This window comes from Tachypleus tridentatus, chromosome 13, assembly GCF_004210375.1.
Source record: "Tachypleus tridentatus isolate NWPU-2018 chromosome 13, ASM421037v1, whole genome shotgun sequence".
Taxonomy (NCBI): Eukaryota; Metazoa; Arthropoda; class Merostomata; order Xiphosura; family Limulidae; genus Tachypleus; species Tachypleus tridentatus.
In genome coordinates this window covers 41326592-41470770 of record NC_134837.1, presented here as the reverse complement: position 1 = coordinate 41470770, position 144179 = coordinate 41326592, and the positions used below count along the sequence as shown (strand labels likewise).

General features: G+C 35.3%; 1 protein-coding gene across 1 annotated transcript; it reads left to right on the top strand.

Moving 5' to 3' along the window:
- Positions 1-32336: 32336 nt before the first annotated feature.
- LOC143238980 (NT-3 growth factor receptor-like) lies at positions 32337-104436 on the top strand. The gene is made up of 14 exons (XM_076479669.1): positions 32337-32893; positions 53879-53953; positions 57300-57371; positions 57768-57842; positions 61700-61869; positions 64497-64814; positions 65814-65987; positions 72816-72926; positions 75066-75166; positions 86514-86781; positions 87750-88056; positions 91096-91333; positions 100220-100378; positions 102107-104436. Exons 1-14 carry the CDS (start codon positions 32694-32696, stop codon positions 102290-102292), a joined length of 2454 nt encoding a protein of 817 aa, XP_076335784.1. The 5' UTR covers positions 32337-32693; the 3' UTR covers positions 102293-104436.
- The last annotated feature ends 39743 nt before the right edge of the window (positions 104437-144179 follow it).

Here is a 144179-nt window from a genome sequence, read left to right as displayed (position 1 = left end):
TACTGTTATTAATGTACAGAATGTGGTTATCCACTACTGTCATGGCTGTAGAGAATGTGGTTATCCACTACTGTCATGGCTGTAGAGAATGTGGATATCTACTACTGTCATGACTGTAGAGAATGTGGATATCCACTATTGTTAGGTCTGTAGAGAGAACGTGATTATCCAATACTGTTATGACTGTAGAGAATGTGGATATCCAATACTGTTATGGTTGTAGAGAATGTTGATATCCACTACTGTCATGGCTGTAGAGAATGTGGATATCCACTAAAATTAGGGGTGTCAATAGAATGTGGTTATCCACTACTGTCATGGCTGTAGAGAGAACGTGATTATCCAATACTGTTATTAATGTACAGAATGTGGTTATCCACTACTGTCATGGCTGTAGAGAATGTGGATATCTACTACTGTCATGACTGTAGAGAATGTGGATATCCACTATTGTTAGGTCTGTCAAGAGAATGTGATTATCCAATACTGTTATGACTGTAGAGAATGTGGATATCCAATACTGTTATGATTGTAGAGAATGTGGATATCCACTACTGTCATGGCTGTAGAGAATGTGGATATCCACTAGAATTAGGGGTGTCAATAGAATGTGGGTATCCACTACTGTCATGGCTGTAGAGCCAACGTGATTATCCAATACTGTTATGACTGTACAGAATGTGGATATCCACTACTGTCATGGCTGTAGAGAATGTGGTTATCCATTGCTGTGATGGCTGTAGAGAATGTGGTTATCCACTACTGTCATGGCTGTAGAGAATGTGGATATCCACTACTTTCATGGTTGTAGAAAATGTGATATCCACTACTGTCATGGCTGTAGAGAATGTGGTTATCCACTGCTGTGATGTCTGTAGAGAATGTGGATATCCACTACTGTGATGTCTGTAGAAAATGTGGATATCCACTACTGTCATACTGTAGAGAATGTGGTTATCCACTACTGTCATGGCTGTAGAGAATGTGGATATCCACTACTGTCATGGCTGTAGAGAATGTGGTTACCCTCTATTGTTATGGTTGTAGAGAATGTGGATATCCACTACTGTCATGGCTGTAGAGAATGTGGATATCCACTAGAAATTAGGGTGTCAATAAAATGTGGTTATCCACTACTGTCATGGCTGTAGAGACAACGTGATTATCCAATACTGTTATGACTGTAAAGAATGTGGATATCCACTACTGTCATGGCTGTAGAGAATGTGGATATCCACTACTGTCATAGCTGTAGAGAATGTGGATATCCACTACTGTCATGGCTGTAGAAAATGTGGATATTTACTACTGTCATAGTTGTAGAGAATGTGGATATCCACTACTGTCATGGCTGTAGAGAATGTGGATATCCAATACTGTCATGGCTGTAAAGAATGTGGATATCTACTACTGTCATGACTGTAGAGAATGTGGATATCCACTTTTGTTAGGTTTGTCGAGAGAACGTGTTTATCCAATACTGTTATGACTGTAGAGAATGTGGATATCCAATACGGATATGATTGTAGAGAATGTGGATATCCACTACTGTCATGGCTGTAGAGAATGTGGATATCTACTATTGTCATGACTGTAGAGAATGTGGATATCCACTATTATTAAGTCTGTCGAGAAAACGTGATTATCCAATACTGTTATGATTGTAGAGAATGTGGATATCCACTACTGTCATGGCTGTAGAAAATGTGGATATCCACTATTGTAAGGTCTGTCAAGAGAACGTGATTATCCAATACTGTTATGATTGTAGAGAATGTGGATATCCACTACTTTCATGGCTGTAGAGAATGTGGATATCTACTGCTGTCATGGCTGTAGAGAATGTGGTTATCCACTACTGTCATGGCTGTGATGGCTGTAGAGAATGTGGATATCCACACTGTCATGGCTGTAGAGAATGTGGTTATCCACTACTGTTATGGCTGTAGAGAATGTGGATATCCACTACTGTCATGGCTGTAGAGAATGTGGTTATCCACTACTGTCATGGTTGTAGAGAATGTGGATATCCACTACTGTCATGGCTGTAGAGAATGTGGTCATCCACTACTGTCATGGCTGTAGAGAATGTGGATATCTACTACTGTCATGATTGTAGAAAATGTGGATATCCACTATTGTTAGGTCTGTAGAGACAACGTGATTATCCAATACTGGTATGACTGTAGAGAATGTGGATATCCAATACTGTTATGATTGTAGAGAATGTGGATATCCACTACTGTCATGGCTGTAGAGAATGTGGATATCCACTAGAATTAGGGGTGTCAATAGAATGTGGTTATCCACTACTGTCATGGCTGTAGAGACAACGTGATTATCCAATACTGTTATTAATGTACAGAATGTGGTTATCCACTACTGTCATGGCTATAGAGAATGTGGTTATCCACTCCTGTCATGGCTGTAGAGAATGTGGATATCTACTACTGTCATGACTGTAGAGAATGTGGATATCCACTATTGTTAGGTCTGTCAAGAGAACGTGATTATCCAATACTGTTATGACTGTAGAGAATGTGGATATCCAATACTGTTATGTTTGTATAGAATGTGGATATCCACTACTGTCATGGCTGTAGAGAATGTGGATATCCACTATAATTAGGGGTGTCAATAGAATGTGGGTATCCACTACTGGCATGGCTGTAGAGACAACGTGTTATCCAATACTGTTATGACTGTAGAGAATGTGGATATCCACTACTGTCATGGCTGTAGAAAATGTGGATATCCACTACTGTCATGGCTGTAGAGAATGTGGATATCCAAGACTGTTATGATTGTAGAGAATGTGGATATTCACTACTGTCATGGCTGTAGAGAATGTGGATATCCACTACTGTCATGGCTGTAGAGAAAGTGGTTATCCACTGCTGTGATGGCTGTAGAGAATGTGGATATCCACTACTGTCATGGCTGTAGAGAATGTGGATATCCACTACTGTCATGGCTGTAGAGAATGAGCTTATCCACTGCGAAATGGCTGTAGAGAATGTGGTTATCCACTACTGTCATGGCTGTAAAGAATGTGGATATCCTCTACTGTCATGTTTGTAGAGAATGTAGATATTTACTACTGTCATGGCTGTAGAGAAAATGGTTATCCACTACTGTCATGGTTGTAGAGAATGTGGATATCCACTATTGTTAGGTCTGTCAAGAGAAAGTTATTGTCCAATACTGTTATCACTGTAGAAACGTTGATATCCACTAGTATCATGGCTGTAGAGAATATGGATATCCACTACTGTCGTGACTGTAGAGAATGTGGATAATCACTACTGTCATGGCTGTAGAGAATGTGGATATTCACTAGAATTAGGAGTGTCAATAGAATGTGGTTATCCACTACTGTCATGGCTGTAGAGACAACGTGATTATCCAATACTGTTATGGACTGTAGAGAATGTGGTTATCCACTACTGTCATGGCTGTAGAGAATGTGGATATCCACTACTGTCATGGCTGTAGAGAATGTGGATATCCACTACTGTTATGGCTGTAGAGAATGTGGATATCCAATGCTGTGATGGCTGTAGAGAATGTGGATATCCACTACTGTTATGACTGTAGAGAATGTGGATATCCAATACTGTTATCTTTGTAGAGAATGTGGATATCCACTACTGTAATGGCTGTAGAGAATGTGGATATCCACTACTGTCATGATTGTAGAGAATGTGGATATCCACTATTGTTAGGTCTGTAGAGACAACGTGATTATCCAATACTGGTATGACTGTAGAGAATGTGGATATCCAATACTGTTATGATTGTATAGAATGTGGATATCCACTACTGTCATGGCTGTAGAGAATGTGGATATCCAGTAGAATTAGGGGTGTCAATAGAATGTGGTTATCCACTACTGTCATGGCTGTAGAGACAACGTGATTATCCAATACTGTTATTAATGTACAGAATGTGGTTATCCACTACTGTCATGGCTGTAGAGAATGTGGATATCTACTACTGTCATGGCTGTAGAGAATGTGGATATCCACTATTGTTAGGTCTGTCAAGAGAACGTGATTATCCAATACTGTTATGACTGTAGAGAATGTGGATATCCAATACTGTTATGATTGTAGAGAATGTGGATATCCACTACTGTCATGGCTGTAGAGAATGTGGATATCCACTAGAATTAGGGGTGTCAATAGAATGTGGGTATCCACTACTGTCATGGCTGTAGAGACAACGTGATTATCCAATACTGTTATGACTGTAGAGAATGTGGATATCCACTACTGTCATGGCTGTAGAGAATGTGGTTATCCATTGCTATGATGGCTGTAGTGGTTATCCACTACTGTCATGGCTGTAGAGAATGTGGATATCCACTACTGTGATGTCTGTAGAGAATGTGGATATCCACTACTGTGATGGCTGTAGAGAATGTGGATATCCACTACTGTCATGACTGTAGAGAATGTGGATATCCACTACTGTCATGGCTGTAGAGAATGTGGATATCCACTACTGTCATGGCTGTAGAGAATGTGGTTATCCTCTATTGTTATGGTTGTAGAGAATGTGGATATCCACTACTGTCATGGCTGTAGAGAATGTGGATATCCACTAGAATTAGGGTGTCAATAGAATGTGGTTATCCACTACTGTCATGGCTGTAGAGACAACGTGATTATCCAATACTGTTATGACTGTAGAGAATGTGGATATCCACTACTGTCATGGCTGTAGAGAATGTGGATATCCACTACTGTCATGGCTGTAGAGAATGTGGATATCCACTACTGTCATGGCTGTAGAAAATGTGGATATCCACTACTGTCATGGTTGTAGAGAATGTGGATATCCACTACTGTCATGGCTGTAGAGAATGTGGATATCCACTACTGTCATGGCTGTAGAGAATGTGGATATCCACTACTGTCATGACTGTAGAGAATGTGGATATCCACTTTTGTTAGGTTTGTCGAGAGAATGTGTTTATCCAATACTGTTATGACTGTAGAGAATGTGGATATCCAATACTGATATGATTGTAGAGAATGTGGATATCCACTACTGTCATGGGTGTAGAGAATGTGGATATCTACTACTGTCATGACTGTAGAGAATGTGGATATCCACTATTATTAGGTCTGTCGAGAAAACGTGATTATCCAATACTGTTATGACTGTAGAGAATGTGGTTATCCAATACTGTTATGATTGTAGAGAATGTGGATATCCACTACTGTCATGGCTGTAGAGAATGTGGATATCCACTACTGTCAAGGTCTGTAGAGAATGTGGATATCCAATACTGTTATGATTGTAGAGAATGTGGATATCCACTACTTTCATGGCTGTGGAGAAAATGGATATCCACTACTGTCATGGCTGTAGAGAATGTGATTATCCACTACTGTCATGGCTGTAGAGAATGTGGTTATCCACTGCTGTGATGGTTGTAGAGAATGTGGATATCCACTACTGTCATGGCTGTAGAGAATGTGGATATCCACTACTGTTATGGCTGTAGAGAATGTGGATATCCACTACTGTCATGGCTGTAGAGAATGTGGTTATCCACTACTGTCATGGTTGTAGAGAATGTGGATATCCACTACTGTCATGGCTGTAGAGAATGTGGTATCCACTACTGTCATGGCTGTAGAGAATGTGGATATCTACTACTGTCATGATTGTAGAAAATGTGGATATCCACTATTGTTAGGTCTGTAGAGACAACGTGATTATCCAATACTGGTATGACTGTAGAGAATGTGGATATCCAATACTGTTATGATTGTATAGAATGTGGATATACACTACTGTCATGGCTGTAGAGAATGTGGATATCCACTAGAATTAGGGGTGTCAATAGAATGTGGTTATCCACTACTGTCATGGCTGTAGAGACAACGTGATTATCAATACTGTTATTAATGTACAGAATGTGGTTATCCACTACTGTCATGGGTGTAGAGAATGTGGTTATCCACTACTGTCATGGCTGTAGAGAATGTGGATATCTACTACTGTCATGACTGTAGAGAATGTGGATATCCACTATTGTTAGGTCTGTAGAGAGAACGTGATTATCCAATACTGGTATGACTGTAGAGAATGTGGATATCCAATACTGTTATGGTTGTATAGAATGTGGATATCCACTACTGTCATGGCTGTAGAGAATGTGGATATCCACTAGAATTAGGGGTGTCAATAGAATGTGGTTATCCACTACTGTCATGGCTGTAGAGAACGTGATTATCCAATACTGTTATTAATGTACAGAATGTGGTTACCCACTACTGTCATGGCTGTAGAGAATGTGGATATCTACTACTGTCATGACTGTAGAGAATGTGGATATCCACTATTGTTAGGTCTGTCAAGAGAATGTGATTATCCAATACTGTTATGACTGTAGAGAATGTGGATATCCAATACTGTTATGATTGTATAGAATGTGGATATCCACTACTGTCATGGCTGTACAGAATGTGGATATCCGCTACTGTCATGGCTGTAGAGAATGAGGATATCCACTACTTTCATGGTTGTGGAAAATGTTGATATCTACTACTGTCATGGCTGTAGAGAATGTGGTTATCCACTGCTGTGATGTCTGTAGAAAATGTGGATATCCACTACTGTGATGTCTGTAGAAAATGTGGATATCCACTACTGTCATACTGTAGAGAATGTGGTTATCCACTACTGTCATGGCTGTAGAGAATGTGGATATCCACTACTGTCATGGCTGTAGAGAATGTGGTTACCCTCTATTGTTATGGTTGTAGAGAATGTGGATATCTACTACTTTCATGGCTGTAGAGAATGTGGATATCCACTAGAAATAGGGGTGTCAATAAAATGTGGTTATCCACTACTGTCATGGGTGTAGAGACAACGTGATTATCCAATACCGTTATGACTGTAAAGAATGTGGATATCCACTACTGTCATGGCTGTAGAGAATGTGGATAACCACTACTGTCATAGCTGTAGAGAATGTGGATATTCACTACTGTCATGGCTGTAGAAAATGTGGATATTTACCACTGTCATAGTTGTAGAGAATGTGGATATCCACTACTGTCATGGGTGAAGAGAATGTGGATATCCAATACTGTCATGGCTGTAAAGAATGTAAATATCTACTACTGTCATGACTGTAGAGAATGTGGATATCCACTTTTGTTAGGTTTGTCGAGAGAACGTGTTTATCCAATACTGTTATGACTGTAAAGAATGCGGATATCCAATACGGATATGATTGTAGAGAATGTGGATATCCACTACTGTCATGGCTGTAGAGAATGTGGATATCTACTACTGTCATGACTGTAGAGAATGTGGATATCCACTATTATTAAGTCTGTCGAGAAAACGTGATTATCCAATACTGTTATGATTGTAGAGAATGTGGATATCCACTACTGTCATGGCTGTAGAAAATGTGGATATCCACTATTGTAAGGTCTGTCAAGAGAACGTGATTATCCAATACTGTTATGATTGTATAGAATGTGGATATCCACTACTTTCATGGCTGTGGAGAATATGGATATCTACTGCTGTCATGGCTGTAGAGAATGTGGTTATCCACTACTGTGATGGCTGTTGAGAGTGTGGATATCCACTACTGTCATGGCTGTAGAGAATGTGGTTATCCACTGCTGTTATTGCTGTAGAGAATGTGGATATCCACTACTGTCATCGCTTTAGAGAATGTGGTTATCCACTACTGTCATGGTTGTAGAGAATGCTGATATCCACTACTGTCATGGCTGTAGAGAATGTGGTCATACACTACTGTCAAGGCTGTAGAGAATGTGGATATCTACTACTGTCATGATTGTAGAAAATGTGGATATCCACTATTGTTAGGTCTGTAGAGACAACGTGATTATCCAATACTGGTATGACTGTAGAGAATGTGGATATCCAATAATGTTATGATTGTATAGAATATAGATATACACTACTGTCATGGCTGTATAGAATGTGGATATCCAGTAGAATTAGGGGTGTCAATAGAATGTGGTTATCCACTACTGTCATGGCTGTAGAGACAACGTGATTATCTAATACTGTTATTAATGTACAGAATGTGGTTACCCACTACTGTCATGGCTATAGAGAATGTGGTTACCCACTCCTGTCATGGCTATAGAGAATGTAGATATCTACTACTGTCATGACTGTAGATAATGTGGATATCCACTATTGTTAGGTCTGTAGAGAGAACGTGATTATCCAATACTGTTATGACTGTAGAGAATGTGGATATCCAATACTGTTATGTTTGTATAGAATGTGGATATCCACTTCTGTCATGGCTGTAGAGAATGTGGATATCCACTATAATTAGGGGTGTCAATAGAATGTGGGTATCCACTACTGGCATGGCTGTAGAGACAACGTGTTCATCCAATACTGTTATGACTGTAGAGAATGCAGATATCCACTATTGTCATGGCTGTAGAAAATGTGGATATCAAGTACTGTCATGGCTATAGAGAATGTGGATATCCAAGACTGTTATGATTGTAGAGAATGTGGATATTTACTACTGTCATGGCTGTAGAGAATATGGATATCTACTACTGTCATGGCTGTAGAGAAAGTGGTTATCCACTGCTGTGATGGCTGTAGAGAATGTGGATATCCACTACTGTCATGGGTGTAGAGAATGTGGATATCCACTACTCTCATGGCTGTAGAGAATGAGCTTATCCACTACTGTCATGGCTGTAGAGAAAGTGGTTATCCACTGCTGTGATGGCTGTAGGGAATGTGGTTATCCACTACTGTTATGGCAGTAAAGAATGTGGATATCCTCTACTGTCACGTTTGTAGAGAATGTAGATATTTACTACTGTCATGGCTGTAGAGAAAATGGTTATCCACTACTGTCATGGTTGTAGAGAATATGGATATCCACTATTGTTAGGTCTGTCAAGAGAACGTTATTGTCCAATACTGTTATCACTATAGAGAACGTTGATGTCCACTAGTATCATGGCTGTAGAGAATATGGATATCCTCTACTGTCGTGACTGTAGAGAATGTGGATAATCACTACTGTCATAGCTGTAGAGAATGTGGATATTCACTAGAATTAGGAGTGTCAATAGAATGTGGTTATCCACTACTGTCATGGCTGTAGAGACAACGTGATTATCCAATACTGTTATGACTGTACAGAATGTGGTTACCCACTACTGACATGGCTGTAGAAAATGTGGATATCCACTACTGTTATGGCTGTAGAGAATGTGGATATCCAATGCTGTGATGGCTGTAGTGAATGTGGATATCCACTACTGTTATGACTGTAGAGAATACGGATATCCAATACTGTTATCTTTGTAGAGAATGTGGATATCCACTACTGTAATGGCTGTAGAGAATGTGGATATCTACTACTGTCATGATTGTAGAAAATGTGGATATCCACTATTGTTAGGTCTGTAGAGACAACGTGATTATCCAATACTGGTATGACTGTAGAGAATGTGGATATCCAATACTGTTATGATTGTATAGAATGTAGATATACACTACTGTCATGGCTGTAGAGAATGTGGATATCCAGTAGAATTAGGGGTGTCAATAGAATGTCGTTATCCACTACTGTAATGGCTGTAGAGACAACGTGATTATCTAATACTGTTATTAATGTACAGAATGTGGTTACCAACTACTGTCATGGCTATAGAGAATGTGGTTATCCACTCCTGTCATGGCTATAGAGAATGTGTATATCTACTACTGTCATGACTGTAGAGAATGTGGATATCCACTATTGTTAGGTCTGTAGAGAGAACGTGATTATCCAATACTGGTATGACTGTAGAGAATGTGGATATCCAATACTGTTATGATTGTATAGAATGTTGATATCCACTACTGTCATGGCTGTAGAGAATGTGGATATCCAGTAAAATTAGGGGTGTCAATAGAATGTGGTTATCCACTACTGTCATGGCTGTAGAGACAACGTGATTATCCAATACTGTTATTAATGTACAGAATGTGGTTACCCACAACTGTCATGGCTATAGAGAATGTGGATATCTACTACTGTCATGACTGTAGAGAATGTGGATATCCACTATCGTTAGGTCTGTCAAGAGAACGTGATTATCCAATACTGTTATGACTGTAGAGAATGTGGATATCCAATACTGTTATGATTGTATAGAATGTGGATATCCACTACTGTCATGGCTGTAGAGAATATGGATATCCACTAGAATTAGGGGTGTCAATAGAATGTGTGTATCCACTACTGGCATGGCTGTAGAGCCAACGTGATTATCCAATACTGTTATGACTGCACAGAATGTGGATATCCGCTACTGTCATGGCTGTAGAGAATGTGGTTATCCATTGCTATGATGGCTGTAGAGAATGAGGATATCCACTACTTTCATGGTTGTGGAAAATGTTGATATCTACTACTGTCATGGCTGTAGAGAATGTGGTTATCCACTGCTGTGATGTCTGTAGAAAACGTGGATATCCACTGCTGTGATGTCTGTAGAAAATGTGGATATCCACTTCTGTCATACTTGTAGAGAATGTGGTTATCCACTACTGTCATGGCTGTAGAGAATGTGGATATCCACTACTGTCATGGCTGTAGAGAATGTGGTTACACTCTATTGTTATGGTTGTAGAGAATGTGGATATCCACTACTGTCATGGCTGTAGAGAATGTGGATATCCACTAGAATTAGGGGTGTCAATAAAATGTGGTTATCCACTACTGTCATGGCTGTAGAGAATGTGGATATCCACTAGAATTAGGGGTGTCAATAAAATGTAGTTATCCACTACTGTCATGGCTGTAGAGACAACGTGATTATCCAATACTGTTATGACTGTAAAGAATGTGGATATCCACTACTGTCATGGCTGTAGAGAATGTGGATATCTACTGCTGTCATGGCTGTAGAGAATGTGGTTATCCACTACTGTCATGGCTGTAGAGAATGTGGTTATCCACTGCTGTGATGGCTGTAGAGAGTGTGGATATCCACTACTGTCATGGCAGTAGAGAATGTGGTTATCCACTGCTGTTATGGCTGTAGAGAATGTGGATATCCACTACTGTCATCGCTTTAGAGAATGTGATTATCCACTACTGTCATGGTTATAGAGAATGTTGATATCCACTACTGTCATGGCTGTAGAGAATGTGGTCATACACTACTGTCAAGTTTGTAGAGAATGTGGATATCTACTACTGTTATGATTGTAGAAAATGTGGATATCCACTATTGTTAGGTCTGTAGAGACAACGTGATTATCCAATACTGGTATGACTGTAGAGAATGTGGATATCCAATACTGTTATGATTGTATAGAATGTAGATATACACTACTGTCATGGCTGTAGAGAATGTGGATATCCAGTAGAATTAGGGGTGTCAATAGAATGTGGTTATCCACTACTGTCATGGCTGTAGAGACAACGTGATTATCTAATACTGTTATTAATGTACAGAATGTGGTTACCCACTACTGTCATCGCTATAGAAAATGTGGTTACCCACTCCTGTCATGGCTTTAGAGAATGTAGATATCTACTACTGTCATGACTGTAGATAATGTGGATATCCACTAGAATTAGGGGTGTCAATAGAATGTGGGTATCCACTACTGGCATGGCTGTAGAGACAACGTGTTTATCCACTGCTGTGATGGCTGTAGAGAATGTGGATATCAACTACTGTCATGGGTGTAGAGTATGTGGATATCCACTACTCTCATGGCTGTAGAGAATGAGCTTATCCACTGCGGTAATGGCTGTAGGGAATTTTGTTATCCACTACAGTCATGGCAGTAAAGAATGTGGATATCCTCTACTGTCACGATTGTAGAGAATGTAGATATTTTCTACTGTCATGGCTGTAGAGAAAATGGTTATCCACTACTGTCATGGTTGTAGAGAATATGGATATCCACTATTGTTAGGTCTGTCAAGAGAACGTTATTGTCCAATACTGTTATCACTATAGAGAACGTGGATATCTACTAGTATCATGGCTGTAGAGAATATGGATATCCTCTACTGTCATGACTGTAGAGAATGTGGATAATCACTACTGTCATAGCTGTAGAGAATGTGGATATTCACTAGAATTAGGAGTGTCAATAGAATGTGGTTATCCACTACTGTCATGGCTGTAGAGACAACGTGATTAACCAATACTGTTATGACTGTACAGAATGTGGTTACCCACTACTGACATGGCTGTAGAGAATGTGGATATCCACTACTGGCATGTCTGTAGAAAATGTGGATATCCACTACTGTTATGGCTGTAGAGAAGGTGGATATCCACTGCTGTGATGGCTGTAGTGAATGTGGATATCCACTACTGTTATGACTATAGAGAATGTGGATATCTAGCACTGTCATAGTTGTAGAGAATGTGGATATCCACTACTGTTATGGCTGTAGAGAATGTCGTTATCCACTGCTGTCATGGTTGTAGAGAATGTGTTCATCCAATACTGTCATGGCTGTAGAGAATGTGGTTACCCTCTATTGTTATGGTTGTAGAGAATGTGGATATCCACTACTTTCATGGCTGTAGAGAATGTGGATATCCACTAGAAATAGGGGTGTCAATAAAATGTGGTTATCCACTACTGTCATGGCTGTAGAGACAACGTGATTATCCAATACCGTTATGACTGTAAAGAATGTGGATATCCACTACTGTCATGGCTGTAGAGAATGTGGATAACCACTACTGTCATAGCTGTAGAGAATGTGGATATTCACTACTGTCATGGCTGTAGAAAATGTGGATATTTACCACTGTCATAGTTGTAGAGAATGTGGATATCCACTACTGTCATGGGTAAAGAGAATGTGGATATCCAATACCGTAATGGCTGTAAAGAATGTAAATATCTACTACTGTCATGACTGTAGAGAATGTGGATATCCACTTTTGTTAGGTTTGTCGAGAGAACGTGTTTATCCAATACTGTTATGACTGTAAAGAATGCGGATATCCAATACGGATATGATTGTAGAGAATGTGGACATCCACTACTGTCATGGCTGTAGAGAATGTAGATATCTACTATTGTCATGACTGTAGAGAATGTGGATATCCACTATTATTAAGTCTGTCGAGAAAACGTGATTATCCAATACTGTTATGATTGTAGAGAATGTGGATATCCACTACTGTCATGGCTGTAGAAAATGTGGATATCCACTATTGTAAGGTCTGTCAAGAGAACGTGATTATCCAATACTGTTATGATTGTATAGAATGTGGATATCCACCACTTTCATGGCTGTGGAGAATATGGATATCTACTGCTGTCATGGCTGTAGAGAATGTGGTTATCCACTACTGTGATGGCTGTTGAGAGTGTGGATATCCACTACTGTCATGGCTGTAGAGAATGTGGTTATCCACTGCTGTTATTGCTGTAGAGAATGTGGATATCCACTACTGTCATCGCTTTAGAGAATGTGGTTATCCACTACTGTCATGGTTGTAGAGAATGCTGATATCCACTACTGTCATGGCTGTAGAGAATGTGGTCATACACTACTGTCAAGGCTGTAGAGAATGTGGATATCTACTACTGTCATGATTGTAGAAAATGAGGATATCCACTATTGTTAGGTCTGTAGAGACAACGTGATTATCCAATACTGGTATGACTGTAGAGAATGTGGATATCCAATAATGTTATGATTGTATAGAATATAGATATACACTACTGTCATGGCTGTATAGAATGTGGATATCCAGTAGAATTAGGGGTGTCAATAGAATGTGGTTATCCACTACTGTCATGGCTGTAGAGACAACGTGATTATCTAATACTGTTATTAATGTACAGAATGTGGTTACCCACTACTGTCATGGCTATAGAGAATGTAGATATCTACTACTGTCATGACTGTAGATAATGTGGATATCCACTATTGTTAGGTCTGTCAAGAGAACGTGATTATCCAATACTGTTATGACTGTAGAGAATGTGGATATCCAATACTGTTATGTTTGTATAGAATGTGGATATCCACTTCTGTCATGGCTGTAGAGAATGTGGATATCCACTATAATTAGGGGTGTCAATAGAATGTGGGTATCCACTACTGGCATGGCTGTAGAGACAACGTGTTCATCCAATACTGTTATGACTGTAGAGAATGCAGATATCCACTATTGTCATGGCTGTAGAAAATGTGGATATCAAGTACTGTCATGGCTATAGAGAATGTGGATATCCAAGACTGTTATGATTGTAGAGAATGTGGATATTCACTACTGTCATGGCTGTAGAGAATATGGATATCTACTACTGTCATGGCTGTAGAGAAAGTGGTTATCCACTGCTGTGATGGCTGTAGAGAATGTGGATATCCACTACTGTCATGGGTGTAGAGTATGTGGATATCCACTACTCTCATGGCTGTAGAGAATGAGCTTATCCACTGCGAAATGGCTGTAGGGAATGTGGTTATCCACTACTGTTATGGCAGTAAAGAATGTGGATATCCTCTACTGTCACGTTTGTAGAGAATGTAGATATTTACTACTGTCATGGCTGTAGAGAAAATGGTTATCCACTACTGTCATGGTTGTAGAGAATATGGATATCCACTATTGTTAGGTCTGTCAAGAGAACGTTATTGTCCAATACTGTTATCACTATAGAGAACGTTGATGTCCACTAGTATCATGGCTGTAGAGAATATGGATATCCTCTACTGTCGTGACTGTAGAGAATGTGGATAATCACTACTGTCATAGCTGTAGAGAATGTGGATATTCACTAGAATTAGGAGTGTCAATAGAATGTGGTTATCCACTACTGTCATGGCTGTAGAGACAACGTGATTATCCAATACTGTTATGACTGTACAGAATGTGGTTACCCACTACTGACATGGCTGTAGAGAATGTGGATATCTACTACTGGCATGGCTGTAGAAAATGTGGATATCCACTACTGTTATGGCTGTAGAGAATGTGGATATCCAATGCTGTGATGGCTGTAGTGAATATGGATATCCACTACTGTTATGACTTTTTAGAATGCGGATATCCAATACTGTTATCTTTGTAGAGAATGTGGATATCCAGTACTGTAATGGCTGTAGAGAATGTGGATATCTACTACTGTCATGATTGTAGAAAATGTGGATATCCACTATTGTTAGGTCTGTAGAGACAACGTGATTATCCAATACTGGTATGACTGTAGAGAATGTGGATATCCAATTTTGTTATGATTGTATAGAATGTAGATATACACTACTGTCATGGCTGTAGAGAATGTGGATATCCAGTAGAATTAGGGGTGTCAATAGATTGTGGTTATCCACTACTGTCATGGCTGTAGAGACAACGTGATTATCCAATACTGTTATTAATGTACAGAGTGTGGTTACCCACAACTGTCATGGCTATAGAGAATGTGGTTACCCACTCCTGTCATGGCTATAGAGAATGTAGATATCTACTACTGTCATGACTGTAGATAATGTGGATATCCACTATTGTTAGGTCTGTCAAGAGAACGTGATTATCCAATACTGTTATGACTGTAGAGAATGTGGATATCCAATACTGTTATGTTTGTATAGAATGTGGATATCCACTTCTGTGATGGCTGTAGAGAATGTGGATATCCACTATAATTAGGGGTGTCAATAGAATGTGGGTATCCACTACTGGCATGGCTGTAGAGACAACGTGTTCATCCAATACTGTTATGACTGTAGAGAATGCAGATATCCACTATTGTCATGGCTGTAGAAAATGTGGATATCAAGTACTGTCATGGCTATAGAGAATGTGGATATCCAAGACTGTTATGATTGTAGAGAATGTGGATATTCACTACTGTCATGGCTGTAGAGAATATGGATATCTACTACTGTCATGGCTGTAGAGAAAGTGGTTATCCACTGCTGTGATGGCTGTAGAGAATGTGGATATCCACTACTGTCATGGGTGTAGAGTATGTGGATATCCACTACTCTCATGGCTGTAGAGAATGAGCTTATCCACTACTGTCATGGCTGTAGAGAAAGTGGTTATCCACGGCTGTGATGGCTGTAGGGAATGTGGTTATCCACTACTGTTATGGCAGTAAAGAATGTGGATATCCTCTACTGTCACGTTTGTAGAGAATGTAGATATTTACTACTGTCATGGCTGTAGAGAAAATGGTTATCCACTACTGTCATGGTTGTAGAGAATATGGATATCCACTATTGTTAGGTCTGTCAAGAGAACGTTATTGTCCAATACTGTTATCACTATAGAGAACGTTGATGTCCACTAGTATCATGGCTGTAGAGAATATGGATATCCTCTACTGTCGTGACTGTAGAGAATGTGGATAATCACTACTGTCATAGCTGTAGAGAATGTGGATATTCACTAGAATTAGGAGTGTCAATAGAATGTGGTTATCCACTACTGTCATGGCTGTAGAGACAACGTGATTATCCAATACTGTTATGACTGTACAGAATGTGGTTACCCACTACTGACATGGCTGTAGAAAATGTGGATATCCACTACTGTTATGGCTGTAGAGAATGTGAATATCCAATGCTGTGATGGCTGTAGTGAATGTGGATATCCACTACTGTTATGACTGTAGAGAATGCGGATATCCAATACTGTTATCTTTGTAGAGAATGTGGATATCCACTACTGTAATGGCTGTAGAGAATGTGGATATCTACTACTGTCATGATTGTAGAAAATGTGGATATCCACTATTGTTAGGTCTGTAGAGACAACGTGATTATCCAATACTGGTATGACTGTAGAGAATGTGGATATCCAATTTTGTTATGATTGTATAGAATGTAGATATACACTACTGTCATGGCTGTAGAGAATGTGGATATCCAGTAGAATTAGGGGTGTCAATAGAATGTCGTTATCCACTACTGTAATGGCTGTAGAGACAACGTGATTATCTAATACTGTTATTAATGTACAGAATGTGGTTACCAACTACTGTCATGGCTATAGAGAATGTGGTTACCCACTCTTGTCATGGCTATAGAGAATGTGTATATCTACTACTGTCATGACTGTAGAGAATGTGGATATCCACTATTGTTAGGTCTGTAGAGAGAACGTGATTATCCAATACTGGTATGACTGTAGAGAATGTGGATATCCAATACTGTTATGATTGTATAGAATGTTGATATCCACTACTGTCATGGCTGTAGAGAATGTGGATATCCAGTAAAATTAGGTGTGTCAATTGAATGTGGTTATCCACTACTGTCATGGCTGTAGAGACAACGTGATTATCCAATACTGTTATTAATGTACAGAATGTGGTTACCCACAACTATCATGGCTATAGAGAATGTGGATATCTACTACTGTCATGACTGTAGAGAATGTGGATATCCACTATCGTTAGGTCTGTCAAGAGAACGTGATTATCCAATACTGTTATGACTGTAGAGAATGTGGATATCCAATACTGTTATGATTGTATAGAATGTGGATATCCACTACTGTCATGGCTGTAGAGAATATGGATATCCACTAGAATTAGGGGTGTCAATAGAATGTGTGTATCCACTACTGGCATGGCTGTAGAGCCAACGTGATTATCCAATACTGTTATGACTGCACAGAATGTGGATATCCGCTACTGTCATGGCTGTAGAGAATGTGGTTATCCATTGCTATGATGGCTGTAGAGAATGTGGTTATCCACTACTGTCATGGCTGTAGAGAATGAGGATATCCACTACTTTCATGGTTGTGGAAAATGTTGATATCTACTACTCTCATGGCTGTAGAGAATGTGGTTATCCACTGCTGTGATGTCTGTAGAAAACGTGGATATCCACTGCTGTGATGTCTGTAGAAAATGTGGATATCCACTTCTGTCATACTTGTAGAGAATGTGGTTATCCACTACTGTCATGGCTGTAGAGAATGTGGATATCCACTACTGTCATGGCTGTAGAGAATGTGGTTACCCTCTATTGTTATGGTTGTAGAGAATGTGGATATCCACTACTGTCATGGCTGTAGAGAATGTGGATATCCACTAGAATTAGGGGTGTCAATAAAATGTGGTTATCCACTACTGTCATGGCTGTAGAGAATGTGGATATCCACTAGAATTAGGGGTGTCAATAAAATGTGGTTATCCACTACTGTTATGGCTGTAGAGACAACGTGATTATCCAATACTGTTATGACTGTAAAGAATGTGGATATCCACTACTGTCATGGCTGTAGAGAATGTGGATAACCACTACTGTCATAGCTGTAGAGAATGTGGATATCCACTACTGTCATGGCTGTAGAAAATGTGGATATTTACTACTGTCATAGTTGTAGAGAATGTGGATATCCACTACTGTCATGGCTGAAGAGAATGTGGATATCCAATACTGTCATGGCTGTAAAGAATGTGGATATCTACTACTGTCATGACTGTAGAGAATGTGGATATCCACTTTTGTTAGGTTTGTCGAGAGAACGTGTTTATCCAATACTGTTATGACTGTAGAGAATGCGGATATCCAATACGGATATGATTGTAGAGAATGTGGACATCCACTACTGTCATGGCTGTAGAGAATGTAGATATCTACTATTGTCATGACTGTAGAGAATGTGGATATCCACTATTATTAGGTCTGTCGAGAAAACGTGATTATCCACTACTTTCATGGCTGTGGAGAATATGGATATCTACTGCTGTCATGGCTGTAGAGAATGTGGTTATCCACTACTGTCATGGCTGTAGAGAATGTGGTTATCCACTGCTGTGATGGCTGTAGAGAGTGTGGATATCCACTACTGTCATGGGTGTAGAGAATGTGGTTATCCACTGCTGTTATGGCTGTAGAGAATGTGGATATCCACTACTGTCATCGCTTTAGAGAATGTGATTATCCACTACTGTCATGGTTGTAGAGAATGTTGATATCCACTACTTTCATGGCTGTAGAGAATGTGGTCATACACTACTGTCAAGTCTGTAGAGAATGTGGATATCTACTACTGTTATGATTGTAGAAAATGTGGATATCCACTATTGTTAGGTCTGTAGAGACAACGTGATTATCTAATACTGGTATGACTGTAGAGAATGTGGATATCCAATACTGTTATGATTGTATAGAATGTAGATATACACTACTGTCATGGCTGTAGAGAATGTGGATATCCAGTAGAATTAGGGGTGTCAATAGAATGTGGTTATCCACTACTGTCATGGCTGTAGAGACAACGTGATTATCTAATACTGTTATTAATGTACAGAATTATGTTACCCACTATTGTCATGGCTATAGAAAATGTGGTTACCCACTCCTGTCATGGCTTTAGAGAATGTAGATATCTACTACTGTCATGACTGTAGATAATGTGGATATCCACTAGAATTAGGGGTGTCAATAGAATGTGGGTATCCACTACTGGCATGGCTGTAGAGACAACGTGTTTATCCACTGCTGTGATGGCTGTAGAGAAAATGGTTATACACTACTGTCATGGTTGTAGAGAATATGGATATCCACTATTGTTAGGTCTGTCAAGAGAACGTTATTGTCCAATACTGTTATCACTATAGAGAACGTGGATATCCACTAGTATCATGGCTGTAGAGAATATGGATATCCTCTACTGTCATGACTGTAGAGAATGTGGATAATCACTACTGTCATAGCTGTAGAGAATGCGGATATCCACTAGAATTAGGGGTGTCAATAGAATGTGGTTATCTACTACTGTCATGGCTGTAGAGAATGTTGATATCCACTATTGTCATGGCTGTAGAGTATATGGATATCTACTACTGTCATGGCTGTAGCAAATGTGGATATCCACTACTGTCATAGTTGTAGAGAATGTGGATATCCACTACTGCCATGACTGTAGAGAATGGGGTTATCCACTGCTGTGATGGCTGTAGAGAATGTGGATATCCACTATTGTCATGGCAGGAAAAAAGTGGATATCCACTACTGTCATGGCTGTAGAGAATATGGTCATCCACTACTGTCATGGCTGTAGAGAATGTGGATATCTGCTACTGTCATGACTGTAGAGAATGTGGATATCCACTATTGTTAGGTCTGTCGAGAGAACGTGTTTATCCAATACTGTTATGACTGTAGAGAAAGCGGATATCCACTATTCTCATGGCTGTAGAAAATGTGGATATCAAGTACTGTCATGGCTATAGAGAATGTGGATATACAAGACTGTTATGATTGTAGAGAATGTGGATATTCACTACTGTCATGGCAGGAAAAAATGTGGATATCCACTACTGTCATGGCTGTAGAGAATATGGTCATCCACTACTGTCATGGCTGTAGAGAATGTGGATATCTGCTACTGTCATGACTGTAGAGAATGTGGATATCCACTATTGTTAGGTCTGTCGAGAGAACGTTTTTATCCAATACTGTTATGACTGTAGAGAAAGCGGATATCCACTATTGTCATGGCTTTAGAAAATGTGGATATCTAGTACTGTCATGGCTGTAGAGAATGTGGATATCCACTATTGTTAGTATTGTCGAGAAAACGTGATTATTCACCACTGTCATGGCTGTAGAGAATATGGATATCTACTACTGTCATGGCTGTAGAAAATGTGGTTATGCACTGCTTTGATGGCTGTAGAGAATGTGGATATCCACTGCTGTGATAGCTGTAGTGAATGTGGATATCCACTACTGTTATGACTCTAGAGAATGCGGATATCCAATACTGTTATCTTTGTAGAGAATGTGGATATCCACTACTGTAATGGCTGTAGAGAATGTGGATATCCACTACTGTCATGGCTGTAGAGAATGTGGATATTCTCTAGAATTAGGAGTGTCAATAGAATGTGGTTATCCACTACTGTCATGGCTGTAGAGACAACGTGATTATCCAATACTGTTATGACTGAACAGAATGTGTTTATTCAATACTGTAGAGAATGCGGATATCCAATAATGTTATGATTGTAAAGAATGTGGATATCCACTACTGTCATGGCTGAAGGGAATGTGGATATCTAGTACTGTCATAGTTGTAGAGAATGTGGATATCCACTACTGTTATGGCTGTAGAGAATGTCGTTATCCACTGCTGTCATGGTTGTAGAGAATGTGTTCATCCAATACTGTTATGACTGTAGAGAATGCGGATATCCACTACTGTCATGTCTGAGGAGAATGTGGACATCCACTACTGTCATGACTGTAGAGAATGGGGTTATCCATTGCTGTGATGGCTGTAGAGAATGTGGATATCCACTATTGTCATGGCAGGAAAAAATGTGGATATCCACTACTGTCATGGCTGTAGAGAATATGGTCATCCACTACTGTGATGGCTGTAGAGAATGTGGATATCTGCTACTGTCATGACTGTAGAGAATGTGGATATCCACTATTGTTAGGTCTGTCGAGAGAACGTGTTTATCCAATACTGTTATGACTGTAGAGAAAGCGGATATCCACTATTGTCATGGCGCTAGAAAATGTGGATATCTAGTACTGTCATGGCTGTAGAGAATGTGGATATCCACTATTGTTAGGATTGTCGAGAAAACGTGATTATTCACTACTGTCATGGCTGTAGAGAATATGGATATCTACTACTGTCATGGCTGTAGAAAATGTGGTTATGCACTGCTTTGATGGCTGTAGAGAATGTGGATATCCACTACTGTCATGGCTGTAGTGAATGTGGATATCCACTACTGTTATGACTCTAGAGAATGCGGATATCCAATACTGTTATCTTTGTAGAGAATGTGGATATCCACTACTGTAATGGCTGTAGAGAATGTGGATATCCACTACTGTCATGGCTGTAGAGAATGTGGATATTCTCTAGAATTAGGAGTGTCAATAGAATGTGGTTATCCACTACTGTCATGGCTGTAGAGACAACGTGATTATCCAATACTGTTATGACTGAACAGAATGTGTTTATTCAATACTGTAGAGAATGCGGATATCCAATAATGTTATAATTGTAAAGAATGTGGATATCCACTACTGTCATGGCTGAAGAGAATGTGGATATCTAGTACTGTCATAGTTGTAGAGAATGTGGATATCCACTACTGTTATGGCTGTAGAGAATGTCGTTATCCACTGCTGTCATGGTTGTAGAGAATGTGTTCATCCAATACTGTTATGACTGTAGAGAATGCGGATATCCACTACTGTCATGTCTGAGGAGAATGTGGACATCCACTACTGTCATGACTGTAGAGAATGGGGTTATCCATTGCTGTGATGGCTGTAGAGAATGTGGATATCCACTATTGTCATGGCAGGAAAAAATGTGGATATCCACTACTGTCATGGCTGTAGAGAATATGGTCATCCACTACTGTCATGGCTGTAGAGAATGTGGATATCTGCTACTGTCATGACTGTAAAGAATGTGGATATCCACTATTGTTAGGTCTGTCGAGAGAACGTGTTTATCCAATACTGTTATGACTGTAGAGAAAGCGGATATCCACTATTGTCATGGCGCTAGAAAATGTGGATATCTAGTACTGTCATGGCTGTAGAGAATGTGGATATCCACTATTGTTAGGATTGTCGAGAAAACGTGATTATTCACTACTGTCATGGCTGTAGAGAATATGGATATCTACTACTGTCATGGCTGTAGAAAATGTGGTTATGCACTGCTTTGATGGCTGTAGAGAATGTGGATATCCACTACTGTCATGGCTGTAGAGTATGTGGATATCCACTACTGTCATGGCTGTAGAGAATGTGGATATCCACTACTGTCATGGCTGGAAAAAATGTGGTTATCCACTACTGTCATGGTTGTAGAGAATGTGGATATCCGCTACTGTCATGGCTGTAGAGAATATGGTCATCCACTACTGTCATGGCTGTAGAGAATGTGGATATCTGCTACTGTCATGAATGTAGAGAATGTGGATATCCACTATTGTTAGGTCTGTTGAGAGAATGTGTTTATCCAATACTGTTATGACTGTAGAGAATGCAGATATCCACTATTGTCATGGCTGTAGAAAATGTGGATATCAAGTACTGTCATGGCTATAGAGAATGTGGATATCCAAGACTGTTATGATTGTAGAGAATGTGGATATTCACTACTGTCATGGCTGTAGAGAATATGGATATCTACTACTGTCATGGCTGTAGAGAAAGTGGTTATCCACTACTGTGACGGCTGTAGAGAATGTGGATATCCACTACTGTCATGGCTGTAGACTATATGGATATCCACTACTGTCATAGCTGTAGAGAATGAGCTTATCCACTGCTGTGATGGCTGTAGGGAATGTGGTTATCCACTTCTGTCATGGCAGTAAAGAATGTGGTTATCCTCTACTGTCACGGTTGTAGAGAATGTAGATATCCACTACTGTCATGGCTGTAGAGAATGTGGTTATCCATAACTTTCATGGAGGAGAAAATTGTGGATATCCACTACTGTCATGGTTGTAGAGAATGTGGTCATCCACTACTGTCATGGATATAGAGAATGTGGATATCTACTACTATCATGACTGTAGAGAATGTGGATATCCACTATTGTTAGGTCTGTCAAGAGAACATGATTATCCAATACCGTTATGACTGTAGAGAATGCGGATGTCCAATACTGTTATGACTGTAGAGAATGCGGATATCCACAACTGTCATGGTTGTAGAGAATGTGGATATCAACTACTGTCATATCTGTAGAGAATGTGGACATCCACTACTGTCATGGCTCTAGAGAATGTGGATATCCACTAGAATTAGGGGTGTCAATAGAACGTGATTATCCAATACTGTTATGACTGTAGAGAATGCGGATATCCAATACTGTTATGATTGTAGAGAATGTGGGTATCCACTACTGTCATGGCTGTAGAGAATGTGGATATTCCCATAAATTAGGAGTATAAATAGAATGTGGTTATCCACTACTGTCATGGCTGTAGAGACAACGTGATTATCCAATACTGTTATGACTGTACAGAATGTGGTTATCCACTACTGTCATAGCTGTAGAGACAACGTGATTATTTAATACTGTTATGACTGTACAGAATGTGGTTACCCACTACTGACATGGCTGTAGAGAATGTGTATATCCACTACTGGCATGGCTGTAGAAAATGTGGATATCCACTACTGTCAGGACTGTAGAGAATGTGGTTATCCACTGCTGTGATGGCTGTAGTGAATGTGGATATCCACTACTGTCATGGTTGTAGAAAATGTGGTTATCCACTTCTGTCATGGTTGTAGAGAATGTGGATATTCACTACTGTCATGGCTGCAGAGAATATGGATATCTAATACTGTCATGGCTGTAGAGAAAGTGGTTATCCACTGCTGTGATGGCTGTAGAGAATGTGGATATCCACTACTGTCATGGGTTTAGAGTATGTGGATATCCACTACTCTCATGGCTGTAGAGAATGAGCTTATCCATTGCGGTAATGGCTGTAGGGAATGTGGTTATCCACTACTGTCATGGCAGTAAAGAATGTGGATATCCTCTACTGCCACGGTTGTAGAGAATGTAGATATTTACTACTGTCATGGCTGTAGAGAAAATGGGTATCCACTACTTTCATGGTTGTAGAGAATATGGATATCCACTATTGTTAGGTCTGTCAAGAGAACGTTATTGTCCAATACTGTTATCACTATAGAGAACGTGGATATCCACTAGTATCATGGCTGTAGAGAATATGGATATCCTCTACTGTCATGACTGTAGAGAATGTGGTTATCCACTGCTGTGATGGCTGTAGAGAATGTAGATATCCACTGCTGATATGATTGTAGAGAATGTCGCCATCCACTAGTGTCATGGCTGTAGAGAATGTGGATATCCACTAGAATTAGGGGTTTTAATAGAATGTGGTTATCCACTACTGTCATGGCTGTAGAGACAACGTGATTATCCAATACTGTTAGACTGTACAGAATGTGGATATCCACTAGTATCATGGCTGTAGAGAATGTGGATATCCACTTCTGTCATACTTGTAGAGAATGTGGTTATCCACTAATGTCATGGCTGTAGAGAATGTGGATATCCACTACTGTCATGGCTGTAGAGAATGTGTATATCTACTAGAATTAGGGGTGTCAATAAAATGTGGTTATCCACTACTGTCATGGCTGTAGAGAAAACATGATTATCCAATACTGTTATGACTGTAATTATGTTGATATCGATTATTGTCATGGCTGTAGAGAATGTGGATAACCACTACTGTTATAGCTGTAGAGAATGTGGATATCCACTACTGTCATGGCTGTAGAAAATGTGGATATTTACTACTGTCATATTAGTAGAGAATGTGGATAACCACTACTGTCATGGCTGTAGAGAATGTGGATATCCACTACTGTCATGGTTTTAGAGAATGTGGATGTCTACTACTGTCATGGCTGTAGAGAATGTGGATATCTACTACTGTCATGGCTGTAGAGAATGTGGTTATCCACTACTGTCATGACTGTAGAGAATGTGGATATCCACTTCTGTCATGGCTGTAGAGAATGTGATTATCCACTGCTGTGATGGCTGTAGAGAATGTTGATATCTACTAATGTCATGACTTTAGAGAATGTGGATATCCACTATTGTTAGGTCTGTTGAGAGAACGTGATTATCCAATACTGTTATGACTGTAGAAAATGCGGATATCCAATACTGTTATGATTGTAGAGAATGTGGATATCCACTACTGTCATGGCTGTTGAGAATGTGGGTATCCACTTGAATTAGGTGTGTCAATAGAATGTGGTTATCCACTACTGTCATGGCTGTAGAGGCAACGTGATTATCCATTACTGTTATGACTGTACAGTATGTGGTTATCCACCACTGTCATGGCTGTAGAGAATCTGGATATCCACTACTGTCATGGATGTAGAGAATGTAGATATCTATTACTGTCAGAGCTGTAGAGAATGTGGTTATCCACTATTGTCATGGTTGTAGGTAATGTGTATATCCACTACTGTCATGGTATTAGAGAATGTGGTCATCCACTACTGTTATGGCTGTAGAGAATGTGGATATCTACTACTGTCATGATTGTAGGGAATGTGGATATCTACTACTGTCATGACTGTAGAGAATGTGGATATCTACTATTGTTAGGTCTGTCGAGAGAACGTTGTTATCCAATACTGTTATGACTGTAGAGAATGCGGATGTTTAATACTGTTATGATTGTAGAGAATGTGGATATCTACTACTGTCATGGCTGTAGAGAATGTGGTTATCCACTACTTTCATGGCTGTAGAGAATGTGGTTATCCACTGCTGTGATGGCTGTAGAGAATGTGGTCATCCAGTTTTGTCATCGCTGTAGAGAATGTGGATATCTACTACTGTCATGACTGTAGAGAATGTGGATATCCACTATTGTTAGGTCTGTCGAGAGAACGTGATTATCCAATACTGTTTTGTCTGTAGAGAATGCGGATATTTAATACTGTTATGATTGTAGAGAATGTGGATATCCACTACTGTCATGGCTGTAGAGAATGTGGATATATATACTACTGTCATGGCTGTAGAGAATGTGGTTATCCACTACTGTCATGGCTGTAGAGAATGTGGATATGCACTACTGTCATGGCTGTAGAGAATGTGGATATCTACTGCTGTAATGGCTGTAGAGAATGTGGTTATCCACTACTGTCATGGCTGTAGAGAATGTGGTTATCCACTGCTTTGATGGCTGTAGAGAGTGTGGATATCTACTACTGTCATGGCTGTAGAGAATGTGGTTATCCACTGCTGTTATGGCTGTAGAGAATGTGGTTATCCACTGCTGTGATGGCTGCAGAGAATGTGGTTATGCACTACTGACATGGCTGTACAGTGAACGTGATTATCCAATACTGTTATGATTGTACAGAATGTGGTTATCCACTACTGTCATGGCTGTAGAGAATGTGGTTATCCACTACTCTGATTGCTGTAGAAAATGTGGATATCCACTACTGTCATGGTTGTAGAGAATGTGGTTATCCACTGCTGTGATGGCTGTAGAGAATGTGGTTATCCACTGCTGTTTTGTGTGTAGAGAATGCGGATATTTAATACTGTTATGATTGTAGAGAATGTGGATATCAACTACTGTCATGGCTGTAGAGAATGTGGATATCTACTACTGTCATGGCTGTAGAGAATGTGGTTATCCACTACTGTCATGACTGTAGAGAATGTGGATATCCACTTCTGTCATGGCTGTAGAGAATGTGATTATCCACTGCTGTGATGGCTGTAGAGAATGTTGATATCTACTAATGTCATGACTTTAGAGAATGTGGATATCCACTATTGTTAGGTCTGTTGAGAGAACGTGATTATCCAATACTGTTATGACTGTAGAAAATGCGGATATCCAATACTGTTATGATTGTAGAGAATGTGGATATCCACTACTGTCATGGCTGTTGAGAATGTGGGTATCCACTTGAATTAGGTGTGTCAATAGAATGTGGTTATCCACTACTGTCATGGCTGTAGAGGCAACGTGATTATCCATTACTGTTATGACTGTACAGTATGTGGTTATCCACCACTGTCATGGCTGTAGAGAATCTGGATATCCACTACTGTCATGGATGTAGAGAATGTAGATATCTATTACTGTCAGAGCTGTAGAGAATGTGGTTATCCACTATTGTCATGGTTGTAGGTAATGTGTATATCCACTACTGTCATGGTATTAGAGAATGTGGTCATCCACTACTGTTATGGCTGTAGAGAATGTGGATATCTACTACTGTCATGACTGTAGAGAATGTGGATATCTACTATTGTTAGGTCTGTCGAGAGAACGTTGTTATCCAATACTGTTATGACTGTAGAGAATGCGGATGTTTAATACTGTTATGATTGTAGAGAATGTGGATATCTACTACTGTCATGGCTGTAGAGAATGTGGTTATCCACTACTTTCATGGCTGTAGAGAATGTGGTTATCCACTGCTGTGATGGCTGTAGAGAATGTGGTCATCCAGTTTTGTCATCGCTGTAGAGAATGTGGATATCTACTACTGTCATGACTGTAGAGAATGTGGATATCCACTATTGTTAGGTCTGTCGAGAGAACGTGATTATCCAATACTGTTTTGTCTGTAGAGAATGCGGATATTTAATACTGTTATGATTGTAGAGAATGTGGATATCCACTACTGTCATGGCTGTAGAGAATGTGGATATATATACTACTGTCATGGCTGTAGAGAATGTGGTTATCCACTACTGTCATGGCTGTAGAGAATGTGGATATGCACTACTGTCATGGCTGTAGAGAATGTGGATATCCACTATTGTCATGGCTGTAGAAAATGTGGTTATCCACTACTGTTATGGCTGTAGAGAAAGTGTTTATCCACTATTGTGATGGTTGTAGTGAATGTTGTTATCTACTAGTGTTATGGCTGTAGAGAAAGTGGTTATCCACTACTGTCATGGTTGTAGTGAATGTGGTTATCCACTGCTGTTATGGCTGTTGCACACGCAGTTCAAGATTTTTATTGGGCCAGAAATGTTAAAGGTAATTTTAAGTTATTTTTTAAGCTAAAATCAAAAGTTTGAAAAACGGATGACAGCCTGTGGCAGAAAAAATGTCACGAAGGAAACAAATTGTCAAAAATATCTGGATATAGACTAAGCACTTTGTAAACGGTCACGATTCGTGAACCAAACCCATCCGGATATGTCTACATAAGCTCAACAAATTGCACGTTAACCTATGCGAATCTCATGAACACCGTTAAATTAATTGAAGTTTACAATAGGGGGTTTAGGAAAGTATACACCTATTTCGATTTGTTAGCAGGAAGAAACTCCATACAGATATCCCTACGATAGTTAGAGATATACAGGGAATGGACAAAAACGTACCTCCTCCTGAAAATATTGTTAATTTGTTATATATTGTATTAGGTAACAGAAAAATATGTAAAACTATATGTTTTTATAACGTTCTTGACGAGATCTTTTCAAATAGAAGATGCTTTCTTTTTTTATTAGTAAAATAAAATATCTAAATATTTCGTTTCTAATTTTAAAAATCAGGTTAGGTAAATTGTTTTTTCAACAGAAATGCCCCTCACTGGCTCGTGAGTGGCCTTTTAAAAACTCTTTTGTTCAACGATCGTGATAAACCTGTATGTGTCATCAGTAGCCTGCTGGTGCACTAGCGTCTATCTACGGCTATTAACAGGATGCATGCTTCACTAATTTGCTGATGTGTTAATGCTTGATTCCAGTACTCAGAGAAAATACTCATTGTATCACCTCGCTAATTTTCTACATCATGCAAAAACATGCATTACAAAATTAACAATGATCGTAATTTAAAATGATCCCCCTGTAAGTCACGTTGATTTGTGGAGAAAGAATTTACGGTTCATGACCCTTATCGCAAAATCACACCCATTATTTTGGTGTCAAGGGTGCGGTATGAGATTGATGATCAAATTCTAATTCTTGACCAGAAAAGAGCTGTTGTTGAATACCTCACTTCCTCTGAGTTTATAAGTCAGAAATAAAGTAGGCTTTACACTTTATTATCCAACAACTAAATAAAAAGGTCTTTTTCCTGTAATTTACTCTTGAAATGCCGAAACGTTTGGCATCAGGACGAAAGTTAATAAGTGGTTTTCATTACATATATATATTTTTTTTAATTTCGCGCACGAGGGCTATTTGCGCTAGCTGTCCCTAATTTAGTAGTATAAGATGAAAAATAAAAATTTGGTTTATTTTGACCAGAGAGAAGGCAGCTAGCTAGTCATCACCACCCATCGCGAACTCTTTGGCTACTCTTTTACGAACGAATAGTGGGTTTGACCGTCACATTATAACGCCCCCACGGCTGAAAGGGCGAGCATGTTTGGTGCGACTAGTATTTGAGCCCGCGACTCTCAGATTATGAATTGAACGCCTTAACCCACCTGGCCATTTCATTACATAAAGTTCGCGCTAAAGAACTATTAATTTATAAAATATCTTTTATCACCTGCTAGTTTTAATTATCGAAGGTTTGTTTGCTTAGAACTAAGCACAACTATCTACAATGGGCTATCTTGGCTCTGCCCACCACGGGCATTGAAACGCAGTTTCTCTCAGTTTTTAATCCCGCAGACATACCGCTGTGTCACTGGAAGGTTCGAAGAAGTTGCAAAAAAAGTTGAAGAAAGAAATATGTCTGAATTATATTACTAAGACGTATTAAGTTGCAAAATATAAGTATTTTAAAGGACATAAACCGCCCCCAAAACGTAAAGAAACATATATAAAACCAAATCAGGAAATATAACAACAACAAAAGGTTTTGAGAAAGAAATTAATGTAAGAAACAGAAAAGACCAATCATTACATTCAATGAAGAAAACAACTTAGAAATTGAAACGAAGGCTATTTCTCTGTGTTTTTGGGCAAAGTTTCACGGATTTATTCCGCGTTGCTCATTACGGATATAAAACGTGACTTTTGAGATGAAAGTCTCAAGCTTGTCACAGAGCCGTAAGTGGGGGTTGGCGCAAAGCTACACAATGAGCAATCTGCACTATGTCTACCTCTGGGAATTGAGCTCCAAATTATAGTGTTATAAATTCATAAAGTTACTGTTGTTTTCGACTGTGATGCCACATCTGCCTTTGAAATTTGGTTCTGTCTTATAAAACGAACAACTTAGATCTCAAAGTCCATTGAGCTCAAAAATGAATGTTGGCGGAGAAAAAGACAATTCTGATTTGATGCAGAGATATAAACTTGGTGACGTAAATCTTTATTTCAGCTAACAATACGAACTTTTAACTTATTAATTTGAAACAGCCATTGCAGGCCAACCAGTTCAAGTAGAAGGTTGCCCTTGAAGAAATTGTACAAACGAAACGTTGAACGATGCAAATAATATAAATTGTAGTTATGTTAGTTTTTCATGTTATCATATGTCTTCGATACTCCAATCAACACCTCGTAATATTAGTTTATATATGGTGTTGCTAGTGGGCTTTGTAAACAGTTTCGTTCATGGTCATCTATAATTTAAATGTTCTTTGCTGCTTTCTCAGTGCAAAGCCACACAATGAGCTTTCTGCACTCTGTCAACTAGTAAGAATCGAACCACAGATTTTAGTGTAGCTAGTCTAAAAATTTTAGTGCTGACTAACTGAGTAACTTAAAAGTACTATATCTCTATTTATGGCAAAGCTACTAAGACTATCCGCCGCCTCCCTAATTTTAAATTATTGATCAGATGGAAGCAATCATCCAGCAGCATTCTCGCCTAACGGTTACCATTAAATTAAAAAGCGATATTGACTGTCGCATGTATAACAAACGTGTTTTGTGCCAGTATTTCCTGGCTTGAGCCTTGGATTTTCTGGAACGCAGCCCGGTACAATAATCCCAAGACAACTTCTGGCACTCATAATACATTACTTCAGCATTACCATCGCTTTATCTCGGAACTTACATAATAATAATACTAATGATATATTTATTTTATCTTTCTCACAGCAAATCAAGTATAGAGTTACTTCGCCGATTATATAGGTCTCTAGTTGTCTCATCCTTGCATAAATTTTGCATCATTGCTTAAACATTGTAATAAATATAATATAGTTCATGTTATGTCTTTAATATTTTAATTTTGAATATTCAGTTGAGGGAACTTTAACTTAAAAAAAGTGTAACATACTGACTTGGTTTGTTGGTAAACATAACTACACAATGTGTTGTGCCTATTAGCCGAATTGAAACCAGAGTTTTAGCAGGTTGTGTAATTAGATTTTAAGACAAAATTCGAACTGTAAAGTTTAATAGTAAGGCTTACTACAGTCAGTGTCGGGATTGAGTGTTTTGTAGTAACATTCCTTTGGAAGAAACGAAACATTCAATTGCAAATTATTTTAAATAAAAATTCATATGAGATGTTAAGTTATTTTTCACCGAGGGTACCAAGTTAGTTCAACGTATAAATTACTGCTTATATAGGTTTAGAATAAAAATTGACAATCATAACCTTGAGCTGACTTCTTTAAAAAATCTACGATTATATATATTTCTGAAGGACATTTTACATACAGTACGTAATTTTGAATGGTGAATTTTAATGAAAAGGAAAGCAAGAGTGTTTGGCTATTCGATCTTTTATTAGATGATTCTTAAGACAAACTCCACTCTCTGAATGCTAATATAATATTTAAACTATAGAGGGCGTACTGGTAGACATATAGCTCTATAAATAGTGACGTTGTAGTATGCGTGTTTCCGAATAGAAACCATATACTAAGATGAAGAAGTTTCAGGAGTATTAAGTTTATTCAGCCTTAGTGTTTTATTATGTTTGCGAGAAGAACTCACCCTGAGCTTTCAAAGCACAATTAAAATGTTATTAAAGTGTGGTCGTTAATATTTCTTCGTTATTTGTCAAATTAACGCTTGTTTACACCAATAGATAAATTTACTTAAGTGCAGCGGATTTAAATCTATCCAAATCAAACAACAGTAAAATTGCTACCTTTGCATACGTGGCGTAAAAGAAAGCAAAGTTTGGAGTCTGTTTAGAGAATTCAACAGTTATGTTATGCTAACATTTAGTGCACGGTATTTTCAGCACTGCAAGTAGTGAATGACGAAACAGTGAAAATAATGCTGTTAGTCCTAATATTCATGACGTTTTTGCCTCTGCTGTATGCTGCTGTACGCGTTCCAGAAACAGGAAAATCAACAGAAACATGTAAGGCATGTTGGTGTGAAAAGCTGCCAGACAGCTTGGACTGTCAACGGTTTGATCAACTAGACGCCTTTCCCTACCTTTCACCTGAGACAGCAGGATTAATAAAAGAAATGTAAGCTAAATCTCTTTCTTTAATTGCTCTCTGATTAACTTATTATCTTTCATAGTCCTGAGAAATAATTATTTCGTAGTATGACTTTAGAAAATGTAAAATTTACTAATTATTTTTACAAAGACCACCATTAAGAGCTAAAGCATGAATCGCTACATTATCTTTTCAGATTTTTACCTTCAAGAACAGTAATACATATTTTTTGAAGCTTAATTCTCGCTAATCGCTCAAACTGAAGTTAATGGATAGAGTATAAACGATAATACACACTTTCAAGTTTAAATATATCTGTTGTATTATCCCTGTTTAGCTCTATTTCCTTATAAGACATGTTCTGTTTTTTTCTTTTCTACCAAAGTCTGCTCGTCAAGAGAATGATTGTTATTCTGTTCTAACATAAAACTCTCTGATATGAAACAGATATCCTATGCGTTTTTTTCTCAACGTCAGGGAACTTATCGAACGAACAGCTTAGAGATAAAATCTTATTTTGTTACACAGAAGGAAAACTGTCTTGTACAAAACCCAGCAGACTCTTAGCTTAAACTACCATCCATTAATATAACACAAGTAAAGAAGAAACTTTGAAAAAAAAAAGGAAGTAAATGTATGGATAGCTAATACCAATCTTTCAAATACAGACGAAATATTAGGGATGACATTTACATAATAACACAGGCACACAATGTTAACAGACAAAAATAGGATAAATTAAACTTAATTGTGATTGAATAGTTATATATAAATCGCTAAATGTTAATCCTTCCCAGTGTGCGTGTATGTGTGTGTGGAAAAATTACGTAAAAAAACCTGTTTTGTAAAAAGGGTGGACAAAACAGCATATAGGTTTAGGCTAAAAAGTTGATTACTTGTATGTTTTTACCTTAATTTCCTTTACAAGATGAGTTCATACAGATAAAATACCCTAAATAAAAAGCAGTATCGGTGACTTAGCATTAAATATCCCGGTTTACAACGTTAAAGATTCGGTTTCGGTACCTATGGAGAGCAGAACATATACAGACAGAAATAAAAACCTTTTTTTTTCAGTTTGTTATAAACGGATAGTCATTTCGATACAATTCCTCCCCTCTAGTCCAGTGTTGGTTTGGTAGTTGGTTGTTTAGCGCAAGCTGCATACACACGCACCACTGTTGCGTTACGGGGAACTGAGTCCCTGAATTAGCAATATAGGACTAACATTTTCTGTTGAGACACTGGAGGACATTGGTAGTGGAGAAAATTGTATATTAAAAATGTGAAATTTAATGTTTACGCCTCCAAGTGGCACAGCGGTAAGTCTATGGACTTATAATAAAAGAACCAGGCTTCGATATTTGTAACGAACATAGCACAGATAGTCCAATGTGTAGTTTTAACAGCAAACAAACAAACAAAAAAGAATGTTTGTGTAGAATACGGAGGAATGTTATACGTGTTTTAAGGATTCTGTAGCATTTTATTTTTCTACTATCATTCAAAAATATTTCTAGCCTTCAAACAGAAAATGATAATCTCTCAGTGAATTAGGATTAAGTTTATTGACAACGCTAAAATCCGGAATCGTTTCGTCGTGGTGGACGGAGAGCAGATAGCATTCCTGCTCAATTGCGGCCCGGCATGGCCAGGTGGTCAGGGCGTTCAACTCGTAAGTTAATGGTCGCTGGTTCTAATCTACGTTACACGAAACATTCTCGCCCTTTCAGCCGTGGAAAAGTTATAATGTGACGGTGAATCCCTCTATTCGTTGGTGAAAGAGTAGCCTAAGAGTTGGCGGTGGGCGATGATGATTAGCTGCCTTCACTCTAGCCTTACACTGTTAAATTAGATAGTCCTCGTGTAGCTTGGCGCGAAATTCAAAAATGAAGAAACAAACAACTTACTTCTGTTAAAGAAAAACAAACAAAAATCGAGAATAGGTAAAAAAAACAACAACATTAAATTAACTGAAAATCTAGAAGGGCATATCAAGGGCCTCGAGAAACAAAGAATAAATAAAATATTCACGATTTATTGAAAATAGGTACTTTAACACAGTTTTACTTTATAAGAAAATATAAATGTTATTTTTTTCAGTGCAAACCTACTCAATGGGTTATCTGCACTCTGCCCACCGCGGTGAATCAAACTCCGGGTTTTTGTGTTGCAACTCTCTTTAAAATTACCGTTGACCAAGCAGTGAGGACATAAATTATAAAACTTTCAATAATGTATGCATTCATCAAATATATTTTTGTTTTTTAAACTGAAGTGAACGATTTCGTGATACTCTTGTACGCTCAGTTCCGGAGTTCTTTAAGTGCTACACTTTCTGTGCTAGTGAAAATATGTTTATTTATGAAGTGAAATGTGTTAAAACCTCGTAGGAAAAGACATTATGTTAACGATTATCATTAAAAAAAGACAGAAAACTTGTAACATAAAAATATTTTACAAATATTAAAAACTCAAACAAAAACTAACTGAGGACTGTTATGTCAGTTCTTACCGGCATGGCCAAGCGCGTTAAGGCGTGCGACTCGTAATCTGACGGTCGCGGGTTCGCATCCTCGTCGCGCCAAACATGCTCGCCCTTTCAGCTGTGGGGACGTTATAATGTTACGGTCAATCCCACTATTCGTTGGTAAAAGAGTAGCCCAAGAGTTGGCGGTGAGTGGTGATGACTAGCTGCCTTCCCTCTAGTCTTACACTACTAAATTAGGGACGGCTAGCACAGATAGCCCTCGAGTAGCTTTGTGCAAATTTCAAAAAAACAAACAAACAAACATAAGCAGTGTTAATGAGCGAGGTTTAACATACAATTATTCGCTGAATATGATTTTTCTTTATACTTCGGATTGATTATACTTTAAAATAACGATATTAAATATTTCCTGCTTATCTTGAAACTACTTCGTTTCTTGCCCGATGTCCCGAATATCCGTCTCAAGCTACAGAACTTGACAAACCTATCGCAATTAATTTGCATTTGTTTTTAAGAAAATGTTTTAAGCAAACCAAATTTGGTTTGTTTTGAATTTTGCGCAAAGCTACACGAAGGCTATCTGCGCTAGTCATCCCTAATTTAGCAGTGTAAGACTAGAGGGAAGGCAGCTAGTTATCACCACTCACCGCCAACTCTTGGGCTACTCTTTTACCAGCGAATAGTGGGATTGAATGCCATTCTACTGCGGCCTCACAACTTAACGGGCAATCATGTTTGGTTTGACGGGGATTTGAATCCACGACTCTCAGATTACGAGTCGAGTACCCTAACCATCTAGCCATGTCGGGCAAGCAAACCAGAGATCCGTTGGAGTTATACTGGGAAACTTATTAAGTTTGTCATAAAATAAAACTGATGTGAATTCAGTTTCCTCATCCGCGTGTTCTTTATGAAAAACAACAAAAAACAAACAAACTATAAAACAAAATCAACAATGGTGCCGAGATGTAGCTAGAAGCTGGTTGTTTGTTATCTTGTTGTGATTCCAGAGATATCTATCTTCATTGTAATTGCTTTTTGGGTAGGAAATCTCTCCTTTGTAACTGTTGACATCATTCTGCAGGTAAAGATATTCCTTGGGAGGTAAGCTAGGGGATTGTTTTGGAATTCGTTGCTTCATTAAAATCCCTCCTGCAGATGTTGTGTTAATTAATTATGAGGGTTTAATAATTTTGAGAAAAAGTTGTAATAAAAATCATTCGTCATAAGTCAGCCGATGACGCATTGCACTTCAAATGATTGTTAGTTCTCCCTACATCTAATACATGGATGCTGAATATGTCGCTCTTGGTGCCACAACCTGCATCCGCAACGGCACACCAGTGCAGTAACAAAGGCGAAACGTTCTCAACAACTATACGAGTCTGTTTAGTATGCCCGGCATGGCCAGGTAGTTAAGATATACAACTCGTAATCCTAGGATCGCAGGTTCGAATCCCTGTCATACCAAACATGCTCGCCCTTTCAGCCGCGGGGGCGTTATAATGTGACGGTCAATCCCACTACTTGTTGGTGAAAGAGTAGCCCAAGAGTTGGCGGTGGGTGGTGATGACTAGCCTTACAGTGCTAAATTAGGGGCGGCTAGCGCAGATAGCCCTCTTGTGTTTTTGCGTGAAATTCAAAACCAAACCAAACCAAACCTGGTTATATCGCGCCAAACATGCTCGCCCTCCCAGCCGTGGGGGCGTTATAATGTGACGGTCAATCCCACTATTCGTTGGTAAAAGAGTAGCCCAAGAGCTGGCGGTGAATGGTGATGACTAGCTGCCTTCCCTCTGGTCTTACAATGCAAACTTAGGGACGGCTAGCACAGATAGCCTTCGAGTAGCTTTGTGCGAAATTCAAGAACAAAACAAACAAACCGGGTTAGTATTTCAGCTAACTAAATTTTTTTGAGAACCCTAATTTTGCTTTTTTATATTGAAGTATTAAACGCATTAAGTAAAAAAAAATCTATCATTGGCGTAAACCTAATTTGATTCCTAAGGCCTGCTGTTGTTCGGAATTACGGTTACCAACTAACATAATATCAATTTGGTAAGCTAATGTTGGTTATAAGTTTTATACTATCTGTTTATCCTCTTTATTCTAAACAGAGCATATACGAAACAGATATATAACATCATTATTAATGGTTTATTACAAAATTTTCAAATAAGAATACTTATTTTCTTCCTGATGTGCCAACATAACAACTCAATTAAAGACATATCCTTTCCGAGATACATAAGTTTGAAACATGGTTGCTTAACAAACTTTTTCAGACAATTTATCTCGAATCCTGTATGAATTTAACATGACCAATAAATATTCTGTAAGAAATTTTCGAATAAAGTATACTGATGAATGATTTTGTTTGTTTCTTTTTGAATTTCGCGCAAAGCTACACAAGGGCTATCTGCGCTAGCTGTCCCTAATTTAGTAGTGTAAGACTACAGGGAAGGTAGCTAGTTATTATCATTCACCACCAACTCTTGGGCTACGTTTTACCATCGAAAAGTGGGATTGACCGATGAACAACGGATTGCTTAAAAAATTTTCAAATAGAATACTCAGGTAGCTGTTAACTACAGGCCCGTAGGTGAAACAGTGTGCTTTTTTTTTGTTTTAGTTATTCATATAGTTTTGAATATTTTGCTATGATTTTATTATTTTTCGTTTTTAAAAGTTTTTTCTTTCTTTAAGATTATAATCTTTTCTCAATTTTATTCTGTTTTTTTATATTATTCTTTATTTATTTCTACCGGAGTGAAAACTCGTAATTTTTTTTCTTTTAACACATCAGACACATGGCTTGTTAGTCGTATATTTTACTGTATTTGTTCACATATTAGAATGGAAAACATACGATCTTAATTTCAGTTGTCAGTAATACATAGTTCAAAGATTTATTGCATAGGAAAATCCAAGGGAACGCTCTAACATTAATATATATTGATATACTGTTACGTAACTGAATGGAGGGGCTGGACGAATTGTGTTTTTTTTTTATAGCAAACCCACGGGAGATCTGCTGTGCCCACATAGGGGAATCGAACAGCTGATTTTAACATCATAAATCCGAGGACTTAGCCCTTTTCCAGCGGGGGACGGGTTGGAGGAGATATCATTATTTTGGAAAATATAAGTAATAAGTGTTTTACCATAAAGCTACAGAAAATACGTTGTATATTATCTGTTGTACTTTGAAAAACAGCAGTTCATTGGTTGAAAACTTTTTTATATTTATACGGCTCTCTCACTTAGTTCATTAGCTTTTTGCTACCCCCGTGGCATAGCTCTATGTCTGCGGATATACAACGCTAAAAACCGGGTTTCGATACCAGCTATGGGCAGAACACAGATAGCCCATTGTGTAGCTCTGTTCTTAACTACAAACCAACCAACAAGCTTTTCAATTTCAGTTTCTTGTAACTTTGATATTAAACAGAGTATATATCGTAAGTAGATATGTTTTTAATTAGGGATTGCTAAAATTGCGTATGGTTTTATGGCTTATTGAAGGTGTCATCTGTGATTCACCAACATCAGTTGCAAAATTTTAATGTCATGATCCACATATACTGCCATATGTTTGACAGGTTGTGGTATTTATAAAGTCTAGTTTTTATGATGCATATTTCATTTCGCGTTTGGATTGATTTTCAGGGATTTTCCTTATTGTTCTAAATGAAGCTCTTAAAATAGACATTTTTTTTTAGAAATACATTTGTTGTTGTTTTTTTGAATTTCTCGCAAAGCCACTTAAGGGCTATCTGCGCTAGCCGTCTCTAATTTAGCAGTGTAAGACTAGAGGGAAAGAAGCTAGTCATCACCACTCACAGTCGACTCTTGGGCTACTCTTTTACCGACGAATAGTGAGATTGACCGTCACAATATAACGCCCCCACGGCTGAAAGGGTGAGCATGTTTGGGGTGACGGGGATTCGAAGCTGCGACCGTTGGATTACGAGTCAAACGCCTTAACACACCTGGCTATGCCGGGCCTTAGAAATTCATAAGTAACAATAATCCATGAAATCAAAGTTACCATGATAACTCAATTGGAAAGTCGATATTTATAATCAACAACAGTTTCGTGTGTGATGAAATAAGGACTTTTTCTAATTACGCTGTCTATATAGGCTTATGTAACCTTACCTCATAAGCTTCTGTGTTTCTGTATCTTGTTACAACAACGTTACTGTTAAAAATACGTGATAAAATGAAAATGTCAAACTTTCTAAACGAACAGTGCGATTAACAAAAGTTCGTTTTTTGTTCTTTACTGCAAATAAAACAAAAAAATCCAGTTTCAAAATATTTAAGAGCTGTCATACTAAAGTTTAAGCCCTCTAGTAGCACAGAAGTATGTATGTCTGCAGATGTATACTGTATATTTTGATAGTTTATCGTAGATAGTGTAAGTTGGTAAGTTGCGATAATTATCTAGGTCCGCTACTTACTCTGGAGAAAACTATTGCTCTAGTGCTTAATTTGTTCTTAAAAAAAACAACAGTTTCGACCCCTTGTCATGTGCAAGGGAAACTTTTCGAAACAGAGTCTTCAATGGCTAACTTAATGTACAGCTAAAGACATATCAATTCTTCCCGTGTCAGATACTGCACTAGCCATTTCCAAGGTTGGTTTTCAGTTCACTATGAATGTTTCTTAAATTTTAATTTTGATCTAATTGGGAATGACCAGTGAAGTCACTACACTCGCGGTGTATATGTGTGTATGAGTGTATATATATATATACGTTGGTTATAACCAAAAACAGGCCGAAACAAAAATAAAATGAAAAACGCTGCACTAATCCCAGGGTGCAAGCTACATATTTTTTTTTTTTTTTTGAAATTCGCACAAAGCTACTCGAGGGCTATCTGTGCTAGCCGTCCCTAATTTAGAAGTGTAAGACTAGAGGGAAGGCAGCTAGTCATCACCACCCACCGCCAACTCTTTGGCTACTCTTTTGCCAACGAATAGTGGGATTGACCGTCACATTATAACGCCCCCACGGCTGGGAGGGCGAGCATGTTTGGCGCGACTCGGGCGCGAACCCGCGACCCTCAGATTACGAAGCGCACGCCTTAACGCGCTAGGCCATGCCAGGCCGTGCAAGCTACAATGTAGGATATAAAATGTACCCTAGATTTTGGAGGTGACTGATTAAGTAGGACTCGCATTACGGTGGGGATACACCGTCTGTCAATCTTAACCTCCATTCGCCAGTCTCACATAAAGAAATAAAATAAAGTAAATAATAATAATATTAAGATAAATAATATATTCAACACTTCTCTGATTATATTTTTCTAACTGCACTTGTTAAACTGTCACATCCCGTGCATTGTATAACTAAACACTTTGACTTTTACTTTATAAGTTAAATGACGAACAAAGGGTGCTTGTGTTGTAGTTATAAACTTGTCATTCATTAAAAAAATCATATTCTTAGATGCAAGCAATTTGACTTTCACAATATCCTATTCTGTATAACTCATTCTACTTTGGTTCAACTGTATCTCTTTGGTAATTTCAACCAAACTTCTTACAAGATCAGATATAATATTTATATTGTTACACAACTAAAGCAGGTTATGCAGTCGATTTTTTTTTTCGTGGAGTTTGTTCAGTGCTTTAAAAGTTTAAAGAGAGATGGAAATCATAAACAACTATTGAAAAATGTTATATAAATATATATTTTGCTCAACAAGTAAGCCTTTGGTACAGCCAAATTAAGAAAACACGTGTTTCAGTAAACAATGTATCTTAATACACTGTTATATCTCATAATTTTATCTTTTTGCTCAAACCACAGCACGGTCAGGTGGTTAAGGCACTCGACTCGTGTCGTGGGTTCGAATCCCCGTCACACCAAACACACTCCCACCATTCGTTGGTAAAAGAGTAGCCCAAGAGTTGGTGGTGATGACTAGCTGCCTTCCATCTAATCGTACATTACTAAATTAGGGACGGCTAGCGCAGATAGCTTTCGTGTAGCTTTGCGCGTAATTTAAAACAAACAATCTTAAGCCAGTCTTCTATCTGAAAATAAAGAACTTGAAAAAAATTGCGAAGTAAAAAAAATTCTTAACGTGTAATTAAAAATCAAAAACTGGTTTTAAGAAAAGTGAAAACAAGTGTTATTTTTTCTTAGGATACTGTACAAGATTTAAAAAGGATATATTTTATATTAAGAATTAGATACATTTCATTTCAGAAGAAACTTTCAAGGCGATAGTTACGGAGCTTTTTGGTTTTATATCATCATGTTTAATCGCCATGTAGCGTATGAAGCTGATACCAGGATTATTACTCTGAATTTATTGCAAACCATGAAGAGTTGCATATGGTCTTTAGGTATTTTTAGCAAACAAGCTTTAAATCAGGGACGATTTTATTTGTCGTTTTTATTAAAAAGATAAAAACAAAAACTTCATAGATTAAGATGTTTGTCTCAGGAGGTTATCATAGAAAATCCCGTTTTAACTTTCAGTCGACATTAAAATCTTTTTTTTTCAAATTTGTTTAACATAATTATGAAGAGTAACTAGACGGCCATTTTAGTTTTTAGTTTATATTTTAATGTTTTCCAAAATGGTCTTACCTTATAAAAAGCCCTCACATTTCATTACACTTGTACTTTAATGGGACTACTGGGTATTAAGTTGAAAATCTTGTAATTTATGGTTTATTTTCAAAACTTATATAACACAATACAATCCAGTAAAGTTTGCCTGTGCTCTCGTGAACAAGTATATCGTGAACAAGTTTGTAGTATTTTTTTGATATGTGTGCACGTATGGGAACGAGGCTATAATTCTAAACGGTGTTAGCAGCCTGTATTTATATCAACGCTATGTAAGAGAACCCAGAATCATATTTAACAGTCTTACAAAAGAATAAACACAAATTACAAAATGATTGTTATTCACACGTGACACAAGTATGTTGGTGGGCCACGATGAAATATCGTTAATCTATTTTTAAACATATAATAAAACACAGACAGCAGAAGAATGTCTCAGGCGTAGGTAGCAAATAACATTAATCTCGTCTCAAGTGCCCGTTCATCATTTCTAGCTCTATCTAGAATGAAAGTTGAATATATAAAAGAAGAACGTTTCTTCCAATAGATCACATTCCGCTATTGACATCAGTAGAACATATTTAAATGTCCAAGTTTAGTATAAAATATATTGGCATTCAAATGAAGGAAATATAGAACGAAAAAGATATGAATTTGCTTTTCGTATTTTTAATTTTTGCACAAATGTGTGCTGATAAAATAACTAAACATAGTGCTGTCAAAACAATTGGTGAAATCACTGCTAAGTAAATGGCGAAATTATCACACCAATGGTGGCATTGTCATACAAATGAAGGATTGTTTGACCAATGATGAAATTACATCACTATTGATATAACTGAAACAAATTACGATATTAATTATCAAACTGATGATGAGATCGATTGGAAGTATTTGCTGTAATTACGACCATTAGTTCATTTATTTTTTAATTATCACTTATATTTAGTCAAATAATTTCATGTAGAATTATCTGTTGACTTTCAGTATTGGTAAAACAACAACAACAAATACACATAGGTAATAATACTGATCGTTTCGTGATTAATCACTTTACTATTTTTTGTTATATATTGAATGATATTATGAAATAAAACGTAATGTACGTCTGAATAAATACAATACCGATACACAATTATTGTCGTTATTAACAAGGAGTTGTAGTATAGGCTAAGCATGGCCAAGTTGTTAAGGTGCTCCACCCATAATATGAGGGTTGCTAGTTCGAATCCCAGCTACAACACACACGCTCGCCTTGTCAACCTTGGTCGTTATAATGTGACAGTCAATCCCACTATTTGGCGGTGGGTGGTAATGATTAACTGCCTTTTTTCTAGTCTTACAGTGCTAAATTAGGGACGGCTAATGCAGATAGCCCTCCTATAGCTTTGCGCAAAATTCCAAAGCAAGCAAATGTTCTTTCCTCTGTTTTTATTATATGGTAACTCAAAAACCAAAACAATGGTGCCAGTCAATTTCACTGATGTGGCATAGTTTCAAACGAAGTATCCACTTTTATAAGTATTATTAATAACTAGCAGTGACTTAAAAAATCATAATTCTAATGCAAACGATGTTATCATTACCCCTTGAAGTTAGCTTTGTGACAGAAATGAATGTACTTTTGGAAAAAATTAAGTACAGGGTGAAACAAAAATTACCACCAATAATAGATAAACAATAAATGTTAAATTGCAAATACCATTCTCACTATTTTGTATGGATTATTTTTAAAAACTGATATTAGCCATCCCTTCATTTAGTTCCTTTTATGAAAAATTTTCTTTACTTGTACACACACACACACACACACACACACACATAGACTGCTGGCCAAAATCTTAAGGCCAATGAAGATAAAGAAAAAATATGCATTTTGCGTTATTAGACTCAACCACTTATTTGGGTAGAGATTTGAAAGATGAAAATAAGAAAAAGGAAAATAAAAATAAAAAACTTCTTTAGCTTTTAATAGGGAAAATGTGAATACTATGAAGTTAGCCTAAATACGAACTGGTCAAAAGTTTAAGACCATACCAAAAATAAGTTCTAAACAGAGTATGAAATGCCCATCAAGAGGTCTCAGTAGTGAGTTGCACGGCCGTCAATGCGAATAACTTCAAACATTTGCTTTGACATGGTTGATATAAGCATTTGCAGAAGGCTGGCTGGAATGTTATTCCAAGTGGTGAAGATGGCTTTACGAAGATCATGCACTGTTTGTATTTGACGTCCATTTTTATAGACTTTCCTTGCCATCTACCTCTTAACATTTTTGATGGGGTTCAGTTCGGGCGAACACGCTGGATGGTCCAAAAGAATTGCGTTATCCGCCATGAAAAAGTCCTTTGTCCTGCGGGCATTGTGGATTTCAGTGTTGTCCTGCTGAAAGATCCAGTCATTTCCACACAAGCGAGGGCCTTCAGTCAATAAGGATGCTCTCTCCAACATACCAATGTAGCCAGCTGCTGTTTGATGCGCCTGTATAACCTGAAGCTCTATTGCTCCATGGAAGGAGAAAGCACTCCAGATCATGATGGAATCACCTACACTGAAAACTAATATGAAAAAAACCCAACAAAATATCGTTTTGTGGCTTGGTTTTAATAATAAATACAATATTTTACAGAAAATATCTACAAATAATTTTTACTTTACTTTAGAAAAAAAAGACATTCTAGCTTACAAATAAGTCAGTAAAATGTTCCAAAACTAGAAAAAAATTTGGTGAAAGTTTATTATATCGTAAAGCTAAAATATTAAGATTTTTGTGCTTTATCACGATGGTGAAACGAAAGTCGAGTGTAAGTAAGCCTTGTCAATCCGCAAACTTACTGTTGATTTTCTGAGGAACTTAGCATTAAGATTCTGTATAGCCACGAACAATGAATCTCTCTTTTGTCAAACTAAAGTAGCAAAACATTGTTTCGACTGAAAGTGCTCACACGAATAAAACGTCCAAACTCAGTGATGCGTACAGACACAGTAGAATCGCATGTTTGGTAATGTGTAACATACCCTCAGATGCTCATTTATCTGTGAATAAAGTAATTTCAGCTTCATTAGGTTTCCCAGTTACAAGACGCATTGCTTTGAGAAAATTGTTTCGGTTTTATCCTTTCCTTCCTCATTCGACCTTAATCCCATCTTCTTTTGGGGTCAGTCTTTCGGGAATTTGTATTAGCTAAATAGTTTTACACTCTAGTGGCTACCTCTGAGAACATTCTTTATGAGACTATTATTACTATTTTCGAAATATCAGTAGTTTAAGGGGAACAAAACTACAAATTCGTAGTTGTTTTTTTTTAAATTTCGCGCAAAACTGCACAAAACCTGTTTACGCTAGCCGTTCCTAATGTAGCAGTGTAAGGCAGCTAGCTAGTCATCACCACCCTCCGCCAATTCTTGAGCTACTCTTTTATCAACGAATGATGATATTAACCGTACATTATAACGCCCCTACGGCTAAATGAAGAGTATGTTTGATGCGACGGGGATTCGAACCCGCGACCCTCAGATTATGAGTCTAGCAAAGATAAAAGTAATAGTACTCTTGTGTAAAGTGTTTCTGTGCTGTTGAAACAGATGGATATTAAAATCAAAACAAATTTTTGTTTTCTCTTGCCTCGGATTCTAGTGCTCATGACTGAGAATTTTTTCGACCGATGTATGTGTTGAAAGAAACAATGGACTTTGTTACAATGAAGTATCAGAAGACAAAATGTTTCCAATACTTCTTTGTTTTACAGCATTATAATAGTTTAATTTTCAATGAAATGCCACGTGACTGTCTATCGTCTTTCTTTTAGTGTTAGCAATTTATGAAGAATGGTTTGTGCGTTTGTTTTGTATTTAAGCACAAAGATACACAAAGGGCTATCTGTGCTCTGCCCACCACGGTTATCGAAACTCATTTCTAGTAGTATAAGTCCGCAGAAATACCGTTGTGCCATTGGGGGCATAAAGAATGGTTTGCACAGATAAAATCAGCAAAACTAACATGATATTTTTCGGATGTGATATTTATACGTATGTAAATACTTTACTTACTATGATGGTCATGGTAGGGATAAATAAATGTATTAGAAGTTTGAATACATGACCGTTTTTATGTTGTCTGTTAAATACATTTTCCTATGACTTGTGTTTAATCATATTGTACCACAAAAACAATATTCACCAATACACACAAATACGAAAAGGGTATGACTAAATTTCCATCAAGGTTGTCCATTTTAGAACTAGAATTATTGGAGTAGGCGAGGGTGTTACACACACACACATTATTTAACTAAAAGCAGGTCCTGAAATTCTGGTTATTATTTGTTTCCGGTAGAAGAAATCCAGTTTCCTTTCTTTGCCATTTCTCATGCAGTTTGAGCTTTGAGGTGTATTCTTATCCAAAATCCATATTGTTCTTATCGGTAACACAAACAGTTATAAAAAAATTTTCTTTTGGGGAACTAAATCAAAAAGCCATTTTTTTTCGTATAATTTTGTGCAATTCTGGTTGGGTGGAAGCTAATGTGTTTGTTTGTTGTGTATGTGTTTGCTACGGCAAAATGTTATTTGAAAACTCCCTTTGTTCATTGACATCACCTTACTAAGTTTTATGTATAAATTTTACATAAAGGTGGTAATGTTAGTGCAAAAAAGTTACACTAATTTTATTTTCAATATTGATATATCATCAGAAAGCCGTATTGAGTTAGATGCATGTTAGAATTATGAGTAAGTAAATAGGCCGTTTTCGTTTGTTTTTGTCATAATTAACATTTTTGTCTAGTGATTTCTTGTGCCAGTACAGTGCGCCTAAGAAACTTTTTGTTTACTGAGTTTGAAAAATATATACTACATAATTTAATATGGAAGTGTAAACTGTGTGTCCTGTACTTGTATGAAATTAAAAACAACAACTTTATAAGAAAGTTTATTACAATTAAAAACTGTACAAATTACTTAATTTTGGCGATATAACATCTTGACTTGTTGCTGATACGTTACTATTTACGTTCTGTTCTATTTGTTTGTTTGCTTTTGAATTTTGCTTAAAGCTACGCGAAGGGTGCTGCTCCAGCACTTCTTAATTTAATAGTGTAACACCAGAGGGAAGACAGCTAGTCATCACCACTTACCCCCAAACCAACTCTTGAGCTACTCTTTTACCATCATACAAGGTTTCAGCATGTTCATATGTTTGCTTAACTAATCATCCGACACATTTTCGACGTAAAATTTGTATTTTCAATTTGTTTTTCAAATTAAACTCAATTATATATTAAAAAAGATGCTAGTATCAAGATTAACTTTTTCTTTAAGTTTTTGTTGAAATAATTTGTGTTGATGGCAAAGTTATTAAGATCCTCTGTTTCCATCCCTAATTCTAAACTGCTCGCTAGAAGAAAGACACTTAGTCATCAATACCGCTCACTATTTAAGTTGAGGGATTGACTGTCACTCTTATAACGCACCCATAGCTCAAAGTGAATATTTTATGATATCGCTCAGATTCTAATAATACTCCACATTTTCGAAGTATAGGACTACACCGAAGTGCATCGCATGCCTTGTTGAAAGGCAGTGATATCTTTGGCCAGGTGGATTAAGGCGTGCAACTCGTAATTTGAGGGTCGTTGGTTTGCATCCCTGTCGCACCAAACATGCTCGCCCTTTCAGCCGCGGAGGGCGTTATAATGTAACTCTCAATCCCACTATTCGTTGGTAAAAGTGTAGCCCAAGAGTTGGCGGTGGGTGGTGATGACTAGCTGCCTTCCCTCTAGTCTTACACTGCAAAATTAGGGACGGCTAGCGCAAATAGCTCTCGAGTAGCTTTGCGCGAAATTAAAAAAAAACAAAAACAATCTTTGGACAAAAAAATGACTGCTGTTTTTGAGTATTAAGTGATGTTAAGGATGTTGAGTGGTAAAATGCTGATATGGGATTAGTTGACAAATTCCCTATGCAAGTTGGTGTGTTTTTTTAATTAATAATAAAAATGTACATTTGATATCATGTTAACAGTTATTAAATGATAAAAAGGTTTTTATACTTCAACTAATAATTCAGGTACGTTTGAAAATATTAATACTAGAGCGGGTTATCAGGAATTTTACATTATAAACAATAGTTCTTTTTAGCTGTAAGATATTACATTACATAGATTCCTAAAGATAAAAATCCTCAAAAACACGACTTAAAATTAGCTACTGAAAAAATGAAATGGAAACAAGGAAAACCAATGAAATGTTTCGTTCTGTAGGCAATTTAAAATAATGTGTGTATGTATTTTCTTATAGCAAAGTCACATCGGGCTATCTGCTGAGCTCACCGAGGGTAATCGAACCCCTGATATTAGCGTTGTAAATCCGAAGGCATACCGCTGTACTAGCGGCGGACTTTAAAATAATACGCTGGTTGATTCTTGTTTAAAAGTTTGGTGAGTGTAGAATATGAAAAAATATATTAACACTTCTTGATAAATTAGCCAACGTAATTTTTATCTATGGGCTCGAACTTTTATTTCTAAATTGAAAAGAAACCTTTTCAATTCGGTTGATCCGCTGAACAGAAGGGGGGCTCACAACGAATGTAATTTTTAGCAATTATTTAATATTTTATAAGCATCTGAATATTCGTATCCTTACCTTGTGCCGCATTCCAGGCACAAATTTCTCTTCTTGCTTAATGTTGTATTTTTTTTCTTGTGTGTATGGTAAAATACAATGTTTATATATTTAGCAACACCTGCCTCGTTCAAACATCGCTTTGATGCAACAGCGCCACCTTGGACGTTCTTCTTTGTACTAAAGCCTCTCGTTTTAGCACGATTTGTGAGTCAACATTGGCTCATAACGATTATGACTAAGAACAGCTGGTAACGTTTTTGTTCCACTAAAATATGTATGAAGTTAGTAGTTAGTATAGTACAGCACACGAAGTTAACATATATTTTAATTAACCAGCATAAATATTTTTCTATTGGTGCCAGTTAAAATCATTCGGTTTTTGCAGGTGTATTAACGAACAATCTTTAAAAACTTGTCGTTTCATATTTTAAAATAAGTGGGATATCACTTTTGCCCCTGGGGTTAGCTCTTCAAAAGTATTGATAATGGAGTCAATATATTATAATTAGGCAAACACAGCTTTTTCTAAAAATCGGTGTATCTAAGTTTGGCTTTATGGCGACCTCTTAACGAGAAGGGCATTTCTTTCAGTTTCCTGTATTTCCTGTAATTGCTCCGTGTACTTTCATTGTGTTTAGCAGACGGCTTCCTTAATTCACGTTCCTCGCTAGCGCAACGGCATGTCTGTGGATTAATACCGCTAGAAACCGGTTTTCGACACCCTTGGGGGCAGAGCCCAAAGGGCCCATTGTGTAGTTTTATTCTTATCCTCAAACAAAAAATCCATAATTGACATTACTTTTTTAAATTATACTTTCGTTAGTTTTTTATTAGATATTCTTATAATTTATTAGAGTTTCTATAGTTTTATGAATAAACAGCATTCACCGTACATTGGACTTTAGGTATAGCAGTGACACGGAATAACCTTTCGTTCTTGAGTCGTCTGCTGGGCACGAATATGTGCGTTGGTTTGCAGCCATTTTTCTTATGTTTGCATGTATTCGCGAATTTCAATTTTAAACACAAGCAAAGTCAATGTTATGTTAGTTATTGCCTTTATTGAGAAAACGTACTGTAGAAGGTTTGGTTGTTTATTTTAAATTTACTCTTTGAAGACTAAATAGAAAACACAGTAGTATAGATATATGTTTTTTGCTTACATTAGAGCAAAATGACACGTTTAAATTTCTGTAGCTGGCGAGAAGAGTATAATTGTATAAAAAGTCTATACTTACGTTGTGAGAAATATGTCACACGTATTCTAATTTCTTGTTCTTTTTGAACACATTATTTTTAATGTTTTACCTTCAGAAAACAAACATCTTTCCAAACTCAATTAGACAATGAGTAGCTTGTAAAAATAATGTTCTTAGAATAATAATAAAAAATATTCCTTATAGTGATTTTTATATTACTATTTGGTTTTTAAGACTTCTTCAACAGTTTTTGAGAAAACATTTGATGTTTTGCACGTGGGTTCGAAACCTCCCTATATAAAATATTAACAAGAAGAGTCAGGAGGAGCCCCCACAATAGGAATTAAGAAGTTTTTTTTTTGGGGGGGGTATTCAAATTTGACTGAATAGTTTTATTTGATCATTGCTATAAAAACACAAGGAACTATTAAAACAATAATGTAAATTTTAATTTTTGATATTGATTAGAGGAGTTTTGAGGGTGTCGAGGAATAGATTCACTTAAGTCGTTTCTAAATTTTATGTAGTCTACCTTATGGTAACGAAACATATTGGTCAAACTGTAAGCCCTATGAAACAATGGAGCATCTTCCTATTGAATTTAGTAGTTAGGTAGTAGGCATATTGTTGTAATATACTTTACCAATGAGTACGAGCTACTTTTATTTTATGCGATTACCATTTTAGCATGAATATAGAAAGATAACTACACAAGAAATCCTTTCTCTTCAGGTCTGAAAACTCTTCAATCGATAAGGATAGGAGGGTGTCGCTTTACATGAAGCATTTAAATATCTTCTTTCTAATATATTTTTTAAAGTGAATAAATGTAGCTATAAATATATAGTTACTCTTATTTCTACTTATCCATTAGAAGTGAGCTTTAACATAACTTACCTTCCTTTAGTTTGCTTTTCACTGTATATATATCCCTGTCGTTCTTTCATTTTTTATCCTTTGTTGTTATAACGTAATTGCAAACTGAAAAACACATAAGAACACATTGTTAGTATTTTCAATTATATCAGCTGTTTATTCTCTAAAGACCGGGTTTATGTTCCGCAAGATGTCTTTTGTTAGTGAACGTTGAGGAGATCGTAAATAAAATTCATTGGATAGTAGCTTTTTTTTATTTAATAAACATATTTATACAAAGCATAGTAACTGAAATATATAGTTTATAAAGGACGTTTTAAAACTAATTTTTTAATAAAACTTTGAAAGTAAACGTGTTTTAAAAGCAACACTTTGCAAATGTTTTAAAGGAACTTGTCAGTCACTGATAATCTGAGGGTTTTTTTTAACGAAAGGTTTAAAGGAAGAAACAAAATAATTTTTATATAAAATTTTATTTTTTTTACATGTTAAAATAATATACAATAATTATTCTTCATGCTAGGGTGACTCGCATGTTGTTAAAATGTGTTAAAGGAACATTAAAAGAGTCATTTTCTCTATTGACTCCTTCATCGCACAACAAATGGAAAAATTTGTTAAGTTGTACTTGCGCAGTGAAATTTATGTAAAATTCAAACAAGACAATTTAGTTCAAATAATTTAATGAATTAAGTATAATTAAGTTAACAAGTTAATGTTAAACGTTCTCTTAAGACAATTTAATTAAAAATTATTGAATTATCAATGTTTTAATTAATGAGTGCTAAGCGTCCTTTTTAGGGATGATTTAATTAATTAACTATGAAATTAATGATTAATTATATTCTTGTTGAGACATATATGAGTCATGGCTGTTTAAAAACACATTCACTACTTCGTGATAGGATGATATAATTATTGATTAAACAACTAGTGAACTAGTATTCATTGTCCTTTTACTATTAAAAATTAATTAGCGTTAAGCATCTTTTAAGGGCGGATGAATTATAAATGATTTAATGAAATATAGTTAAGTATACTTTTCAGGAATGATTAATTACTAACATGATATGTTTTGTATGAGTCATGGCTGCCTTTCGTGGTGGCTTAGAAATAAGTTCTCGACTTTTGGTACCATTACATTATGGTCACCTGTCTGATATCGAAATATAGTGTTAGCCCTTCTTACGTTTTCGCGCCCTCTTACGACACTATTGTGGAGGTCTAGCAACGCGTCCATAACGAACTATAACTTCTTCCTGTTTGATGACATTACCCCCATATTCTTCTCCCCTTCTCATGAGGCAATTAATCAGAATGAGGTCCCATACTTTGGATGCTAAATGCTAGAGTAACTACTCAAAAATATTTGATTTATTATTACTGTTGGTTTTGCTATTATAAGTCCCATCACCTACAGAAACTAGAGTAATAATATAGGATGTAATTGTGACACGAACAATTCCCTAATCATATACACATTGTTCTAGATCTATAAAGATATCCATCATTAAATGTAGTTGACTGCTGAAAGCAATACTTTCTCTGTATCATAAAATTCCGAGGATAAAGAACTACGAAACATCAACCTTGTTTTCTCTTGTTCAGCTGAACCGTTCTTTTCCATTCTTATTCGTTATTGCGTACTAAAAATAACTTCTCTTTTTCGCTGTTCTTCACGAGAAGATAGTCATTTGTAAGATAACCATTTGCACTATAAAAAGTAGCGATTGTGTATTTTCAGGAATAATACATCATTATTTTAACACAGCCAGTTTTACGTCACGGGCAGAACGTGAATGTCATTTCTTTTTAAACCTACGTATAAAAATCAGCGCCTCTTAAGGCAGTTTTCTTCTTTACAATACAGATAAAAAATGAACAGACGAAGTTTGTCTGTTTTTGAATTTCGCGCAAAGCTACAGAAGGCTATCTGCAGCTAGCCGTCCCTAATTCTGCGGTGTAAGACTAGAGGGAAGGTAGCTAGTCATCACCATCCACCACCAACTTTTGGGTTACTCTTTTACCAACAAATAGTGGGATTGACCGCGCATTATAAGGCCCCCACAGCTGATAGGGCGAGCATGTTTGGTGGGACGGGGATTCGAATCCGCGACCCTCAAATTACGAGTCGAGTGCCTTAACCACCTTGCCATGCCGAGCTGAATAGGCCAACTAGAAGTTTACTATCCCTTATCCCCGTGTTCTTCCGGTTTCAGACATTTGAATATCCTTTACGTTCTGAATGTGTAAAAAGATAAAGTATGTTTTGGTTTAATAATTAACATTACACGTTATCCGAGTAATACGAATAATTAAATTAGAAAATATGATGAACGAAAGTCGGGAAAATAATGAATTTCGTTCTTTGAGCTTGGAGTTGACCGATGACCATGGTTTATGGATCGCCAAGGTCATGTGGCCAGTAAATTGTTGGTACATAAATGTGGACTCTTAAATGAAGTCTTCATTACTTATGATCTCAAAGTTGCTGCACGTTTTCTGCTAGGTTTGTATTAAAGGTTGTTTGCCATGATAACCATGCTCAGACATAAAGCAAGAACATCTAGTTCGTTTGTTTAGGACATAAAGCGTTTAAAATCAGAATATAATTAATATTATTAGTGAAAGAAAACAATAAGAGTAAAATACAATTAAAAAGAAAGCAAACGAGTCTGACTATTCTTCATTTCCTAAGCTTTTAAAACCCGGCATGGCCAGGTGGATAAGGTACTCGACTTGTAATTCGAGGGTCGCGGGTTCGAATTACCGTCACACCAAACATGCTTGTCCTTTCAGCCGTGGGGGCATTGTAATATGACGGTCAATCCCACTTTTCGTTGGTGAAAGAGTAGCCCAAGAGTTAGCGGTAGGTGGTGATGACTAGCTGCCTTCCCTCTAGTCTTACACTGCTACATTAGGGACGGCTAGCGCAGATAGCTCTTATGTAGCTGTGCGCGAAATTCGAACCAAACTAAGCTTATATTTTTATTGGTTTTATTTGGAACATGCTTCATTTTGTCTATTAATGTGTTTTTCTTGAACAAGTTGTAAAAGTAAATAAGATTGTAGGTGGTTAACAAGTTTGTGCATGTTTTCCCATCTAAATTGCAAAGAAATAAGTAAAATTAGTGGTAATAGTTTCGTATAATTATTAATAACAAAAACACAATACGTTTTGAAGGAACATCCTGTCTCTTCCCTCCACCCTTTTTTTTTTTATAGAAAGATCGAGAATCAACCAAGACTGGTAAGATTGTCAACCAGGGATCTGCAGATTTATCAAAACGTGGAGAGGTTGTAAGTATATACCATTAGTGAGAAATGAATCTAAATAAACTATACTTATCTTTGTACAACTTTTGGCAACTGCAAGGTATATGTTTAACTAGTGAGTGTTACTATTTGTTATTTGTTGTATCAATTATTAAAGGGTCGGTAAAAACGTATTCTAATAGTGGTATCAAATAACAGCTTTAGTTTTGTTCTTTTCGTTATTTCATATACAAAACCAACCGGAATAACTATGAAATAGTACAAAATAACAACTACAAAATTTAACTCCCTTTGTAAACTTGTATTTCATGAATCGAATAAATAATCAAATACTATTGTTTTTTTTTGTATTAAGCGTTACAAAGAAAAATTTCCAAATTTTTTTATCAGTAGTTAACTGAGTTTCTGTTTTCCATTCTCACTACTGTGAAAGTCCCTGAAGAAATATAATTCTAAGCACCTATATATGCTCACACTTCTATCACTCCTGTATATGTGACTGTACGCACACACACGCAAATAAGAAGTGTGTGTGTTTGTGCATGATTTTTTTTTGTAGCAAAGCCACATCGAGCTATCTGCTGAGTTCACTGAGGGTAATCGAACCTATGATTTTAGGGTTGTAAATCCGTAGATTTACCGCTCTACTAGCGGGAATCCAAATAAGAAATAAACACAAACTAGGATTGATGGATCACAATTTTATTTTCTAAACGTTTGCAACCTTGTGGTTACATGTGTAAGTGTGGTTATAAAACTAAGTTCACATTACATTATGCCTAACTATCATTGCGGAAAGTCTAAAAATCTGAAATTTCATAACAGTCGTTGATGTTATTATCTTAACCTATACTTACATATACTATGACTGTGCGAAACGGTAACAAAGCTACAGAATGTTTAAATATTCATAGTCCTTACATATATATATGACACGAATCGCATTCGTAGTAAACATTTACACTGATAACTCTAAAGCAGGATAAACTAAGTAACTCGGGTTGTCTAAAGCTGAGTACATTACGTACAGTATAGGCATACATAGTAATCACAATAACAGTTATATGGCGTGTATAGTATCTATAGTAGGTATTACATCAAGTAGTCAGTAATGGTAACAGCAGTTATAGGGTCTATCTAATACATGATTAGTTAACATTCGTAAGATACATATCAAATCCTTTAGAGAAAATCGGCCCGTTATGACCAGGTGGTTAAGGCATTCGAGTCGTAATCAATTTCGTTATAAAACATATGGCTCTAAACGCGATGACCCGGCATGGCTAATTGGCTAAAAATGAAGATTATTCTACTGACATGATTTATACAAGGTACACCTATGTGTATCTAAACACAAGTTTATGTCACAACTTCGTTCTATAAGTGTGCCTTGTATAGCCAGGTTGTTAGAGCGCTCGACTTGTAAGCTGATGGTCGCGGTTTCGAATTCCTGTCACACCAAAAATGCTTGCTCTTTCAGCCGTGGTGGCGTTATAATGTGAGGGCGAATCCCACTATTCATAGGTAAAAGATTAGCCCAAGAGTTGGAGTTGGCGGTGGGTTGTGATGACTAATGTCCTTCCATCTAATCTTACACTGCTAAATTAGGGATGACTAGCGCAGACAGCCCTCGTGTAGCTTTGGGCGAAATTCAAAAACAAACCAATTTAGAGAATAAATAAAATGGTCGCTATCCAAACTATGTGCGTCATGACCTATTACTAACTCAGCCACTTTCTTTCCTCACCAACCATAGCTATTTTTGGTTCATTTTGCACGTATAACACTTATTTTCAATACGTCAGTCATTTATATACGGTGAGCGTTGTTAGTTTATTGACTAATGACTGTTCGACCAAACATAACACAGCTCTAACACAAAACATTAGCACAACGCATTATGAGAAAACAGTGGTGCCCTTTCACTACGTTTCTGTCCATTAAATTTAATCCTCAAATGAAATTCTAGTTCATGTTAATTATAAAATTTCACTACAATTAAGATGATAGATAGATATGCAGGTATTGGTTGACGTGTAATGTCGACAAGTAAGAAGTAATAGCCAGCTACGTCATACATTCAGATAAATTTAAAATATGAAAATTAATTGAAATGGAATTCAGTTTTTAAATAATTGGTCTTTTACAGAACTATGTAAACTAATTAAATATGATATCACGTGCTATATATAAAATAATTCTAGTGCGAAATTTCTCTTATTTTAATTAAAATAGTAATTCAATACCTTAATTGAAAAACGTTTTATTTTAGGTGTGAATGAAATATATTATATTATCATTAAAATGTGTGTGTTTTTCTTATAGCAAAGCCACATCGGGCTGTTAGTGAAATGTAAATTTGATGACAACAACACTTTATTACTTTTAGAATTCTAATACGGTTAAACGTAGTTAATATTAATTGCATTTTTGGATGTTTATTCTGAATACCAGGTTTAAAGTTTATCCAAATATTTTCAAATGGGGTAGTAACTTTTTATTTGTATTTTTTAAGCCTTACAGCATAGAAAAACCAAAGCTCAAACCTACAATAGCATGTAAAAAATATTGTCGTGTGTTTTACTTTTGCCTATTTGGCGGAAGAAAAGCTGGAAATGTGTATCTTTGTATTGAATTAAAATCATTCAGTTCTGTACTCTGTTATATTTGTAAACCGTATTATTAACAAATGTTTTGGACTGGCTTTGGAAAATCTGTTCGTCTGCCAAAAACGTTCACTTTCCTGTTGTTGAGTAATAGTCTTAAGGGTGTGTGTTTTTCTTATAGCAAAGTCACATCGGACTATCTGCTGAGTTTACCGAGGGGAATAGAATTCCTGATTTTAGCGTTGTAAATCTGTTGACTTACCGCTGTACCAGCGGAGGACAAGTATTAAGTGCTCATACATCTAAATGTTTCAGGATTTGTAATGGGTACAGGGCAAGTATTACCTTATGCAGCTGTGTGGTTAAACAAACAAATAAAATATACAAAACTTAAACTATAATAGGTTTTTTTATATGAGAGTAATCTCTTAGTTTGGGTCATATTTCTTCTTTGACATTTGCTATTTTAAAGGCCTTTCGGTGGATCAGCAATACGCATAAGGGCTTATAATGCTAAAAATCGAGGTTCAATATCCGCTGTGGACACAGTGAAAATGGCTCATTGCTTAGCTTTGCGTTTAAAAACGAACAATCTTACACGAGCGTAATCTAATATTATATAAGATATATGAATGCTTAAATTATTCAGACTTGATTATTAGCACAAAATTATTTCTTTAACATTTACTACTTGACAAAATTTAAGGTTTATTGAGATCAACCAAATTAAGTTCTAATTCGTTATTCATACTTTGAATTTCCAGAACTGTACAGAACACAAGCCTTCGCTATCTTTCTCCTCAAACATTTAACCAGTTGAGGATGCTTAAAGAAGTGTAAGTACCTACCATAATACTGATTAGTTCAAGTTGGAAGTGCATTAGTTTTATTAATAAAACCATGAAATTTGAAAAAATAATTTATTTTGACGTGGTGCTTATGGTATAAACAATGATTGAGTAAACAAGCATTCCATATAGTTCTTATCCTCTTTCTTTATTTGAGTTCTATAACTTCTATTGCTTGTAATCCTGTAGCAACAGTAATACGATTAATATAAGTCTACATTCCTTTTAACAATAACAAGGAGAGACAAGAGAACTAAACCATGTAATAAGTAAACTAGCTGTAATAAACAGTATCGAGAATAAAAATCTGAAAAAAGTTTGCTCTAAAGCGATGCACTTTTGGTCTTCTAAACGTTATTTCTTTTCACATATTTTTATTTACAGAAACCTTCAAAATAATAACATATCCTATCTACCATGGGAGATTTTCTTAGAGCAAGGACTCAGGATTGTTGAAATGTAAGTATTGGTACAAATTTTATGTTTCTATTCTAATGTATATAGTAAGAAAATATGTAAAATCTATGAATAATATTTGAATATCATTGAAGCATAAACATTTATAAATAATTTAAGTTTAATATGGCATATATCTTGTTCAAACGTCGTGATTGTTCATTAAAAATGTTGAGTTTTAATTGTTTTGTTTTTGAATTTCGCGCAAAGCTACTCGAGAGCTATCTGCGCTAGCCGTCCCTAATTTTGCAGTGTAAGACTAGAGGGAAGGCAACTAGTCATCATCACCCACCGCCAACTCTTGGGCTACTCTTTTACCAACGAATAGTGGGATTGACCGTCACATTATAACGCCCCCACGGCTGGAAGGGCGAGCATGTTTGGCGCGACGGGGATGCGAGCCCGGGACCCTCAGATTACTTTAACCCACCTGGCCATGCCAAGCCTGAATTTTTAATTTAAATCTTAAGTAAATGTTCCGAGTAGTTTGTTAAACGCCAGTGTTTTCTCGTAGCAGTATATGGTACTAATGTGTATGTAGACATTTTGAAGTAACTTTTCAAAGTATATTTTAGCTTAGCGTTTGTGTTTTCTTATAGCAAAGCCACATCGAGCTATCTACTGAGCCCACCGAGGGGAATCAAACCCCCTAATTTTAGAATGGTAAATCCGTAGACTTACCGCTGTACTAACGGTGGGCTTTTAGTTTAGTCCTCAGAAACTTGATTTGACGCTAATAATTTCTTAACACAAGTATCGATCGAGATGCAGGCATGATTGTTCAGGTGTAGTTTTAAACTGAGATAGAATATTCGTGGTTTGGGCATCTACTTCGAACAACCGTCGACTGTTTGTTTAGATGTATTGCTCGGTGCGAGTTATTCAGGGAAATTTCTTCAAGCAAGAAAAAAACAAACAAACGAATCAATATGGCTCGATAAGTTTGTTCATCTGATAAAGACGGCGAAGCTTTTAATTAAGTAAAGGAATTTTAATTTTGCTTTAATCAATGAAAGCAGATGCATAAATATTGGACTGTGTTATACACTTTAAACTGATATATGGAATTTTGCAGATATATTCAACGATATTTTTAATATATTGTTTTGATTTTAACTTCGCGCAAAGCAAAATGAGTGCTATCTGCGCTAGCCGTCCGTAATTTAGCTGCTGGTCATCATCATCCACCGCCAATTCTTGGGCTACTCTTTTACCAACGAATAGTGGAATTGACCGTCACATTATACCGTCCCCACAGCTGAAAGGGCGAGCATGTTTGGCGTGGTGGGGATTAGAACCCGCGACCCTCAGATTACGAGTCGAATGCCTTAACCACCTGGTCATGCCGGGCCACCTATTTGATGGGACGGGATTCGAACCCACGATCATCAGGTTGCGAGATAAGCGCCCCTAACCACCTAGCCTTGTCGGGCTTAATATATTATATTTTACGTATATGGCTTCTAGCGTCCTTGGTCTCTTCGCAATCCTGGATTATTATGAAAATACACAAGTATTTTGAACTACTAACTTATTATCATAATTACATAAAACTACGACCCCGGTGGCTCATCGATGATTATAGCGCTAATAATAATGTTTCTCTATCCGCGGTGAGCAGAGCACAGCCAGCCAGTTGTGTAGCTTTTCGCTTAACAGCAACTACGTTATGCCTTAAGTACAGTTATTCAGCATGCATTATACCAAATTGAGACTGTGAGCTTAAATTTGACGTAATAATATTCTTTTATTGTGGAACTTATCAGAATTTGCATCTCACTCTTTAAATTGTCTTCAAGATTATTCATCATAGGATAGTATTTAGTTTTGATAATATAATTTAGTCATTAGAACAATTGGTCAGTTAAACTGCGGAATTTCTAGATTCTATAGGATATATATATATGTGTATGTAAATATAATTTACTGAATTTTTTTTAATAGTCGTCACTGTGACATTTCTGGAAACTCATGGTTGCGTCACAAAACTAGCTTAAAGGACTATTAATAAAAGTCATTACAAACTCGAGCCCCTTGATTTTCTTTGTTATGCATTTCATTGGAGTGATTTTTCATAATTTCTGGACAAGCGACCATTCAAGACTGTTCTTTGTTAAGAAAAAGTAGAAAAAATAAAATAAACTTTTCTGTTTTTCTTAAATCCTGCAAAATGCTAGCCCTACCTACTATCGAAGGCAACTCATTCTATAATCCAACCACTGAGTTAGAAAAATAAACATTTCTAAACTGGAACCTACGTTGTATTTTCCAAGTCTTAAGCTTGTGTTTTCTTCTCCTTTTATCTTCATAATATATTACAAAGAAACCACTGGCTTCTACTATATCTATCTCCCAAGTACTTTTGCAAACTTCAATAGCATCTTACCTTTCTTTCCTAAAGATAAAACGAGTTATCTGAATCATTATCCATAAAACTAATCTGGAATCAAACTAGTAGCATATCTCTTAACCCTTTCCAATAAACCAATATCTCTTCTTAAATAAGGAGACCGAAACTGTAGACAGTAAGCCTGAGTGAGAGCTTACTGAAGATTTTTATAGAGCAAATAGACCTCCGTATTTTAAAGACGGCTGGTATGGGTATTAAAACTTTAATTAAAATAATGTGCAGAACAACGTTTCGACCTTTTTGGGTCATCTTCCTGTTAAATTCAATTGGGTTTCTCGTTATCATGAAATTAAACCTCTCAGTATATCGATGAATAGACATTACAATATTATTAGCTTTACCAGTAACAACAGAGCTGTGATTGTTGACCTCTGTGACTTATCTGCCATTATGGTAAGATAACATTTACCCTACTGAGTGAGTTTCAATCTGTATAAATGTGTGATACATATAATAATAACCGAAATGCATTACCTTACATTTACTATAATTAAAGGTCAAATGATATATATTGGTCTGGATTATAAGTTTATCTAAGTTAATTTGCAATACTTGGACATCGTCAATACGTCTAGATGTACCAAAGAATTTAAAGTCACCCACACATTTTATTAAATTACCCCTTATACCCTATCAGTATCATTAACACAAATAAGGAAAGAATTAAGGTCTCTGAGACCCCACTCGTAACAAGAGTATATTTTGGAATGAGCCCCATTAGTTAGATGCCCGGCAGGGCCAGGTGGTTAAGATACTCGACTCGTAATCCAAAGGTCGCGGCTTCGAATTCCTGTCACACTAAACACTCCTTCAGCTGTAAGGGCGTTATAATGTGCGATCAATCGTTGATAAAAGAGTAGGCTAAGAGTTAGCGGTGAGTGGTGAGGACTAGTTCTCGTCCCTCTAGTCTTATACTGCTAAATTAGGGACGGCTAGCACAGAGATCTCTCTTGTAGCTTTGCGCGAAATTCAAAAACAAACAACAATCTATTAATTAGAACCTTTGTTTTTTTCCTCCCGATTAACTAACCGTTACTCAGTTGTTTAAAATGTTATGTTTTATGTGGCACATTATTAAAGCTTTTCAAGATACTAGGTTCATAAAGTCCAAAAAACAAGTACACTTGTCGGGAAAAATTCGACAGATTAATAAATTCTGGTGAACGTGTTGGTTTTAAAATCTATATTTTGTTTGTGTTGTCATACATATAAAATATTAGTGATAATATCCACTTGTTCTTAATTTTCCAAATAGCGTTCACTAAACCAAAATGGAAATGTGTTTATAATAGAAAGCATCGAGGTAGGGTTAATCTCTCTTCCGTAACATTTAATTATTACAGATCTTAATTCAACCGATACTAATTTAATAGTGCATCACTATTTTGTGAAGCTTAGAGCTCACATAAAATACATTTTAAAGTTAATATTGATGTTGTTTTTTTTTCAGAAATATTAAAGGAAACCCAATCATCTGTAACTGCAGCGCTAAATGGATCCAACACCAGATGTATCAGTCACCTAGCATGTTAGGACCCTTGGGGGATCAAATCACATGTGCGGAAGAAAATAACGTAAAAAACAAGTGGTCTCTAGCCAATATATCTATATATGGTTGCGGTAAGTTTACCTATATTGATTTATTTAGTTAATTAAAATACCTTTATAAAGAAGTGTGTGCTTGTGTTTTCCTATAAGAAAGCCACATAGGGCTATCTGCTGAGTCCACCGAGGGAATCGAGCCCCTAATTTTAGCGTTGTAAGTCCTTAGACTTACCGCTGTTCTAACGGGGAGCATGTGAAGAAGAATTTCCTCATGCTATAAATGGTTATCTTACCTTTTGAATCATGTTTCTAAAAATCCATCTTCAAATATTAATAAGAGAAGAAACTTCAAAATATCGTTATGTTAGAGAAGTCAGGTCTGTAAAAAACTTGAAATAACTGAAGAACACAAATTATGCAGAGGATATTACAAGAAGCAGAATTAAAAAAAAAAGATAAATGTACGTTTCACAAACATTTATTTTCATTACGATCATAGTTTAGCTACTAAAAATATCATCATGTTTTCCTTAATTCTGTAATTATGAAATTTCATCACGCATTGATGGTTTCAAATATTAATTAAATATAAGATGCGTTTAGAGTGCCGGGGGCTTAACTAATTATTGCAATATTCTTAGTCGTTCGAATTTTTACAGTAAAACTAGTGTTGAGAGGCAAAGAAAAGTAACATTAAGATGATATTTACCTAACATATTAAAACTGGACTTGCAATTAACATTAGTGTGTGTTTTCTTATAGCAAAGCACATCGGGCTATCTGCTGGGCCCACCCAGGGAAATCGAACCCCTGATTTTAGCGTTGTAAATCAGTAGACATTCCGTTGTACTAGCGGGGGTTGATTAACATCAGAGTGATTTGTATTAACGTTTACTTCATTACAGAGGGAATCGCATTCTTTATGTTCTGTTTGCTTATTAGCGCAACGGGTTATCCAGTCCAAGCTAGAAATTATCACAAAATCACAGTATATGATTAAATAAATATGAAATTATGAAATTCTTACTATCAGATATACAATTGTGCAAGACTTGTTGCTAGTAAAAGTGATAAAGGTTAAATTGTCAGATTGAGTGAGTTTAAAAGAAAGCTTGATAGATGGACGAATGATAAGGGTTGACTTTAATTTTTTTAATAGTTTTAGTTTGGCTTATAAAATGGGACAGCAAAATGGGTCAACAAGTCCCAAAACGTTATATTATACCTCAACACAAACTTTTTAAACAGCTAAATGGTTACAAACGAAAACACGACAGTGACAATGTTTTCCACTCTTCTGCTCAGCTGCACTTAAATCAGTTTGTGCTTACAATTACAAAATTGTGGTTTTTGTGTTCATTTTCCCGTAATTATGAATCATACAGCGTTTTATTCATTTTGTTCATATTTTATTTGACTAAGTTTTTGATACAATTGAAAGCATTTATGAAACCTAGTGAAAACTTCAAAGCATTTTCAGTAAATAATACATCTTACACGTCATGCTGAAGTTTAAATTTTAAATGTTCCAATATTCGATTAAATTAACGGTAATTATATATTAATTATATATTAAACAGCAAATGTCTGTTTTTTCAAATATTTTGTATTGTTGTTTTTGTCTTATGAAGACGAAATACGAATGGAAAAATATCAGCAAGTTACATTTATCAAATGTTATTTTGCTTAAGAAAGGATACCCGCATTGAAGTCATGATTTGAACATTTTTAGCATGCTATCCGTCTCAGAGAGACAAATAATAACAAATCTACTCGGTGGATTCTCTGACCACCGTGGGGTTCAAAACACCCTCTAGTTTCCCGCTGAGCCATCGATGGGGGATTTTTTTGTTAGGCGAATTTTGCACAAAGCTACTGAAGGGCTATGTGCCTTATTCATCTCCTATGTAGAGTGGTAAACTATATGGAAAACAGCTGGTCAACATAACTCTCCGCTAACTCTTGGACTACTCGTTTACGAAAGAAAAATAAGATTAACCGTCATATTATAACGTCTCCACCTTAGAAAAAGCGAGCATATTTGATTACGAAGTTTAAACCCATGACCCAGCCCTCCAGGCCGGGGGTAGGGAAGAATAGTAAGTTCACTTGAATTCTTTATTAAAGTACGAACAAAAGTTAAACAAGTGATTGTTCTCTAACACTTACACGTTGGGTAAAATAATGGATGACTAACAAAACACTTTTTACGTTTAGATTTTACGTTTGTTTAAAGCTTATGTCAGACATAAATGGTTGTTCAGATTTTTTCTTCATCACAATTAACACCATCCACTCACACATCCATTAAATCGTTAATTATAAAACAACCAGAACAGGTTTTCACATAGCCTGTACGTAGTGACTAATATTAACAAATTACCAACTAGCAAAACACAATAACATAATGTTTGATGTCTTTTATTTTAAACAACTTTACGCCATTTATTAAAATATTTTCACAGATATACCAAATAAGGTGATGAAAGTATGCGGGTAGGTTTATGTAGTTGCTTTACGAGAGCAGACAGAGTTACTGTGAAATTTATTTTGAAACCGTCCAATGAGATTACACTTAAACGGTTCAAACAGTTATGGCTATATAAGACGAGTTTTTGATCCAATGAAAAATAAGAGTTATATGTTTTGTTTTGGAAAAAAACAACAACAATAAAGCATAAACTGTAATTAATGTTTTTCAGACCTCCCTCAAATTGAAGTGTACCCTAAAGAAGTAGATGTTTACGAAAACGAGACAGTATCCTTTGTCTGTGAAGCCACAGGTCATCCATCACCAACGGTCTACTGGAATACTAGCAAACTGTACTCAAATTATTCTATTGAGGTTTGGCAAAGTAAAGCAGCCGACCAGGGAGAATTTAATGACACATTAACCAAGGAAAATGTTACAGTCATTCTAAATCTTCATGAAGCCGACCCAGAGGACAACGGGCGGGTTTTGTGTACAGCAGAGAATATTGTTGGAAGAAAAACCAGTTTTATTCATCTGAGGATAAGATGTGGGTTAATTAGTAGCTTCCATCCTGCTTTATTTATACTGAAACGTCAATAGCCGAGTAAAGTCAATGTGGTTAGAGATAATGTACGGGAATACAAATAATAAACCAACAAAACTTTCATATTAAAAAGATTGAATACAAATTGTCTAATAAAATAAAACTAATAAATGAAGAGACCAAGCTCAAGGTACCATTGTTTACATAAATAACAGAATGAATTAGATTAGGAGACTTGGCTGCTCAAAGTTAATACCTTCTTTGTCTCTATATCAACATGCCACTTTGACCCTAATCCTTTTTGTTGTTTACAAAAGATAAATTGAACTTAACGTTTTCCTTGTACAAAATGTAACATTAAACTTGACATACTCGTTATAACAGTTTGAAGAGTTTTACTGAAATATAATTTTCGTTGTCTTAAGAATTTTCCGTGAAGCTTATATGCTTCATGTTTAAACAACAGTACCTTGATGCTTACCTTCTCATGTTTAAACACCGGCATCTTAAATGCAAATCTTCATGTTTCAACACTGTTATGTTAAATGTAAATATTCTTCGTGTCTTATAACTAAACACTGATATCTTCAGTCCAATCATTCCTATGTCTAAATAATACTTCCTTAAGTCTAATATACTTGGTGTTTAAACGCTGGTACCATTAATCTAATCTTTCTCATGTCTAAACAATAGTTCCTTAGATTCGTGTTTAAACACTAGTACCCTGAATCCAACCGTATCTAAACAATAGTTCCTTAAGTATAACATTGTCCTGGATTAAACATTAATTTCTCTAGTGTGTTTCTTTCCTAGAATGCTCTCTTTCTGTACATGAAACTTAGAGATGCCAAGTAAATATCCTCTAGCTCATCATATCCCCAGATAATTTGATTGAGAAGCAAACAATATCAACGTAATTGATTTTCAAATGGGAATCACACTTTGGCTGAAACATATACATTTTGTTTTCTCCTACCAACTAACATCGTTTACTGTTTTTAGCACCGCCTAGGATCAAGGTTTTAAGGACAGGTCGTGGATTCTACTGGAGAATTGATTTTGAAGTCACTGGTTCACCTCAGCCTACTCGATCCTGGTTGTTCAGTAACGAACCATTGGATTTTTCTAATAATCTCAAAGAAACACTTACTTATTTAGACCACTACAGGATAGCAGGTGAATCAGCAAACGTTTATTATTTGTGTTTGTTATTTGAGTGAGAAGATTTATATGAATACATTTTAAAAGGTTGACTTGGGTATACATATATAAGGATATTATACGCTTAATATTGTATCTAAATTTGAGATGTCACAGTGCACATAAATTTGTATACCTGTAGTTAACACGTCTTTTCATTAACCTCTAGAATGTCATTGCAAATTCATGAAACGTTCGATAATGCGTGTTTCTTGACATTCATATTTTAAATTATTCTATCCTTTTACTTCTAATTGTGTCCTAACTACAGACTAGAATTGTTTTTTTTTTAATATTCATATTTCATAAACTAACCCTTGACACACGTGATGAACAGTTCAATCAGGTATAGGTCATTTCCTTTCCAACAGTTAGAGCTCACAGCCAGAAAGATTTTCTGAAACAGTTGACATAATGACCACCAAAGCTAGTGATGATTAACTCATATTATATTTATCTAAGATTCAGGAATAACCATTTACTCCGTGTAAATAAACTCTATCCCTTATCCTCCTCTAAAAACACTGTTTCAGGTTAGGTACCACTTCTCGGAGAACAATTTGTACTATACATATAGTAAGGAAATTGAATTTTTTTCGATCGATTCACTGCATTTTTAGTGCATTCTCAATCTATTTTATACACATATATGATATATGGAACTTTATATATATATATGTGTGTGTGTAAAGGCCAAAACAATTTCGTATTAGTAAATTCTAAAACAAAGGCTTATCCCCCTTATTAAAATAAAAAAAATCACAAATCGTTGTCAACCCTGACTCGCGTCTTACTCTTTAAATATAATGTGCAATAAGAAGTTTACTTGTGCTAAGAATGTGAATTGAATTCCATAGAACGTCCTTTTTTTTAACGCATGGTGGTCTCATGAAGCTTGTACATGGCAGAACTTAATGAGCATGCTATTTTCATTAAAGAACAGTTCTCGAAAATTTATGTGTTTCAACATCTAGTCACGAGGCAAACGTTTCGGTTCTTATCTCAGGTCATGAAAGTAGCTGTTAAATAAAAATAAGAATTTTTATGTCGCAATTATTTTGTTACTTTTGGAATTAAACGGCTTCATATTCAACTTAAAACATTAGACAAACTATATCATAAAGATTCTGTGCGAACGTCAATGCCGACTAAGTTGTTGAAATGAGATTCAAACCTGAGTTACTTTACTAAATTGTTTTTATTCGTGGCTGGTATTAATACACGAGGGAAACTCTAACGAAATATTATTTTAGGTCAATATATACGTATTACTGAGTTTTATTTAGATTCATAGGGAGTACATGTTCAAAACTGTCACACTTTGTGTATCATGTATGTACATAATACTTGAGTTTTGGATTAAATTCAGTAATAAATTAACATTTTAAACAACTAATTTATATGAAATAAGTACTAAAGACATGCGTTCTCAAGTAAACTTTGGCGAAAGATCAAATTAAAAATAGCAGTAAAAATGTTCTCCAATGTTTATTATTCATTATTTGCATACAATTTGACATACTAAAAGTCTATTGTTAACAGGTAAAATCTAATTTTGTCATATAAGAGGATATTGTTAAAACAGCTTAAGAAACTCGGTTGATAGAAAACAAGCACTCAGTGAGAGGTTTCCACGTTTGAAATATTTTTTCCCTATATAGAAATCTACCAACTAAAGACAAAGAAGACCAACATTCTGTTCCTTTTAGAAGTCAGCATTCTGAACTTTCTTTAGCATTTGTTAAATAGTATTGAGTCTGGTTCCATTATTATTTGTGTTATATTGTCAATAGTATAGTCACGTTTCAGTCACTAGTAGCTGCTTGACTGTAATACAAAGTATGAAGAAAATCGTCTTTGTTTTAATAATGGCATATGCACTGTGTACGATGAAATAATCCGACTTGATAAGTAAAGATACTGATTGTGTAAACGTGAAAAGTTAAACTGTGTAAGTTTAAATATTCTGATTGTGTAAACGTGAAAACGTAAACTGTGTAAGCGTAAAGATAATGATTGTCTAAACGTGAAAACAGAAACTGTGTAAGTTTTAATATTCTGATTGTGTAAACGTGAAAACGTAAACTGTGTAAGCGTAAAGATAATGATTGTGTAGGTGTGAAAACATAAATTCTGTAAGTTTAAAAATACCGATCATTTATACTGCGTGACTTGACCACACATCTAGTAGCTCTATAATCAAAATAAACTATGAATCCTACAGAAACAGCTCTATTGTAGCATACCTATAGAACAGTAGTTCTATAGTTTTAAGTAGTGTTGTTGTTGCAAAACCTTGATATCGGATTGTTCGTCTTTTAAGTTTTGAAAGTTTTTTATGGGTTTTTTTGCAGGATCGCTTTTTTCTTTACTGTTACACATGGCAGGGAAATGGTTATATATTCTGTCAATTTATAAATTATACATATAATACGCAGCATCAAGGCACGTGTATGGGCCTTCCGTGCTTGAAGAGACTCACACGTGGGGGAGCCATGCAAACTGGAAACGCGTGTGTTTGTCACTTCCGCCTGTCGCTGGCCAAACTAATAACATTGCGTGTAAACGTTCTGCCCTTCATCAGTTCCATGACAGATTCTCCACGATTAAATAAAGATAAAATGACAAACTTCACAATGCTTTTTTATCCACTTTCGTAAAAAGCTGTCATTTTTGATCTTATCTATACATGACAGGTAACGCGAAAAATTTACTGATTATCCACAGATGACAGGATGCCCCCCAGTGGCACAGCGGTATGTCTGCGAATTCAAACCGCTAAAAACCGGGTTTCGATACCTGTGGTAGGCAGAGCACAGATTGTGTAGCTTGGTGCTTAATTCAAAACAAATGAAACCAGGTGACAGGAAAACTCGAAAATTGCTGATTATCTACAGGTAACAGGTAAGCTAGTAAAATATTCTGATTACCAATAGATGACAGGAAAACTAGTAAAATATTCTGATTACCTGTAGATGACAGGAAAACTAGTAAAATATTCTGATTACCTGTAGATGACAGGAAAACTAGTAAAATATTCTGATTACCTGTAGATGACAGGAAAACTAGTAAAATATTTTGATTACCTGTAGATGACAGGAAAACTAGTAAAATATTCTGATTACCTGTAGATGACAGGAAAACTAGTAAAATATTCTGATTACCTATAGATGACAGGAAAACTAGTAAAATATTCTGATTACCTAAAGATGACAAAAAACTAAAAAAAAACCTATCGACTGTTTAACAGACTTTTAGAAACATTATAAATGGAATGAAAATTTATTATCTACCGTAAACATGAGGAAGAAATCTCGCTATTCCCTCTTTCTGCTGCTACTGGATATCAGCAAAAATACCTCTCCCCTACTGGTCGCCCGTAGTATTAGAAGCAGACTAAAAGGTGTAATAATTTTGATCTACTACGAGTAATATTTGGAGGATCGGATGTCCCTCTATTCTAGGCGGATTTACAGGAAATCCCATTTTTCTCCTTAAAAACAACAGATATATAGTTTTTTTTTTCCATCTTGAATCTTTAAATACATTTGAGAGAGCTTTATATTAGAGTTATGAATCAATATTTATATAACATTTAAGCGAATCGCCGATAATGATATTGATATGGTTATTTAACCATCATTGCTTTGAGAGCAAACATTCTTGGAGTTTTTCATTTATGATCTTTTCTGCTACGTTGAAACACTTCAGATGGAAATAACATCCTTATGATATATATGCTAGCAAACAGGAAACTAGAATTGCTCATGAACGTGATATAACTGTAAATATCTGGGACGTACTTGAATGAAACATTCGAGTTGCGATAGTAATTACAGATGTTTTAAGTGTAGCAGAAACTAGTAGTCGTGGTTAAACTAACCCAAACAAACTACTGACAACTGAAAAACTGCCACTGTATTAGTAATTTTTGTTTTCCTCTAAGTTCCAAGTTAAAACTGTATATTCCAACTATGTTACCTATTTTTTATATTTTTTATTCATAACTGATTAATGACATAGCCATATATGTAAGGGTTATTTGTAGAACTTCTATGCTGTAGGATACACATTTAATGAATCATATTGATAACTGCAGGACTTCATTTAAAAGTATGTTTCATCCATACGTGTTACGGATTTCATCAGTTCTCTTTCATCGGATATGATTACACAAGAATATTCAACTGCATTTTAATTTGATGTGTTTATTATGAAAACAAAAATAACTCTTTTACTTCCTGGACACCCTAAAATCAAAATCCGGAGTTTGATTTCGTGTGGTAGGTACTGTAGATAGTCCAATGTGGTTTTGCTCTAAGATAACCAACCAAATAACCAGCCCGGACACGGTAGGTGGTTAGCGCGCTTGACTTCCAGTCTGAGAGTCGCGGGTTCGAACCTCTTTCCAATCAAACATATTCACCTTTTCAACCGTATGGACGTTATTATGTGACAGTCAATCACACAATTAGTTAATAAAAGAGTAGCCCAAGAGTTAGTTATTATGTGACAGTCAATCACACAATTAGTTAATAAAAGAGTAGCCCAAGAGTTAGTTTGATGGTGGTTGATATCAAATAGCTGTCTTCCCTCTACTCTTACACTGTTAAATTAGGGACGGCTAGCGCAGGTAACCCTCGTCTGGCTTTGCGTGAAATTTAAACCAAAAATCAACCCTCGGGATTTAAAGGACGTAGCTCTTTGTTGTGAATTCTCGAACACCTGTAACCCTATAAATCGTAAATAAATGTTACTCAAATATAATTTGAAAACCAAAAACTATAAATATAATTTATATATATATATATTAATGCACGTGTATGCTTTTATAACTTGCATCGTATGTTGCCCATTAAATTTAAGTCACCATTTTAAACTTTACGTCACTAGTGGAATACAATTTTTTTAAATTCACCGTAAAATTAATAACTTATGAACAATGATATAAATAAAAAAAATGTCCAGTTTCTAGGTTACAAATATGTTTCAAAGAAGCTGGCTTCTTTTAAACATCAAACTGGATAAATGTAACTGAAATAAAAGGATAGTAAATAGCTATTCAAAGGAAACTTTCGTAGAAAATGGAACGGAATATAGAATTATATGACAGTTACGTGAATCTCTGAGTTACAATTGTGAGGTCTTTTAGTTTTACGTTGACCGAAATAAAGAAAAAAATGTTCCACATTTTAACTCATAAACGCATAAAGTAATGAAAAAATAGAGGTATTTTATTTTCAGGTAAACGTGTATAACTGATGTTTCGTAAATCAAAATTTCGCTCATCTATCAACAGAAGAGTAGCCACCCGCTAGTGTAGCAGTAAGTCTATAGATTTACAACGCTAAAGTCAGGGGTTTGATTTCTCTTGGTGTACTCAGCAGATAGCCCGAGGTGGTTTTGCTAAATAAAAACACAAACACATAAGAGTTAGGTTTACATGGATATTCTGTTTTAGTACCATTGTTAAAAAAATAGAATAGAAGACTGATTTACATTGAAGGGAAGTCTAATATCTTGTTTATTTGCTTGAAATTGAGCCCAAAGCTACATAATGGGCTATATGTGCTCTGCTCATCACGGTTAACGAAATCCAGCTTCATGCAGAATAAGTCTAAAGACATGCCGCTTTGCGACTGGGAACATCTAATATCTAATCAATAGATTGTTTCAAATATTTAATGATGTGATATCACCAGTATTGTTGCTATCACTGGAATACAAAGAAAGAACAAACTAGTTTTTCACATAAAAAGGCGTGTTTTTTAATTAGAACTTATACCTAGTTTTTATTTATACACAATTATTAAAGCTTATTAACTTACAGAACAAACTGACATGATTTATAATGACGAGAAACCCATATGAAGTAAAAAATGTATTCTAATGACTGCTGGTGTGGATATTAAAACTTTACTTAAAAAGCCAAAACGTTGTTCTGTACTTTATTTTATGTCATCTTCATGGTGATTAATAAGGATAATCTTTGTTTAATTACAAAACAGTGAAGGGTCATGGAACCTAATAAGATTAATGGATTAAGAGAATAACTGATTAAAAGAGGTTGATGGTTTAAGAGATTTATTGTTTAATTTAGGTTGATAACTCAAAGTCGTCGATGGTCAACAGGCTTGCCTCGATACTGAGGTTCATAAAGCATATACTTTATGATAACCAAGGAGTTAGCCTCGTGATTGAGGTTGATAACACCTTAGTGTTTATTACGAGCGTCTTTGTCTCGCCATGAGATTAATAATACTTGAATGCTGATGACTTAATAGTTAACTTTGTCCCTGAGGTTGATAACACATAAGTGTTGATGACGAATGAGTTAGCTCGTCGCTGTGGTTGACAACACATGAATATTTATTACGAAGTTGTTTGCTTCGTTGTTGATGAAATAACGTAATACCGTTTAATTAGTCTGAAAAATAAAGCTTAAGTTAAATTGTTTGTGATGAATAAATTGTCGAAATGGACACAGTTCATGGGTATAATTGATTTTACACAATGTATTCGACACAGAGTAAAACATTGTGAACTTCACATTTCGACAGTTCAACGAAAGAACCCCGTTAACTATTAACCTGTTAATTTTATCTACTGCTCAGCTAAAGTCTCTAGCATAAATCATAGGTAACAAATAATAAAGCTATGTCTTTTTGTTAGGTAGATTTCAAACAAGTTTTTGTTATTTTAAATTATTGAAAACGTGTACCTGTGTATTAATAAAGATTTTTATATTTAAGAAAATTGCATTCGTATAATGGAATATGAGTTAACAAATTATGTTCACCTCAGGCTACTTGGAGTTTCTTCGGGCCACACAAGCACACGAAGGTCTTTACACCTTAGAGGTGACGAATATCTTGGGTCAAAGCAGCCAAGCAGTCGACGTGCGTTTCCATAAAGGTAATACACATTTCACAAATAAAAATTTATTATAGTTCTAAAAATATATCACATCGCAGACGTTCCTAATTTTTTTTCCCGAAAATTGCCATTTAAATTTCTTTAGATTCACCTATATTGAACATTTATTTACATCGTTTTGTTTAGTGTTTTTAGCACGAGCAGTAGCTTACACAATCATCAGCTCCATTCTCCCCTTGTAGGTTCAGTCAGAGCCATACCTTAGCTTAGGACATCCGACCTGTAGAAGAACAACCAGTTAATGTTACTTGTATGGTAATTTCTAACGTTTCCACAGCTGACAATTTTCAGAGGCGTATCGCAGTTCAGACTTTGAGCTTTTCGTATTGAAGCCTGGCATGTTAACTACTAGGTACAAGCGAGCTATAAAATCTGCTAAAAAGAAAAAGAAGAAACGTGCTGGTGAATAGTTGTTAACGTGTAAGATTTCTATAACTTATGAACGAGGCTATTAACAACATAACTAATATCATAATATTGCGTGCTAGATGATTGTTTAGGATTCTCTACCATACAGATAATGCCATAAAAGTTGGCCGGTCATGACCAGGTGGTTAAGGCACTCGACTCATAATCCAAGGGTCGCGAGTTCGAATCTCTCTCACACCAAACATGCTCGCTATTTCAGCCGTGGGAGCGTTATAATGTGACGGTAAATTCCATTATTCGTTGTTAAAAGAGTAGCCCAAGAGTTGGCAGTGGGTGGTGATGACTACGTGCCATCCCTCTAGTCTTACACTGCTAAATTAGGGACGGCTAGCGCAGATAGCCCTCGCGTAGTTTTATGCAAATTTCAAAACAAACAAACAAAAATCATAAAAGTTAAGGTTGGGTAGCTGTGAGAACCTTTATTATACAGATACAGTCAAAAGATAAGGTTGAGTCACTTACCATTCAGATACTGTCATAAAAACTAAGGTTGGGTCACTTTGAGAGTCTCTACAATACAGACACTGTAATAAGAGTTAGGGTTGTGTCACTGTTTGCAACTCTTCCCATACAGATGCTGTCATAAAAGTTAAAGTGGAAACTTGGGTAATTCATCAGATTTTTTCTTAGCATTCAGCAGTCACCAATCCCCCCCGCACACAAGAGGAAAAAAAATCAATACTGTTAAAGCTTAATTAATGTCGGTACAATTATTGTTAGACAATAATTTATTTATTTTTATTCTTACATTCTGAAATAAAGCTGTTTATATATATTCGTAAAATAACAGCATTTGTATCTACAGCTCGAGATGTGACTTCTTAATGGTCAACGGCACGGTCTTTGATCGAGCTTTTTTTTTAATCTTACGTCTTCTTATCGATTTAATTTGTAACTTATACTACAATTTACTTCATTGTATAATACAATATCTAAATTTCAAACTAAAAATATTCCTTTTTTTATAATTCTTTGCGAATTTTCTATTTAAACAAACGCATCCTCTAATTAACTTTTATTGCCAATGTATAAGATTCTGCTGGTTGTCTAGGATAGCGTTATAGCACATTGTTGTTTGGTTTTTGTTCTGAGGATATAAAAGAACCATTCACATCAGTATTAACAATTAGCTAATTTAAATTTTAGTGGTAGACAGTGTGTCTTCGAAGAGGTCAAGTAAAATGTTCAACCTTCAAGGATGAATCAAAGTAATTAAGTTGCAAACTGTTCCCACTTCGTAATACTTTGTCCAGACTTCTGTCGCTTTTTTTACACATTGAGATGATACCAACTTCATTATACTTGTTGATATTTTTGTTTAATATGAGCTTATTCACCACGGATAAACAGAAAATAATTATAAAAATGCTCCGTTTTGACATAATGCTCTATGATAAAATAACAAGGACTCGAAACTACTGATTTGTTTTTCATTGGATGAGGTATGTCTCAGCAGTGGTCCTTTAAGATACAACTTTGATTACATTTACTGCTGCGTTTTATTTCCAACTTGGCTGTATTGAGAAGTTATGTCTGTAAAGACTAGTTGTGGTTAACTTGATTTTGATGTTGTCGTTTTAAAGATAAAGTTAATTAAAACTAAACATAATATTTTTTTTTACCTTTTGTTTTTGAGATTCTGTTTTGATAAACCTAATCAATAAACATTACATGTTCTTACGCTTACAGATTTTGAGTTAATCAATCACCCAACATTTCCACCACCAATCTTAACATCGACTGTAAGAGCTCATTTGGATTCCAAAGCAGGAGCCATCTACTCATATTTGGTAAATATGCTTAAAACAATTTACGTAAAGCAAGTTGAGAAGGGCAAGTTTAGCTTAAAAATGTTACGAAAAGTGTAATAATTTTTGATAGTTCAGTAACACAAAACATGTAATTATCTGGCCATTATTGGAAAGCTAAAATCAGTTGTTTTAGCAATATAAGTGTTGTTTACATATAAGTTCAGTGACTTCGTTTTAACCCTTTGATTATAACAAGTTGTTAGAGTAAACGATTTCTAATGAATTTAAACTAATAACTTTCTTTACGTTTATCAGTTTCAGTTCGGTAATCAGACTGATGTACTCCTAATTTTGCACAATGGATAGATAACGATAATTAAGTTGATGTCCTCCTAACTTCACACAGTGGATAGATAAGGATAATCAAACTGATGCACTCATAACTTTACACAGTGGATAGATAAGGATAATCAAACTGATGCACTCATAACTTCACACAGTGGATAGATAAGGATAATCAAACTGATGCACTCATAACTTCACACAGTGGATAGATAAGGATAATCAAACTGATGCACTCATAACTTCACACAGTGGATAGATAAAGATAATCAAACTGATGCACTCATAATTTCAAACAGTGGATAGATAAGGATAATCAAACTGATGCACTCATAACTTCACACAGTGGATAGATAACGGTAATCAAACTAATGCACTCATAACTTCACACAGTGGATAGAAAGTATGCCTGAGTTACTAAAATAAGTCCTTTGATACGGTTTAATAATTCATTATCAACCATTTCTGATAAGTGTGTCGATGACTTGAAATATCTAAGTAATACTTCATGGTTCTCGTTACTAACACTTGAGAACTGTTGACTTCAACTTGTTAGATAACTATTTTATACAGATTAATCAACCTCTCTGTTGCTTTTAAATCTTTCTCAATAAACATTCTTAAGATATTCTCCATGTCACCCGTCATCGCATAAGCTTAAGTGTAATCACGTTGTGTCGGGATAACAAACTGCAAATGTCGGGTAATTTCCTCGTGGTCTCATCTAGCACCTGTTCTGTTTCCTAAGAATGCCTTACATATCGGTCGACTCATCGTTGGCATTAGTACGAGACGCTTATCATCTTGGTTACATTGTAATAAAGCTCATTCTTGCTAATTAACAAATTATGCTTGATTGACATGTACAATTATACAATTTTGACTTATTTTATTACATTACTCTCCTATTAAGTAATGTAACATTCTTAAAAGAATCTCCTAAACATTTCGCGACCGAAATTTCGCGAGCAAACCCTTGTCCTTTTCTGGTATTTAATTTACTCCATTTTACTGATTTAATGTGTTTATGTACATGTGCATCAAACAAAATTATTCTGGGCCTCCTAGTTGAAGAATTTCGTGTTATGTTCGGTACGCGGAATGTTACGTGTGGGTTTTTGTTAACTTGATCGAGGCTCGGCATGGCCTAGCGCGTAAGGCGTGGGACTCGTAATCCGAGGGTCGCGGGTTCGCGGCCGCGTCGCGCTAAACATGCTCGCCCTCCCAGCCGTGGGGGTGTATAATGTGACGGTCAATCCCACTACTCGTTGGTAAAGAGTAGCCCAAGAGTTGGCGGTGGGTGGTGATGACTAGCTGCCTTCCCTCTAGTCTTACACTGTTAAATTAGGGACGGCTAGCACAGATAGCCCTCTAGTAGCTTTGTGCGAAATTCCCAAACAAACAAAATAACTTGATCGTGATTGTAGAACTTTGTCTCAGCTGCATCGTTCGCTCAACTTTGAACTTAGATTAGCGCCTATACTTTTATACTTTTTCCCTAATCTGGTTCGTATCTAATACCATAACTTGTTTTATTAGTGAAAGTGTTAATACCCATACCAGCCGTCCTGAGATACAAGTGTTAGTCTAACAGTGGTACGTTTATGAACATACTATGCTAATTTACGGGGGGTTCGATTCCCCGCGGTGAACTGAGTGCAATTAAGCTGTTGTGTAGCTTTGCGCCAAGAAAACAACAGCAATTTTCTAGTATCTTTTTATATGTATCTTACTTACTTCTCTATCTTCCACTAATCCAGATCACTACATGAGTACTCTCACTAAACATTTTTTTGTATTCAAATTTCACAATAAATGTTAATTGTATCAGCATAAACTATTCCTTGGGTAGTTTCTCAAAATTTCTTCTCTCTTACACTTCACTTTATCTCCTAGTTAGATTTCATTAATTTTGACCTTTTTGTTGCTTCTTTCTACTCATGTTTCCCCGTTTAGCATCATTAATGGTTTATAATCCTCAGTTAAAACACAATTAATTTGCCGTTGCTCTAATATTTCTTAATTGATAGCATAGCATTTCCACCATGCAGTAGAAATAAGAGTTTTACCCAAATATATTCTCTTATGGCGCTTCAATCAGTTAAAAATAAAGAAACTAGTTTGTCCTATGTTTTCTAATTAGACAGAAATACTGAGATAGGAAATCTAACACGTTTCTATTGTAACTTTCGTATTCATTTAGAACTTGATTTACGAAAATTTTTAGCTAATGCCTTTGTAATTTTTGTTCAACATGATGCTTCCCTGGAAATCCAGTTCAATAGCCTGGAGCAGTTAATATATATTCGTTTCATAAGAATGACGTCGTTAGTGGTCCTAAAATATGTGTGACTATTATTTAAAATTAAATATATTTAAACTAGGTGTTTCCGGTAAGGGGTGTGTCCTTAATTTAGAACGTTAGATAGATAATTCACAGAAGTTCATAATACCTTTTCTTGTGATAGGTCAAAATAACTTTCTCGTTATTACACTATATGCTTTGACAATCGATAAATAAACAGCGAATGGAGTATTAAGTATACTTACCACTTTCTTTTTAATTTTTGCAATACTGCTATGGTACTGCAATGTGCCGAGCACTTGTTAGATTTCCTGTATTACTACTTTACCTCATAGTACTTCTGCATCTTAAAATACACTCATCTTTACGTACTACTCTTTCTATTAGTGTTTTACTTTTTCATTTATTTGTTAACAACATTATCTACATCTGAAACTACCTCATAGCTATTTTGACGAATTTCTTAATTGTGTTAATCATTAATTTTGTGAAAGGTAGGCGACAAATGATATAGATTTAGATTAGTTTGTTTGCAACTCGTTCTGTATAGTACTTCATAATCATAATCCTGTAACAGCAATGACCACCTTATTCATCTTTCAGGTGTATATTTTAGTGTTATTAACCACCACAAGAGTGCGTACCATGTAATTATAGTAAAAATAAACATTGAAAATATAGAGGTAACAGAAAAATTCAACTTAATGCCAAGTACTACTGCTAAATATTATTGTTCGGTGTTGAATAACTATTTGGAGTACCCGATTAATGAAAAGTTTCTTCCATTATATGTGAAGATACCACTCCCCCCTTAAAAACTGCAAAACATAAAATGTGAAACCGCTAATTTGCATGTACCATCCCATGGACCCATAGAACCTCCGTAACAAATTTTGTAAGGATACATCTATAGGGGAGCGAAGTAGTAGTAAAAAATGTAAAATGCAAAGCTAATTTTAGTGAATATTCATCCTCACTCTGCAATGTTATTACATGGACACATAATAATTAACAGAGAGTACTATTATATTTATATAACTTCAACTCAGCTTTACTACAATTTCTGCTTTGATATGCTCTGGGTGTTCTTTACTATCTTTAACGTTACAGTTCTACTCTTATGTCTAATTAGAAGTCTGTACTCAGAATAAACTTTTCTACTAAAATCTCACGACTGTTACCACTACTTTCGAAATTTTTCATTAATCCTTTTTTTTTACTGAAAAGCTACATCTTTCTTTCTCATTCTGTGGAATAAACTTCATATAAAATTATACAGATTTGACATTGTCCTAACTTCTTTTGAGGCGTTGGGTCTGGATAATTTTTAGATATGTTTATAAAGTCCTACTTCTTTTCAAGTCATTGGGTTTGATAATTTGTACACATGGTTGTAATGTTCTAACATTTTTTGAAGTCATTGGATTTGGACAAGTTTTAGTTATGTTTATAACTTCATTAGAGTCATTGGGTTTCGATAATTTTTAGATATGTTTATAGTGCAAAAACTTCTTTTGAAGCCATTGGGTTTGGATACTTTTTAGATATGTTTATCATGTCATGGCTTTGTTTGAAGTCATTAGGTGTGGACAATTTTCAGATATGTTTATAATACCCTAACGTCTTTTGAAGTCATTGGGTTTGGATAATTTATAGATATGTTTCTAATGTCGTAACTTCTTTGGGAGCCATTGTGTTTTGGTAAATTTTAGATATGTTTATAATGCCCTAACTTCTTTTCAAATCATTACGTTTGGATAATTTTTAGATATTTTTGTAATTTCCTAACTTCTTTTGAAGTTATTGGGTTTAGGTAATTTTAAACATATTTATAATGTACTAATCTCATTTGAGATCATAAGGATTGAATAGTTTTTAGATATGCTTATAATGTCCTAACTTCTTTCGAAGTCATTGGGTTTGGATAATTTTTAGATATGTTTATAACGCCGTAACTTTGTTTAAAGTCATTAGGTGTAGACGATTTTCAGATGTGTTTATAATGCTCTAACTTCTTTTAAAGTCATTACGTTTGGATAATTTTTAGATATGTTTGTTACTTCCTAACGTCTTTTGAAATCATTTGGTTTGGATAATTTTTAGATATGTTTATAATGCCCTGAGTTCTTTAAAAGTTATTGGGTTTGGATAATTTTTAGATATGTTAATAATGCCCTGAGTTCTTTAAAAGTCATTTGGTTTGGATAATTTTTATATATGTTTATAATGCCCTGAGTTCTTTAAAAGTTATTGGGTTTGGATAATTTTTAGATATGTTTATAACGCCGTAACTTTGTTTAAAGTCATTAGGTGTAGACGATTTTCAGATAAGTTTATAATGCTCTAACTTCTTTTAAAGTCATTACGTTTGGATAATTTTTAGATATGTTTGTTACTTCCTAACGTCTTTTGAAATCATTTGGTTTGGATAATTTTTAGATATGTTTATAATGCCCTGAGTTCTTTAAAAGTCATTGGGTTTGGATAATTTTTAGATATGTTTATAATGCCCTGAGTTCTTTAAAAGTTATTGGGTTTGGATAATTTTTAGATATGTTTATAATGCCGTATCTTCTTTTGAAGTTATTGGGCTTGAACAGTTTTTAGATATGTTTATAATGCTGAAACGTCTTTTGAAGTTATTTGGTATTGACAGTTTTTAGATATGTTTATGATGTCGTAACTTCTTTTGGAGTAATTGGGTTTTGATAATTTTTAGATTTGTTTATAAGGCTTTAACTTCTTTTGTGGTCCTTGGGTTTGGATAATGTTTACATATGTTAATAATACCCTAACTTCTTTTGAAATCATTGGGTTAGGATAATGTTTTGATATGTTTTTAATGTACTAACCTTTTTTGAAGAAAGTGGGTTTGGATAATTTTTAGATAGGCTTATAATGTCCTAGCTTCTTTTGAAGTCATTGGGTTTAGATAATTTATAAAGATGTTTATAATGTGATTACTGTTTCTTGAAGTCATTGGGTTTGGATAATGTTTATTTATGTTTATAATGTTCTAAATTTTTTGAAGTCACTGCGTTTGGATAATTTTTAGATATGTTTATAATGTTCTAAACTTTTTCGAAGTCATTGGGTTTAAATGATTTTTAGATATGTTTTTGGTGTTCTAATAATTTTTAGGGTCATTGGGTTTGGATAATTTTCATATATGTTTATAGTGTCCTAGCTCTTTTGAAGTTACTGGATTTAGATAATTTATAAACATGTTTATAATGTTCTAATTTCTTTTGAAGTCATTGAGTTTAGATAATTTTTAAATATTTTTAAATGCTTATAATGTCCTGATGTCTTGGCCCAGCATGGCCATGTTGGTGAAAACGCTCGATTGGTAATCGTAGGGTCGCAGGTTCGAATCCCCGTCATACTAAACACGCTCGCCCTTTCAGCCGTGTAGGCGTTATAATGTTACGGTCAATCTTGCTATTTGTTGGTAAAATAGTAGCCCAAGAGTGGGTGGTTATGACTAATTGCCTTTCCTCTAGTCTTACACTGCTAAATTAGGGAAGGCTAGCGCAGAAGCCCTCGTGGAGCTTTGCGTGAAATTACAAAAACAAACAAACCTAACTTGTTTTGAAGTCATTAGATTTTGATAATGCTTCATCATCATCATCTGCCACTCATTTTCTTAACGAACATAGAGCCGCAATCACTGCGGTTTCTTTAACAGGTTTTTTTTAAGTGAGTAGGTTGTTAGCCCACTGCACCTAGCCGTCCCTAATTTAGTAGTGTAAGACTAGAGGGAAGGCAGCTATTTCATCACCATCCACCACCAACTCTTGGGCTACACTTTCACCAACGAATAATGAGACTGACCATCACATTATAACGCCCCCACGGCTGAAAGGGCAAACATGTTTGGTGCGACCGTGATCCTCAGATTACGAGTCGCATGCCTTAACGCGCTCGGCCATGCCGGGCTTAATAATGTTTAGATATGTTTAATTATTTTAAGGCTCATATTTACATTTCAGTTGTCAACCACATAACTTTGATAATGTATTTACTTCTTGAGAAATATACTGGACATTTGTTTTAATTTGCTTTTTCTATCATTTGCTTTCTCAGTGGTCTTATAGAGCTCATTTTAGCTAATTTAGCTCATTTTATTTTGTAAGAACTTTGATATGAAAATCATGAAACCTAAGTTATAGTATGTCAACCATACGACAATGTACATGGCCATCTAAGCCATTTACTCCATATCAGAGTTCATTAGGATAGCTAGAGAACCACAAACATAGTATTGGTTTAAGGAATATTTGTATCATCAGTTACAGTGTGAAGGATATGGAGTGAGTGAATTATAATTATTAAGAATTCTATTTTTATTTGCAAATCAGGCTTTTGTTTTGGATAAGGATTAATAACACAATTTATTTATTTGATTTCTAACAACGATTTTAACTTTTGTGCTATTTTGTTTGAATTAACTTCACTGCCATTCAGGATGATTCTTTCTGTGAATATCTACATTGACGGGTTATCGATTCCTATATCCTACAGTTAAAACATTTTACTTTTTTATTTTTTATTTTGTTCTCCTCGCAAGCAGTTGCTAGGAAGTTAGGTGTAAGGTAACATTGGTTGAAGTTGCGAGAGCATGAGAAAAAGGCCATTTTTATTCATTCTCTAAGGAATTAGGCGATTAGAGTACACTAACTCATTGGAATAAACTGGTATAGCAGCCGCTTTTCAAAGTTCAGCATGTATGGAGACTCTAAGACCTATGAAAAAGACCGGGAGGTGTGAGTGAGAACAAATGAACGAAGAGAGGCGAAGGAAAAAACTGCCCGTAAGAAACGAAACTTATTCTTAAATCTTTGTGTTACTGATTAGCACTGACAAAAAAGGAGTGTGTTGTATTTACGCTAGTATGTGAATTCCTAATAACAATAACAAGTATAACCTAAATAAAGTTGATGTACATAAAAAGGGAAAGTGAAGGCATGGTATAACCATAACAGCAATGTTTTTGAAAACCTTTTTTAAAATATTTAATATTTTCCGTTTTCTTTTTCACTACCTAATATTGTTATATTTAGCGATTTTGTTAGCGTTTCCGTTTAATAACTGAATTAATTTGAGAACGTCAAAGTTTTTCTATAAGTTCTTATTTTACAGCTACTTCTACCAAGTCTAATAATGTAACTTCAGGAGTATTATTTTCATTTACATTTTACTTCATTAGTTTACTAATTAAAATTATCTAAGAATTACTCTTTAATGCGTCTTATATTACTAGTTTACTTGGTTTTGCGTGGGTGTTTTTCATATAGCAAAGCCACAAAGGGCTATCTGCTCAGCCCACCGAGGAGAACCGAACTGGTTTTGCGTAAGCTCGTTTTAAAATGCCGCCTCATAGTTGTTACTTATGCAAAAATACGCTGGCATGTTCATCTCTTTGTTCAGTTAGTAAGCAACTGTTTCATGGTCGTTTTAGGATTGTTTTTGTCAATACTACGTTCCTTAGCTATCCGAAGTTGGGAATTGAATTAATCTCAACTGTTAATTTTCCCTTTTATATCACTTTTCCTCTCAAGCAGTTGTTTATATTAAAATATGCCCGACCTGAAATACACACCGTTTACTCTATCTTATCTGGAAAACAGTTTCAATATCTTCAGAATTTGTTTACCTTCACAAAAGCTTTTACGTGCGGTTGAGTAGCACTTTCTTTCGAATTCTGGTTGTTGAATCTGGGAGGTACATTATCGGTCAGTGCCTTATAATAATTAAAATAAAATAATAGTGAAGTCAAATTTTTTCTCAGATCACAGACTCTTTAATTAGCCAAATGGTGAATATAATGAAGAGAGGTGTATATATACATATTTAATGTTGGAAATATTCGTCTATTTGATATCTTAGTAATAAAAGGGCAAAGTGTGACCGATATGGACTCTTTAATTAGCCTTCATCCGCTATTTATGAAAGAGTCTACGTCAGTTTCACGTCTGAAAACGGCGAGTCTATTGTGACAACAAAACTAAACCTACCACTCCACTTCACTAAGACAGACGTAGATGATAAAGTCGAATTTGTATGGAACTATTTTTGTCTTATGTCAAAATAAGATTTCGGTTACTGATGTATTCTCCCGTGAAAGCTAAAAAAAACAAAAGAAAAAGACATTTCTTGATTATAATTGTGTATGTGAATATAGCTCGTAATAATAATAACTCAAATTCTGTTAACGTTCTCAACATTTCGTCAGGTTCTCCAGTGAGTCGGTATATGTACTTACAGTGGTAAAATCTTGAGTGCTATTTGCTAGTAGGCGAAAGAGCAGGCAAGTGGAGCTTTGCGATAAATACAACAGTATTTATTTGGAGAAATGTAAGAAAATATATTGTGTAAACAACCAAGTTACTTTTATCAATCCATTATTTTATCGATATTATTTCAAAACAGCAGCAACTCGAATATTTTTAGTTTATTTTCAAGGGGTATTAGACACGATAATTACTGTTGTGTTGCCAACTTTCTATGCGATTAAGTGATAAATAACGAAACACATACAGACATGTTAAAACACCATCTTACGTACAGGGAAAATTTTAAATGAAATGTAATATATCACAACGTAATAACTCTAGGTAAAAAGAAAAACACGGGCTTTCAAAAGATAACAAAATTTTCTGTTTCGATATTTTCGCTAGAGCTGTGTGAAGGCATGCTTGTAGCATGCTTGTAGCAATAATTTTTAATTTAATTTTTGCAAAATCTATTTCAGAAGTCACTTGTAAGAAAATAAGACTTATTTATAAGGTTGATATTTATATTTTTTATAAAAATGTTAATTACATTTGTCAACTCTTCTATGAATAGGAAACGTTTGATAAAATAGTTATTGGTTATTTAATGAGGGACCACAACAGCACGGCAATAACAGAAAACATATTCATAATACGTTTTAGAATGGTTTCATTCCATTTTCTACATATAGATGCAAGGAACACAAACATACTTGAAGGATCACACTACACTTTGGAATGGTTTCATTCCATTTTAAGCAAGTAGATAAAAAGTATATAATTTAAAACTAACAAAATATTCCGTAAAATATTAAAGACTGAAATATAGCTTTAGCTATAGTAATATCACAGTTTTTGGAAGTAGGAATTAACAAACGTTATGTGACAAGTGAACTAATGTGTAGTGGAAACAAAGGGAGGTATTTCTTGATTATGTTGAGTACTGTTTATTGGGATACGTGAACAGTTATTTTTACATCATTCATCTTTGTCTATGTGTCTCTACGTTTTACAAGACATTGCACTTTGCTTACCACCGTTGGAGTAGTACTTGTTGCATTCTCTTCTCGATGGTCTTGGTGTCCAAAGATGATTCACATTTCCTTCTTTTCCAATGTCATTGTTCCTTACTTGGTTAGTGGTTAGTTTACGGACTTACAACGCAAAATTGAGGTATTCGATTACTCTTGGTTTGCAGAGTGCAAATAGACTTTTATGTAGTTTTACACTATCAGAATTAGCATGATGGTTAGAGTGTTCGGTCGCAGATTCGAGTAATCGTTAAACCGAATATACTCGACTTTCGTGTGTGGGGGAGTTATAATCTCACTAATTTTTGGTAAAAGAGTAACCCAAGAGCAGATGTTGGATGGTGATGACAACCTGTCTTTACTTTGGTCTTTTATTGCTATGTTATGGGCAAATATTTCTCGTGTTGCTTGGCGCGAAATTCAAACAAAAGCACTATCAGAAAAACAACATATATTTCCATAAAGCACAAGGGATATCCCTGTCTCGGAAATTCTTAATTATTGACCTGAAGACATCTTTACAACCTAAGTGTACGAATTTGATAAGACGAAAAGGGCTATTTCATACATTTCCCAAAACGATGAATTTTCGGTGGCATAACACTACATACGAAACACCAAACATTGTCAAATGGTAGCTATGACACAAGACATACCATCGCAAACTTCACATCATTTGTGACTGTCGAGTGAATTGTCGATTTAAATATTCAAAATTGTTTTAATGTGACATACCCTCTTCTTTATATAAATATTGTTGACGTAACTTTCCAAAGAATAGATAATTGAATGTCGGAAGATGCTTTTTTTAAAAACAATATATAGTATTTTAGGAAAATGGTTTAAGAGATATGAAAAACATAATGAAGTAGATAACAGCTTAAATGTTCAGATATAAACTTTTTAAATGATAATAAACTGCATTAGAAGTTCGAATTACATTGTGCATTGTTACAAATTAACTATGCTATTGCGAAGACTAAAATAAAATAATGTTTAACGTTGCTTGTGACTCTGTCATTACGATTTATGCTGTAGACTGAAGAACTTTAACTGTTTAAGTAATCATGTCTATTTATTACTATGCTTCTAGCACTAATTGGTTTGGATATTTATTTGAAAATTAACAATTTAACTTTCTACTCAATTTAAATATTTTAGTATTAACTTTCCGCTGAGAAACTTGCACCAAAATATAAAGTTTACTTTTAGCTCCCCCTGAGAAACGTGCATCAAGATATAAACTTTACTTTTAGCTCCCCCTGAGAAACGTGCACCAAGATATAAAGTTTACTTTTAGCTCCTCTCTGAGAAACTTGCACCAAAATATAAAGTTTACTTTTAACTCCCCCTAAGAAACGTGCACCAAGATATGAAGTTTACTTTTAGCTCCCCCTGAGAATCTTTCACCAAGATATGAAGTTTACTTTTAGCTCCCCTTGAGTCTCACCATTACGACTGTGTCCGTTATCTTGGTGCTGGTGGGAACCGTCTGTTTTATTCAGCGACGGAAGAGGCGAATGCAGTATGAGGAAGACCGGCGTATGGACCTAAATATCCACGTGTGGCCCTGTTGTTTCCGTTCTAGTGACCAGAAGATAAATGAAGACATTGAGCTTCGACAAGGAATGCCCTTAAGTTCTCGAAAAGTACTAATAAACCCAAACTACTGCAGCACCTCTGGTGATGTCACATCTAAAGGTATAGAGCTAACAGTTTAGGCACATCTACGAAATAAATTCTGCTCCATACGATAGATGGAATTTACATATACTCTCATAAGACTATGAAATAATTTAGGGAAAAGCGGGCCAGTATTATATCTTAAGAAGCCATATCGAATAACAGAATTTGGAAGCAATATTTATAATAAAAATAAATATGAATTCACTCAATAAATGTATAGGCATTACCACTGAACCACTTCTTGGTGGTGGGAGAGGAGGAGGTAAGATGACACAAAAGATTAAAACAAAATAAATTCAATTTTCAAATTTATTTAATAAAAAACTGAAGTTTTGTTAACATTATTTAGTTTATAAATGTAGGTTTTTCTTATTATACATTATTTATCTTAGAGACAGAATGGCAATTCTTTACTTGGTTGGTATTATCTCTTCGAAATATTTAAAGAAACTGTGTTTTTTTTGTAAAGATAGAAGCCCGGCATGGCCAGGTGGTTAAGGCTTTTGACTCGTAATCTGTAGGTTGCGGGTTCGAATCCCTGTCACACCAAACACGCTTGTCCTTTCAGCCGTGGAGGCGTTATAACGTGATGGTCAATCCTATTTTTAGTTGGGAAAAGAGTACCTCAAGATCAGACTGTGTGTGGTGATGACTAGCAGCCTTCCCTCTATCTTATACTGTTAAATTGTTCAAGAGATGACTGATGTTTTGATAGTCCAGATAGTGTGTTTTTGGACTTTAATACGTTGAGGATAAACAACACAGATTTGTTATCAATAATTCGCTAAATTGCCTCTAGTTTCATATGATATACTATATTATTTACTTACAACTTACGTTTATTTTGCTATTGTATTTTTTAAATGAAGAAATATTTTATACACTACATAATTAAGAAATAATGGTTCGATATAAAACTTATTTATCGACATTCTCTTTGTAACTTGAATAATATCAGTTTTGTTTATTACTGTTATCTGTAGAACTTCGTTACATAGCTCAAGAGAAGATAAGTTTCATTCAAGTTCTCGGTGAAGGAGCCTTTGGGCGTGTATACTTAGGAACAGTGGACTACTTGACGCGGGAAGAGCCCACCACAATGGTTGCTGTGAAAACCCTAAAAGACATAGACCACGAGGAAGCTTGGGTAAACTTTACTCGTGAAGCTCAATTACTGGCGAATCTAAATCACGACAATATCGTTCGTTTCTATGGTGTATCGGTAGACGGTGACCCTCTAATGATGGTGTTCGAGTATATGGAACTTGGCGACTTGAATAATTTTTTGAGGTAATAAAGAGCATTTTTTTCATTTAATTCTACATGAAATTGGGTCAGAATGCTTTCATTATTTGTGGTGACACGTAGACCATTTTTTAAAGTTTGAATCATAAGCTCACTACAGAAATGATTATAATGAATTATGTTGAGTCGAAAGTGAAATTTCTTGAACAATGTTTTTTCAACTGAACTGTAGTGTTTTACGAGCTTTTAGCTGGTCAATTGGGACTTCTTAAATAATTTAGTGCTAATTAGATCTATTATATGTTTGTATAATTTTTAGAATACTCGATAGGAGGAAGGGTTACTCTCATGCCCACAATTGTCCACGAACAATTCACGGGAGAAGCCCGGCATGGCCAAGCGCGTTAAGGCGTTCGACTCGTAATCCGAGGGTCGCGGGTTCGAATCCCTGTCGCACCAAACATGCTCGCCCTTTCAGTCGTGGGGGCGTTATAATATGACGATCAATCCCACTATTCGTTGGTTAAAGAGTAGCCCAAGAGTTGGCGGTGGGTGGTAATGACTAGCTGTCTTCCCTCTAGTCTTACGCTGCTAAATTAGGAACGGCTAGCGCAGATAGCCCTCGAGTAGCTTTGCGCGAAATTCAAAAAAACAAACAAAACAATTCAGGGGAGAAAAACTTGTTCGAAGTTTTGTTTAATGACTCAGTTCTCACTCCTACTCTTTATTAAATGTAAGTTTTTTGGAGATGCCGATACTACTGGAATTGCCTACGTTTTAGATTATACTTTTCGTAGTATTTTGAAGTTGGATAATTTCATGCGCGATGATTAACACGTCATATACAGATACAAAGAAAAAAAGAAATAGCTGGACAATTCTATGTTATCAAAATATTTTTAAGCCTAAAAGTAACAGGCTAAGATAAATCTTGAAAAAATAGCGGTTGATCAAAAAATGAACGAAAACTTTTTTAAATTTTAATTTTTTCTTCACTTTTTGTAATCATAACCACCCTCATATTTGCTTACTGTAATATATGTGTGCGTGTGAAACATAATTATTAAACGAATCTAAATCATGTGACGAGCATACTATCTATTGTTCAATGTATGATAGTTTAATGGGCCGGTATGGCCAAGCGTGTAAAGGCGTGCGACTCCTAATCTGAGGGTCGCGAGTTCGCATCTCCGTCGCGCCACACATGCTCGCCCTTTCCGCCGTGGGGGTATTATAATGTGACGGTCAATCCCACTATTCGTTGGTAAAAGAATAGCCCAAGAGATGGCGGTGGGTGGTAATGACTAGCTGTCTTCCCTCTAGTCTTACACTGCTAAATTAGGGACGGCTAGCACAGATAGCCCTCGAGTAGCTTTGCGCGAAATTCAAAAACCAAAAGTTTAATTTTTATATGCCGAATAGTGTACATCGAATGTGCTTTAAAAATGAGTTTTTATTTATAGTTTTGTTTCGTAGGTAATGAAACATAGTGAAACATACTTTTATAATAATAGCACTATATTGCTCACCAGCATAAAAACGCGAAATCTATTTCCCAAGGCTAGAAATATCTCCTTACGTTTATATAACAAACGAATTGATTTTATTTATGTAGTGTTTTTCCTATCAGTATACTGGTTTACTTGCAATCTGAGGGTCGTGGGTTCAAATCCCCGTCACACCAAACATGCTCATCCTTTAAACCGTGGGAGTGTTATAATGTTACAGTCAATCCCATTATTTGTTTGTTAAAAAGTAGCCCAAGAGTTGGTTGTGGGTGGTGATGACTAACTGCCTTTTCTCTAGTTTTACATTGCTAAATTAGTGACGATAAGCGCAGATAGTCCTCGTGTAGCTTTGCGCGAAATTCAAATACAGACAGAACAAGTATGCGAGGGCTGTTCAAACAATACGCGGACTGACGTCATAAAACAAAATATACTTTATTTAGAAGTTACAGGCCTGGGACCCCTTCAAAGTACTCTCCTCCCCAACGCACACACTTATCCCAACGGTGTTTCCACTTGTTGAAACAGTCCTGGTACGCTTCTTTTGTAATCTCCTCCAGCTCCTTTGTCGCATTTGCCTTAATCTCGGGAATCGTCTCAAATCTTCTTCCTTTCAAGGGTCTTTTGAGTTTGGGGAACAAGAAAAAATCGCAAGGAGCAAGATCAGGTGAGTAGGGGGGGTGGGGAAGAACAGTGATCGAGTGTTTGGCCAAAAACTCACGAGTTCTGAGACACAAATTTTGCAGCAACGCGGTGCATCTTCAATTTTTCGGTCAAAATCTCGTATCAAGATCCAACTGATATCCCATACTCTTCAGCAAGCTTCCTGACAGTCAGACGTCAATTTGCCCGCACCAGGGTGTTGATTTTGTCGACGTGTGGGTCGTCAGTTGACGTGGAAGGACGTCCAGGACGCTCATCATCTTCAATGGACTGTCGACCATCCTTAAAACGTTTATGCCACTTGAAACATGCCGTACGCTTCATAGCAGCATCACCGTAAGCCGTGTTAAGCATAGCAAAAGTTTCAGTCGCAGATTTTCCAAGTTTAACACAAAATTTCACAGCAAGTCGTTGCTCCTTCAGGCCATTCATTCTGAAATCCGCCAAACGAAAAAATCGCACTTCACTTAAAACCGCGTAGCTAATACACAAATGAAGATATCTGCAATCGGAAAATGGCGTCGTAATCAGCTGATCTGTGCAAACCTAGCGACACCAAGCGGATTCCCCTGCAACCAACTGGAGCCGCGCAATTCAAACAGTCCGCGTATTTTTTGAACAGACCTCGTACTTGTAACTTTGAGTTTTTCGTAATTATACAGATACCTTTAACCGAATACATTTTGGCAGGTTGAAATAATTGAAGGTCAACTTGTGCAGCAATAATTTGTTGTCCGGGCGTTTTCATTTCGGTTAGGGAAATACACTGAGAGTGAGAAATTAGTGGACAACATTGTAGTTAGGTAACTGTTTCTGACTTTAATGCTTACCACTAAATACAAGTAAATACGTTTCCTTTATTCGTTGGTTTGTTTATTATGTTTTGGTTTAGATGCATATTTTGACGTTTTAGAAACAGAAGTCCTGACGTAGTGGTATACGATTCCCATGGAAACCCCCACGAAACACTGTCATGTTCACAGCTTCTTCTTATTTCTATCCAAGTTGCAAGAGGAATGGAATATTTAGCGTCTCAGCATTTTATTCATCGAGATTTGGCGACTAGAAACTGCCTTATTGGAGGCCCTCTGGTAGTAAAGATAGGCGACTTTGGGATGTCACGTGACGTTTACACCACTGATTACTACAGGGTTAGTTCAGCGTTCTTAGTTAATTTGTTTTTGCTTTTTCTAATAATGTTTTAAATGACAAATTTATTTAATTTGAAAAGTATATATATATATATATATACAATTTAATAAGGAATATTGATTATACGCTTGTTTTTCCTTGTCAATAACAGATTCAGTATATTAATTAAGTCACTAGAAATATATTTCAAACTTAGTAAAATAATTTTGATATTTCCAGACACATAGTCAAATCTAGGCATATTGATCATGTATTACACTATGTAATACAAATTTTGTTCCTGGATAATATGTGTTATTTCTTAATTGCTTATGTTGTAAAAGTACAGAAAATAGCCATTATTCTCTTCAAACTTTGCTTTTGTGACTTGGATAATGAAATTTAATATTATCCTATTTTTTATGTAAAAACGGACAAATTTGCACATTTTTATTCATATAAGGTCTGAATAAAACAACCTAAAACTATTTTATATGTATGCATGTTAAAGGAAAATTAATAATGCATAGTTTAATTTTATAACGTATGAATGTGTTTTGAATTTTACGCAAAGCTACTCGAAAGCCATCTGCGCTAGTCGTCCCTAATTTAGCAGTGTAAGACTAGAGAGAAGGCAGCTAGTCATCACCACCCACCGCCAACTCTTACATGTATTTTTCCTCAAGTTATACAAAAATGTTTAGAAGTGAGTAGTTTTTCGAGATTTGCGACTGTAATGTAAATCACTTTCACGTATCAGCCCCTAAATATAGTCTCAGCATTGTTAGACCAAGATCCCTGATCAAGTCATTGAGGTCTCTTTGGTTGTGGTAGTATGGGTTTCTCTCATCAGCTGCACCTCTGAAATTGTAATCTGGATCTTCAACGTCTACCTCTTCTTCTGATTGCTGCTTTCTTCTGAAGATGGCTACTTTCTCTCTGGTGGAGTAGGTACAGAAAGCTCAGGGCAGTGTGGCACTGGGGTGATGGATGATGGAAGGTCCGGATACATAATAGCAGATGCATTCTTGTCAGTCCGACGTTTGGAAGGGTCCACCTTGCAGAAGTAGTAATTGCTGGAGTGATCAGTGGGTTCACGCCAAATTCATGGAATAGCGAACTTCATGGCTCTCTTTTCCCCTCTGTACCATCCTGCAAAAGAGCAAAATAAAATTGTTATTATGAAGAATAAATTTATTTCATCCACAACTAATGTGTAAGAGGTTCATGCAAAATATTTTACATGTAATATTTTTTTCTATACTGTTAGAAATGAAATAAGGTGCCCAGGGTTTGTCTTGATCCCCAACAGACATGCGGAAATATACCTTGTAGGCTTCACACATTTTAGCAGATGCTGTCACAGAGTATTTTTTCATTCTTGTCTTGATAAGACAACATAGCAGAATGCGTCTGGAGAATGCTTGCAGCTTCTTGATGCCATCTCTGATAAAATCAGATAGGTCTATGTGTTCACTTAAGCAGCTAGAAGTAAACTGAAGTGGTGAGCCCCTGTATATATATTACTATGGAAAGTTCTAGAAAATTTTGAAAGGTTTTGAAAATTCTCAAAAGTTCTACAACATTCTATAAAATTCTTGAAACTTCTTGTAAGTTCGAGAAAATTCTCTATCAACAACTCAGCACTGAATCTAACTGGAATGTTCTGAAAAATGGGTAAATTTGAAAATTTCATTACCCATGTCACAAAAGCAAAGTTTGAAGAGAAAAATAGGTATTTTCCTTTTACTTTAGGCATAAGCAATTGGGAAATAATACTTTCTGCCCAGGAACAAGAAAAAGTAAAAATTTTGTTATATAGTGTAATTTTTTAGCTATTATATATAATAAGCTAATTTTGTGTCACAAACCTATACGAATCAATTGCATTTGATTTGATTTAATAACTCTGCTATTAAAATTTAAATCAGTTTCAAGTTTTAAGCTTCTTACTGGAACAGTGATATGTCTGCAGACTTGTATTACTAAACACCGGATTTTGATGTGGTGGGTAGAGCACAGATAACCCTTTGTGTAGTTTTATGCATAAAAAACAAACAAACAAACATTTTTTTTTGATTTATTGGCCCTCTTAAAACATTTTCGCCCCACTCCCATCGAGTGGAAACCAAGCTACGCCACTGGATATTTCACTCAGACAAGATATATTTTCAAGATACTCGAGTATATTCTACAAACGTGTGAAAAGAGTGCATTTAGCTTATTGTGTAGTCTGGCGCCAAAATTGCAGCTTCTCTGTTCGAATATGAAAATTAAAATAGTTCTAGAAAACGCGCCTATTTACCCCAAACTGGTAATTTTTGTAGAAAAACAAGTGTTGCAGATATTTAATAATAAATGTTTGAAATGTTACTTTTAAAAATAAAATTCCGAAAAAATCTAAAACGATAATTTGTCACAACCTTCTGAAACGATAACTTGTCACAATCTTCTAAAACGATAACTTGTCTAAAACGAGGACCCTGTAACGGTTCTTCTTTTCATCTTACACCTTTACAGAAAGCAAAATAATAGTTACTTTTTAGGACTTTAAAACACGTGCACCTAACAGCGACATTATATTAGACAAAAAGGTCTATAGACATACTTTATAATTTAATTTCACTTTTAGTTAATTATATTATAACGCATTCTTTGCCGTATTTATTGATTGATTTCGTGCATGTGTGAATGTGGGCGTAGTACTTTTTGAGACGTGTGAAAATCTCGTCATTTACGTGACAATGTGTGAGTTGAGATTTTTTAACGATTTGCGGTGAATAATTTATATGACATGATTATTGTATTCGCTAAAACACCGGAAAAAATAGGAAACTGAATAAAAATTGTTAGGTACGAGAATACAATTATGTCTGTGAAGTGAAGTGATAAATGGCTTCAAACTAATCTTCTAACTAAAAAAAATATATATATTTTTTGCTACGTAATCCTGAGGCTTAATAAATGTTTGTGTGATTAATCTGAGGGTCTGGTAATCTGAGGGTCATGGGTTCAAATACCTGTCACACCAAGCATGCTCGCCCTTCAGCCGTGGGGTCGTTATAATATGACGGTTAATCCCACTATTCGTTAGTAAAAGAGTAGCTCAAGAATTGGCGGTGGGTGGTGATGGCTAGTTGCCTTCACTGTAGTCTTACACTGCTAAATTAAGGACGGCTAGCGCAGATAGCCCTCGTGTAGCTTTGCACGAAATTCAAAAACTTATCACCTGAAAATATTCAGTGAACTACATTAAAGTATTCAAAGCGTATATTTTCTAACTGTCATTTATACTGATATCAAACTACGTTCAAACATTATGAATAAATCTTATTTTATTCTATCTTGACTATAATATAAACCTAATGCTTTTAGAAGTAGTGTGAGGAACTGACATGTCAAATTATTTTAATGTAATTAGACAATTAAAAAAGGTTTTGTTCTTATGGTTATTCCGCAAATTTATTGCTGAAAACGAACTGTTTTTGACTGAAATTCGATCCTGGTCAGCTATAGCATTCATTAACGTCATTTGATAGATTGTGTAGACAGAGCTCGATGAATGGAAGGTAACTGCCTATTGTATTTGCGGTCCATTCAACTAAGTTACTAACGTTCTCAGAGTGCAACTCTTTTTCTTTTCGGTTCTCTATGGTGAACTTGTTCCACGATATTACACGTGTTATTGCACTAGAGGATATAAGTTCGCAACCTGATGTACCAAGTTATTGTTTTGAAATAAGTTTGTAAGATAAAGTTAATACTACTATCAATCAGCTTCAGTAGCATTCACCAGCTGTGAACATTTCTGTCCCAGCAGGATGAGGGCTTTCAGGAGTTATCCACTTTCTAAATCCCAGAAGACCTTGACCACTTACTGTCATTACAGGTTTCTTATAAACCAATTAGTAGTTCAGTTGCTTTGCTTAGAGGAACCTAACATAAAGCTGTTTCTGTAATCACATTTATCTTCATAAATGCAAGTCCGAGAAAGGATTAGGTACTTATCTTATCATTGAAGACATGAAAAGAAAAGTTAGAAACATAAAGTTGTATTTATTTCCAACATATTGGGCCGACAGACATTCCATCTGAATCACTAAATCCGGTATTATATCTTTACTATCCTATGAAGTAACAAAATTGCTGCTGCAGGGAAGAGATGGGTTAGGTGGGGTATATTTTCACTTAAAAACACTATGATTGTTACTTACAGAGGATGCTTACGTAAAAAATAATAAAGAAGGCCGTTGTTTTAAATGTGGCACTTTTTCATTCAATATATATGAATCAGAGTTTAAAGTTATGTTTGTTTTGCAAAGGTACACGAGGGCTATCTACGACAGTCGTTCCTAATTTAGCAGTATAACACTAGAGGGAAAGCAGCTAGTGAAATCATCCACTGCCAACTTTTGCTTTACTATTTTACTGACGAATAATGAGATTGATCGCACATTATAACGCCCCCACGTCTGAAAGAGCGAGAATGTTTGGTGAGACGAAGATTTGAACGTGCGACCTCATGATTGCGAATAGAGCGCCCTAACCACCTGGCCAAGTCGGGCCCCCAGTTTAAGTAGTTGCTTTCCACGTGTTAGAATATGCTGTATTTTTAGTAATACGAAACAAAACAAAAACAGATGTCTAGGAGGCAGAAAAAATTATATGGGTACCATAAGCTATTATAAAAATCACTACTTATTATTTAGCCAAATGGGATGACTATGACTTGGAATTACCCTTAATTTCGAAATTAAAATGCAACAAATAAAAGTTCGTTTAATGCCATCTATTCTTTTGTCTTCACACTTATAATCATAATGCTGATATTAATACATGTGTGTGTGTGTATACAGGAGTGAAGCAAGCATTTCTAATAAGAGGGGCTAGTCTTTCACCAAATAATGAAACTTTTTGAAAACAATCCAGGTTGCAGAGTCACCTTAGACTGTGCAAAAAACAATGTACATAATTAGGAGTAGTGGTTTTATTTGAAACAATCATGTACATCAGGCTGTTAACTTTAGTCCATTGGAAAGAGGTTATTTTAGTCCTTTTAACACATACCTTTGGATACCCTTTGCATGTTTGTATATATGCATGTAGATTTTGAAGCTACTTAACAACTACAACCGAATGCGCATGCTTCAAATGTTCACATTACACTCAACTGATACACTAATGAGACAGCATTTTATTTAATCCTCTTTAATTATAATTCAGATACACTAGATGTAATGGTACATATTGTGTTAATAAAGGTAATTTTATCTTTAACAAATTCAGTAAGTGTTATCGCGTAACCACGTGTCGTAATTTATTTGGGGATTAGAGATTTTATGTGAACGTTAAATACCATTACCTTTGTTTCAAAAAGTGTTACCAACCTTATGTATTAGAACGAATAGAACTATTTATCAGTCAATTTTACAGCTGCAATAAAGATAATAATTTTGGTTAGGTTTAATGTAAGAACGAAAGCTTTTGTAACATGTTAAGTTTTACAGATCTGTTAAACACGAAGTTATAAAGTTAACAATAAGCATACTTTGCTTCTGTTACATGAAACAGAAGATCCAGATACTTGTTCTGATGCTAATTTTGTAAGATGTCTATATTATTACACTACTTTCAACACTTCAATAAGACTAAAAACAATATCACGGGGACATCATAAAATTATCTGTCTTGTTCTGAGACGAAAACATTCAAGTTTGTTTTCTTGTTTTAGCCTAAAGGGCCCTGCTTGGCCAGGTGGTTAGGGCACTCGACTCGTAATTTGAGAGGCGCGGGTTCGAATCTCCGTCATACCAAACATGCTCGCCCTTTAAGCCGTGAGGCCGTTATAATGTGACGGTTAATCCCACTATTCGTTGGTAAAAGGGTAGCCCAAGAGTTGGCGGTGGGTGATGATGAATAGTTACCTTCCCTCTAGTCTTAGATAGCCCTCGTGTAGCTTTGCGCGAAATTCAAAAACAAACAATTTAACCTAAAGTTTCACAGTGGGTCATCTGCGTTCTGTCTACCACGGAGAGTCAAGCTCTAGATTTTAGCGTTGCAAGTTCGCAAGTTATCGTTGACCCATCAAGGGGACAAACATTAAGAACAAATAGCAGGAAGAAAAAGAGAATTAATAACATTGCGTTGTGTTTCTAAATGGCTTTTATAAGTACATGTTCATATTAAGATAACACATTTTAATGATCATATAAAAACGTTACTAACAACACTATGTATAAATATATATATAAAACACCGTAAGAGTTGCACATTATATTATGTTCATTACCTTTTTTGATTCAATATATCCTCTTTTTATGATGGTTTAGAAATGAGATTTTTAAAGTTTCCAATTTGTGTAACATCCATGTATGATGAGAAACCGCTAACGAATCCAGTTCCAATGAATCAGGGGATTCATTTGGACTAGTTTACAGTACTTCTGCGCCACTCCAAATGTATTGTTTATAAATTTTTAAAGGAGGAAATACGACTAAAGAAAATGGCATTAACTTAGATGATGCTATCGAATCGTCACTCATTAGAGAACCAAATTTAATAACATCAACTAGATTAAATGATGATACAGTATTGGATGTTTTATCATCTTTACAGTACACTTTCCATAATATATCACAAAATATCGTTAAGAAATCGACCGGAAGCAGTAGAGATTCGTCCAAACAAAGAGAAGACCATCAACCGTCAGTCAAACCATTTTCCAACCCACCTTCTGATGATCCTAAAGCACCAGCAGTTTAATACAGAAAATAATACCAGAACATAATTTTCTCTGTCGGAAAATTTTAGGGAACCTTCGTAATTATATAATTGAACCTAATTTACCTTCTCAGGACAAGAACGGTTTATATAATTAAATATTAACAATAAGATAAAAGTAAATTATTGGTAGTTTTAGTGAAGAACACTTACGAGTAAAAGATGAGTCATCAAAATAAATATTTAAAATTACACAAAGGCACTACTAAGACACTTTTAAATGAATTCAAGAAAGTCACATGTTACTTCTCGGCTAATAAACAAATAGTTTGAGACATTAATTCTATAGCCGTTCTAAAGAGCATAAGTTTGCTTTAGAATTCCAAACGGAAAGTTTATCAATAAATTTGGATAGGCTGAGTTACCTGTTACTGGAGTTAGTCTACGTTCATGCCAAAAACATATATCATTTTGTTGAACAATTACGTAATAACTTGAAACCCCTTACGGACAATTATATTTTATTTTCTTAGAATTTTGCTCAATTATATCCCAATATTCCGATTGAAGAAAATGTAGCTAGTGGTGTGTGTGTTTTCATGTAGCAAAGCCACATCGGGCGATTTGCTGAGTCTATCAAGGGGAATCTAACCCCTGGTTTTAGCGTTGAAAATCCATAGACTTCCCGCTGTACCAGCGAGGGACGTTGCTAGGGTTACGACATTGACAAGATAAAACAGAAACGAATGAGAAGATATTAATATTTCAATTGATCCGTTAGTCTTAGCTCCAAGGTTTGTAATAAGTAATTGATATTTAAGATTCAATTGCAAATTTCATAAACAAATTAAAAATATAGCTACGAGGAACAGAGTACCATTTGTAGAAGATGTACGAATGTTTTGTTTGAGTAAACTTTCCTGTCACGTGTCCTATATAATATGCTTTGAGTTGGAAAGAGTGAATCTGTGGAAGGATGTTTCTTGATCAAAAAATTAAAGAATTCGTTTCCATAGAGCAAAATAAACCTTTAATGAACAAATATAAATATTAGCCTCTAGGGTAGAGATATTTCTTGCATTCCTAATATGTAATATGCTTGGGTTTTGAAGAATTCCTTATACATTTTTACAATGGTTAAAATGTATGTTTGAACATTGTAATGTAAGTGTATTAAATGTCAGGATAGAATTACAGAGATATTTATAAATACACTTACAGATACAAGTATGAACAAGTATTCGATATACATAACGTGTCGTTTTCTAAATTCTATGATTTATCAGTTCATCTTTTAATCTATACATTTTGTTTATTTACCACGCTTGGCATGACTTGGTGGTTAGGGTGTCATCACCACCCACCGCTCCTCATTTATGATTACCAACTGGGCCAGTGTAAAAAAGGTCTTGGTTTACAACAATACTGGCCAGCCTCAAACTAATTGGGATTAATTTCGCAAAGGAGATAAAAATTTATTTACCATTGTTACTTTGTTTCGGCTTTTTAAATAGGGAAATGTTTGATTTTATTTTTAGTATGATCTGAACCTTTTAGATATGTGTAATAATGTTCAATTAACTGATGACGTTGTTCCAGTTTGGTTTCAGTTAAATTAGCGAACTAGCAGGTTATCTATCGACAGCTTCTAACGAAGATGCAGTATCATTGTTTAGTTAATATAGATACATTCTGATAATGGAGTTTGTTGTTTTGCTTATATTAATATTAATGCACTCAAGTTTGTTTTAAAAGAAGTAAAAAATAACTTGTATAATTGTTTACTTACAAAACAAGAGACGTTAGTAACGTATGAATTATTTACTTACAAAACAAGAGAGGTTAGTAACGTGTGAATTGTTTACTTACAAAACAAGAGAGGTGAGTAACGTGTGAATTGTTTACTGACGTAAAAAGAGAGGTTAGTAACATGTTTACTGGACCTATTTGGGTTTCCAGTAAGAATAACATTAATAACATTTCGACAAATAGCTTATGTGTCAATAAGCTACTTCAGATGACGCCATTCACCCTTATTTGTATATACGTCTTTTAACATATGTTGATAATGTTTTCTTTATAAAATTTGTATTTTACATATAAAACACTGCCACGAATTTTCTTTTTTTTTTAGTTATTTCTGTTTTCTTCTTTGTTTTTCAAACTGTGTTTTCAAATTTTCTCAGGTGGGGAAAAACACAATGTTACCAATCAGGTGGATGCCCCCTGAAAGTATACTGCATCGGAAATTCACTGCAGAATCGGACATCTGGAGTTTTGGAGTACTTCTGTGGGAAGTTTTCACATATGGACGACAACCATGGTATGAACTCTCCAACCATGAGGTTAGTTTGTAACATAACTCCTCAATCTCTTTTAGTGATGGTAATTAAATAATATTGTTTTATACTAAAGGATTTGATTTATTTTCTTTTTTTATAAATATATTGACGGTTTTTCGTGTGCTCGTGAATACCTGGTTTGTAAAAACCGTAAAGAAACAAAATAATGTGAAATATTAGTGCGTTTCGCTCATAAAATATGCAAATACAAACCATTTTTTTTCTGTTTATTAAGGCAGAAAGGGAAAAATCGTATTTGTTTAAAACAAACTATTTCTTCATATGTTTCACAATCTGCTAAAAAGGAGGTTAAAAAGATAAACAGACGACATTCTCTGAAATGTAATAATTATGGTATATTACTGTATTGTGGACACTTTAGTTTGTTTTATTACAACAGTTATATAGAGGTCGAGTACATAATGTTGAAACGATTTGGGAGCCTTAACATATCGGTACAATTCACATCACTATGTCTGATCAGGTTATATATGACGATCGTACATTTTGACCATAGCTCTGCACCATAATTTATATTGTAAAAAGCTCTATCGTAAATCCGTCATGTCCAAACCACACTACACCTCCCTAATTGGTTCCGTAATCAATTAATGTATAGGAACTACAGTTTTCTAGCGCTCGTTCCAACAATTCAATCCTACCAAAGTTCATAAGAGCTGTATCCGGCGACTAATCGGTAGGTTGTATAGAATAGCATGGATAACTGTTTCATTTTTTCGCTGCTTGTGGTATATAATGGCTGAGCGGATACGAAATGGAAGTAACTTGTTTCATTTTTCTAGACGAAAATCCTCCTTGATTAGGTTATGTCTGAATAAATGGACTGTTCTTGCCTGCCATCTTTGTGTTGTGAAATCTCCGCAGCATGTTGCCTGTCACGGCTTGTTGCAGATTTCTTTATGGATGATTATGGACTTTACTTTAGTACTTGTTCCTTCGTGATTCCAGTTCCAGTATTTGTTGCTCATGGCGTGGAGTTCTGCAGTCAGATTTCTCTCCCTGTGAGGAGAAGTTACGAATTAGGGACGGTGGCAGACAGTCTTACTTTTTCCATAAAAAGACAAACAAGATTAATTTTGATTAGTTTTACGAAGTGTTACTATATATGATATACGCGAAACATCAAATGTGTTAAATTTTGTAATTATTGGTTTTAAGTTATATATACAATTGTTTTATGTGTTGTTGGCAATTATCATACACATTTCTGTTACAGTAATTTCGTTGGCTTTTAAAACATATTTTCAGTTGCTGTTTTTCTATTTTAAAGATGTTAAAATTTGAGAGAAATAGAGTAGCTGAAAAGTAGCAACTAAAGGTATGAAACTTCTTTAAGGCAAAAGTCGTAGTTTTATATTTTATTCTTTGATATTCTTCCTGAATTAAATTTTTAAAGCTGTATATGTGTACATATATATATGTACACATATAGAATTCCTGTTGGATTTTTATGTTACAACGACACTTATGACAGGGTAAAAACTAATTTGAAAGCTACTGGTATAAAAAATTCATATGCATTAGTTAGCCAGCAATTTTTTTGCTGCAAGAACTTCGAAGAGGAAATTATATTCTGGAAAGATTTCCAGTCATTAAACTATTTATATTTTATCAGGATAATTATATCTTTGTCCAAGAAACAGATGCATTGTTTAGTGGTTAGCTATTTTAATTAATATTTTTTTACTATCAATTTAATTTAATATTCAGGTAGTCCAACATGTGACCGCCGGACGTCGTCTTGCCAAGCCTAGCGCATGCCCACAAGAGGTATATCATTTGATGCTTGGATGTTGGGCTCATCAACCGGAAGAGAGATTACAAATGAATGCCATCCACAAACACCTAGCAGTTGTAATAAATAATGAATTGGAATACTTAGAAGTTATCGAGTAGAATACTGGAACGTAACTGTGACTTTAAAATTACTGTCAGTGCTCAAGCAGATATCTTGTATATTCTTTCTAATGGTAAAACTTTGGATTTGTTTATTTGAACTTTCAACAATTAATTTGATTTTAAAATATATATTTTCCCAATCTGATATCAGTCACATCTATCGGGCAAATATCTCAACAAATCTTTATTTATGGAAATAATTGTTTATTATTAAAAAAGGTCTATGTACGTATTCGAGTATTGGTCCGACAGAGAAGGAGATAAAAAAGAACTATATAAGCATTAATTGACTGTAAGCCATTGCTTTATCGTTTCTTGTGACAATGTTTTCTTAGGCCTTTAAAACAAAATAAAAATAACTTTTATTACGGGTTTGTAAACTTTCCTGCAATGTTACTTTTTAAACAAAGATCATACGCATAGAAAATATAATAAACAACGTCTCAAATGGTTCACTTAAATTTATTTTAACTGTGTAACTTAAAAATCGCCCCGTTAAAGGAATGATTCTTAAAACGAAACGGAATCAATATTAATTACACACAAACTTTTGATTAATACTTTCTTTTTACAGTTCATTAACATTTATATGGTGAACAGGTGCTTATTTTGTTCCTCGGAATTGTATCTTGCTTAACAAGCAAAACCAAGTATTCCAAAAAACTAAAAAAACTAGTCACTATTGTACGTTCAGAAAAAATAGGTGTCAATATAATGTGTTACTTATTGTAAGATACTTTTCCTCCGTTTCGGAAATCAAAGGCTCTCTTGTGAATCACAGAGGTCTTCAGTTTAGCTATCAAGATTTTTCATTGTCCTCATTAAGTTCTATAGCAGCCACCAGGGGAAACGTTTTGTGGAGGTTGGCAAGATCAGAAAAACTGACGCTAGTGTTAATGGCTCTGAAAACATATACTTAGACCGTCATCATGTCTGGATGACCTTCTGAATAGATTGCAGCTACGCTTGGTAGGTTGGCCCCCGCTAGTACAGCGGCATGCCTTTGGATTTATAAAGCTAAAATCAGGGGTTCGATTTCCCTCGGTGGGCTCAGTAGACAGCCCGATGTGGCTTTGCTATAAGAAAACACACACACCCTTGGTAGAAGGCAGTTTGAGTCCACTTGCTAAGTTTGTTCCTGGTAACTTTAAAACTGCAGGAGGAGCTTTAGAAACAAACACTATAAATTAGTGTGGGACTTAATATTGAATATGTCCTTTTAATTATTTATTTACCCCTTTTTTTCTAAATCAAGTCTAAATATCTGTAGTTGAAAAAGAGTTCATTTGAGCAGTAAACATAGCAAAGTACAAATTTTAATATTGATACAAATATTGAAGATAAATTAGATGCTATTATTTAACGTGAAAAGGATATTAACATCTGTTGTTAAGTGTTCATACAGAATGCTCATTATAGCTTAACAATCTCTGCAGGATAGTTGTAGGATTAAAATTATCGTTTTCACCTTTGTAGTTTAAGACCTGTAAAATTACTCTAAGAGTGTATGTTATTTAAAAAAGTAAGAAAGGAAATTTCAACTAATTTCTGTGAATATTGAATGTTGTTAGTTTTCAGAACTGCATATGTTTATGGTATATATATATTTATATATAAACTATTCTTCCGGCCTGTAACTTCGTGTGTACGTGTTGCTGATGAGTTGTGCCCCTTATGACGTTAGCAATGTTCATTCAGTGGTGGCACATTTTGTGTTCTAAGCGTGCTGCTTAAAAGCAATGTTGTAAAGATTTAGAATTGAGAATTATCGTATTATATTTCTGAAGTACGTAATATATATATATATATATATGTGTGTGTGTAAAGATATATACGTATATGTTAGAAAATATAATTTGTTTAAATTGGGTATATAGTTGGTAGTTGAAGTTTGGAGATATTTACGTCTTCGCCCAGCCAGCTAATAAAAGAAGAGGACGGGCTTTATTATATCAATAGTGTACATTAAGCGAAAGTAAAGATAGGCTTGGTCAGATTTAGCTGACCGTTAAATCCGTTCCTGGTCATCGGGTATCGAGATGATTTTAGTCACACATACAAATAATAAAATCTTGTTGTTTTTGTTGGAGGAAGGAAGTATCTGTTGTATATTTTGTCAGTTGAAATTTGTACTAACCATACCTGTGTAACTTTACTGAATAAATATTCTTCGTAATAAATGGCTGAACTGAGTTTAAATACAAAACCACAAAAGTACGAGCACTGATAAATACAACATGGTGTTTGTCTGTCTTCGCTTCGAAAACTGTGTTGAAAATATGTTTGTCTAGTTCTAAGAATATTACTGTAGCTATCGACGCTCCCCGCTAGTACAGCGGTAAATCTACGGATTTATAACGCTAAAATCAGGGGTTCGATACCCTTCGGTGGGCTCAGCACATAGCCTGATGTGGATTTGTTATAAGAAAAACACACACGCACTCTAGTAGCTATTGAAACGTTTGTTCCAACTGTGTTCGTCTTATTTACGGAAGAATTTATTTCACTCTATGAAATAAGTATGTAAACATTATCAGTATATATAACAATTTTTGTTTGGTTGTTGTTTGATGTCGCTTACAGTTTCCTATTTGTCGTATAAGCAAAAATCAAATTACAGTGATATACTCTGATGTGATTTGTTTATCAATATGAAAATAGGCGAAAAATCTCACAAATATCTTTTTCTTGTAAAATTTCAGAATCTAAATTGTGTATAGTGAAAAAGTACAACTTGAATATTTAATATGGATCGTTATCACATCAAAAAATTTTCAGCACATGGTTTTAGAGTTAATATTTAATCTGAACTAAATTAATTATGTATTCTATCTTTAATGTGCTGTAGCCACTCTCGAGGTGGATCCCTGTACGTGGTTAGGGGATCTCCCAGGGAAGGTTCTGTATTTTCAGTTTACACTCTCTGGCATTTGAACATCCTCCCGCGCGTTTGCTATACATTGTGATCCGCAAAGGGGATGTGAAGATCTCGATCGTTGAGGAGTCTAACCCCAACACACTACTTTGGCCTCAAATTTCTGTAAAGAGGTTGTATTGGGGTGCTTCTCCCCCAAAGCCAATCGGCTGTTCCTGTTGGGCTAAGGTCAACAGATTAATAATGTTGGACATTATCAACGGGTGTTGTGGACATTCTGTTTGATGTTGGTGTTTGAGTATAGTGCTCAAGAAACCCTAGCGTTGTTGTAATGTCTTTGCTTGGCATTATAGTACGTCCTCTAGTAGGAGTCCATGGTGAGTAGGGTCAGTGGGCACCGAATCATTTTCTGTTTAATATGGGTACTCCAATTCTTGAATAAAAGAATAAATTACTGAAACCAACTTACAGGTAAACAGCCATGTATAGACGACTATATTGCACAGTCACCACCAGATTCTGTATTTCAGTTTTTAGTCCTTTTTTATCTGACAAACCTTTAAGTCAAATGTCTCCCTTTTTTATTAAGAAGGGATTAGAGGAGCTTATTGCCTCTTCCAAGCAGTCAAGAAGCTACGTTCTGGGAACATCTACCACAAAACACAGTGAATTCCTCTTGAATTCGAAGTTTATTAAGGATATACCCATTAAGGCTACTCTCTTGCTATTTTGAAGTCATCATAATGGGTAATTGCTGATGTGGATTTGAAAAAAAAACCCTGAGTCAGAGATCCTCGCTGCTTTCTCCAACCACGAAGTTTCTACAATGAGAAGCATCTCCACTAATAAGGATGGAATTATGCTGCCTACCATTGTTCTAATTTTGACGTTTACATCACCATGCCCACGCTCCACTGTCAAGGTGGGTTATCTAAACTCTAAAGTATGACCATATGTTTCCAGCCTTCTCAAATGTTTACAGTGTCAGCAATTCAATCATTCGACGGCATTTTGTTATGGTTCTGTGACATTTAATCGTTGCAGTGGCAAAGACCACAACGCCTACGAGTTCAAACTGGACACTTACTGTGTCAATTGTTCACACTCTTTTTACTTTCGTTCTTGCCCTATGTGAGTGGAGGAGAAAGACGTACAATATTTTAAAACAGTTAACAACATCTTTTACCCGGAGGACCAGAAGTTATTGTTCCCAACTCCATCTCAGACATATCATCCTGCAAACAGATCTTTCATTGTCTCTAACAGAGCCATTTTGAAACACATTAAGAGTATTTTGCCCTCTATTGATCAGCAAGTTAACAAATCAACGTCTTACTCCTGTTTCTGTTCCAGCCATTCCTCTCAGTGACTGCCCTTGTCCACTTCCTTTGGCCCTGGCTTCGTTTGTGCCCTCAATTGTTGGAATCTGCATCTGCTGACAGAGATCTGCCCACTTGACCCAGGGCAGGATCCATGAAAGTTTGACACACTTCATTCTAATAAAGAAAAATGGCATGGCTATAAACCAAAGGATCCTCCACCAAGTTCTCCTCCACCTAAGTAAAAATGGCTACTTTAATACAGTGGAACCGTCAAGATTTCCATTCTAATCTGGATGACGTTAAGTCCTTGATTGATTCCTATCATTCTATGTTTCTTTCCTTACAATAAATATTTCTGTGATCTGCAGATACAGTTATTTTTTGGCAGTTTTCTTTATAGCAGAATGACAGATTGTGTGGTGGACGAGCTCATAGAGGGGTAGCACTGCTGACTGAGCAGTATAAGTCTACCCTGTGTTTGTAGCTCAGTACATCCTTAGAAGCTATTGAGAGATTTATGGTCAATCAGATCTTGATGCTCTCGTTGAACAGTTGCTATTTCTCTTTTTAAATCTGAGGGACATTAATGGGCACAATTCCCTCGAGAGTGGTACTTATATTGACAGGAAAGATTGTTTTGTATAGCATGTGCTTTTGAATCACAACCTTTCTATTTTCGGTACTAGATCTTATATTTATTTTTATGCACTTAGTCAGGCTTTTATTGTAATTTATCTCTAAATCTACCCTCCTTCACTTTCCTTGGAGGGTTGACAGTGACCCATGGGGCAGTAATCTTTTTCTTTCGTTTTGAAAGAGGTTGTCCGTGGTCGATGTCACCCAACTCATGTGTCATGGTGGAAGTTGGACCAGGCCAACTGAACCTCTTTTGGTAGCAGTTGCTTAATCTATTCTTAAGACCTTGACATGTTATCCACAGTATTTTCGTTTAATGACATTTCTCCTTTTTAACTGCATCATTTGTCAGTGGGCCTACGCTCTTGTTCGACAGGTCAGGCATTAAAGCCAAAAGAAATCTCGGATTAAGTTCACAACTAGCATCTCTTCCACCAACAGTTCCAAAATTATATGGGACAAAATTCAGAAGATCAGTGGGAGGTATGGAGAAATAAAAGGTAAAACAGTTTGCATGTACTTTTGCCACCAATGGGATTTACATCCTGATCTCGAGTTTTTTCTCGGCGATGTTCTTCCCATGGTCCCTGAGGCAAAGTTCTTGAGCTCACCTTTGACTGTAAGCTTATTTTCATCCTTCACATCAAGCAGCTACATGTCAACTGTACGAGGGCACTGAAGTTCCTCTGTGTCCTCTCTTTAACATCTCGGGAAGCAGTTCCGTGCTCAAGATCCATCATGCTCTTATTCGATCCATACTGGTTTGTTTGTTCGATTTGTTTGAAGTTAAGCACAAAGTTGCACAATGGGCTATCTGTGTGGGCTATCAAAACCACCACGGGTATCAAAACCCGGTTTCTAGTGTTGTAGATCTACAGACATATCGCTGTGCCACTGGGGGTGATCCATACTGAACTATGGGTCTGTGGTCTATGGTTCTGGCAGGACTTCAGTTTTAAAGATTTTGGACCCAATTCACCATGTGGGGCTTTGGCTCTACCTGGGGTCTTTCCACGCTTCTCTAGTTCAGAGGTTGCAGGTTCAATCCTACAAACCTCCTCTTAACTCCTACCATATGCAACTTTCTTTGCGGTATGCTACTTAACTTTGTTCCATACCACAACATTCCCCCTAGAGTTGTACCTTCCTTCCTCAATGAGCTATGCTCTTTCGGAATAGATGGTCTGCCATTCTTTATTTTGGCCTTCGTGTCTAGGTACAGCTGGATGAATTAGGTCTGTCCTTGAATGGCGTTGCTGTAAATCATGTTTTGTTTAAAAAATGAAATAGAAAGTTTTCGAAATTCCCAATTTTATTGAAATTTATAAAAAAAAAGTAATGCAGAAAATAATCCTCTTGTTTCGTGTTACAGTTTTTTGTATGCATAAACCGATTTTTTATTATGAAATTTGCTTTCTAGTTTCAATAGGTGTATATAATCGTAAAGAAGAAATCCGAATAAACTGCCATTAATTATTATTATTTTGCAGAAAGATTAGCACCTAAGTTTCAGTAATAATCCAGAAAGCTTATAGCGCTAAGATTTAGAGTTTGATCCTTCTGTTGGCACACTCGTGGTAGCCTACTGAACTCAAGGAAGATTAACATACAATACAAAATATGAACACGACTACTGTTTTTGTAAGACTCATTAATTATCAATTTGTTCTTTGTTTAAAAGCTTGTCTTTGAATTTCTTCAATAGGTCGCCAGAGACATAAGGAAGCAATGAGTTGAGCTTCAAAATATTTAAGAAGTAATTCATTTAGGTGGAAATTCAGTGATTTGGAAGCTAATATAAGGCACGTCTCTGGTTAGCTTATCACTTTACGGCTTTCGTTTTACAAGATCTATGTTATTGTAACTTCCCATCAATATACATGCACGTAGGTAATGAGAATTTCGGATTATCTGTTTCCCAAAGTTTCATCCGATGAAAGACTAGTTTGACTAGATTTCTTATGCTATGTGACAAATTAAAATAAAATCATGCATTTAAATACTAGATTCACCAAACAGGTGCATTCAGAGTTTTAAGTTTGACTAAATTTTTATATTATCTGATTAATTAAATTAAAATCGCATATGTAGTTGCTCGATTCGCCGAACAGATTGAGACGGAAACAAAAGATTCTCAGTTAAGACAAGCTTGACGAATGTAATATATTTTTTTCCTAGAGCAATCAGTTTCATATTCGAGAAAACACACATTTTATAAATTTCTAATAAACAGAACTGTTTGTTTTGAATTTCGCGCAAAGCTACTCAAGGGCTATCTGCGCTAGCCGTCCCTAATTTAGTAGGGAAAGACTAGAGGGAAGGCAGCTAGTCATCACCACCCACCGCTAACTCTTGGGCTACACTTTTATCAAGGAATAGTGGGATGGACCGTCACATTATAACGCCCCCATGGCTGAAAGGGCGAGCATGTTTGGTGCGACCGGGATTCGAACCCGTGACCCTCGGATTACGAGTCGAACGCCTTAACCCCCTGACCATGCCGGGTCGCTCCGCAAGACATGAACAAATATTACACAGACGTTTTGATTGTTAGTTAGTTAGTTATCACCATTAGATTCCATCTAGGAACATACTTGCGGATTCTTCAACAAGTATTTAAGTGAGTAGGTTGTTAGTCCACTGCACCGAGGCGTCTCTAATTTAGCAGCGTAAGACCAGAGGAAAGGCAGCTAGTCATCACCACCCACCGCCAACTCATGGGCTACTCTTTTACCAACAAATAGTGGGATTGACTTTCACGTTATCACGCCCCCACGGCTGGGAGGGCGAGCATGTTTAGCGCGACGCGGGCCCGAACCCGCGACCCTCTGATTACGTGTCGCACGCCTTACGCGCTTGGCCATGCCAGGCCAACGTTTTGCTTGTAACATGTACATTTTGACGACGGAGATATGTGCTAATGTTTTGTACTTGAGAAAAACAACAACGACTTAGAGTCACTCCACGAGCAATCATGCCGCAGGTACATATGCAGTTGATTCTTTACTTAATGTAACTAGAGTTAGTTGAACATTCTTTTTTTATATGCTGACCAAAGATTAATTAATTTTACTAAAGCAAAAGAAAAAACAAAAATAAAATTATGCAATGCTTGTAATTTTGATTATAAAGCTTGTTTTTTTTTTTTTTTTATTTCGCGCAAAGCTACTTGAGAGCTATCTGAGCTGGTCGTCCCTAATTTAGCAGTGTAAGACTAGAGGAAAGGCAACTAGTCATCACCACCCACCGCCAACTATTGGGCTACTCTTTTACCAACGAATAGTGGGATTGACCGCGACATTATAATGCTCCCATGGCTGAAAGGGCGAGCATGTTTAGTGGGACGGGGATTCGAACACGCGACCCTCAGATTACGAGTCGAGTTCCTTAGCCACATGGCCATGCCGGCCTGATTATAAAGTTATCTATGTAATTTAATTTTAACTCTTATAACTGAATTCAGTTAGTATTAAAAAATACCTGATAGTTCTGAGATGCCACCACGCTACAGATAGCTCTGAATAGTAATTACACAATGAACTACTCTAAATTATATTTATGTGAAGTTTTGTGCAGTATTATTGATTATTGTATTTTACTTTTATTCAAGCATAATACATTATTGTAATCAAAACACAATCATTCTGATTTTACAACTGAAAATCTTCAGAACAATTGCACGTTCTTGGAATTTTTAATTCCATTACTAGAACTTGTAATTTTCTGGAGTGGATGGATTTTGATTTCGCTAATGGATAAGGATTCTCACGTGAAACATATCACGTACCTACACCCACTTATCTTACTAGACAGGTGTACTTAGAATTTAAATTAATGAGACGCTGTGAAATCGTTTTAAGACACGCAATTTAGAAAAGTCACACGCTATTTAAGCTCAATTATCAGTAAAATTTCAATAGTTTGTCTTTTGAGTGTGTTTACGATGTCAAATCGAGAAAATTAAAAAAACTGTTTTAACAGATTATTGAAAACTCGCGAAAGTACTCAAATTCACTTGGTTTGTTAAGTTGATGTGTTCTAGCTGAGTATGTCAGTGTTTATGTGTGTGTATTCTGAACCAATTTTAGCATAAACGTATAACCAATAAACTATTGTTGTTAAGCAACATGATATAAAAGCAACTTATTGGAACGCATTGTTACCAAACCCGCTAGCTTTTCCATATATTAGGAGTTGTTATATGAAGAACCACTTCTTTTCTATGTAGTTTTTTGCTATTTCCCTTCATTAAGATGTGCACGCGTACGAGCGAACACATGTGGATAAGATAAATAATACCTTGTGCATATCAGGGTCCACTTAGTATGTGTGCAAGGTTTTAAGTTTCCAGGTTTTTTCCTCTTGGAGCTATGGTGGTCGCACACAAAAACACGCACGCGCACACACTTGCATGTCCGTCTGTCTCTCTGTGATTTCTATTCGTAATCTAAGGAACTACTTATTTTCTATGTGGTTTTTTGCTAATTTGCCTCATGAAAAAGATAAGTAATAATACCAAGGTGCACAACCCTCAGGATTAATTTAGTATGGGTTTCTAGACTCGTTTTCTTGGAGCTATAATGGTCATATTTCTTGTCTAGGTGGTTTTTCACTTGCTTACCTCACATGCTTAATTAATAACACTCATGTTTACGTCTTCAAGATCTACGTAATGTGTGTGTGTGTGTGTAAAACTTTAGGTTTTTAGGTCCTTTCCTCTTAGAGTTACGGTGATTACACACATACACAGACACATAGACCAATAGACACGTTCTTTTATTATTATAGATTAGTGTCCTTCTTCCCAATGGTACAACAGTAAGTCTGCAGACTTAAAATGCCAGAAATTTGGTTTTGATACCTGTGATTGGCATAACACAGATAATCCATTCTATAGCTTAACGTGTGCTGAAAAACAAACGAAACAAGAATTATTAACTACTAACAATAAACATGCATTTAATTAAGTCGAATTCATTTAGAACACAAAGTATTTTGCAATTTATTAATTTTAAAGCTAAGATTAATTAATGTATAAAACAAGCTCAAAAGGAAACAGCCACCATTCACATTCTCTGCTCTGAAAATTTAAAATAAAAAGCATTTCATAGAACAGAAGTTCATTATGTCCATACAGAAGCGTCTAATACCTTTTTTCTATAGTTTAATCTCTAATTATCGAAATTAGAGGTAATACATCTGAGTATTCTCAATACAAAGAGATTTTATTTAGAATGTAGAAAATTAATTTTACTTTTCATTGCGAAACAATATTTTATTCGCATGCTGAAGGCTCGAAATAAATTTCGGGTTTAGTCTATCTTGTAATACGATTACGGATTTAACATTGGAGCCGTCTGACCTTCAGATGTATATAGAATTGAACATAATCACCACATCATATAGTATGTATTTGATTAAATTTTCTATTATTTTATTTTACCAGTTGAAGCTTATTGTTAGCGTATTTAGCTGTGGATCAAATGTATGACACATTATGCTGTTGTAAATGTTTTATGTTTGGTATTGTGGATTCATTATAACCGTCACCGTTAATACAACTACAGAAAAACACGTACCATCTAGTGGCATATCTTTAGTTGAAAAAGAAGGACAGAAACCTATACGATGTTTCTTCAACTTTAATGTTGGCATAACACTTATAACTGAACATCTTTTACAAACAATTATTAGCAAGATAAATCCTTTAGAAAAAGTGGACTGCACTCATTAAAATATGTAACCACATCTAAATAATCAGACTTGAGTCATCAAGCTCCAAACAATTCTAAGTCAGGGACAAGATTTGGGACCAAAATGTGGAGACAGTAAATACATTTAAGTAAACATTGTTAATTTATGTAATCTTGTAATTTGCTTCTATTTCTTCTGCATGTGTCAAAATTAGCCAGCTATTTTCTGACTGTTTTACACACAACTTTACGAATATGTGACAATTCTATTTTTTTACTGGCTAATGTTCTTTTTTTTATTTCTCTTAAGGTTGGAGCAAATGATCGTTTTACTTTGTCCCATGATCCATTAACCGCCACGATCATTATGGAATAGACATTTCTAGAACTGTTGTTCGTTAAATTTCGTAAGAGTTAAAGAGCTTAGGTTGTCAGTCAATTCGTTTATTTAGTCTTGTTTTCAGTTTCTCTTTGCTTTAGTAATACTGTGATAACTCTTTGTGATTTCGGAACTACACTAAAATCTTTGGTAGAACCTATTCGTATTGTGTACAAGTACATGCAAGTAGCCAAACTCCAACAAAATTTATTACTCTGTTTCAGGTTACACAAAAGCACTTATTATTCATTTCCGTGAAATAAATCTATGTCATTAAAACTTTATTTTATGAACTCATAGATCTTTGATTTAAACAAAATATTAACATCTGCATAGATTTGAAAATGTAATTTCGCATATATATATAAATATATATAATGAAATAAATAATAACTCTAATACTATGAATTACATTCATTTTTAATATGCAATTAAAATCAGCATCATAAAACAATGACGAACTTAATATAAAATAAGTATTAAAGAAATGTTGGAAGACTTACCATTGTTCAGTTGTCTCCTTACAGTCTTAGCGGATAATATCTGATAGATAGGATATCTCCAACACATTTTACAAGATATTACCACTAATATTAAACCTCATTTGCATATATACATATTTATTTCTTCTTTAATAATGTGTAAGAGCCAAAAAAAAAACATGTACAGAAGGATACATTGAATAAGATACTAAGATACTTATGTCTATATTTCTGTGAAACAAATATATGTACATATACCATCAATATTCTTAGTTTAGGAAATGAGAAATCTCTAATGTAAACAAATCATTAACGGATGCATAGGTTTTAAAACATAACATTTTGGGTGGTTATATCCAGATTTATTTTAACTGTAGGTTCAAATAACTATATGATATTAAAGAGACAAATTAGTATTTTGCCTAATCGTATACGTAAATACAATACCATGCAGTCGCAGATACAAGTCGTAGTGCCACTGCAACACCTCCTATGTCTTACGAAACACAGTGTAATGTAGTTATAGTTTGCCTCACACGTGGTGTATGAAGACAACGTACTATCTAGAGGAATTTAGCTGTTTTTGTTTTCACACGATGGGAAGATGTTGTATTGCTCAAAGTTTAGGATAGAAAAAAGTCTCATTAAAATAGTAATAACAGTAAAACCAACAAATGTCTCATCTTTTTTTTTCAAATATGTAATACCTACTAATAACAGTTACCAAAATGAAGTAATGCACACATTTATTGCCCGTTGAAAGTAATTATCAAAATATTCCACACCGGAATGATCAATAATAACTGTGTGCTTTATTTTATAAAAGCTTTTACAAGAAAAACTAACATGCACATATACCCTTGTGCAAATTAATTGAAACAAATGGTCATTTTACAATATTTTCAGCATGGCGGCCGGTGTAGGCTCGCTGGACTTGCTGATTTCCTTTAATAGTCATTTTTTCATACCTACGGCGTCATTAGGTGTGTTTTGCAGTACGGTCGATCTATTTTGAGGAATATTACGTCATTCGAAATTGCGTAAGAAGGGCAAGGAGACCAGTCAAAAAACAACTTCTTACCAACTCAAGGAAGAAAAAACGGTATCAATGGAGTCTGAAATACAAGAACTGGACGCAAGAACAATGAAGAAAGGTGTTATTCAGTAACGAGACTCATTTCTTCGTACAGGGTCAAAGAAGTCTGCATGTTCGCAGATCTCTATGTGAGAAACTTCGAGAATCTCACATCAATCAGTTCGTGAAACATCCCTTGAAAAAGATATTTTGGGGCTTTTTCAGCTACTATGGCGTCGGAGGCTTACATATCGTAGAAGGTATGATGCGAGGACCACAATACATCGAAGAGTCGTTCAAGAATTGAAAAAAAAGATTTCTAGATGGATCTGGAATTTTTCAGCAAGATCTGGCTCCGTGCCACACATCGAAACTTGTGAAGAATTTTAGGACTACAACGACTAACCTGGAAACTCTCCGGACTTAAATCCTATTAAAAATCTTTGGGCGATTTGTAAAAAAAGACTTCGGGGAAAAGACAATACTACGAAATATAAGCTAATTGAGTCCATAATTGAGGTGTGGTACTGCGATCCAAAAATTAATAAAGATTGCAGTCAACTCGTGGATTCGATTTCAAAGTGGATTAATGATCTTCTGAAAAATAAAGGCGGTTATATCATGTATTAATTTGTGAGTAATTTTTGGATTCTCAGAATTAAAACGCAAAAAAAAAATTAAAAAATTGTAATTTTTCGTCATGTTTCAATTAATTTGCACAAGGGTGTAAAACCTGTTCAAATTCAGCCTAAAGTGTCATTGGTAACAAAGAGAATTCAAAGTTAATGCACTTAAAATGATCATTATATGCCTTGCTGGCTTAATAAAACGTTTAATATATACATATGTATACGTAAGCCAGTTGTTTTTAGTAAGAGTCTATTCGTTTGTTTTGCTCGGTAACCAAATTATGACCCGATATTACTGTCCTCTGATTATGTTTTAATTGTGTTTGACATCAGTTACTTTATTCGTAAACCAAATATTTTAAATATGTTAATTTTTATAACTTGGGGCGTTTAACAAATATTAATACGTTACCAGATGAAACAGACTTTTATTTTTATTAAACTTACTAAAATTTATATTTACATGTTTTTACTAAACCTCAATTCGTCATTAGTGTTACGGCCCGGCATGGCCAGGTGGGTTAAGGCCTGCGACTCGTAATCTGAGGGTCGCGGGTTCGAATCCTGATCGCACCAAACATGCTCGCCCTTTCAGCAGTAGGGGTGTTATAATGCGACGGTCAATCCCACTATTCGTTGGTAAAAAAGTAGCCCAAGAGTTTGCGGTGGGTGGTGATGACTAGCTGCCTTCCCTCTAGTCTTACACTGCTAAATTAGGGACGGTTAGCGCAGATAGCCCTCGAGTAGCTTTGCGCGAAATTCAAAACAAACAAATAAACTTATTTCAGTTGTTACAAATTGGTATAAATTGTTACACACTTAGCCAAAATTCTTGCATACTGATCTATATTGTTTTCATTGTCTACATGTACACAATAGTTATTGAGTAAATGCCCAAGTAATAGCAGAAAGGTGGCATATGATCGAAGAAACTTGTTAAGAGTTGTTATTCTGGTCTATCTAACTTGTTTAGAGCATTTGTTCGTCAAGACACACATACATACCTGTTTTGCACAAATTGGTCTTTATTTGATATGATCTTTTTCGAAACAGATCAAACGTTTTGTTCGGACACTTTAGAGTCATGTTTCGTTGCGGGCCAGAAGTTATAGGGCTTCAGTTTTTTCGACTGTCCAGAAATGGCATGAAGTAAATTGATATTGTCAGAACAGTAGGGTACCTTTAGTCTACTGTATCTAGAATACAGTAGGGTACCTTTATTGTACTGTATCTAGAATCCTGAAACGTTATCGAATTAGAGGAAACGTTGCTCCAGAAAAGTTTACTGGTAAACACCAAAAATAAACCACTGCTTAATATTGTATTTTGATTAGGTTAACACGTTAAAGTCTCAAGATGCCTTGCAACACCTTACGACACGAATAGCATGAACACGTTCATTTCAGGGTATCCAAAAGAATAGTGAATATGAGACTGACCAAACAAGGTTATTTTAAAATTAGGGTTATCTGTAAACAGATGTTAACCAGAATTCACTGTCGTCACCGTTTTACTTTGGCAAGAGAGCAACCAACTAACAGTTAGAACACAGACAGCATGTCATCTTTTCAGATGAGCCCTGTTTTGAGTTTGTTGAAGCTTAAGATTGGATTCGTCTTCGTCGTTTGCCTGGAGATGTTGGAAGAATGTCTTTCCATAAGTAACACACAGGAAGTAGTGTAGTACATGTTTGGTATCTACTAAACAAAGTGGAAAAAATACTTTTTTTATTCTCTAGGAAAATGTCACTAGCGCCTCCTACAGGAATTGCGTCACATGTAGGTAATATTTTTGTCTTATGCTAGAGCAAGGTTTGGCAATAGCAATGTGTTCCATGATGGCAATGCTACCGCCACCTTGCATGTACTTCAAAGGATTATATTAACCAGGAGGACGTTACAAGATTGCCATGACCAACAAAGTCTCCAAATTGTAATTCCATTGGGAGCTCTTGGACAGAACTGAACCAGAACATTTCTAATCATAACCCTAAACCAGCTACTGCAGCATCTACTAGTGACAAGTTAGAATGAAATCACGATGGGTTACATCGGCAACCTCATCGCCAGCACGCCATTTAGCTTTGTGGAGATTGTTAGAGTACAAAAGAACTAACCAAGTACTAAATGTTTAATATAAACTGATATAAGGTTACAGACACTATTTATAATTACTTTTTTTTACATTTTGTCATTATACATGTTTTGGTAAGATTTTGTTGTGAGAAGTTAAATTTCTGAGTTACACATCATCTTTCGACAAGTGTCTGATAAAATTGTATGCTGTTGGAATAAATCGTTTAAAATTTTCATGGATTTTTCTCATTATACAAATTACGTATGTATATTTGTACTAAAACACACATTTCTCAGTTTGACGGCACTAAGTATGTTTGTATTTCATCTTAACGGCAATGATCTGATTTGTTATAATATATTAAAACATTTTGGCCAAAACTGTATATATACTAGCCGTCTCTAATTTTGAATGATATAGTAGAAGGAATGTAAAGTCAGACGAAATAATTGGGTTTAATTGTCACTTTTATGGCACACCTGCAACCCCAAAGTGTAGAGCGGGTCTTTGCGGCAACGAAATGCAAATATTAATTCAGACTAGTCATTCTGATTCCCATGGGAACGAAAATTGTATTATAAGTGAAATTGATGCTTATCTATTCAAAACACACTATAATAGATCATTTGATAGATGAAAACCTTGACTTTCTATACAGGTACTACATAATTAACTGTGTGTTTTTCTTATAGCAAAGCCACATAGGGCTATCTGCTCAGCCTACCGAGGGAATCGAATCGCTGATTTTAGCGTTGTAAATCCGGAGACATACCGCTGTACTAGCGTGAGGCGCATAATTAACTCTAAAAGATAATTATTAAATTCAGTTAGGGGAAAGTTTCCCCGTATAGACCATAACACATTTTAAAGTTAAATAACTAATTATATGAAATGGTTATAAAATATAAGCTAAATCAATTTATGTATCAAAATACATTTTTCATTTTCAATAATATGTTATATATTTTTTAATGTTGTGTTGGTTTTACAATGATATCAAAAATTAACAAATGACGTCAACGTCACGTGACAATCTGTCCACTGTTCTGTAGTTTACTATGTAAAAGACATAAAGCTGTGATGTTCAAAACATACTAATTATCCGTGCATTATTTCCTAATTTTTGTAATATATGAGGACAATCTTTCTCCATATGTCGTTTCAACAGTCCAATCACACAGAGAAATCCGTTATCTGATAAATGCATCAGTATGTATTCGTATGAAATAGCATGAATAAGAGTTTCGATTTTCAACTCTTGAGGTGTGACAGATGAATAAAGGTGAAAGCATTCATATCATATTGATATCGTTCACATGAAAATATTCCTAATCATTGTTCTGAGAGTAAGTAGCCCTCACACTAACAATTATATCTACTTATTTCTAACCTGCCCCTGGACCCTGGAGCAGGGATCATGAATCCCTTTGAAAAACTTGCTTTGTGCAACACCACCACTTTTTGAATATATTCACTCATTGACCAATGGAAAATGGCATCGTTCTTATTGTAGTTGTGAAGGTTCACACACGCGAGTATCATCATATATTCCCATATTGTCCGGTTAGGTACTGTTTATATAGTTTTCTGCAGTTGGTCTTTCTTTCCTATGTATGTAGTGGAAGCATATACATTCCTTATTGCATTATGAAACTGAAATTGTTGTACGATGGTAGTGTGAAAATCTGCACTCGAAATAAATTTTATTCGATACGACGCGTTTTACAAATTATCATTGGATTCTTGGAGTTCCACATTTTCATCTGAACAACGTGAATTTGAAAAGCTCATATTGTTTATAACCAGACGTAAAGAATTGTAAAATAAATCAAACTAACACCACAAAGACACTGAAAAAATGACCTTTATTTCACAAGACAAGTGATATGTCTTCTTGATCATTGATGAAGGTTGTCTGAAGTATATTGTCAGCCATTTTGAATATTCACGTACAGTTTAAATACATCGCATTTGCAACGAAGTTGATGTGCAACACTTGAAATGATGAATCGAATTCAGTGTGCAATAATCTATATTCGGGATAAATGAATACTATCCATTAATTTGGTTTCATGCGTAACATGTGTTTGTGTTATCCATATTTTTTTGCGAAACTGAATAAAGTCTTGAAAATGTTGTTTTTTTTTACTTTTATTAATTCTGTTCTTAGCAGGTGGTTATTGCACAGCTAATAAAAAACCTGTTAAAACAATGGTAGTGATAGAACGTTACACTGCTAGAAAGATATTTTTTCTAGGTAAAACGGAAAATTCATTTAAAATACAAATTAGGAGAGGCTGTACGACCTACACAAGACACTTTACGTATTATGATAAAAGTGTATCAGTTCTGATAATTTAATTTATACGGATATTTACGGTTGAGAGTACAGGAACTCGATATTTGAGTTTCACATCAGCCAAATCAAGAAATCCATTAAATAATTAGCCGTTATCGAACGTGTAATCTTGTTAACACGCTCTCTATAATTTATATTTGTTCAAATCTAGTGGGATAAAACTAAACACTGAAGCAAGCTTAAAATGTTAATCCATAATTTAATATCTGGTGAAAAGAATAACCTCTGGTGTTACAATCTAGAAATGGCGTGTCTTCTCTCGGATGTCCATCAATGTAACTTGCTTACTTTTGATATTCTGACTTGCTTATTGTATACCCATGCAGAATTAGCTAAAACGTCTTTAAACACTGATAAATTCATAAGTATTCCGCTATCAACGTCCATTCATAATACGTTGTAACTGTACACCTTGGAATGCTATTATCTTTGCCTTCTGATTAATTTCTATAAAAGTATAATTTTTTTTCACATTACTTTTAAATAAGTAATTGTGAAGTGAATTAAAATCATATTTATAACAGGCTATAAAAATAGGAATAGAAAGTAATAAATAGAAACGAATACTCAGGTAGCTCAAAGAACAACTTTGCGCAAAATAAAATAACTTATTCTCTTGGTAATGTTGAAGTTATTCAACGTTTCTACGCTAATCTTTGAGAGACAAAAGTTTATGTTAAAAATAAAACACTTTGCTAAAAAGCTAGATAAAAATATTTCGAGATTTTTTATATTATGTTATGTTTTATATTTTTTATATTATAAGGTAAACTGTATTACTTCATAACTTTGGAAAAATATCAGTGACTGGTATCCAGGTTGTATAACTTTGCGTTAGTGGTTTATTAAATGTTATTTTGAGTACATGTTCACGGATAGCTATCAATTAAAAATAACATATCATGTATACTGGTAAAACAACGCTAGAGTAATAAAGTATTAAGAAAGAGACAAAGTAATTAACCCTCAAAATCAAAAGCATTAAATGTAATCTCTCTTCCAGTATCTCAATATATTTTGCGTTTTAACAAACAACCTGAACTTTCCTTTTAGATCGAATGAGGACTGAAAACCACCAGTTTGTTTACTTGTAATTACTTGTTTACTTGTTTAAATTCAAATCAAACAAAGAAACAAATTAATCAATATGTATATATATGTGCATTTTTTTAATTTTTAATAGGATTACTGCAAGTGTAAAACATAATACAGTATAATAAAAAGGGATTTCAATAATTTATAGGACAATAATCCTAATATATGTTAGGGTTATACATTGCTGGCCAATATCTTAAGGCCAATGAACATAAAGAAAAAAACATGCATTTTGCGTTGTTTGACTCAACCATATATTTGAGTAGAGTTTCAAAAGATGAAAATAAGAAAAGGGAAAATAAAAATAAAAAACTTTTTTAGCATTTAATAGGGAAAATGTGAACACTATGAAATTAGCCTAAATACTAGCTGGTCAAAAGTTTAAGGACATACTGAAACGAAGCGTTAATCGGTAAACACGTAACGAAATTTAGTCATTTGTGTTCAAGCATTAGCTTTGTCATCATCTCCTACTGACATCTCCTGTGTTACATTGGGTAAAAACATGACAAAGGCTAAAAAGTTGACAGAGTTTAAACGTGGCAGAATTGTCGAGATGCAAAAACAAGGTCTCTCTAAACGTGCCATCGTTGGTGAGATTAGACGAAGTAAAATTGCTGTTGCAAATGTCTTAAAAGAACCCGAGGAATACGGAACGAGAATTTCAAGCGGTCCTGCCACTTGTCACACCACAAAACAGCTCGAATAAACTTTGCTGAGAATCTCCAATCATGGGACGTAGAAAAGTGGACAACGGTTTTGTTCTCTGATGAGAAAAAAATTTAACCTGAATGGTCGAGATGGGTTCCAACGTTATTGGCACGATAAGGATATTCCACCGGAGACATTTTTACACGACATAGTGGAGAAGGTTCCATCATGATCTGGGGTGCTTTCTTCTTGCATGGAACAATGGAGCTTCAGGTTATACAAGGGTGTCAAACAGCGGCTCGCTACATTGGCATGTTGGAGAGAGCATCCTTATTGACTGAAGGCTCTCGCTTATGTGGAAATGACTGTATATTTCAGCAGGACAACGCTGCAATCCACAATGCCCGCAGAACAACGGACTTTTTCACGGCGAATAACGTGATTCGTTTGGACCATCCAGCGTGTTCGCTCGAACTGAACCCTATTGAAAGTGTTTGAGAGTGGATGGCAAGGGAAGTCTATAGAAATGGACGTCAATTCCAAACAGTGTATGATCTTCGTGAAGTCATCTTCACCACTTGGAATAACATTCCAGCCAGCTTTCTGCAAACTCTTATATCGACCATGCCAAAGCGAATGTTTGCAATTATTCTCAATGACAGCCGTGCAACTCACTACTGAGACCTCTTGTTGGGCATTCCTACCCTGTTTAGAACTTATTTTTGGTATGGTCTTAAACTTTTGACCAGCTAGTATTTAGACTAATTTCATAGTGTTTACATTTTCCATATTAAATACTAAAGTTTTTTATGTTTCCTTTTCTTATTTTAATCTTTCGAAGCTCTACGCAAATCAGTGGTTGAGTCTAACAACGCAAAATGCATATTTTTTCTTTATGTTCATTGGCCTAAAGATTTTGGCCAGCAGTGTGTATATTGAAGGATTAAAGATCGATTGGCCACATGCAGCATCTGGAGCGATGAATATGTAGGTCCAGCATTTGTTCTTATCCTCTAGTGGCTCAGCGGTAAGTCTAAGAACTTATAACGCAAAAAATCGTGTTTCGGTAACAGCGGTGAATAAGGCATAATAATCCATTACGTAGGTTTGTGTTTAACAGCAGACAGACTTAAACGTCTAGTTACCACAGTATATACATATATATATATATTCATAGCATTGCACTCTCAGACCGTGTGTATGTTAAAAATGATGACAATCAAATCTCATTATTCAGACAGACAAGATAACTTAAGAGTTGATGTTTGGTGTTGTTGGCCATCTACCTTTCTTCTAGTTTACCAGTTCAAAATTGGGAACGGATTGAATAGTTTGTTTGTTTTTTTTAAACTTCGCGCAAAGCTACACAAGGGCTATCTGTGCTAGCCGTCCCTAATTTGGCAGTGTAAGACTAGAGGGAAGACAGCTAGTTATCACCACCCACCGCAAACTCTTGGGCTACTCTTTTTTTTAACGAATAGTGGGATTGACAGTCGCATTATAACGCCCCCACTGCTGAAAGGGCGAGCATGTTTGGTGCGACTGGGATTCAAATCCGCGATCCTCAGATTACGAATCGAATGCCTTAACCCACCTGGCCATGCCAGGCCGGCTTGAGTAGCCTTATGAGAATATACGAAAACGAACAAGTGAAAATAAAGACTGATAATGTTTAACAAGTCGTTTCTTTTTTAATGATATTATTATTTTAAATATAGAGGTCTCTTTTCAATCACTTTGAAGTTGAAGTGAGTTATTTCCACGTATGTTGTATAATGGCTCAATTAGACCAAGCACTTATTCTGAATATTGCCAGAAGTTGATGGCTCTCTGTTTATTTAATAACACATAATAATACCCTCAGATGTAGAAATTAACGTTTGTTTGTAGGTAATAAAACTCGTGTCATGCCTATCTATTTATTGTTTAAAACTTGGCTGGTTATTGCTATCAACTCATGGTAGTGTTATGGTTACACAGCACGATCGATACAAAGAACGTACGTCAAAGGATTCTACTTTAAAAGCTGATGTGACAATGTAATTATAACTGTCGCCAGATGCTAGTATTAGAACATACTTTATTTATATAATGGAATATGACAAACATCTTTAAACGATAAAGAATTTAGTGGTAAACACTACAATAAGCCTAACTCTAATAATTCAATATAGCCACTGTTATTAGTTGTTTATAAATTTAAAAAAAAACACCTTGTCACATTGTGTTACTGAGACATTACTAAAATTTATTGGATTTATCTTTATTAGATAAATGTACTATAAGAACTTTTAAGTTTCTAAATATAATACATCAAGTTTCATTGCAAACTACATTCTAAGGGAGCAACATTTTAGATGTGATATTCACAACAATAATTTTTGTATTATTAGTATATGGATTTTCAAGGTAAAGACTCACCAAAAAAATATCTTTCATATTGGTTCTGAAAAATTTTGTCGATTGGATGTTTCACTTCCTCAGTTTTTGTTGTGAACCATGTTAGTCTTTGAAACTTGTTAGATAAGGATTTCAAATATCTACCTTTTGTACGTGTTGTCAACTAAAACTGTATTTAAAACGAAAGCTTTAGCGAAAGTAATAACAAAATTATTACAAATATAGTATCTTTGTTTCCACTGAGAAATCTTTTGAACTCAACAACGAAGGAAAATTCTACTAGATGAAATTCACTATCTGGGATATGTGGTTGAAATTGTTGCATTGATTGTTCATGCTCCTCCCCCAAAACAATAACAACAACAACATGCAAACCCAACAACAACACTGAAAATAATTTAGCTATTCCTCTTTTGACACATACTGGAAGTAATGAGCTAAATATGTCATTTGTTTTGTATACGTGTTTTTTATGAAGATATTTTAGAATATGCCGAGAAGAATAATCTTGTAGGAACTTCCAAATATGTTACATAGAGCAGGTGGACATTTTATTGGTGATTTTTGTGTTGCTGTTGTAAACAAAAAAACACAACTAAGAATTACAACATAAACAAAACGACAGAGAGGTTCAACCAATCTTAACAGCTTCAGTTGTAATTATTCTGCACTGGAGACACACCACTACAGAGTGCCACACAAATACCGCGTCCTCTGGTGACAATATGTGGACGAATGACGTCATAATTTTCGACTACCACTTCCCGAGGCCGATACTCTGTGACGCCTTCTGGTGTTGCTTTTAAAGTGTAGGAATAACTATTAGCTATTTATGCGCTGGTTTTACGCTGAGGCAAAATATTGCCAACAAACCTCGATACGTGTAAAGGAAATATAATTTAAAAAACAAAACAAAGGCTCTTATTTGTGTGTTTGCGGTAATAGCAATAAATTAAAAGTGGTTATGATTTAAATTTTTGCTTCAGGAGGCTTTGCGAACTTTTATATAAGTGCCTAATAAACATTATTTCTTTGACTCAGTCTGTCTAATTACAAAATTTTGATGCAAACTCACGCTTTTCTGCTCGAACATTTTAAATGATTAAACTGGAATTTTCGGCTTGAGCGTCGTCTTGTGTCTAGTGAACCAGCCAACAGAACCCGTCAACACAATAACTTTGTTACTTTAAATAAAAAAGTATTAAAGAAACAGCAAAGAGCAGTAAGAAATGCTAACTCGTATTATTTTCTGTTGTTAATAGTGCTGAATTTATTTACCTCTGCATATAACACTTCCTTACACTGATGTTATTTATAAAATCAATACAATTCAACGCATACATGTGACAGATTAAACACTACTATGTTAAACTGTTGACAACTGATGACATCCGCAACTAAATAGAACTGACTCAATAAACTACCAGAAAACGAAGACTGACGTAACAGATTCGGTAAGGTTCATTTTCTGACAGTCTTCATTATTTCATGTACGAAATTTCATTTTTGGTTTACTTTTAACACATCTGGAGCAAAAGTGGCGGTTGAGAACGGTAAGTGAGAGATATTTAAATAAAACAAAATACTAGTAATACAATAAAACAATGAAAACTAGTGGCTTTGCATATTTTAATAAAAACAATTATATATTAAAAAACTGGTTAACTCTGTCTTCTCATTCAATAGCTCTGTTTCATATGAAAAGTAGTTGAAATTAACCAATACATGAGAAATGATAGAGTAACATAGTTATTTCACGAAACATGACAAATACTTATCAGCCCACGAAACATAGCAACGTGACTTTAATTTGAGGATCGTTTCAGTGGCTTATTGGTTTGAAGATGTCTTGTTTATGACATTAAATATTTGAGCCAAATAAAGTATTTTATTAATTGAAAATTAGCTAATCATTTGTTTTTGACGTTTATCGTATAATAACGGACGAAAGACTTTCCGAATTATGTATTCCATATTTTTATAATAATTTCAAACTGAAATATAAATTTAACTTTCGATACATTTAATGTTAAAATTTGCTTATTGTTATTTCACTTTTTACCCTTAAAAGGGGACTTAGCATGGCAAAGTAGTTAGTGAGCTTTACTCGCAGTCTGAGGGTTGCGGGCTAGAATCTCCGTCCTATCAAACATGCTCGCTCATTCAACCATGTGAGCATTATAATGTAACGATCAGCCCCACTATTCGTTGGTAAAAGAGTAGCCTAAGAGGTGGATATTGATGACTATCTGCTTTCTTTCTAGTGTTTCACTGCTAAATTAGGAATAATTAGCGTCGATAGCCCTCTCGTAGCTTCTTGCGAAATTCAAAACAAACCAAACCTAAAAAGGGTTGCCTTTTTCTCTTTGTTTTTGTTCGTAAATATTTTATTACTAAGAGTGCTAACAGTTACTTGGAGTTTCAATGTTGTAATAACTCTAGTATATTTTAACTCGTACTTGAAATTAATAAAGTATTTACTTTAAAGGTTAAACTTTGTAATGATCGAATATTGCAGTCTTCTGGTCTGTTGTACAACATGTGGTGCAAAAATATAGTTTTATAATATTCTACAGTGAGCCAGCAAACAAGAGATAACTCATTGTTCTTACATTTTCACGCATAAAAGATCAAACAGATTCTCTACGTGATGATTGGATTTCATGATTTTTCGACTTTCAAGCTTTACTGGTTAAGAAACTTCTTTAAACAAAACACCACACTACTGACTTTCGCATTTCTCTCTTTCTCTGTGTGTTGTTACATATTATAATTTTTCCTGGACAGGCCTTGGATTTATTATGTTACGCATTACGATATCAAATAGACGGAAATTTTAATTTAGACGTTGAATGAATGTCGATAAGTATCAAATTTATGATATTTGCCAATAAGATTGGTGCACACAGTTTTCTTTCTTAACACAATTATATTTTAATACACAAACAACAATACAATTTATAATAACGGTTATTATAAGTAGTTAATATAAATAATGATCTATATACAAAAAGATTTACGGGCTCGACATGGTTAAGCGTGGTAAGGCGTCCGACTCGTAATCCGAGGGTTGCGGGTTCGAATCCCGGTCGCACCAAGCGTGCTCGCCCTTTCAGCCGTGGGGGCGTTATAATGTTACCATCAATCCCACTATTCGTTGGTAAAAGTGTAGCCCAAGAGTTTGCGGTGGGTGATGATGACTAGCTGTCTTCCCTCTAGTCTTACACTGCTAAATTAGGGACGGCTAGTGCAGATAACCTTCGAGTAGCTTTGTGCGAAAATTCAAAACAAACAAAAAAACAAAAAGATTTATTAACTTACAAACAATACTGAGTCTTCTATCTGATGTGGAATTGAATATTTTATCGACGGTTGACAATGAAGAAATTAGTTTCGAGTTACTCTATTCTTGGCTGGTCTCATGCTGTTTACAAACCAACTTTTCATAGACAAAAATATCCAATGTCTTTGTAGAAATACTAACGTCTAAAGTTAATTCTCTAAAATTAAACGATTTATTATGTTCAAAATCTATAAATAGCCCTGTCCAAATATTTGTAGTTTTCCGATTAGTAAGCATTAATCACAGTTATAGCTTCCAAGGTTTATAGTATACTAACAGTAGCAAACCAACACTATAAAATTATCTATCGACGATTCTATTTATAAACGTTAAGGCGAGGTTCTAGATATTTCAGTTAGCCTAACAATACGCTAATGGTTTCGTAAAGCACATATCATTGATTCTTATACTCGAGTATCTTTTACAAATTTAAAGAATATACGAGAATTTTGCAATACACATTCAACAGTGCACGTTACATACATTTCTAAATATATAGTTAACTGTAAGAAATATTGATATTGAAATAAATGTTTAATAAAAAAACTCCATTACAGTATAATTGTGTATATGTTCATTCCATGCCACTGTTGTGATTTAATGAAACAAGCTGTAGCAAATTTCGTTCATTCGTTTCATAACTCGAAGTATTCTCGTAATATTTCAATATAGCTAAGAATCGAATTTCTTGGTTGTGAATTCCATGGAATGTAGCTTTTAAAGTTAACACAAACACAAAATAACTAATAATTATAATATTTTCATAGTATTTAAAAATAAGGTATTTGTATTATTACATACATGTAAGCCCAAGGAGCTGAAATACTTTTCTACGTTCAGGAATCTATATACAGCAGGTTTCATCATTGGTTCGCTTTACATCATCACCAGCGGCGTTTAGCATTTAGTAAAAATTAGTATTTTATTGCAGCAGTCTTGATATAGACTCACAACATTCTGCCTCTTCAGAGTATAACATAACTGTAGAGTTCTGCCTCTTCAGAGTACAACATAACTGTAGAGTAAAGCTCAAGTTTTATTCAACAACTGAAACAAAAAAAAATGTTAGGAAGGTTAGATTTTCATGAACTACAGGAGCAGCACAACAGAAAGCGAAATAATGATAGTCAAAGGCTCCACATGCCTTCCTTTAGCAACGGAAAAATCTTTCCTTGAAGTCATGTTACTATACAAAAAGCTCCAATGCCAATAAAGTAAATGTAATTTCAAGAGGAAAAGTTTCATTAATTTTATAATAGTTTCTACATAAGGATTAGCTACGTTAGTTGTACAGCACAATAAAACCTAAGCGTCATGGTAATCTCAGCTGCAATGATGAGCTAAAATATTTGTTCAAACTTTCATTTTGTGCTTAATTTTTCAGCTTTTCAGTTCTCAGTCATTATTTTTTACCCACTAAATGCACATCAGGACAACAATAACAGTATGTTGATTATTGACTGAACTGTACCTGTGCATTTGCTTAAAACAAAGCTGGAAAATGGCAGTGAACGGAGTATTCTATGAACGTGTTTCTTTCGAACTTGCTTTTTTATGTTTTGATATTGTACAATAACGAAATTTGTATTACCTGCTTCAGAACATTTAATCACGATATTTGTAAATTGGTTTGTTGACACAATTTTTTCTTTGAGAAGACGTTTAACAGTGAAGATTGTAATTGTTTGTACAGTGTTTAGGTATGTATATAATCAATTTAAATTACTTCTGGAACTGCAAATTTTGTTCATGGTAACTTTTCAAAAAGTAACAACAATAATGAGATATATGATTTTGTTTAACAAAATGGGGGAGTTTCTCAATGATAGAATTCTGGTATACAATTAATAATTTTAAATTATTTTCTATTGTTATGAATTCTGTGTTATGAAGATAAAAATAAATGCTGATTAAAACGATTCTTTTTGAGTCAAGTGTTAGGTTAAGTAATTTCAACGTCTTTGTTACATGTTTTGGTCATAGCTAAAATAATATATATAATGTAAGAATGTTTTAACATGTATTATATTAAAAGCATGACAGATGTATCGTTTGTTTCAATAAAAAAGGTTAATAGTATCTAGTCTAGTTCTGGTTACAAATTCCTATTTTAATAAAGATAATCAAACCCCGATAAGCGTTACAGTTGAGGTAAAACGTGTTTGCCATTGACAATCTATGTTTGCTGTGCCTAACAATTCAAAGATGAGCAAAAGCTTAGATACAACTGAATATTTAATTTCACGTTCAGAATGTTGAATGGAACTTTTCTCTCATTTTAAAATTATCAAACGATAAAGTCAGACATTAGGTGATCTGTTTGGAACTATTTATAATTCATTTTTATTTTTCCTATCTCGTCAACAATATATTTGAAATTCTGTCATGACTTTGTTCTCAGTATTGCTAGGAATGTTGGTAATGTCTATCTATTTACTTACCCTCACTCTCTCTCTCTCTCTATATATATATATATATACACCAAAAGCTTAATTACACAAGAGCACGTTTTTACTGTAAGAAGAAAACAAATGTTCAATTACATTAGTCTGTTCTGTGGTTCAACAGTAGGAAAACTGTAGCTACTCTCGAAGCTCAGCCATTTATATTTTCATCTCTTTCGTTGTCAAGGTAACACCTAAAAATGTTTGCCTGGAATGTAATTTTCCAGAGAACTAAATTGTTTTGGAATGTACAAAGGCTAACAAAGACTTGTATAGAAAACAAAAATAATAAAGCAGCTAAAACACAAAAATGATAATTGCCCATTATAAATTCTGACATCTTAATTATTTTTGGAATCTCTGTTACACCTTTGGAATAATGTTGGCGTCACTATATCTTCGTTGGCGAGTTAGTTACCTAACGTTCACTGAATATTTGAGAGTTGCAGTAAACGTTTTAACAGTTGGATTTTTAATAATGGGTAAAACAAGATACGTATATTTAAATGACTGGTGTAAACTCCTTCAACGATTTTGAAACATAAAGAAAAAATTTCATATTTATCCACTTATTTTGTAAGGACGAGGCTTCACAAAAACCAAAATGTAATCACTCAATAATGTTTTTCCCTTTTACCGCTTTATTCCAGTAGATTGTTTGTTTATTTGAATTAAGCACAAAACTACATAATTGGCTCTTTGTGGTCTGCCCGCTACGGGTATCGAAAACCGGTTTTTAGCGGTGTAAGTCTACAGACATACCGCTATGCCACTGGAGGGTTATTCCAGTAGATCAAGTAATATTTAATATACCGGAATAAACCCAATGTTACTAAACGTCTTATATTTCTTGCAAATACGGATTTTGTCTTGATTATTGCTGAGCAACAACAACAAAAAGACCTTCAGTGGCACAGCAGTGTTTCTACGGACTTATACTGCTAGAAACCGGATTTCGATACCCGGTGTGAGCACAGCACAGATAGTCCTTTGTGTAGCTATGTGCTTGACTGCATAAAAAAAAACTGAACAAAAATTCAGTAATTCTTGGTTAATAAGCACACTGATAACGTACGTCTTCAAACAAAGCAAATGATAAAAATTAATGAATAATGGATCTTTGATATTTTAGTCCATATAAACAATGCCTAAACATTAATATATTTTAGGTTAGTTAAGAATCATTTCATTTTTGATGTTTCGTCTTTCTTTAAAGTCCAACAGTCAGCATAAATTACTCAAGAAATATTGTAAAATAAATCGAATGTACTTTTTGAATAGAAACAAGAATCTTCGAATAAGTTTCCTATAGAAAAATAGTAATGGCTTACGAGTTAATCTTAACTAGTATTCCAGTGGACTTTTGCAATACGATAGTCGGTAATCCAAAGAAGATTAGCTGGTATGGGTATTCAAGCAAAGTAGAAAACAACGTTTTGACCTTCAAAGATGATCTAAAAAGGTCTAAACGTTGTTCTGTACTTTATTTTAATAAAAGTTTAATAGTCTTACCAGTCGTCTTGCGATACATTTTTATTTCAAGTGGGTTTCTCATCATCACGAAAGAAGATAAGTATGTTTTGCAGGTTTAGTAGAATGTGGATTTCTATGGAGATAAAAACAAAGCATATACTATTGGTGGCCAAAAGCGAGTTAATTTTCCTAGCCTTTTAAATTTTTTATGATTAATTTTAAGTAATATATATACAGGATGAATTGGACTCCCGCTAGTAGAGCGGTAAGTCTACGGATTTACAATGCTACAAGCAAAGGTTCGATTGCTCTCGGTGGGCTCGGCAAATAGCCCACTGTGGCTTTGCTATAAGGAAACACACACATAGGATGAATTATATAAAATTTTTAATAAATTCAATAAAACGTCCAAAATTATATCTATTTTAGAATTCTTTAAGCAAAATAATTCACAAGGGAATTCGCAACATTTTCGATTTCATTATGAAAAAGTAATTGTATGAATGGTAATAAATACAGTATCATTATGAAGAAGTAATTGTATGAATGGTAATAAATACAGTATCATTATGAAGAAGTAATTGTATGAAGGGTAATAAATACAGTATCATTATGAAAAAGTAATTGTATGAATGGTAATAAATACAGTATCATTATGAAGAAGTAATTGTATGAATGGTAATAAATACAGTATCATTATGAAGAAGTAATTGTATGAATGGTAATAAATACAGTATCATTATGAAGAAGTAATTGTATGAATGGTAATAAATACAGTATAGTACCGACAAAACTACCGATCTATTTCTTATAGTTATTTGTGTATTATTAATATATTTTTAAGGTTGTATTTGTATCCATCTGATGAATGTAATATGCAAGTGAACCGTTACATACAATAAACCAGTCACTAGAGGAGAAGAATCTATACACATGTAAATAAAATTTATACTTGGACACTAATAAAATTTTACTTTTGATCTATCTTCAAATTATTTTAAAAAGAGAAACATGTAAGTGGTAAAAATAACTTCAGAATGAGCTCAAACACCTAATCAGCATTTTCAGGACTGTTACAAAAATAAAGTTGAACACAATACAGCTTTCCAGTTAATAATAATAACGTTGAACACAATACAGCTTTCCAGTTAATAATAATAAAGTTGAGCACAATACAGCTTTCCAGTTAATAATAATAAAGTTGAACACAATACAGCTTTCCAGTTAATAATAATAAAGTTGAACACAATACAGCTTTCTAGGTAATAATAATAAAGTTGAACACAATACAGCTTTCCAGTTAATAATAATAAAGTTGAACACAATACAGCTTTCCAGTTAATAATAACAAAGTTGAACACAATACAGCTATCCAGTTAATAATAATAAAGTTCGAAATAACCCAACTTTCAAGTTAATAATAATAAAATTGAATACAATACAGCGTTTCAGTTAATAATGATAAAGCTGAACACAATACAACTTTACAATTAATAATAATAAAGTTGAACACAATAAAGTTTTCCAGTTAAGAATAATAACGTTGAATACAGTACAGCTTCCCAGTTAATAATAGTAAACTTAAATATAGCATAATATTCCTGTTAATATATGGTAAAGCTGAGCACAATATAACTTTCCATTTAACAGCGGTAAAGTTAGCCATGACACAAGTTTTATAAACCAGAAACTTTTCTCTACAATCTTAGTTATAAATGACAAACTACATTAGTAGTTAAATATGAAAGTGTACATAACGCTACTGTATTACAATAATTATTCATAGAAATATTTATATAATGCAAAGACACACACACAGCTAGTAAAGTAAATAAAGAAACGAAAACATTTTTATTGATGAAAATATTCTAACTCTGAAATTAACACCTGAGTCACAATACATCCATCCATTCTAGACAAATGAATAAAGTAATAAAATAAACACAATCTCGAAATTAAAAACAACTCTATATGGGTTGTTTTGAATTTCGCGCAAAGCTAATTTAGCAATGTAAGACTAGAGGGAAGGCAACTAGTTATCACCACCCACAGCCAACTCTTGCGCTACTCTTTTACCACCTAATAGTGGGATTGACCATGACATTATAACGCCCACACGGCTTAAAGAACGAGCAGGTTTGGTGTGGCAGGAATTAGAACCCGCGGCCCTCGGATTACTAGTCAAGCACCTTAGTCACCCTGCCATGCCAGAATGAGTACAATAGAAAATGCTATAACAATTAGAGATTGACGTAGGCATAGCCTTTCAACCGTGTCGGCGTTATAATGTTATGGTCAATCCCAGTATTAGTTGGTTAAAGAGTAGCCCAAGAGTTGGCGGTGGGTGGTGATGACTAGCGGCCTTCCCTCTAGTCTTACACTGCTAAATTAGGGACGGCTAGCACAGATAGCCGTTGTGTAGCTTTGCGACGGAATTAAAAAAGCAAACAAATTATGTCTTTAAGTTCTTTAGTTATCCTAATTGATCCAAATCTTAACAGAAACAAGTTATCTGCTAGTTTATATTTTTGATCCCTCTTATATTCTTTATTATATTTATTTTACTAATTGTCCGATACAATGTTTTTCACTCGCATACTTAACAAATTAATCAAACTATTATTAAAATATTTTTTGGCTCAAGGAAGCAATACATGATATATAATTGCAATCCAAAGTAGATGACTAATTGCCAAACATAATTTAAATCAAATTTGTTACTTGCAATAGAATAACTTAAGTGTGATTTGGAGAGCGTACTTATACATCTGTACATGAAAAACAAAACAAAATATGACTTAAATTCCCCCTACCCGTCCAGTGGCACAGCGGAATGTCTGCGAATATATATATATCCGTGGTCGACGTAGCACTCATAGCCCTTTGTGTAGCTTTACGCTTAATAAGGAACGCCGTCAAGGTATACTTTCAAGACTAATTAAATATACATTTTATTTTATAATAAATTAACTTAATGAAAAACTCAGTTGCGTAAAACTAGAATAAGGAACAAACCTTCAAGGTAGTGGCCCAATATCGGCATACCTATGACAATATGAACATGTTTAAAGAAATTGTTTTTATGAACATGAACCTTTGGTGGTAGAAAAAGAGTTCTCATAACAGCACGACTTTTTTTTTTACATTACTAACTATGGACAGATAAAGTATGTTCAGACAATTACTAAGGATTCATTTAACTCCTTATTGCGTTATTTGACGGTAAATCCTTATTAGGAAGCATATAAAAGACCCTTTTATAAGTACTGTTCATTACTGTTAACTTATTGTCTAAAATGTAGATAAACTTGCAGTTTCCTTTCACATAACATAACGTTTTGGCTCAACATGGGACCTATTGGTCCATCTTGGCGGCTCCACGCTCTAAACTAAATTAACTTTAATAAACTTAAAGCTAGTTCTTATCATTCATATACTTATCAAGTTTTTCTTAACCTCACTCAAATCTCTTGCTTCTACAACATCTGAAGGCAACCCACGCTAAAGGCTAACCATCCTGTTAGAAAAATAAAATTGTCTTAACTTAAGATGACTCCTACCCTGCCAAAATTTATATCTGTGTCTCCTATTCCTAACATTCTCACTGTTAAATATGAAAAACGATGATGCATCAGCCTTATCAGTTATCTTACAAACCTGAATCAGACAACCCCTAACTCTTCTTTCTTCAACAGAAGACAATTTGAAAGATTTCATCCTCTTCTTATATGACAACCCCTCCATCCTAGGCTCCATTCCACTAACCCTTCTTTGAACTCTTTACAACAATTCGCTGTTTTTCCTAAGGTAAGAAGTCCAAGACTGAACATAATATTCCAAACGTGGCCTAATTATTAACCTATACAATGAAATTATAAACTCTTAGATTCGTAATTAGTATTTCTGTAGATACAATCGAAAATATTTGCTTTACCACTAGCAACAGCACATTACTTGGATGGGTTCAGAGACTGATCAATTATTATACAAAGATATCTTTCTTTCGTGACATTATTAAGGTTATTCAGATAGAAATTATAATTATAATTCAAATTATAATAACAGATATGCATTATCGTGTATCTATTATAATGAAAAGTTTGCGCAACTCATTAAATAATTTACAGTTACGGCAGAAAGTGTTTGTACCTCTGCGTCCCGAGTGGTGTTTTTGCTCATAACTTAAAAAGTATCAAGAGTAGGCTAATAGAAGTATGATATATTATAAATATTATACTAACACACATCTACATAAATTTTTATGTAAATTAAAAGACAAATAAACTTTTTATAAACAAATAACCAAAAATAGGAGGAGCAGAAAGGGTTCGTACATTTCAGAACGTGTGAAAAAACTGATATTCCCGTAGAAATTTTGTTTAGTTTGGCGAATAAACTACATTATACCATTCCAGAACTAGACACTGGGTTCATAATTATTGAAATTTAGCCAGCAAAAAATGTACTTCCGATAATTTAGCGCCATCTCTGTCATTATCTGGTCATCACGGCGAACAAGAAACAACTATCCACTGATTTTAAAAAACCGAATTATTGTAAAATACAAGTCTCGTGTGTCTCTTTCCGGTATTGCTACACAACTTAATGTGCCAAAATCTACTGTTCAAAGCATAATTGCCAAGTTCAAGCTTACAGGATCAACTGCTAACCTCCCTCGTTCCGGACGCCCCACCAAAATTCCAGAGAGAACCAAGAGGAAGGTTCTCAGAAACGTTAGTAGGAACCCTTGTTTAACACGTAATGACATACAGAAACTGGTAAGGAAACTGGGGTTGAAGTAAGCACCTCTACAGTTACGAACATGTTACGCTCTTCTGGGTTCAGAGCATGTCACCCTCGTAGAACTCCATACTTAAAGCCTGTTCATTTAGAAACACGATTGAGGTATGCAAGAAAGCATGTAGATAAACCCTTTACCTATTGGAAGAGTATTCTTTGGTCAGACGAGATTGAAATCGAGCTTTTCGGCCACAGTGATGTTTGCTATATTTCCCGTGAAAACGGGGAACGAAATCTTCCAACGAACACCGTTCCTACAGTTAAACACGGAGATGGCTCGATCATGCTCTGGGTTCCTTCAGCTCTTTTGGTGTAGGCAGTCTTTACCGCGTTAACGGAATCGTGAGAAAAGAAGAGTACGTTGATATATTAAGCATTTATATCAAGAATGATGCTCGAAACTTGCGGCTTGGATCGTTGGAGGCCTTCTGTAAATAAGAATGGAAGAAAATACCAGTCGAATACTGTCAAACGATCATGGAGGGCTAAGAAGAGAGATTGCGTTAAGTAATTCACCTGAAAGGCTACACAACTGACCATTAAAGTAGACGCACGAACACTTTCTGCTCCTCCTATGTTTGGTTATTTGTCGTTCAATTTACATGAAAACTTATGTAGATCTGTGTTAGTATAATATCATAATATACTATACTTTCATTATCCTAATCGTGATACTTTTTAAGTTATGAGAAAAAAACTACTCACGACGTAGGGGTACGAACACTTTCTGTCGTACCTGTAAGTCCTTTTGTAAATCAGCAGCATCCTCTTCACAGCTACCAACACCCAAGACTTTAATATCATTAGCAAATATAGGCAATGTATTACCTATTCTTTCATTTGTGTTCTTAATGTAATTCAAAAAGAGCAAAGGTACTAAGACTGAGCCCTGAAGTACCTCACTTATGATGTTAATTCAGTTTTTTTTTAATTTCGCGCAAATCTACACAAAATAACTCAATTTGATTGAATTACATTTATATCAAACCTCTGCTTTCTTACATCAAACCACTCTTCCATCCAATTAGTTATCTTATCCTCCACACGTATAGAGACAATGTTTTAACAAGTCTTGTATTTGGCGTCTTGACAAATGCTTTTTGAAAATTTAGATACACCTTTATCCTCATTTACATAAGTAGGAACACCTTCAAAGTAATATCAAAATATTATTTGCTCGTACATCTAATTTGCGTATCTTTTTCTATTTCGCGTTTTAATATCAGCTGGCAGTTTATGGAGAAATGTTTTGTTTATAACACTATGTAACACAAATTTTGTTCCTGAATTGTATGTGCTATTTCTTAATTGCTTATGTTGCAAAAGTGCAGAAAATGGCCATTATTCCCTTCAAAATTTGCTTTTGTGACCTGGATAATGAAATTTAGAAATTAACCTAGTTGCTATATAAAAACGAGCAAATTTGCACATTTTCATTTACATAAGGTCTGAATAAAACAGCATATAAATCAAGATGTATATGTATTTATACTAAAGTTACAAAAAAATGTTTAGAAGTGAGTAGTTTTTCGAGATTTGCGAATGTAAATCACTTTCACGTATCAGCCCCCAAATACAGTCTCTCATCATGTTTTCGTTATACGCTTCCAGGTCACACAAAAGTAAAGTTTGAAGAGAAAAATAGGTTTTTTCCATTTACTTCAGTCATAAGTTATTGAGAAATAACACTTTCTGTCCAGGAACAAGAACAAGTAAACATTTTGTTACATAGTGTTATCTCATTTTGTGAGAAATGCTCTTATGTTTATGTTGTGAGTTATTAAGGAAAAATATGTTAAAGTTTCTTATCGTCATTATTATGGTTTAAGTATCATTTACAAGTTGTTTTTTTTTACTTTAAGCCTGTGAGCAAAATGTAAAATTAATAATTGTGAAGTTTCATTCAAAAATTAAATAATCAGAGCAGATTGTGTCATGAAGGCACTGAAATTTTCTAACGCAAAAAATCTCAATAAATTCTTATTTAGATTTGTAAACTTACTTATAGACCATCATGTGAAACTGTGATAGCACAGATAGCCCTCGAGTAGCTTTGTGCGAAATTCCAAAACAAACAAAAATTACTGTATTTAGAAACTGAGTTTTACTCAACATTTCACGCTGGAATAGTTTTTAAAAATCGACAGTTATTACCATGTAAAAGTTTGAGCATATCTCTAGTTAATGATAAGGAAAACTTTAGCACTAATAAATAACTTTTGAAACCAAGTAGCCCCCCAGTGGTACAGCGGTATGTCTGCGGACTCACACCACTATAATTCGGGATTCGATACCCGTGTTGGGCAGAGCACAGACAGTCCATTGTGTAGCTTTGTGCTTAATTCCAAACAATTAAACCAAGTAAATAACTGGAAATCAAACTACTTTACTCTCTGCAACCCCCCGTTAGTACAGCGGTATGTCTACGGATTTACATCCCTAAAATCAGGGGTCAATTTACCTCGGTGGGTTCAGCAGATAGCCCGATGTGGATTTGCAATAAGAAAACACACACACAAACTCTCTGTAAACGTCATGAGTAATTCAACTTTAACTAATTTTTTTCTCTGCTGTGTCAAACCACATCTTATACTGATCTACAGAAAGAATGTCTTAAAATTATTCATGGAAATTCGAAAGTGATTTTATCTTTAGATAAAAAAAATACATTAACACCACTCTATACTAATGCAGCATTCAATACGCTGGACTGCTTTTTTACACATACAGAAATGCAAGAAATTATTTTATGTAATATCTAACAGCTTAACCGCTATAAAAAAACAAAGAAAAACGTAAATCACGTGATTATTCTAGTGGATCCACCAACTTGTTCTCGTACTTAAGGAATTCACTAGTGTATATGTTGTTGTTTTTTATATGGTGTTGCATTTCCTTTTACATTTTCTTATGTTTTCACTTGAGTTTAGACAAGAGTAAATTTTCTTGTAGTCAGTGTTATTATTCACTTAACCTTATATAGATCTTATTTTTCTTTCGCTTTGTTTGTTTGTTTTTGAATTTCGCACAAAGATACACGAGGGCTATCTGCGCTAGCCGTCTCCAATTTAGCAGTGTAAGACTAGAGGGAAGACAGCTAGTCATCACTACCCACCGGCAACTCTAGGGCTACTCTTTTACCAACGAACAGGGGGATGGATCGTACATTATAACGCCCCCACGGCTGAAAGGGCGAGCATGTTTGGTGCGACGGGGATTCAAACTCGCGACCCTGTGGTTGCGAGTCGAACACCTTAACCCACTTGCATGCTTCATGTAATTGATGTTAAGAAACCATTCGCGTGACGAAAGATATGTTATATAACTTCCTCCCAATAGAGTAAACGTATTTACGATGACAACTTAACAAGTATAATACGTTTTTTTTTTACATTTTGAAATGTTAAGAAGACATACATTTAGCTAGCAAAGCTCCATATGAGACAGTAATACATTCAGAGAACACATTCTTATCTCGTTTAAGTTCTACCTGAGATACAGGGACGACTAGCTTTAAGCAAAATTAAAAAACAAAACAAAGAATCTACCAAATATTCGATAATGTTTTGGCACTTTTAATTTTTATTTCTTATTAGATAATATATGTTTCGGTAATGGTCATTTTTAAAGTTGTTTGTGACAAAAGCATCGAATATAAGCATATTTTAGATGAATATTTTCTGTAATTTCTATATTATACAACAAAAGAAAATTTCTAATATAGCATAGTACATAGTGAAGATTATTTAGCAGTGTTACATATAGTGTCCTGATTTAGTAATAATCAAATATTTTCTAATGTGGGGAGCTGACTTGAGATGTTATTGTGATTATAGCCGAGAATATAGCCAAAACCTTAACAAGTGATGAAGCAACGCATTGTAAACATTATACAATTTTAGCTTTATTTCTTATTGAGTTCTCATATTATGCACTTCTATTCGGTTATTCAGAATCAGCTTCATTAATTTAAAACTTACTTTCAAGTTCTGATCTCAGCAGCTGGATTAGTTTGATCAAAAGTTTATATAGTATTTAATAACGTGCTATAACGTTGCAATTTTGCGCGCATTCTGTATTCTATTAATCAGTTTGCCCAAATTTAATCCCTTTTATTCTCTTCCTTTCAATTTCGTATAGAAAAGAGAGAAAAAGCAGAAAAGACAAACAAATTAATTCATCTTTCTTTCAGTCACTCTTAACAACAGTGAAAATAAAACATTATAATTATTAATAACCAAGCTAGAGTTTCTGAAAAATTCAGCATAGAATTGATATGTGTGCCCTTTATATTAACTACAGCAATAAATAAGAAAATAAATATAAATATGGCAGGCTAGGCGAGAAATAATTTGTTGCTTGTGCTTATCCCTGGGTGTGCTTTTCAGTTTATTAACATGGCCTGTTGTGCAATGATAAAAATACTCTCCACATCATGTTTCTTACCAGTGTGATCTGATCCTTCTTCCTATAGCTATTTGAAAACTTCTGTAGAATTACTCTAATTACAGAAAAATTAGTTCCTTGTTTGTTTGTCTGCTTTTACACAAATAATTTCTTCATTGTTAGAACATAGTGTATTAATTTGAAAGTCATTTTACAGTACTTTAGTTTGCTAAACAGTCGATAGTGGCAGTAACTTGGACTTTTTTATTTTTCTTGTTGTCATATCATGCAGCTCTCTGAGTCCATTCCAAGTAGATTTCAGGGCTTAATTATATAATTAATCTGCCTTACATGTTATATAGACTTACGTATCATAGAAGTGTAGTTTTGTTGTTGTGGTCAACGTGATTATCATATTCAAGTACTTTCCCTGATTACTTTCTCAACTCTATGTTAAATCTATACTACTTCAACTGGTTTCTGTAACGAAATAATGTACATGAAATAAGTCGGGTAAAAATATTGTATAATTTTACTTCGGATGAGGATCAGGGTATCATGTATTTCCGATTGCAGCTTTTATGTAAGTCGAACTGACTGAGTTTCGTTTTAAAGACAGGCTGTTAGAATCTTTGTAACAGCAAAATATGAAAAAATGATAATAAAAACTGACTAAAGAAAGAAAGCAGAGCTGGTGATATCGTGTAAGATTTCATCTTAACAAGTCACTGAAAACTTTCTTTTCTTCATCAAGTGGATAGGAACCTCGATTCGCAATCAGCTGTGAATTGGTTATAATGTTACTGTCAATTCCACTATTTATTGTTAAAGAGTAATCCAAGAGCTGGTAGTAATGTTACAAATAACGATTTGACTTGGAAAGATTTACAAACTTACAAACAATATTGAGTCTTCAATCTGGTTTGAAGCTGAATATTTTATCGACGGTTAACCATGAGCGAATTAGTTTCGAGTTCATATCACAACAGTTCACTTAACGGGAAGAAACTACCTCTCTATTCCTGGCTTGTTTCACCTGAAGTTTTCACAACCAAAGTTATACAGGGTGTTCGGAAAGTCACTGTGCAGTTTTGAAAGCAGCGATAGCAGCATTCATTCAGTCTATTTTAAGCCAGCAACTGATAGCGGTGTTTAGAAACAAAATAAGAAGGATCCAGGCCTGTATTGATGCCAACGGGGGTCACTTTCAACATTGTTTATAATTTTCATTCATATTTACCTCCTGTATTCTATATTGAAACATGTCTGTTAATAAATATATAAGTGCACAGTGACTTTCCGAACACCCTGTAGCTCTTATCCTAGCGTAACCTTTGAAACTATGGTGTAACCAGGACGATTGTTTTTTTGTTTTGGCGCAAAGCTACTCGAGGGCTATCTGAATTGTTAAAGAGTAGCCCTAGAGTTGCCGGTGGGTAGTGATGACTAGCTGTCTTCCCTCTAGTCTTACACTGCTAAATTGGAGACGGCTAGCGCAGATAGCCCTCGTGTATCTTTGTGCGAAATTCAAAAAACAAACAAACAAAGCGAAAGAAAAATAAGATCTATATAAGGTTAAGTGAATAATAACACTGACTACAAGAAAATTTACTCTTGTCTAAACTCAAGTGAAAACATAAGAAAATGTAAAAAGGAAATGCAACACCATATAAAAAACAACAACATATACACTAGTGAATTCCTTAAGTACGAGAACAAGTTGGTGGATCCACTAGAATAATCACGTGATTTACGTTTTTCTTTCTTTGTTTTTTTATAGCGGTTAAGCTGTTAGATATTACATAAAATAATTTCTTGCATTTCTGTATGTGTAAAAAAGCAGTCCAGCGTATTGAATGCTGCATTAGTATAGAGTGGTGTTAATGTATTTTTTTTATCTAAAGATAAAATCACTTTCGAATTTCCATGAATAATTTTAAGACATTCTTTCTGTAGATCAGTATAAGATGTGGTTTGACACAGCAGAGAAAAAAAATAGTTAAAGTTGAATTACCCATGACGTTTACAGAGAGTGTGTGTGTGTGTTTTCTTATTGCAAATCCACATCGGGCTATCTACTGAACCCACCGAGGTAAATTGACCCCTGATTTTAGGGATGTAAATCCGTAGACATACCGCTGTACTAACGGGGGGGGGGGTTGCAGAGAGTAAAGTAGTTTGATTTCCAGTTATTTACTTGGTTTATTTGTTTGGAATTAAGCACAAAGCTACACAATGGACTGTCTGTGCTCTGCCCAACACGGGTATCGAATCCCGAATTATAGTGGTGTGAGTCCGCAGACATACCGCTGTACCACTGGGGGGCTACTTGGTTTCAAAAGTTATTTATTAGTGCTAAAGTTTTCCTTATCATTAACTAGAGATATGCTCAAACTTTTACATGGTAATAACTGTCGATTTTTAAAAACTATTCCAGCGTGAAATGTTGAGTAAAACTCAGTTTCTAAATACAGTAATTTTTGTTTGTTTTGGAATTTCGCACAAAGCTACTCGAGGGCTATCTGTGCTAGCCGTCCCTAATTTAGCAGTGTAAGACTAAAGGGAAGGCAGCTAGTCATCACCACCCACCGCCAACTCTTGGGCTTCTCTTTTACCAACGAATAGTGAGATTGACAGTCACATTATAACACCCCACTGCTGAAAGGGCGAGCATGTTTGGTGCGACGGGGATTCGAATCCGCGACTTTCAGATTATGAGTCGCACGCCTTAACACGCTTGGCCATGCCGGGCCCAAATACAGTGGCACCTCGGTTCTCGAACGACTCCCTTCTCGAACAATTCGGTTTTCGAAAATATTGTTTGAGAAAAAAGGTCTCGGTTCCCAAACCAAGCTGTCGTGGCCCGAACCCCCGAACTAACCCGACTGATGACCCGAACGACCCTTCGACCATTTTCGGCCCACGCCAAGCTGGCCCCAAACATTTTACCTGCACCTGTCGTTCAGTCCACATCCCCGCTAAAATCTGCTGTGAACGTTCTCGTTTTTCTTTTGTTGTTGTAGTTTTTCTTAATATTCTGATTAAATAAGCCACTATGATGTCAAAAAAGGATAATGAAAGCAGCAAACCAAAAAGAAAAGTTGCTAGAGCAACAATAGAGGTGAAAAAAGATCTCATAGCGAACTATGAGAGTGGTGTTTGCGTGTCTAACCTTGCTACAGTTTGGTATGGCACCATACTGAAAAACAAATAGGTCATCAAAGGAGCTGATGTTGCAAAAGGAGTGACAGTGCTTACGAAACAAAGATCACAAACAATGGAAGAGGTAGAAAAACTGTTGTTGATTTGGATAAAGGAAAAACAGTTAGCTGGTGATAGCACTTCTGAGACCATCATTTGTGAGAAAGCAAAGCAGTTGCATGCTGACCACCAGAAAAACACCCCTGGAACGAGTGCTGATACAAGTGATGCCTTTACGGCTAGTAGGGGGTGGTTTGAAAAATTTAGGAAGAGAAGTGGCATACAAACTGTGGTGAGACATGGGGAAGGTGCCAGTTCTAACAAAGACACTGATGATAAATTTGTTAGGGAATTTAAGGACTATGTAGAAGCGTGTTAAGGCGTGCGACTCGTAATCTGAGGATCACGGGTTCGCATCCCCGTCGCGCCAAACATGCTCGCCCTTTCAGCCGTATGGGCGTTATAATGTGACGGTCAATCCTACTATTTGTTGGTAAAAGAGTAGCCCAAGCGTTGGCGGTGGGTGGTGATGACTAGCTACCTTCCCTCTAGTCTTACACTGTTA

What these genes read in the sequence shown, in the direction of transcription:
- LOC143238980 (XM_076479669.1), top strand. Translation starts at nt 32,694, where the DNA reads ATGCTGTTAGTCCTAATATTCATGACGTTTTTGCCTCTGCTGTATGCT. An exon ending in TATCAAAACGTGGAGAGGTT is followed by an intron (nt 53,954 to 57,299) that starts GTAAGTATATAC and finishes TTGAATTTCCAG; the next exon opens with AACTGTACAGAACACAAGCC. An exon ending in ATGAACTCTCCAACCATGAG is followed by an intron (nt 100,379 to 102,106) that starts GTTAGTTTGTAA and finishes TTTAATATTCAG; the next exon opens with GTAGTCCAACATGTGACCGC.